Raw genomic sequence first — 144,179 nt, 5'->3', positions numbered from 1 at the left:
CTTGCAATGCTGACATTTGTGAAGCACCACTTTTATAGACAAAAGTCACTGTGACACTGATGTAATAGATGCCTACCTTTCTTTAGCTAAGTGTGAGGAACTCGTCAGTTGTATGCATGGTGCATGCACATGAAATAACAACACATTACTGGAATCTCAAGGTTCTTCCAGCAGGAGCAGCAGTGGCACAGAGAACCACAGAGTAATGAGGTTGTAAGGTAAGTCTGAAGGCCATCTAGACCAACCTCTTGCTCAAGACAAAGACAACACCAGAGACAGATCAGATTGCTCAGGGTCTTGTCCGAATGCTCCTAAAGGTGGAAATTCCACCACTGGAGTGTGTGATCCATGTGGTGCTTTTAGTGCAGAGGAAAGCTGCCCAGTTCGATAGCTTGCAAGATCAGTTAAAACATTTTCTGTAAGTATATAACCCTTTGAAACTTTCAAGATATAAAGGTTTCAAAAATGCTTGACTGTTAGTACAATATGGTATATGCTCTTCTGTAATTTTGTCTTACTCAGTATTTTCTATTACTTCTTAGATCCCATAATAATGAGTATTCATTCCCATTTTTCTTCCATCCCCCAAAAATTAATCAGTTTGACAGAGTAAGATTATTGAGGTGAGCAACGCAATAAATGCATTGCTTGAAATCACAAGCATACAGAACAGGACATACAATGTTTGGTAGAGAGATTCTATGACACTTTTCTATATGTAACATATTGAACCTCTGAGCTTCCTCAGCCAGGCCACATTTTCTAAGACACACTGCTAAACCATTTCAAGTTCAGCTTAGACAGTGTTGTGGCAGATTGGTTGTCCCAGTGTGTCGTGGGATGTTCATTTGGTTGGGACAGAATCATGAAGGGGAAGGGAGATACAGTGCACAGCATCCTTGAGGAAGGGGAGCACTTCCAGCAAATGTGAGCTACAAATGAAACCAGCTGGAATGAAGTCAAGCTGCTGGTGAAATTCTGTCAATATTTTGTATTGTATATCAAAATATCAGACTCTTCCATGGGATAAAAACTAAATTATTGACTAGTTTCACCTTAGTGAAGAACTGAAAAGTGCATGGCAGTCATAAGCCAAAGGTTCACAGATTGTTTCAGTGAAAAACCGCCTTTCCTAGGGGATGGAGGCCACCAACTTCTAATTACCTTTCTAACTGTTACCTGAACCTTCTTTAAGGAAGGTAGATGTAAAAGCCATTGTAACTGTGCAATCTGCACACGTATAACAAATCGGATCTATCCTGCAGATTTCCGATTCTTGTGCAAAAGCAGAGAGGATTTCATCATTTGGTCTGTCTGTCTAATGTGAAATATATTGAGGAGACTGCTATCTGTGCTAAGGCAGTTTTATACTTCATGTGAACCCTGCTGCTGCACAGCAGCTGTGATCTAACAGCAGCAGCCCAGCATGTGATACGGTTCTGGTCCCCTGGGAGTCCTTGAGAGAGTGAGGGTTCAGGAGAGCTAATTGATATTAAAAAATCACCTGCTCCAATCTCAAGAATTAGTCATCCCAACTAAATCAAGCAAAGGCAGTGGGATGTCAGCATGGGTGAGCAAGGAGCTCCTGAAAAAAGCTCAAAAATTAAAAAAGAAGCATAGAGGAGGTGAAAGAAGGGACAACTGTTCCAGGAGGGATTTAGATACACTTTCTATTGCAGAGGGATGTGGGCAGGAAAGCCAAAGCTCACCTGGAGATAAATCAGGTGAGGCAGGTGAAACAGACTGTAGTCACACAAACCTGCAGACAATATAAAACTGGAAAGAGTGTTTGAAACACCAGTGGATTGTGCTGTCATTTGGAGGGACTTGAAAAGGCTGTAGAATTGGGCCAAGAAGAACCTGACAATGTTCAGCAAAGCAACACGCCATGTTTTACAGTCCTTAGAAAGAAATAACTCCATGCACTATACGTGCTGGGGGTTAGCTGGCTGGGAGATGGCCTTGCAGAAAAAAGGCCCTAAAAGTTCTGATGGACGCCAAGTTGACCACAATGTGCCCTTACGGCAAAGAAAGTGCTGCCTTGGGCTGCATTAGGCAGAGCATTGCCAGCAAGCTGTGGGAGGTGATCCTTCCCCGCTGCTTAGCACTGGTGAGACCCAGTACCAGAGGGGCACACACTGGAGTGAGAGGTCAAAGAAAGGGTCAAAAAGATGATTAAAGGACTGAAGCATCTGTCACATGAGATGAGACTGGGACTGCTCAGACTGCAGGAGAGACAGCTCAGGGAGATCTCATCAGTGTACAAAAATATCTGATGGGGGGCGGGGCGGTGGATGTAAGAAAGAGGAGCCAGACCCTGGAAGAATTTCTTTACTGAAAGAGTTGTCAAAAACTGGACCAGGCTGCCCAGGGAAGTAATGGAGTTACCATCCTTGGAAGTGTTCAAGAAACAGCTCGCTGTGACATTTGGTGCTATGGTCTAGTTGATATGGTGGTCCCAGATTGGACTCAGTGATCTTGGAGTTCTTTTCCAACCTTAATGATTCTATGATTCTGTGACTCTTCTCATGTGCAGGGAGAAGAGGAAATAGGCAGAAAGTGAAGGAAATATTTTTTTAATTTGCTCTTCAGGTGATCAAACAGTACAAAAAGCTTCTGAGACAGGCTGTAAAGGCTCCATCCCTGGAGATATTAAAAACCCAACTGAGCACAACCTTAAGCAACCTGTTGTAACCTCACTATTTGCTATGTACTGCTGTGTGTGGTTTTGCCTGTGTTTCTATCCTTTGTACCTTGAGGGTAGCCTCTTATCATGGCTTGCCTTGGGTCTGATCCAAGACAGGGCAAACAAGGAACTTAGTCCCACCATCCATGGACAGAAGGCCTGAGCCTTACCATGTCATGGGTCTTGTACTATGAATTTACTCTTTGTGTGCACTGTTCACTCCTGTGGAAAGCTGGTTGACTCCCCAAAAACAGAGGATGATGCTATCATTAGATTGTTTCTAGTTCCCCAAGGAAGGCTAGTTATATTAAAATGTAAAATTCAGTCTCAACAGATTTGTCATAACAAGGCTGATGATCTCAGGGAGTCCAGGAAGCTGGGTGAGCAGGACAGACTCAGCGACTTCCTGAGATGTTTATTAACTAACATGAACAATGAAGTTCTTTGTGCACTGGTACCCCTGTTTCATATTGAGTCCCTAAAGCAGTTTTCCCTTGCTTATACATTGGTTCAGTTTAGGAATAAAATGTACTGAGACAGATTTGAACAGGGTAATGTCCAGGAAAGTCTAACAGGCTGAAAAAGGGTAGGGTGCTTTGAGAATCTTATTTTTCCAATGAGCATTTAGCAGAAGTGCCTGGCCTCTGTAGGGTGATTAGGAGAGCTACAAGGCAAAGCTACACATCTCCCTGACATGGTCAGAAAAGAGGGCTGGGTGATTCAGTGTCCCAGTGTTCCTACGGACAGAGCAGAAAGTTGCCTGCCAGTGTGAAATACTGGTCCCAGAAGCATGTCTAATTTACTCTCTCTCATTCAGCATTTCAGTCCACAAGCAGGGAAAGTCATTAGGTCTTCTAAGCAAAGGTGCTTACTAGAGGAAGAGAGGCAGCTTTGTTTGCCTGACAACTCTGTGGTCTGCCTGTGTTGGTGTGGAAACACTGCTAATCACATGCTGAGACACAACCAAAGGGATGGAAACACTCTGCTCTGCAGTTTTACCCTGGAGGAAGGACTCTCCAACAGAGGATCTGAGCAGAGTCACGGGAGTGGGAAAATATTAAACCATTATAACCAGATTAGCTAAATATCTCTCTATCAGAGCCACTGAGAAGATAAATGCTTAACAGACTAAAATATGTGACAGTCTCCCAAGAAAATGGTGAAAATGCAGTCTGAAACATTTCCAAATAGCCAATAAACATACTGTTATGAGCTCACCATATACAGACACCAGATGGACTAGATGACTTACATTCCTTTGTAAATCTGAATGTCCAGTGGGAGAAATATTAAGAAAGAAGGGAATCAGTACCACAATCAACTGTTTTTTTCCTCTTTTCTTGTGCAGAGGAATGAGATTATTATTCATATTGCAAAGCATATTGCAAAGACTGATTCTTTCAAGATCCCTTTGTTTAAACATGACTGCATCCCTCATCCAGAGCTTGCTCTGTCAACGACATGGATCCAGCTTGGAGTCATCATCTTCTTCTTAATAACTTTTGGATTATTCTCTGGCCTCCTGACCCAACTTAAAATACTCGTGTCAACTTCTTTTTATCCTGACACTGCAATGAAACGGATACATCATTTGCATGCAAAATTACTCAAGAAAAGAGCAAAGCTACAAGAGAAAACTGTGAAGAACATGTTTACTAGAAGGGTAAGCCATCAGCTCTAGAGAAAAAAATAAATCTTTCTCTCACAGTGTGGTAGCCAGATCCAGGAAATACTTAAACACTTGTTAACTTCAATTATGTATTAGCACATAATTGACTTTCCCCAGCTCTGTCCTCCTCAGGCGGCAGAGACAAATTACCTAATGGTGAGATTAGATCATCTAATTGTTTTGTTCTATCCTTCCACACACATGCTTCAGGCATGACATCAGTACATGCAAGTGACTGTGTGCTGGGGAGAAAATACTTCTCAGATTCAGAGTTCTCCAGAGAAGAAACTTCATTTTCATGGACACATGAAAAGCACAAAGAGTATTCCTGCAACACAGACAGCAAGTGTTAGTCAGTAAGAGCAGCCTCTAAATGTTGAGAAAGTTGTTCTGTTAATGCTTAGAAAAACAGAAGGTGATATACTTCTTTTTAAAACACAGTATGATTGCAAATACCATTAGGAAACAGAAGTTTTCTGTTTGCAAAAACATTTATCTTGTATCTATACGTATATATACACTAACGGAAATAATAAACACACGTATATACCTATGGCAAATCCAGATAGACAGCTGCAGACACATATAGTTTGTTTAGGTTTGGTTTTTTTACAGCCTTCAATACTGACTGTAAAGGATATTAATGTTTGGGTGATCTCTAACTCAGTAACACTACAATCATATTTCTGTCTTTTCAGGTCAATTTTTGGTTTCCCATACTCAAGGCAAGAGAGGCAGTGAGGAAGAAAGAAAGGAGTGTAGCAAAATTACAACATGGTGTGAAAAAGACAAGTGAATCTTTGGATATGGCAGAGATGCTTTAGCTCCACAGGGACCCGTGTTTTGCACCATCTTTCTTATGAAATGTCAATTTTAAAATGTAAAAATACCAAATTGGAAGGCTGAGCATCAGTATTTTGGAAAAGTGTGGGAAAGAAGCCATTGTAGATACTGTGCAGTACTGTTCTGGATTGCATTAACACTCGTTTTTCCACCTTGGGTCTTCATTATCTGGTACTTTACAAATTCATGGAGGATCTGTTCCTCTGTCTGAAAGCAATCAAACAGTTTGGACCTTTTAGGACTACAGTATAACCTCTTTGGGCTGAGCTAACAGCAGATGTAACGACAGCAGCAGATTTGTCTTCTTTACATTGCCAGAGACTGAAGACAGAAGACACAGAAGAAGGAAATCTTCTGGGATGGCCAAGAACCAGGGCTTAGATGTTTCTAGTAATTTCTATCTATTTCTCAGCCCTCAACTGCCACAAATCCATCAGCCTCGTTCTTTGCCATCCCTAGGTCCCAGTCTCCTACCTAGTCTCCCACCCAGAATTTCTCAGCTGGTCTTGGTCTCCTACTTCCACATATCCGTAGACTACATCACTAATTCAGATTGTACCATGGTTTTGATGATTGTGAGAGAGGTAATGTAGCATGTGGAAGTGACAATGCTCATGAGAGCTGGAATACAGAGGAATCAGATGTGTGGGTGCAGATGGCGTGGCTCTGAAGTGCAAAAGATGTAAGCAAAGGTGAATGTTTCAAATCTTGATATCCGAGAAAGCTTGCATAAGTGGTGAAAATGGGCTTAATTACATTGCCAAAGTCACCATTGCCTTCAGTGAAATAAAACTGAGCCAATACTGAAGTACTTCACCCGTTCAACTCACATTGCTGGTGTGACCTTCATATGACACAGGAGCAAATGCAAAAAGCCTAAAGACATAGGAACGACTGACATAGCACTAGAGATTTAATGTAGAGCTAAATTTAATGCAGAGCTAAAAATCTATCCAGCAGGCAGTGTACTCTTGATTTTCAGCCACAGCCAGCTCCTTTTTTTAGGTTTCATAACAGGAAATTCTACTCTGTTCCTCTATAATACATGCACCCTGGCAGGACAGCCATTGATCAATGTCTCTGTTATCTGAATGAATAAAGACTTACTTAAAACTGTCTAGCACGTGTCAGAATTTATTTTCCACCTAAAAAACTGAAAAACACAAAGTTTGTTTTTCTTCGGGCTTTCCAAAGCTTCACTCCTCCATGGACACAGGTGGTTCAGGTTGCTGATGTGGCAACAATTTGTCTCCAGAAAATGGTGCTTAATTAAAGCCATGCATTACTGAGGGTTGTGCTAAATGTCTCCGAGAGGCGGAGTGTATCTTTTTTTGCTAAAGTGGGACAAGCCTGTATAGTAGCAGGGTGTCTGTATCCCAGGTACTACTGTCAAGGACCAGTAGCAAGAAGCACACTGGTGAAAGAGAAGCAATTAGAAGGTTGCTCTAAATTTGGATTCACAAAAGTGAATCCAGAAGCTATCCAGGTACTATTGACAAGAGGATACACTCTTGTTATAATTGAAGATGAAAGGGGAAGTGTTAAATGTCAGTAAGAGCTGAGCATTTTAGGTAGAGTTCTGACAAGTTTATTGCTGGCAGGAGTTGGATGTGCTACTTTCAGTCCCAAAGGACAGCTGGTGAAAAGCCCAAATCTCCTACTGATCACTATGCCCAAAGGTTGGGGCAAGTCTGAATAACAGCTCTACCACAAAACACCACCTGCTTCACTTGGCATCAGGAGACAAAATTTGTTTTGGAGTTTCTTGCCTTTCCTGTTTGATGGTGTTGCCATCCAGCATACCTTTTCTCTCTGTTGTTTTGCAAGGAGCAACCAAAAGCTTTGCAGTCCATGAGAATGGTTTATAAATGACTCAGATGACACTCAATAGTTGGGAGAGATACCTAAATCTGTTAGGACTTGAGTTTTGGAGAACACTCTCAGGACAATGCCATGTCTGCACTTCTGTTTACTTAAGGACATTCAGCCTAGTACGAAGAAGAGCCTTGCAGGTCACAGAACAATGTCTGAATTCTGTGGCTCCCACCTCTATCTGGCAGGGCAGTTAACTAAGTACTGCTTAGTTTGCCCTTCAAATTGGCAAGACTCATGATGGTGACAAAAGACAATCCTTCTTGATAAGCTAATTGTAATTCTGTACACTATGTTCAGTTCTAGTAAATGTTTTATGTAGATAAATTGACCATACTACCAGTGAAAGAAGACATGGAGAAACCCAAGGTTTTTCTTGGTCTTGATCTTTACAGGTAGTACTGATTTTTAGCCATACCAGGCCCCTCAGACCAGAGGGAAAGGCTAGAGCAATGAAAACTTACCTCTCATGAAGGATGACATGGCTAGAGAGCACTTAAACACACAGGTCATACTTAAATCCATACAACATGATTGGAGGTACCTGTGAGTGTTGAGGGTGCTGGATGTTGTCACTGTGAGGCAATTCTCAATTATCTGTAAAAGGTCATGGTGATCAGGAGAGGTTACTAAGGACTGGAATATTGGACATTCATGGCAAAAACTTGTTTTAACTTGTGAATATGCTGTGCCAGCAGCAAGGCGCCACTTGACAAATATTGCTACCATTACACTCATACTTGGGTCACATACTTGAATGGACTAATGCACTCTGTTTCTGTTACCATTCACATGCATATCTGTGTGCTGGAGATGAACTGAATGGCAGGCAAAGGAGGTAAGTTTGCTCTTCCCCATCTCACTAAACCTGGATTATCAGGGAAAGTGGCATATTATGCACCTTTTTTTTTTTTTTAATTCTAAATCAAATTTGCCTTCTATGTCTCAAAGGCATTGAGTTTTATCTCAGTGGTAGGACAGTTCTAACCCTTACCTACAGTACTAATCCTGTTTCTTCAGCTGCCATGGGGTCTTCTTTAGTTGTACAGATGAAAAGGTAGGTCTGTCTCTCCCTTGGCATTTCACAGAGACATAGTTTTCATTCTCTGCAGACCTTATTTGCTTTTTGTTTTCTCCCATTTTTTCCTGTCTTATGAGCAGGGGAAGTCTGGAGTTTGTTTATCTTCAGTTGTCTCCTCTGCAAGTTGTTCAGCTATTTCTTTGGCCTCTCTGTTTACCATAACCCTCAACCTCAGGATTACATTGTTCCTTTTTCTTAAAAAAAAGGAAAAAAAAAAAGGTCTACACGTTACAAAACCCCCCACGCATTCCATTCCATTCACAATTATTTCTGTTCCTCTTCTTGCCTACCATCTCCTCAGATTTCCTACATTTTATTTTGGCTCTTTTCCTCTGTCTTTGTCATTCATAGTCTTCTTTCCTCTTTTAGTATGTTTTCTTCAGCTCCAATAGAAAATTCTTCCCCACACATAAAAACACGTATTTCTTTTCTTTCTACTGAACTAAAGGTGCAGTTGAAATTAGGGACTTTATTTATTCATTTGTTTGCATAACAGAAATTTTTAATATCTTTCATGATACTGGGCATTGTCTCTAAATGCCTCTCTAGGGCTTGTCAGAAATGCACTCTGCACTCAGAAGAGTCTGAGGAGAAGTCTGGATTTGGTTTTTGACTCATTCCTCCCTCTCCTTCCCTCAGTTCACAGCAGAGCTCAACTTCCTTTTTAAATGTCCTTCACTAGCGTAGAAGCTGTTTGATTTACTGTGAAAAATCCTCCAATTGGATCAAATCTGGTTTGTAAAATTAATGAAAGGCTGACCTAATTGTCTTGTGAAGATAATTCAGGGAGACATGCTAGTGCTCCTGACCCTTCTGGAGCACAATACAAACAAGGACATTTCCTTTCAGCAACCTTGTTTATGGAACTCTCCTTATCATCGCCGCATACCCCCAAACCTGGCTGGCTTCACAGCCAAGGCTCTTTTCCTTTGTGCTAGTTTTATTGCAGCATTTCATGAGAGCAGCTGGATGTGCAAAGTCAGAGGATGCTGGCCTTACAACTGCTTTCACCCTGTCAATATTATCACACTGACTCACTGTGTTTTCATCACAGTTTAAATAGCTCAGTTGCAATTAAAGAAGAAATGAATAAGCAAAGCCTTTCCTCTAGTTCTGTTTTACATTGCAAAAGTGGAAAGTAAGGATCAAAGGGTCACTCTCTGATGACCATGAAATAAAGCCTGAAAATAGAGACGTTATTGTCGACTTTAGGGGCAAAGTGTTCCAAAACACTTGAAGGTGTTTCACGGGTGCTGCTGTGCATGAGAGCACCTTCCTTCTCGTTTCATTCCTGATACATTATACCTGCCCTGCCCTCCAGTGGTCCAATACCGCCACATGCCCCAGTATCGCTACTCTGCAGAGATCCATCCCCTGTACTTTAGGCTGAGGAGAGAAGCACTGCAGATGTAGCTGCACCACAGCCACGAGCTTTCACAGGCAGTGAACTGATGGCTAACAATCGAGCAATAAACACATGCTGTCTAGATGAGGCCTTCTCTGGCAAATGATGAGGATGAAAGCTGTGTTATGTGTTCCTTTTCTGCTCCTGCCCATAGAATCCACATCACCAGGGAGAATGGAGTACTAAAGATCCCAAATTTCTGTCTGGCTGCTGTGGAAGATGATGAAACTATGGTTAACACAGTTTTTTCCTTACTTTAACAATGTGTCTGAATTTTCAACCTTTCCAAATAAGAAAGAGGAGGAAACCAGTACGATCCCAAATGGAAGACTAAGCAAGGAAAGGCTGTTCTGTGTTTTCTCCTTGACAAAACAGGTCCTTGGCTCCTCTGTATGTACATGTATTGCTCCAGAGAAAAAGGGTGTTAATGCAACAGTATCACCTCTCAAAGCAATCAGAGATAGTCTACTCCAGCTGAGCAACCAACAGATTAAAGCAACAAAGAACAAACATTTTCCTCGGTAGGCACTAGAGAAGCCTGAGGATAATGGCTAAATGAGATAGTATTCAAACATCTGGGAAACAATTACCATCTTACTTCCCCATGAAAGGCTCTAGACAAGTGTGAGGGCTGCAGAAGTCATATCTAAGCTACCATTTCAACCTAGTGTGTGGCATCTGTTGTCTCATCACAACATTTATAGCACAGACCCAGCAGGAACTTGAGAATGTAATGAGCAAGTGATAGCTGGGATGAGGCTGCAGGATGAATTTAGAAGTCTTATCAGGTTCTAGAGACTGAGGTAGGACTGAGAGACCACTCAGTGCTCCTTCAAGTGCTCCAGTTCAGGAGCTGTGCTGACACAATTGTAATCCCATTGCATTCCAAACTATATGCCTGCTAAAATAAACCATTCTACTGTATTTGGCTCTGCTGTCATTCACTACTGGTGTTTTCAAATAGGGACCCAGGCAGTCCCAAAATTAAATCCCTGGGAAGATCCCACCATTACAGCATACCCCATGTAAGTGGAAAAAGAACAAGGACAACAGAGATTTGCAGTCTGACAGTCTCAACTTTAGTAGGAGTGTCTGAATACCACCACTGAAATGTTTTTGATGTCACACAGTCCCTCAAGGGCTATTACTCGGCACGGTGTGGATAGAGGCAGGATGCAGGTACTGGGGCAAGCATATGTCATGGCAATGCAAATGTTCAGGAGTATCACAAACCTGGCAGGTTCGATGTATCGGGCACTCAAGAATGTAAAAATATAGCAAATGATTTTGAATAAATCCCAGTTCACAATATAAAGGTGATTTCTTTCATGACATCTGCACAATAGTTAAAGAGACATTGAAATTAAAAATACTGGTATTTGTTAAGAACAAAACCAAAGGATAACTTCTACCAGGAGAACACTGTCCATAATATGAAGCAGTAAGTATCCACACAGGGATCAGGAATCCTTTGCTAATTATACAGGAATATGCTTACTCACTTGTAATCCAATAAAAGTCAGTAGGAAACCTAAAAAGACCATACATTTTTCCATAGATAATACACATTCATAGTTTGGAGATTTCAGTTTACAAAATGGGTGTTTATATAACTGATAAAACTACTTGCTGTTAGCACACTGTGAAAACACCTGTTTGTAGAAAAATCACTTTGTTCCTTACATGATCTGCAATCTTTTGTATCACTTTGATCTTAGTAGGTATCACAAGAGCCCAAAGGACATTTGAAATGCTCGGGCATGTCCATGGTATCCAAAGGACTGGCAGCCTTTACTCTTGGGTATCATTGTCATAATTGAGTCATTTTGGCCTTAAGCAGCTCTCATAAGCCAACACTGGATGTTGAACATAAGGCAACAACATATATTCAACCACTTGAGTGATTTCGGGTCCTTGAGTATCCATAATTCTCACAACTATAAAGTTATACTAATTATATTTACTTATCACACAGGTATATCATGCAGTTTCAAGGTTCTAAAAATTGTTAAAACTTAAAGTCTCAGATGAAAGACTCCACAAAAATGAAAATTATTGCTAAATATAGAAATGGATCGTTTCTTCTCCCTTCTTTTTCCCTTACTCTTACCAGATTTCTCCTCTTCTTGCAAGGCAACAAAAGATTAATTAGAAAGAATGGATTCATGGTTGACCTGCACTCTTGATGAGACAAAACATAAAAAAGACAGGCATCCTTCACATAAGAAAGTTACAGTTCTGAGAGGTAAAGATGGGTTAGGTGGAAGGGAGCTGCAGAGGAGACACCTGCACCATTGCTAGATATGCTGTGCAGTCTTTGTAGTCAAAGGACACAAATTTGCATTACAAGAAAACTACCCATCTCATCTCAAAGAAGAACAACTCCAGACAGGTTCATCTAATGTATGTTAGATCTTGATGCAGAGATAAATAAAGTTCCAAGAGTACCTCTTTCTCTGTTGATTGCAGAGGGACACTGGACAATAAACTGAGATGAAGAACATGGCAGTACAGAAGTCTATACTGAACAGTGAGTTGTTTGCTTGTAATACTCATTGCAATAGTGCTGGATTCCTGGTTCTGCTGTTCTGCAACCCCAAAGACAACCTGAGAAATGGGAACCTGTACTAGATCTTCTGACCATCCCCGTGACTATCTTCCATCATCTTAGAGAGAAAATCCTCCTTTGTTACTTAGAAACACAAGAACTACTGACCTAGTAGGAGTTTGTTTCTCATACAAGCTCATAATCACTGGATGCCTGTAAATATAGTAGGAACTACAAGTCTGCTTTCCACTATCAAATTAAAAGTGATAGTAATTCTCATATGCCTAATGTGTCTGTATTAAAATATGCAACACTTTCTGTGTCTGTTTGGTCTGTGAGTTGCACAGAAGTACAGGTTATACTGTTTCTACATAAGACAATAAACTCACTGTATAGGTGATTTTGTGTTGCCCTCATTTCTCTTTGTGCTAGTTTTGGCTGGTGTAGAGTTAATTTTCGTCATGGTGGCTGATATGGGGCTATGCTTTAGATTTGTGTTGGAAACAGTGTTGATAATTCAAGGATATTTTTATTATTGCTGAGCAGCACTTACACTGCTTCAAGGCCTTTTCTGCCTCTTTTACTGCCCCACCAGAGAAGGGGTTGGGAATGCACAAAAAGCGGACACAGCTGTGACAACTGATTCCAGCTGACCCCAGGGATAACTCACACCACGCTCAACACATAAATCTGGGGGAAGAGGGAAGGGGGGACATTCAAAGTGCTTTCCTGGGGTATAACTAAACACCTGCCTGCCAATAGGCAGTGGAGAATGAATTTCTTGTTTTGCTTTACTTGTGTGCACAACTTTTGCTTTACCTATTAAACTGGTTTTATGTCAAATCATGCCTTTTCTCTCTTTTACTCTTCCAATGCTCTTCCCCATCTCACTGAGGGGGATTGAGCAATTGGCCAGCTGGGATTAAACCATGACACTCTCTAAAATATTCTCCAGTGCCAGCTGCTTAAAAAGAACACCTATTACATATGCAAATGCAACTTCAAACAACTTTCAAGTTCTCCAAGAAAAACAACATTCAAAGGGAATACTTGAACACACCAAGAAATGCTCGGTGGTATAGTTGGCAGGGACAAAATATATAAAGTTCTTTAAAGACAGTGACATGGAGATGTGGCAGCAGCTCTAAAATAATGAGTGTTCTCCTGAATCAGCATTTCTCTGTACCTGACTCCTTTCAGGAAGGGAAAATTAAAAAATAAAATTCAGCATCTGCTATCAGAATTCACAACATTGCCAAGCACAACAGAGATCTTCCTAACATATGAATGTGGAGAATTAGTATTCATGTCCTGTGACCCAACAGAGTAAGAATATAGAAAATGCTTAAAGACCATTGTTCATTGCTTTTACTTTACTGGGTAGCTGATACCATCTAAGGATAAACATTAAGAAATACCATCCCCAAACTTACATACTTTTAAGAATGAACAGAGCTGTTGCCACATTATGATTGTAGTTATTATTTTATTATTACTCCATTTTCTAAAAAAGAATTTTCCAGTTCTTATAACAAAGTTCCTTTCACAAAGGAATTGCAATGACAACTTTTATGTAGGAAGCCAAGTATAACGCTTATTGGTTGCTGTTGTTTCATGTTGGCTCTTGAGAAGTTGATTGTGGATTGATTGTTGGACCCAGAAGGCACTGCTTTGTTGGGGACAGCAGGGTCATTTTCATTTGCTTTTATCTACAGAGAAGAAAAATACAATATGATATAATCTTTCAAAAGAAAATCTCTTCTTTGCAATTTGTCACTCAGAGAGGTAATAATGGAGAAACAGTGCTAGGAGCTAGAAAGAATGATTATTGCTCCCTCACTCTATTGAAGCTTTAGCCTTTAGTCCTCTCTATTAGAAAACCTTTCTCCCTTATGACAGAGAAAACAAATAGGATGCTGCACTCTGTTGCTGCTGCTGATGCCCTGGATGAGGTTCACTGCAAGGTAGCTTTAAAGGAATGATACAGTGAGATGTGGAAAAGCTAACTTCACCCTTCCACTATTGCAGATTTGTTTCTGTGCCCATATTAATTAACACTAAGAACAGACCCATTTTATGTGAGGTGCAAACTGTGGTTTATATTCATCTGTTGGAAATCATCCCTCAAACTAGCTGGTCTCATTGTTGGTACAGATACGCACCCAAAACCTCAGCCTGGGTTTTGTCATGCTTACTGCCACCCATTGTTCCCCCAAACCATATTCATCAACTCCTCTGTTCTAGCAGAAAACATTAAAGCTGCAGTTGGCATACAGCAGCATCATGGCTCAACTGGGTTTGCTGAAGGTCTTACCTGGTTCTTTTACTTCTTCCTGAGGCATTTCCTCCGCTTGTTGAACCATTAAAGAGTGAAGTGTGTTACCTAGTCCTTATTCCCAGCTGCCTTATCCCATCCATATGCTGCACTGTGCTTCTAGGACACACTTCAGCTCTTCAAGGCAATCAAAAACTAACCCAGAAAAAGGAAGCTAATTGGTTTCTGCTGGCTTAGCAAGGAAATCAGCTCACAGGAAAGATCTGCTGAGCACCAGGGCATATACAGGTGAGAGACTGTCAATAACCAATCTCCACACTGTGAACACTGGAGAATGGCTTGGCTTGGAAGGAACCTAAAAGATCATCTAGTTCCAACCCACCTGACATGGGAAGGGACACCTTCCACTAGACCAGGTTGCTCAGAGCCCCATCCAACTTGGCCTTAAATACTCCAGGGATGGAGCATCCACAACTTCTCTGGGTAACCTGCGTCAGGGCCTCACCAACCTCACAGTAAAGAATTCCTTCCTAATATCTAACCTAAACCTAATCTCGCTTTCTGCATAAAGCCATTCCCCTTTGTCCTGCTACTACATGCCCTTGTAAAAAAATCCCTCTCCTTCTCACTCATAGGCTCCCTTCAGGTATCGAAAGGTCTCTCTGGAGCCTTCTCTTTTCATGAAGACAGCTTTTGTCCTTGCAAAACAAATCTAACAGCTTAACCCAAACAGCACATTTATTGGAGGGTTATCGTCTGTAACACAGGGACACCAACAAATTTAATTTTTTACATCAAGCTGGTTTTTGTTGGTGGTTCTGGGTTTTTTCTGCAAACTTGCACCCAAACATTCATGCTTTGTTTGTACTTCTGTTGATAACTGAAGTCAGGTTTTCTATGGGCCTTCATACTCACAGCTCAGTCTAGCAATTAAACTCCATCTGTTTCTTTCAACTTAACTTTTTAAATGACGCTGCAATCAGAAAGATGCTTTTCATACCTGGGCTGCCACACTTTTTCATCAAATTTACAGATACCAAGACAGCTTCTGAGAGGGCTTGTTTCAGACAATCCTGCCACTGTCTAGACAGCCTGTTACACTGTTGATTTCTTGAAGTTTCAGAATAGCATTAGATGGTTACCTGCAAGAGCCCGAACTGGTAAATGAGCGTATTATTTTCGCTTGACGGATATTCCTGAGACCACACCTGTATATGGTGCTCTCTTGACAGGAGTAGGCTGACAGACCTGCAATAAAATATTTTAATTTTTTTGTAACTTTGTCTTCCCCTTGAAATTGCTGATTGGACACAATTAAAATCGCAGTCCTATGATGATCCAGCTTTTTATGTAATGCATCCCAATACTTTCATCAAACTTCTCTCTGAGAAAGATCCCTTGCACTGGGATTAAACTGTTCAGTTCTCAGCTTTCATTAGGAGCCGGGCGGCTACATCTGTTCAACATTGTAACAAGGCAATTCTAAATCCATTTTTTTAAAGAAGAAAATTACCATGTTCCATCTCATTTTAGGGATGCTTCTCTTTGTTAAAAGTATTCACATTTTCCAGTGATGCTTTTAATACAGGTAAGAGATGTTAATAAATATGAATAAAACAAAGCAAATTTTGCCTTGTGTGGATATCTATCATCCACTATTCCAGCTGCTGGCTACAAGTGGCTGAGCTGCTTGAGAAATCACTTCTGAAGACATGCTGCAATTGATGTTTGGGTTGAGGGAAAAGTCTCCTGCCTTTGATTGGAAATGGAAACCACTATGTTCATGGAATTCTTTCAGAATTGTGTAATTATCAAATTTCTTATAAATGTTAGTTTAGTTTTGATACTAGTTATCTACTAATTATGTGTATGAACTTGTAGGCAGCTCATCACTCCTGTGAAATTGTGGTCTTCAGAGGAAAGCCTCATTCAGCCACTTTTGCATGCTCTTCTCAGTCCATAAAGACAATAGCAGAAAGAAATATACAGAATTACCATGGAAGATTTTCATTGGGTCATATCTCACATGGATATTAGTCTGAATCAACTTTCAGATCCTGCAGTGAATTCCACTGATTCAGGTACATTTAAAAATTTACTTACTCTGGGTGCTTTTGAAAATCCTATTCACAGTAAGTAACATTAAGGACACAAAAGCATCATGAATGCTTGTACAATAAATAGGCACTGAAAATTCAATTTTCATGCATTTGCAATATTTGTCTTAAAAAAATAAATAACAAGAGCTTGAACACAGCTATCTTGCTTGGTCCATCTGTCTGCTTTGCATATGTTCATCTTTTAACACACTCTTGCTGTAACACAGTAAAGTGTTTAATATTCTACAGGGTTTAGCTCCAAAGATCTGATCCATGAAAGAGTTAGAAAATTATTGGTTTCTTCCTTGGTGCAAGATTTCTTCCCGCAGATTTTAAGGTTCTCTGATTTTCAGTGAAATCAGTGATGAAATGCAGGAGCTGGTCAGATTACTCAGGAGAAAACTTTACCCACTTTTATTGCAAGAGGGCATGTTCACTTTAGAAAGTACTGAGGCTTATTTTACGAGTTGTAGAGACTACCATAAGAGCAGGAACTAGTCTATGATATTTTTCTGTAAGATAAAGAGCAGTAAACATTGAGTTCTCTAGTTTCATTTCCTCCCACCTTGGCATATTTTGATTAGTAAGGAAAATTACCATTGAATCCCCAAACCTCTCTTCCCAAGAGCTAGTTATCCTCATGTTGTACAAAGCATTACAGAGATTTATTAGTTTAATTAACCTGCTCCCGCTGCCTGACTCGTTTGTAGACATATGGAGGGAATGGTGGACGGGAGATGTATTTGCCTTCTCCTGCTGTGACATTGAAAACTCCGCCTTCATAAACCACTTTGCCTCTAGAAACTGTCGCAACTGGGACTCCATGGCAGACCATTCCTTCAAATATATTGAAGTTATTTGCCTGGTGGTGCGTCTTTGCAGAGATTGTCCTGCGTTTACAGAACAACACCCAAAATTACTGTGATTCTTGCATTTCACTTCATTATAAGCTTTTGATACAGGAAGAAAATTTAGCAACATTAATAAACTATGACACCATGCAGTACATCATGAAACAGCTGTAAAAATAGGATAGAGAAATAACATTTCATTGAACAGTGATTGCATTTCAAAAGAATAAAGAGGGAGTCAAAAGGACAGAACTTTGCGCCTTGAAATGCAAAATTTTCCACTAGAAAAGAGATTAGTGGGAAAAAAATCAGGTTGTAATATTTTCTTTGGATAACGTGATTTCATTTTGCCTTGTCAAGCAAATACCTACTCACAGTTCAGTCAATCTGACCTTTTAGCTGGAATGACTTGCAATTTCAAATTTGAAAAGCATGGCTGCAATATTTCATGTATTGAGACTCACAGATGACACAAAGACCATTCTACTGGAAAGTTGGTAGATGATAATGATTTTTTGGTAAGGCTTAGTGTGAGTTGGATTGATTCAATGACTGACAGCCCAAATATTTCAATGCTGCTAAATAATAATGACAACATCACACTTCTACATAGCTTTCCTTCAAGGGTATTAAGCAAATTATAATTTCAGACCTCAACAACATTTATTTGAGTGATGGTATTATTGTTTTGTATATATATAGACCTCATTCTATATGATTATCATTTTTCTATACAACTTCTCCAACCCTAAGAGGCTACATTAAAAGGCAGAGCCAATATTAGAGCTGATATTAGCATCTGGAAGTACAGTCTGTGTATACTTCCTTTATTATCTATTCTCCTTACTGAGCTACTTACTATGTACTATATCTACAACATGTCGAATTAATTTGAATTTTAGTTAATTATTTTATTAACTTCCTGTATCCAATCTACAGGGTTTTATATATATATATATATATAGTTTGGAGAGTTTATATTTTTGTTGTTGTTTTTGATTTCTGAAAAGAAGAAAGCTTCATGCCTTTGTCTAGCAGTCAGGCTTTTTCCAGTATGGGTGCTCACACAATCAAAATCTTATCATGCCTATATTATAACATGCATATATGCATTCATATTATTCTAGAGACTACATCTTTTGCAAAGAAATTATCAAAGTCAAAAGCGATATGAAATATTAATAGATTAAACTATTGACCTATTTGGAGAACAATTTTCTAAAACTTTAGTTTGCTTATCAAAATGAGAAAGCCACCAAAAAACTCTGTATCTTACTTGAATTATAGCCATTTTCAAAATTTATCACATATTAAATATTTCAAATAATTATTTATACAGAGGAAAAAAAATTGTGGAATGATAATTGGTTTTCCTTTCATATCATTCTGTTGAACTAAGAGAAATTGGTTTGCTAAAGGCTACATTTAAATCTTATGGCAACTGGCTTTTCAAAGTCTGTATATATAGAAATACTCTCTGTGACCAATCTGCCCGCAGGAATAAAAACTTTTCCTTATTCAGGACACCTTGGACAGAAAGCTTATGCATGCCTGCTCACCAGTATCAGCATCACCTTGTAAATTCAAAGTGGAAAAAGTAAAACATCTCATTTTCAATTTCAATCCTATGAATACTGTCAAACAACTTTATCCATGGATGCTATAATAGCCCTACAAGGCTATTATATGTGAACATATGTGAATATGTTCCCATATTCCTCCAGCTTATTGCATTACCCTTATGGGTCCAATTGCTAGAACAGTAAATAAGAACAACTGTAATATAATTAACTTCATAATTCTCTAGGTATACATCATATCCATTTGCAAAATAGCACTGGGACATGAAAAGAAAGATGAAAAAGGTAATTTGACCAAGCAAACATAAAAATAAGCAAGATCCTTCAACTCGACATATGAGCTGTTTAAATGTGCTAGGGCAGGATCACTAGAGGTAAACACACCTCAGAGATAAGTACATCCTTCATTTAAGGATACAAAATTAATGGAAGCTGGCACATTTAAAAGTAATATCCATTTGTACAGCTAAACCTTACAATATTAAAATACACATTTCCAGAGCTTTTCTCAACAACAAACCTGTATAGTACTCATTTATAACTCTTCTGTTGAAACAAACCTTAGGTCATGATGCCTTTTCTGGAGGTGAAGTGCATCCCTGATGGGGATCACTAAAATGTGTCTGTGATTTAACCCTTTGACATTATCAATGGGAGTGAAAGTTTCAGGCAGCGAGCGGGCAACCAAATAAAACAGAACTAGATGGTGTGCTTGGGTCTGAAGCTTGCAACTCAGCAACCTTATGCAACAGACTCTTTACTGCTGTATCACCAATTTCAGTAGCAGGCAGCTTAGCAACATTCTAAAGTCTGTTCCCAGCTAATAGCAAGAACAGTTGTAACCTATTAATAATCTAAGAAATCAAGACTGCCACCATAATGGAGTACAACTTAGCAGCTCTCCAGCAGTTCTCCAGCATAGTAAATGATGCCTAACATGAAGGATTACTCAGTGTGAGAGAGCAGATTCTGACTCCAGGCTTAAAAATATGGTGTTTTTTTTTTTAAATAAAATTTATAAAATTCTCTAATACAGTGTCTGTTGTTTCAAACAACCCTTCCTCAAATGGAGACTGAGAACAGAATGATTGTTTCATAATTTAAAAGAATGTTCTCCTCTACAAAGAGGATACTGCAAAGACATCAGGTCCCTTATTGTTCCTACTCACATCAGTGTTTCTGTGCAATTCACTTCAGCTGCTTTGGATACAGCTGGCTTGCAAAGAGATTTGAAACTATTAATATAAATATTGACATTCCTCTAGTAACAAAGACATGCTTCTGAAGTTGTCCTTTCCTCAACAGAGTGCTTCTGTCCAACTAATTTAGAGTCAAAGAGTAATTTAGTGTAGGAGTAATTACCAGATTTTCTCTATGGCTAGTAATACTGTACTTATTTATACTTTACATGAGAAAGGGCTTTACAGACACTCCTAGAATATTATAACTAAATAAACTACAAACTGCAGCTTGAAATTTAGAAAAGAGCAGCAGACTAGACATGCAACAACATGCAGAATGAAATTCAAGACTCTACAGGTAGTCAGCTCAAAAGTTATGACCTAAAGCTTTGTTAAAGAGTTAGAGGTACCAGTTTTCATCTCAACAAACATGTCTATGTCTCAATCGGAGACTGAAAAGTTAAGTAGTGAGTTACAATTGGGCAGGAGGGGCCCTGGATGAAGGGAAATCATTAGACATTGGAGCGATCTTCTACCTTTCGTAATGCATAGGACATGAAGCTACATCAGCTCTAGAACCTAAACTTTGACTGCCATGAGGATTATCCCTTTTAATTTTCAAGATGACATAAGCAAATGAAGAATTTTTTACTTTCAATAGAAACTAAATACAATCCTCATCCAGTTTTCTTCAAAATTTCAGGTACTGGAATATGAAGGAAAGCTGTAGATGACAGCCCCTAAGCAAGAACAGCGGCTCAATGCCTCAGTAAAGGGAGGACACCTATTTTATAATTAATTAAATAATTCATTTAAAACATAGTAATAAAGTCAGTTAAAATTATGAATCCATTACTGAACAGAGCTGCTTTGTTGACAGCTGCCTTAGAAAACCAGCTTAGTAAGAGTGACTATTTGAGCTGTAAGCAACTTCTTTCAAGGCGTACAGTGCAATATCTCTAAGCTTTTCAGAGCTGGGGGTAGGTGAGAAATGCCAGTTTGCTGAGGGTAGTACCAGCCTTTCACACCACTTTCAGATGCCTTTTAACTCTCTCCTGTTAACCTACTTTTCTAAAATCTGGAAAAAAATAAATAGATCTTTCATTTTCTGTGCTTTCTGAGTCACTACTTTTTTATAATGATAATTAAGAGTAAGTTTTATTAAAAAGAAAGTCAAAGAACAGGGGGAAAAAAAGAGAAAAATAAGAAATTCTTAAAATCTGTGTTCAAAACCGCTGACTATAAGCCCATAATGAGGATTAAAAACTCATTGCCTACTTTATATTAAGGAATTGCAATAATTGCACATGTAACTATATTCAGGCAACTATTTGTAAAACTGTATTTCTAACCTCTTAAAAAACATCTTCAATAAACCTTGCTTTTGAGTAACCATACAAATTGAAGAGATTTGTGGATTAAAAAAAAAAAAAAAAAAAAAAGGCAGGAAGTTGATTTTGGGAGCTTCAAGTCAAAGTGATTTATCTGAGGAATAAGATCTTTATTTCATATGAACATATCTCCTAAAATTTATTATTTTAAGGGGGGTAGAGAACGACAACAAAATATATTTTTTTTAATATGGTAAGTAACTCATTTGTCAACAAAACTATCAGTCTGGTCCTACTAATCACTCCAAGCTGATATATCAATCTGTGGGTAGAAGAAAAACAGTATTGAGAAATTAAGCTTGCAGAAAATCATACAAAGAGAGGGAGAAACAAATTGGTCTATTCAATGACTAAAGAAGATCTTGAAGACCAGGGAGAAGAAATCAAAATGATATGAGGGAAATATAAGAAAGATTTAATTTTTTTGGTAACGTTTCTCAGATTCAGTTCTCTAAAGAGAAAAACTGACATTGTGGAGACAGCAAGTTACTAGGGAAACGTACATCATGTGCTCTCAGAGAGGCTTATCTTGTTACAGTCCACAGAACCAGAGAGTCACTGAGGTTAGAAAGCATCTCTGGAGATCATCTATTCCAAACCCTCTGCTCTGATCAGGGTCAGCTAAAATAGGTTTTTCAGGGCCGTGTTAAATCGGGGTTTAAGTGCCCTCAAAGACAGAGATCCACAATCTCTTTGGGCAACCAGTGCCAGTGTTTGATCACTCCTATAGCAAAAAAAAAAAAAAAATTATGTTTAAATGGATTTTCCTGCATTAATTTCTGCCTATTGTTTCTTTCTCTGTGTTTTCTTAATTTGAGATAGAGGCCTTTGGCAGGAACTCTGATTCTAGTGAATTAGTGTACATTCATGCATGCACACAGTTTCCCTTGTGCAAAAGAATATGAGACTACTGAAAATACCAGAACATACTTGTGCTATGCATAGATATTTGTATGCCCATTATTTCATTTTGCCTCATTGTGACTAGATGCAGTTATCCATACACTCAGTATTCAAAATTATGCTCATTGATCAAAAGAGTAAGACAGTTGCGGTATTATTTATTCTAATCTTTTGCTAACATCTTGGTTTCTTCCTCTCTCATGTTACTAAAAATTACAGACAGTTGGTTGGTAGTGTTTAAATGTTGTAACTTGTCCCTACTTAAGCCTCTGAGGCTGAAGACTTGACTACAAATGAGACAGACAGAGGCTGTAGATTTTGGTTCTGATAAATGCAAAAGATTTATCCATGAACATATCTACATGCAAACAAAGACACTGAGGAAACATATGCTAGCAGCCTGGGGAACTCTGACTTCTCCCTGATTCACATCCAGTCACTATTTCCCCTAAAATGCATAAACACTGGAAACAGGCCAGAAAACACAGCTTCATCTGTCATTTCCTAGCAGGTAGATTACAGAGTAACAGGTCCTTTTCCTTCCTCCTATCCTTACCTCGGGACTCCTGCATCCCTACTCCAGCAGCTGTCCAGCTGGGGTGCAGCCACCCCTGCTGTGCTCAGGGCCTGTACCCATCTCCACCAGCACATGTGGGAAACACTCTGGGCCTGCCAAAGAGGGACACTGCAGTAAAGCCAAAAGAGGATAGTGCTACCTGCACAACCAGCTCGGCTTCTGCAGTCAGAAGTATCTAACTTTTCAGCTATAATTAATGAGGGAAAAAAACTGGTGGGTGAGGCTTCCCAAACCACATGTTGTTATAATGAAGTGGCTAGACTTAGAAAGTTAAACTCTGTTTGAGACAGGTTCATTCCCAAGGGTGTTTGATCTTGCCTTTGGGACCTGATCCAGGGTTTATTTGCAAGGCTCCAACAGGCTACAGTGAATTTATTGAGCCCTAATATCCACTGGGGGCTGAAAGTCTCTTATGAGATTTTCGGGACCTTCTGCCCCTAATTTACAAGGGATGCTCAGCTCTTTTCACTACCTGAATAGGGTACTGCAGTATTCAGATTCCTTGCTGAGCATTTCTGAAACAAGCCCTGGGGATTTTGTACTCTTGTTTGCTTTCAAATAGCTAAAGGCACCAGCTATAGAGGACATTGACTTGCTGACAGGTGACATTTCCTTTTCCTTGCTTACTCTGCTCTCTCCTTCTGGAAAAGCCTTTACAGTTGCTTTTGTTTCACAGACTTGGGGCTGTTATATTATTTGTGTGCAGCTGAAATAAGTCAAGGAATAACTCTTGATCAAAGCACAGATTAAAATAAGATGGTACAGTCAGTACACATTTGCTGCCTACGTGCATTTTCCCAAGGAGTTTTCACAGAACAATCCTGTGTGCACAGACTGAACTTTGAATGTTGAGGGTGTTGAGGTCTGCAAGATGATATTTGGTGGGACATGGCTTGCAATAAACTGACAGGTCCCTTTGGTATTTGTGTGGTCTTTAATGAATGCAATGAGTATAAGGAAGCTAAGAAATAGACCTAATCTGGCAGGATCCACAATCCATCTTTTGTAATGCAATTTCTAACCAACTCGTACATTTAATGTTTCTTCCCAATAATGCTTGCTGTCATGTAGACCTGCTAAAACCCTTATTTAGATGCTTTTAAATACAGTGGTGAATGTGATAATTTGTCACATAGTCTTTTCTCTAGAAATTACCAGAAACTGCTACAGAAATAGGCCAGTCAGTGAAGCTGACCCTTAAAAGGAAAGCTTCAGCTCAAGTGGCAGAGTGCTGGAAGCAGAACCTTGAATTGCAATTGCTCCCAGCTTGCATAGCTGTCACGTTGAATTCACTAGGTTTTTGCAACCTAGAAAGAGAAAATTCTGAGTACCCAGATAGCAACCAACATGTTGTTATTGTGCAATGATGTGGGAGGGGAAATGCAGCCAATTTTGAAGGGATACAAGTTTTTGTATTTTGAAGAGATTCACTACCTTTCTGAATTATTCTAGAATCTTCCCTATAGAATTCCTCTGATTGTGATAATATAATTTCCTCACAGAAATACTTCAGCAATTATCTAACTCTTTAGGCTAGTATCAGTCAGTATTTTAAGACTACAGCAGCACAACATCAAACCATAACTGGAAAATTACATTTTCCTCTTTACAAGATTTAGATTTGCAAACAAGAAGAAAAGGCATGTACAAAAGAGGAAGGACTTAGCAAGAAAGAGGAACAAGCCTATTGTGAAATTGAAAATCACTCCCCAGAATCAACAAAGCACATGAGGCTGCGCCTTGTGTAACATCTTAAATGGCTGAAGTCCGCTAGTGAGATCCTTTTTTTTTCTGCTGGGCTGTTTATGCCCTCTTCAGGATTTGTGGTGAAATGAATAGAGAAGCACCAGTGAGATTTATTTATACTTACTCATATAGTTCACACAACCGTACAAAGCCAAATAGATAGATGATGGGAACAATATGAGATCAGGAAAAAAAAATACTGTCTGAACTTAAAACTAGATTCCTCAGTAAGGAAGTACAGTTTAATATTAAAAAAAATATTTGAATTAAAACTGCACCTTCACAGCTGCAGTGAACAAAAAGGCAATTAGAGTACTCAGGAGGGAGTGAAAAGAAGCAGAAGGAATGTTTGGGAGGCAAAAAAGATAACTACAGGAGCTGACAAAGCACCTTGAGAACATTGTCAGAACTCTGCTCTCCTTCTAGATTTATTTGTCCCCAGGCAGAGCAGAAGTGAGGTCAGAAAACAATTCTTAAATTTTTTTTTTTTTTAGTCAGAGTTCATAGCTCCACTGTCCTGAAATACCTCATTGCTGGTATCTCAATATATGCTTGCTCAACATGCCAGAAGGCATAACGCACATGAAAATTTCCCTGACCCAGCACTGGGCAGGCCTCTATGTTTATTTGGGTTGTTGACACTCCTGAAACTTCTTTTGCTGGTGCTACCAGTTTTTTGTGGGTCTTCTGAATAGCAACCTCCATGTCTTCAAATATTGCAGCTTAAGGCAAAGAACACTTTTCTTCACACTCTTACATGGTTTTGGTACTCATTAATATAATGACATGAGTGAGAATTGCTTTATCAAAATTTTAAAAACCAGAAGATTGGTCAAGAAATATTTGTTTGTGTAAGGTAAATCTAGGATTAGGGGTTTTTTTAATCTATTTGGCTACCAAAACTAGATATGCCCAGATGTGTTTCAAAACTTTCCTCAACCATGAGCAGAATCTTCAACTTATTTAAAAAAAAAATAAAAAATGGCTGAAAGCACAGTTGGATGCTCACACTGCTTCCTAGAGCTGAGCCCATGACAAAAGCACCAGCCCAGCACACCCCCTGACCTGCTGCTGCTGCTCTGTGCATGAGCGGTCAGAGGTAAGACTCAGTTGTTAAAGTGCCTGCAGGTTTAAGTTATCCTGCTCAGCACTGGAACAGTGGAGATGAACTCACACAGCCCACAGGCACCTCAGCTAAGAGGGACAACTCCCCAGGTGCTCTGGCTCTGTGACATCCGTTTGCCAGACCATGTCCAGGCAGTTTAAACAAGACCAGAATGGGCACAAGAGCCAGAGCAAAACTCAAGACATATAATTCCTGAAATATTTATAGTGTCCTGAGTAAGAAGTTGGCTGATGCTGTGAATATACCTTAAGACAGGAATCAGCTGTAATGCAGAATACACTGGGTGAATTGAGGCTTCTAGAAAGACACTGCCCTTTCTAGCAAAAATGTACCATGGCATCAAGTCATGCAGGGTGACACAACAGGACACCTTTTGTGCATCTCTTCTTGGTGTGACAAACTCTATTTTAGCAGATTTACTTTGCACACAATCAGAAAACTTAAATAAAAGCATAAGCATGCAGAGACTGAGCTTCAGAAATGTTTCCCACCTTAAAATATGTCTGAAGTAGCCCTAAATTCAAAACACAAGCTTTTAATGGGTCATTCTGCAGCAACACAAGCTCTTCTCCCTGCTCTTTGTAGTGGGAGGAAGCCAAACATACTCCAGCACTGAACAGACTTACTCTAAAATCTGAAAGTGGTTCTTTTTATTCTTAGGATATCAAGGCCTAGTTGCATAATATACAGACTTTTTAATTTTTGCACTTAGCAATCTAGGAAAATACTTTTTAATCCATCTGGAGATTAAAGATCTCTCCTTACATACACTATTGTGGGAAGCAAAAAACTTATAATTAATTCATGTGAGCAGCTGTTGAAAGACACCTTAACCTAACCCAAAGGCTTGTTCTTGAACAAAGGCTTTGAGATGTTTTTTTCCTGCAGAAAGGCTGGATGGGGGGAAATAACTTCCCATACATACCTTGTAGCTTTAGGATACCAAATTACAATGTCAGCATCAGAACCTACAGCAATTCTCCCCTTCCTTGGGTAAAGGTTAAAGATTTTTGCTGCATTTGTGCTGGTAACAGCTACAAATCTGTTCTCATCCATTTTTCCACTGTACTGCAAAAGAATACAAAAAACCAAACTCATTACTTTTTTAAACAGGAATGAAAAAGCTGTTCCTCTTCTTGAAAAAGCTAAGATGAGTGACCTTTTTTTAGGTGTCATACTGAAGAGTTTAAAAGAAGTAAAAATAACAATTTGTCTCAGATGCCCACACTAAAATGTGCTCTCACTGAATACCATAACTTTATCTTACTTTATCCCACAGCAAAGAAAAGACAACTTTAAAGCTAAACACTCTGTGGATCCAGTCCTAAGTCAACTGAAATCAAATGTTTTTGCTGGCTTGAAATCCATACTCGTGCCCAGTAGGTTCGTCAGGAAACATCTCCCGAGTATCTAGGTTTTGGAAAATGGTGAGACAGTATTATGGAGAGTCTAGAAGATGATAAAGAAGAGCCAAGGCACAATGTATAATACAGGAAAACTGATTTGCAAATTTCTTCAGCAATAACACAGAGGACAGTACTGTTCAGTAAATGTTGAAATCAAGTAGTATAAGAAACAGATTTGCTGATGTTTACATCAGCAAAATGGAAAATCATAATGGATATAGATGTGTCTTGGGACTGTCCACTGCTATGTAATTAATTTAATCCAGCCTCCATGACTGTTGTTTGCTCGGAAAGCCAGATACACTGGCAGCAATATTGTGCATAGTCAGTCTAGGAATCAGAATGTCACAAAAACATGTTTATATGTCTGTGGGCAGTCATCTGAGAAGAAAAGCATAATGAAAATGGTGAACACTGCTCTTCTAAATAATGGTGTGTGGGAAGGGAGGAAGCTGTCCAGACAAACATTACACAGTTGTGTAATATTTTACAAAGGAAAAAAGGGAGGATAATACCGATTGAATAACTTCTTTAAAAATTGTCTTGCCCAACAGGACACACTGTTCAAAAGCCACACTGATGTACATATTTACATCTCACTTTCCTAGGAAGCTAGATTTCAGTTTACACCATAAAGAATCACACTAGAGCTGTGCCACACCTGAACATAAGCAGAAGTGTGTGTTCTTTATATAAACCACCCCAAAACCAATAAACAAGAAAGATCATGGAGCACATCCTTACCAAGTGTGTGAGGTTGATAATACTACTGTGACCAGTAAATATGCTTCACAGTTCATTATCAACATGACTTCACTACCACAAGAGAACTTAATATTAAATAGAACTAGAGCCTCCAGAACTGCTTTTTAATAGCCAGAACAATCATAGCACCCCGTATGCAGCAGATCCCTCAATAGACTGCCTCACATCCCCCACATCAGACACTGTCCTGAGAAGCACTGAGCTTTCTTGTGTTGGTACTGAGAATCTGAAGTCAGTGAGATTTGAAGGTGCTCATTTCATCATATCATACAACTGAGGCATATATTAAAGAAGTGTTTCTTAAAAGCCAAATTGGAAGGTGAGAGGCACATACCCAGTACAGAAACTCTTCCAACAGCTAAGTTTGAGAGAGATCAAAGAGGAAAAAATACAATGCTGATCAAGTTAAAACTGTGGGTATCTTTCCTTTTATTTTCATTTCGTCAGTTGAAAAAAATGTTGCAAGGAAATGTACTGTGCACTACCACTGAAACAGTAGCAATCCCTTACTGCTGAATGATAGAAATGATTCTTTAGTGGTATATTTTAAGCACCAAGAATCTTCTTCCATCTTCCAGGACCATAAAATGAGAGTTAGTAAGGACTCTGTCACGGTCTTCGATCAAAGGAGTTATCCTATGATAAACACACTTGATAAAACTGGAGAGATAATAACTGCTGAGAGATTATATTTTGTTGGAGAAATCATCTACCCCCATGTTTGGACATTTTGATATACTTACAACGCCTTTTTCCCATATGACTGACATTCTGTCTTCCACACCATTCACTCCATTAGGGATTTTTGTGAAGTCATCTTTTCCCAGAGCTTTCTGGCATGTGTCAAAGGTGCAATTGTCAGTCCCTGTCACAGATAGGTCACCGCTACAGAGAAACAAAGTTCATTATGAATCAGAGCATGTACCAGACAGCGGCATATAGGAAAACATCCTTCAAGGAGAAAACAATACGCCCTGCCAGCCTGCCTTCAGTTCTGTCTTCCAAGAGCAGCTCCACAGGAACAGACAGTTCTCCTATGAAGAAGTTTCCTCTCCAGAAACTCCTTGGAAGAAACCAAGCACCAACACTAACATTTTACTGTGGATATGTCAAAGGTGTCCCACAAGTGGAGTACTGTTCCACTTTGCCCAGAGCAAGCAGCTTAGTTTCATCATCATTTTGTGCAATTTTAGTCTGTGTCACTCCATGTGTCCTGTGAAATTACTACAGATCCACACAACAATCAGTGAGTGTTCAGGCACACCTTCACAGGCTCTTTGGTCAAATTCAACCCTTTTGTGGAGTTAACCTTAACTGTTAATGAAATGCGAGCAAGTGACACATTAACTACAGGTGTCTGAAAGATATTTCTTGTTCTACTTTTCTGACAGAGATGTTATGAAGTGCATAGCTTCTATGTATCTTCAGAAGTTACCAGGCTTATTTTATGTGCAACATTCAAATTTCAAGTGAAAATGGCAGCTGACAACAGAACCCAGAAAATCTAGCTGTAACCTCACTTTTTACACATTTCTCAGTGACTTACAGCCTTACTGTCCTCCTAGTCATGTTGCAATTTTTGCTGCAGTATTAGCAAGGCAAGGCTTATTGAATACAGTCAAATGGGGACAGAGGGCCACAAGAGTTCAGAGAAACAAAATCTGATATCTGAAATGTTTTTCATCTATGGTTTCACTTTCTGTTTCTTCTTCTTGATAATGTAACATTCTGTACTTAGAAAATCTCCAGAGCATCAAACAGTTATTATATAATCCAGACAGAATTTGCTGTGCACTTGGGTATCAGCTGTCACTCTTCATCTGCTTACTTGGCCAGTAAGTTCATGAGGAAACCAGGAGTAGATGGATCAGGTCTCAGTGGAGGTCCCATCACATATGCTGCAGCATGAGCCCAGTCTTTATTCCAGTAGTTAGTGCCATCGGTGCCAAGACCAGCAGCAATAGGCTCCCCATAAACCACCTTGCCTGAAAAATGCAAAGCAATTGTGTCATCATCAAACAACATAAAAATGCATACCTTGTATTTTTTCTCTTGAGGATCTTTTTGGTGGCAATGAATTTAAATTTGAATGAGTGTTTCAAATTAAACACCAGCATATGGAAGGACATAATAAACTAAGTTATAACACAGCATCTTTGTTCTGAATATTCTGCTGGTGATCTTACAATATATTTCCTTACAAGAACATTGCTTGGGCAAGTTTTTTAATTAAATTGTTGACAGATATATTATAATGGGTTTTACACATTGTTTACAAGACTTGTGACTGAGATTTCAAAAGGAACACAGTCCTCAGTTGCATTAATTATGTTCAAGATTCATGTACTTGGTAGCAGCTATTTGGTGCTCTGAAATTACTGACAATATAACAATGTAAGTTAATACATACAGCATACAGACTTTGAAGGGTGGTACTTTTAATCGTCAGGCTACAATTGTGCCAGGAAGAACAATGTGGCACCAGACATAAACTGAAAAGGATAAAAACATTTCCCAAATCAAAAATAATAAATAATTTAATTTTAAAAGTTATTTAATCTTTAATACTTTGCTGCACATTATTTTAGTTTCCTCAGAACTGGACACCAACCCAGACTAGCTGTTACCCTTTGGACAGAGCTACCATATTTTAACTATTTTTTTCCTCCTGTGTAAGATGGGTTTGAAACTCATCAGAATAAGATGTTTCATTCCCTGAGGAAGTTGTCCAGCCACTTTGCAGTTTTGTAGCTGGCAGGTGGTAATGCCTGCAGCTGCAATGGTCACTGAAGAACCAGAGTGAGCTGGTTCTTCCACACCCACTCATAGGCTGTTTGGCTCTGGTTAAAGGCAGCCTCTGCTGGATCCCCACAAGAGCCTTCTCCCTCCCTTGCTCCCTACAAACTGTGGGCATTTTGTTATGGATCCCAGATTTCACTCCAGGCTCAGTTTTTATTAAAACTACCACTGCATTACCCTGCAAGGCCTCATCTGGTAATTGCTTGGCAATACAAGACAGTGGCCTTTCTCTGTCTTTCTGTGCATAAGTCACACATTCACGGTATTGTCAGAAAGCAACAAAGCAAACCTTTGCAGACTGCACATCAGACTCTGTTTTAGACTTGAAATCATGACTTAGGCAGTGATTTGCTGTTTTTTGCATCTTATGTTCAGATCTTAAAGCACTGACTATGAAGCCAGGTGAGGAAGTGATATGACCACTCATTCAGTGAGGAGGTTTGAGTCAGATCAGTGTTTTCCTAATGGAGAGCTGCTGCAGGAGTTCGGGTCTTTCCTGACTCCTGCAGGAGATCTTGGCCTTCCCTGGGCAACTCTAAGCACTGTATTTGAGGGCAGGCTGCCACAAATATAGGTGTATAGAGAAAACTTCTGGGACATATATAATTAATCTGTCATATTTATATATTAGGCTTTTGGCAGATTTTTACGATCAAAGCCATGAGAAAGCAAAGGGAGGGGGAATTGTGTGTGTCTCTCCTACTGCATCTAAACAAGCTAAAGAAACTTCCGTTCAAAGTAAACCTGAACTATGAATCATTAGGATACATCTATAAATGATTAAAGTGGCAGTAAGAGAGTGAGTTTTAGCTTTCATAAATAATTTTCTTATCTCAGTTTCACAACATCAAAGTGAAAGGACGTTTCCATGCTCCCAGTTGGATATGCTGAGTTGATTCTAACTCATGTACCACAACTGATTTCTGCAGTCAGAATTTGACTTGACCAGCTCCCTTTGTTCCCATGAGTTGGAAGAGTAGAGGTTTTTTCCACAAGTGATTTTGAGTCTGAACATTGCAGTTTCAACAGACTACCTCTGCTGACTGAGAAATTTCCTGCATTCAATTTGGACCATGACTAGCCAGACTGAAGGATAAAATAATATCAAGATTCTGCTTTAGTCCAAATAACAAGGAAATCCTGCACTGAAACTCTTAGCTCCATTGGTAACACAGATGTTCCGTATTAAGGTTATTCAAGCTTGATTGACTTCTGTCTATAGGCATTAAAGTAGAATAATCCAGTAATAAATCTGGTCTTTCCACTTGTTATGTTTTCTTTCATTAAATAAAAACCAAAAAAACAGAAACAACCAACAAACAAACAAAAACACCCGAAAAGTGTTCTGCTGACATCTCTCTGAGCTACTGGGAAATAGCTGTGGATGTGGTGACTTCTTCATCAGATTCCCAGACTGGCTAGCAAGATTTATTTTCACATGGATTATTTTGAAGAAGAGAAGAACATTCAACTGCAAATTATTTTACCACCTATCAAAACTCACAAAGAGTTACAATATTGATAAACACCAACAAACATTTACAATCTTGAAAAACTGGTCTGAATGTGCTTATTCCAGTAGAAGTTTTAGAAGCACTTAAGATAAAGTCATACGGAGCAAAGAGACTCACTTACAAACTGTGCTCTGAAAGGAGCAGAACTGCAAGGCAGGGTTTATTAAATCAGGCATAGCATTGCATCTTAGGCTTTATACAGTCTGGATCTGAGATGTCCTGCATGAGGTAGCTAAAAAGTTGGCATTTTCAGCTGCACACCTGTGCTCAGTATCAGCTTGAGAGTCTGTATACGCTCAAGTATGGAGATGCCCTTCCTCTCACTAAGAAGAGACCTAACGCGTGACTGATGGTAGGAACCAACTTTGTATGTCTAAGCAAGCTTCTTGGAATCTGGCCAAGTACATATTTTTGCATGCAGTTTTTAAAAAAGGAGAAACATTTTAAAAGTTTGTGGTTTTTTTAGCAAGATTTTGCTCTCCACTTCTGATCTTCACTAGAAATTCTCACTTCCCTTGCTGTAACAATACAATTAAATGAGCAAAGGGACATGATCTTTAATCATCATACTAGATGATCTTTAAGGTCCCTTGCAACACAAACCATTATATGGTGTCCAGGCTTTAGCACACTCAGACTGAAAGCATTTTTTAGGGGGAGACAGTATGAATCATCTAATCCTAAATCACATTTGATAAGCCTTGCTTTCTGCATAAGCATTTCTGGTGGAAGGAACGGGTGACAAGGCCACATCAGTTTTCCTTTGGTACTCCTAAGAAGAGAAGGAGCTGCACTGCCTGACAAGCACTCTACAATGTTCTCTTCTCATTGTAGGGGAGATTTTAGCATAACAGGATCATGATCCTTTTTGTCTTCCCACTTAAGAGAATAAGACTGACATGCACACAGATATAGCAGACTGCCCTTCTGTGGAAGAATATAGTTCCTCTACCTATTCTAACAAGACTCAAGGTCATATTTTGCACACGGATGAAGAAACAGCCCACAGAGACGAGCAAGGACAATTCTCACAGAGAGGTTCTGTCTTTGACCCTCTAAGTGAAGAACTGATGAACCGCTGCTTTTACAAACAGGTTGGTAGGGCACCCAAAAAAGAACATGATGGGGTCAGGAGTTAGACTGTCCCTCTCCAACATAGTCACAATGTGGAAATTTTGGATTTCCTGTTGACATTCAGCAGCTATTACTGACGTACATGAAAAACTTGCTGCTACAGTCTGGAGGTTTCCTTCAGTGAGTGGTGTTGCTGGAGATCAAAGCAGACATAGGTAGTGAAGTTTGGCATGGAGGGGAGAAGGAAAAACTTTCACTCATCTGTTTCTCCTAAAGTTTGCTTAATCTAGAATAAGAAAATAAGTCATACAATCTGTATGACTGATTTTAGCCTTTAAGATCTGAACCACAGATCATAGAAGACAACAGAACTATGCTTACTGTCTTCAGCAAACTGTATTAGGTCTTCTGGTCTCCAAAATTATTTCTCACCTTGTATATCTAAATGAGGGACAAAGAATAGGGCTCTGACTTACATTTTTGGCTAGGAAAATCACCATCCCATAGAACTTGGGAAGCAATGCTTCAGTTCTGGTATCACACTGTCACTCAGAAAATACATTTCACTCACTGAAGACCATCCTTCTGAGGTCAGTGATGGAATTGGAAAGGGATATCAATCTTCCTCCAACAAGGGTAGGGATGAATACGCACACACATATTGTACTTCATGCTAAGTGATTGGAAAGGACCAAGAAAAACATCACAATTGTAAATAGCAGGAAGCTTGCATCAAGACATGGAGAAATAATTTTGGAAAGATGAATAAACTGTATTAGAGTGAATTTTTCAAATTCTTGAGAGCCTTCCAGTATTTAAGAGTTTACAAAGTTTTCACATTACAGTGGTTTTTAACCTGTCCACATTGAATGTCTTTCACCATAATATTTGAGTTCTATTTATGTCATTCATACAATAGTTTGAGAATTTTTTTTTTATCTGGAACACATTGCTTTCTACTATCACTTTTCACTGAAGTACGGAAAATAACTTCTACTGAAATCAACAGTAATGAATTTATAATTGCCAAAATTTATACAGATCAGTCTCATTAAAACTATCATTCTTGTAACTACCTTTACTCTAGTTATCTTTTGCAATTTCTTTATCAATCTAAGATTTTTGTTTTCTAAACAATACCTGCTATGCAAATAGATATTAACTATGAAGAGATGTTATATGTTGCTGTGCACAAAGGTAAGCATTAATGATTCTGACTGCATCAGCCCAGGAAGCTATAAAATACAATTTGCACCACAATAAGCATAAATTGTCCCAATTTCATCTTTTTACATATCAAAGAATCATACATTCATCATCAGTTATCAAACTGGCACTGCAAACTATTCTTATAACACATGCTTAATAATATTTTACAGCATTTACTGTCAGCATAAAATTCTGTATTTGAATAGTGTATTATAAAACACTATCTTATCTCTTTTGTGTTCACAGCCAGTGTTTCATCTTTAAGCTGGGTATTTTAACTGTTGTAACAGCTTCTTGTAGTTAATGTTCACACCGTGCCTGTGTACAAATCAGTACAAGTAACCATGCAGTGATGGATATAATCCACATTCCCAGCAGCACTGTCATCTAGTGGAGGAATCTAACATAGCACAACACCAAAAAATGTGCTTGTAAAATACATTCTGGTAAGTTCTTTTATAAACTTGAATTACTGTTAAGTCTTACTAGAAGTCATAGTTAACACATATTCTGCATAAACATATCCAGCTATATTAACACAATGACATCACACTGGCTTTGATTCACCAAGCTCTCATACTCTACATTTTAATATTAATTATCTATGCCCTCTGTGAAGGCACTATCTAAAGTCAGGAAATAAGGAAAACGAGGTCTGTATGCAATTCATGCTCAGTCAGGTGAAAATAAGCTGTAAATGCAAAAGATGTAAAAATGAAGTAAAAAAGATGTAAAAGGATAATGAGGAAGGATATTCCATAACGTTTTAGGTTTTCCAAGTCACGGGCTTCTTTCCTACTCCTTCCACCTATCTAATGTCTCCTCATAGTACTGTAGTTCCACAGGCTGCTCTGGATGAACTTACAGATAAGGAGATAAAACATTCTAAACACCTACAGCCTTCAGGCTGCTTCTAGTCTGTCCAACAGATGGTCAAAAACGTTAGGCTCCCTTGGCTGACCAGACCTATTTATAAATGCTGCAATGCAAACCTGAGACACCCTGCACTGGAGGCAATTGAGGCTATCAGGCATTGCCATCATCACCATAACTTCTAAGTGCCCAGTGAATAGGAGTTGTAGTCATGTCATGGCACTGTCTGTAAAAATATGGTGTGGTCTCTGCTGTAGAATGTCTCAACTAAATAGTGGGCAAAGTCTTGCAGACTCAGTGGGGGGAAATAGCAGAGCATTTATTGCCTTGGACTGGTGACATCCTTTTTAATGCAATAATGCTGTCCTGGCCCTCACTTTGACCTGGGAGGTACAGTATGAAGAGAAGAAAGTTTGCTCTGAGGAGAAAGGAAAGTCTCAATTCCAATTGCTGTTCTTCCACCATGCTCCCCTTGGGCCCAAGAACACACACACAGTTTAGACATCCCACTCCCAAGAAATTCACCCATATTCTGAGCCTTACGGCACTCATGACAACTAGGATACCAATGCTGTGTTTGGTTTCCCATGATCCTTTTTCCAATGCCATTGTCCAAGTATAAAAGAATTAGGACTTTTACCTTCTCTTCGTGCATTACTTATCACCTTTGCTGAAGATTTACTCATTACATGGACTACGTAAAGGGGGCAGTTTACAGCATTTGCTATGGTAATTGCTCTTTGTGTAGCTTCAGCCTCCACCTCTTCAGGACGACACAGCTCGTGACCCTCAGGGCCAGTTATTCCCATTGCCAGCATCTTCTTTGCACCCTGAACACCACACAGAAACATGTAAGAGTCAGATAAAGTGTAGCCAAGGAGTCATGAACATGCTGCCAGTTAAATGGATTCTAAACCAGCCATTGCAGCTTGTTCAAGGGAAGAAAAAAAAAAAAAAACAAGGCAGTTACTATTTTTTCCAAGATAGGTTATTGTTATTTTATCTGAAATCCAGTATATCTCTCAATAAACGTAGGTCTCAGAATACCTAAATAAATTCAGAGAACACACTCCACTGGCTTGGAGGGGTAAATCACTGCTTTTGAAAACCCTACTCCTCTCTGAATATGTGCTCTTAAATGATCACAGACAGTAACTGTTACAGTACTAACTCCCACAGAAAAAAAAAAAAAAAAGGAAAGGTTCTTATTAAACACAAAGATGTATATCCACAGCCTCTGAAAAATCATAGGTTTTAAGAGGCGTAAGACTTTGTCTCTACTATATTTCAGTAGCCTAAGATTTGCTGATTTTAGATTATTTAGCAATAAATTCATTTCTGTTTTGGGACCTAAGGCAGAGTCAAAGCACTGTTGACTAGAATAGTTGAAGAAAATATTCTAGTATAGCCACTATAGTTATAACTGGTATCTAGCATAATCAGGACAGTTATACTCTCAGTGCCTTCACACAGCACTCAGGTGGCAGTGGCAAGTGTGAAGTGAGGTTAATTACTCATAGAGAGATGTTGAGGCCTTTCTGCCCTGTCAGTGAAGCTTTGCTTTCTCCTTACTTCTGGATTTATTCCTGTTAGATAAACTGACTGTGTTTGGAGAGACCTAGGATTAGGACCATCTATGTTCCTGAGTTTGATGGACAAAATGTCAAATGTGCACCTGTGCAATTAGTTCCCCATTCTCGGCATGGACTTGAGCAACTGCTCCAAGTTCTTTGCAGCAAGAAAAGGCTGCAAATAACTCCTCATCATTGACCATGTATATATCTTTATAGGCCATAAACATCTTGAAGGAGTTGACACCTTTGTTTTGAACAAGATGTTTCATTTCTTCCTTCACCTGAAAAACAGACAGCAATTTTCAGAATGCAGTAATTATCTTTTACATGTTAGTAATCTTGTACAAAGAAATTGTAAGTGTGAAGGGTAATCCTTTACTCACTCATCAAACATATGTTCAGTACAAACAGGCAAGTCACATATTTACAGACTGACTTATACTATTCTTCTTGTATTAAATTAATTCTCAAAGTATATAAATGAGTAGCATGGCTATGCAAATATTGGAGGCACAAGAGAGTTGCATGAAGGGAATGCCTTTTTGCAAAAGATACTGAAGCAGAATTTTATTCCAAATAAACCCCCTGATGTTGAAAACACCCTGTCCAATATTACAGTCAATGTATCCAACTCACACAACACAGACATTTGTGCAAAAGTGATTTTCAATATTGGATTGTAATAGGTTTCAGCTTCTGGTAAACAACAGAATGACAGAAAAGATCTCATCTCTTAGAGCTTTGTCCTAACTCTAAATGACACACAGCCTTTTGAAATATTTTGTTGTCAAACAAAATGGTTCCAAAATGCTAAATGCAAGTCTGTTGTTTTGGGTTTTTGTTTTTTTCTTGTATGCAGTCCTTGATAAGATGCCCTGCTTCTGCTAGGGTCTGTGAAGCCCAGTAAAACATTATGTCCCAAAGAAAGACACAGCTTTTAGTCCAAAGGTTTCTTGCTCAGCAGGTTAGCTAGAACATCCATTATGTAACTTTGGCTCTCTCTTCCCAGTAAAATGATGGTGACAGTAATTGACATAAATCTGTAATGCTATTACAATTTCCATGGGATTAATTCCTTTCAAAAATTAAAATATTTTACTTTTCATCTGCTCTCTAATTATCTGGTTGGATCTGCCCAGGAAAGGTGAGATTTATAAAAAACTCAAGGAAGTTTTTTCAGTTTATCCAGAGGAGGGATGAGAGCATATCTTGAGTGGGAATTATCAAATAAATAAATAAATTATAAATAATAATAAATAAATTATCAAATAAATAAGGCCCTGCTGGCATAAATATAGAGGCATGTAATTTATTCTCTTCTTCCCTATTTACTATAAATGAGGGAAGGCATTGAAAAGAACGTATGTTTTTAATCCATACTTTAAATCATGAGGAGATGAGAGCTAATCAGAAGGGCATGAAATATCAGTCTTCTTCACCCAGATCCTTTACAGCTACAAAACATTAGGCCTTTCTATTTCTTTCAGTCATGGCCTTTAAAAACATTTAAATTCTTAATATAAACCCGAATATTTCATTGTTTTACACCTCTCTAGTTTTACTGGATTTTTCAGTACTTCACTGTTCTCTACTAAGGCTGTTTCAAATGCACATTTACTCAAACTTCACTGGAAATGAAGTTTTATTTTATATCTTTGCTTAAGCTAGAAATTGTGGTCAGCCTATTTTAGCACTCAGTATACAGACTATCAAAGATGTGTTGTTTGCAGAGTGAAGACTTTGGTACACATATTTAAAAATGGAAATTACTTAATGTATCTGCGTACTGATGCATAGTTCTCTGAGAATCAAAAATGATCTTGTAATAGATATCAAGCACCTGAAAAATTAATTCATTCAGTAAAGCTTCCAGGCTATTAGCAAACATTCACTCAACAAGGCTGATTCTCCCATATATAAATTCCTAAAACCTAAAAGGTTTTTTAGATAATCTCACATTCAATTTACTATTGGCTCCAGTCCTGCTTTACTTTAAGGGGATATTATTGCAGTTACCCAGGAATAGAAGTCTTCCTTTACACACAAAATAAAGTACCATATTTTGTCACGTATACCCTTATTAAAAAAACAACAGACAAACCACCAAGACTCAACAGGAGCATAAAATATCAAGTGTTCAAGTATAAAAAAGGCAGAATTATTGCAAAAACCTTTTTCCTCCTCTCGTCTGCCTAGTCTTGGTCTTGTACAACTGCTACCTTTACCTTTGTGTAGTATTATCCAAAAACATAGACTATCTGCAGACTTTCTCTAGTTTTTAAAATACATGTACTTATAGAAGGGTGTGGGATATTTCAAGTGCTGTTTTTACTTACAAAAGTAACTAACCATTACACTGCCAGCAAGCTGTATTTAGCACATGAGGACTAATTCAAAGCAGGTGTGATACCAACTCATGGAATTGATATTCAGCTCTTGTTTCTACCTTGTTGCTCCACCATGTAACCGCCACGTGCAGTGAATAATCACAGCAGACTTTTGGGTCTGCCCAACTTTTCCATGTATCAAAGGCCTCAGTAAGAGAACAGCCTTTCTCAGGGATGGCAAAGTCGATGATCATAGTGGTTCCTCCTGCTATAGCAGCCTGAAAAGAAGAAAGTCAATATTTAGCAATCGGAGAGAGTGCAGATTTCCTCCCACCTTCTCCAACTCCCTGTGCAACAATTAATCTTAAACACTGAAAAGCCAAAAGCCACTGAAGAGTTTCCCTGAGTGAAGTCTGAACTTGAGAAAATGATTGTGGAGATTAATTTCATTTGCTTTGAGAAAGATGTTCTCAAAAGGTATTCAGGAAAATCATGGTGAAATTCTCAGATTGAAAGGAAAAGTTTTCACACATGTACAATAACTTATCCTAGATTTTGAGATGAGCCTGTAGCATTCATGCATCACTGAGTTTCCTTAAGTGTGTGGAATCATAGAAAAAGAAGAGCACCAGAAGACCGAGGTCAACTTCAGAAATGCTTCCTCAGAACCTATACAGGCCATAAAAGAAGCCTGTGTGACAGCAAATTATTAAGGTTTAGATACACAATAAAAAAAAACCCCAAACAACAAAAACAATTCAGTTTGAACATACACTGTGAAAAACCCCAAACCCTTGTCTAACACCAAAAGGATTGTAAAAGTGTTTTAAAGTTATTTTTATTAGTGACAGAATATCATTTAGTGAAATGCATAGCAGATTTTCAAAATAGAATGAGGTATTTACATACTTCAAATAAATATTTTCAAGTAATTAAATAAAGAAATAATTCCCCCTTACTTTATGAATGCACGAGAATCAAAAAGCAAGCTCTGAACAATATCCCTTTGCACAACAGGTACAATGACTTCAGATCAAAATATACACAGTTCAAATTCATGCTATATTACTCTTCCATTTTCTAGATCAATTAGTCTCTTCCCTCCTTTGGTTCAATTAGCACTCAGAAGCAAAATTGTAAATATGTCAGTATATTTTGTAAAAAGAGAGGCTGGAAAAATGAAATAAATATTTGAAAATCTGTGATGAGCTCAGCAAAACATTTTCTCCAAGAAAAGTTCTTCAAACTGTCAAATATTTTTCAACAAGACTGTCTTATTTGTTAAACAGGATTTAGAATTAAAGAATATTTGTAACCTTCAAGAAAAAAAGATGTCATGGGTTCCACAACTCTACTAAAAGTCTCTTTTTATCCCCAATGCTTTTTCTCCTCTCTTTGTAAAGAGAGGTGCCTTTACTTATTTAACTGAATGAGTAAATCTTAGCTAATCATTGCAGCGTATTTTGCAATAGTTTTAACACAACTCTGTCTCCCTGAATTTCTTGCCAAAATATTTGTGCGATAATGACCTTCAGTGAATAGCTCTGAACACTTCTCACACTTTGACCTGGATTAAGAAGGTCCACAATATCTAACTTGATATCTGATCACTAAGCTGGCTCTAGAATCTTCTTGTAGGCACCAAAGAGACTACCCGGACATTCGGTTTTGTATATGCAGTCTCTGCTTCGCAGCTTCCCTGTCCAGTATCTCAAAAAGTTATTTAAAAAAACTCAAAAACCAATTACTTTCTGCTTTTTAGCAAATCCCAGTTCTGCTGTGAGAGGAACAGGATTTAACAAGCTCTCTGAAGGTGCTGGCTACCAGACAAGCCAAGCAGGGCAATGTGATCCCTTCTGTGAGCAAAGATTTCAGTCTTCACAGCAAAGCTTTTAGAAAATTGCCTTAAAAATTTTGGGTAGATCTGTATTTCAACTATATGGAGATGATGCATAATACTGTTAATGTGAGGAACTGATACTCTATTCACATGCAGGGAATATAATGAGATAAGCTAAAAAGCTAAAACCCCCAACACTGCAAATGTAAAACTGAGAGAAATTAGATAACTCCAGAAAGTTTATTTGAACTGGACTTGCACTGAGAGACACAATAAACTCCGAAGAGAGTGACAGAAGAAAAGTGTGTATTCCCCTTTATTAACAGAGGAGAAACGACAGATTGCCACAGAAGGGCTCCAATGACAGTGGGGAATTAAACTGTTGCTTTAGTTAAACTTTGCTCAGAAAAGTATGAACCTTGATGTACGTACCAATGCACACTGAGGGTAAGTGCCTGCCTTTAACACTTGCCACCCTCAGCCAGATTAGTTTCTGAATGAACCCAAGTAACACACTAGTTGAAAGTAGACCTCTGTGTAGTCCAGCTTCCTATGACAATGTCCTGGTCAAGGGACAGTAACAATTGCCTGTGCTTGATTCACACTCCGCTCTCTCACTCAGAAGTAATGCCAAATAACCAGCAGACACACCTGAGAAAGCCCAGGTGCTCACACAGACACACATATGTGCACCCACCTTGGTTCCAGTATAGAAGTCATCTTTTGACCTGCTACCCATGAAAGGGAACTCCATGTGTGTGTGAGTATCGATGCCTCCAGGGATCACCAGCTTGTTGGTTGCATCCAGCACAATGAGTCCAGTCGAGGGCTCTGGGTTTAAGTTTGGTCCCACCTGCTGCACTACTCCATCCTCCACATACACATCAGCCACCACAGAGAGGTCATCATTCACGACTTTTCCCCCCTTGATCAAAAGTTTCTGCTGAGCCTGTTTTTGGGGTGGCATGACAGCCTAGGTGAGAGTGAGGCCTCAACTTAGAGAGTTGCTCTTGCCTGAGAGTATTTCCCTGCCCACCCTCCTCCCAGAGCAGCAGTTATCTCCAAATGGCCCTAAACACACACCACACCGTGCTCTTTAAATGGACATTGGAACTGTCCCCACTGCCCTTGGCTGCTCCACCTCCCACCTCCTGAGTGGCTCAGCGAGCCAGATGGGGGCAGAGCACTGGCACCAGGCCCTTTCTGCTCCGGACTCTGCCCAGGGAAAGGGAAGCCAGGCTTTCAGGAGGGTCTGGCGGGGTTCTCATGGCACATGCTCCAGCCTGCCCTATGCACCTGGGCGTTTGCAGCATGCTGGGATGCTTTGAAAATGTGGCCATTCATCACTTTGTGATGCCTAAAGGCCACCCAAGCTCTTCACACCTGCATTTGAGGAAACCAAGTGTGACCTGAGTTCTCCACAGAAGAGGCCAGGGAGCCCAAGGGTGACCTGAGGTCCCTACAGCCTCGTCCAGGGAGCCTGAGAGTCCTGCCTGTGCAGAGGGGCTGGCAGAGTGCAGCGCTGTGGTGGTTTAAGGGTCACACATTTCTCAGTTGAGACAGCAGGGTCCACTCTGGGGCCATGAGACTGAGCCACCACCGGAGCACACTGTTCATCAGGAGCTGCTCCTGAGCTGTTTCTCAGGAGACGATTTGTGACACACAGCCCTTAGGATCCAAACAGAGCTCCCCCCGCCCCCACGATGCCGCTACTTGGACAGCACTCTGGCCTGAGGGGAAGTCATGGGTATGTGTCAAGGTCCATGTGAAGATTTCGGTAGTACATGCCTTGCTCCATCTGCCCCACCAGGTGTGTGCTCCCACACCTCCAGTACCACTGCCTGCACAACTGCCTTTGGCCCCATCCAGCCCCGGCAGCAGCCCCCACGCTGTGCCAGCCCCTGGGGCCTCCCTGCCCCATAGGGGCCCTTCTGAGGGCCAGGGGAAAGGGAAAGTCAGGCCTTCTGCAGTGGGTTTCACATAGGGCTGGTGTGACCTCAGCGAGGAGATGTGCCTTGTGTGTTTCAGAATATAGAGCCAGAAAAAGAGGTGGGAAAGTAAAATGAAGATAACTGGAAAATTAGCTAAAAGCTTGGTGCAGAGGAAGAGAGAAGACCTGCTCTGTACCATCTCAGAGGCACAGTTTCTATGGAATTTTCCCACTTCTCCCCTAACCCTATGTTTGCATACTCAGCAGTGACACTGCTCAAGCGTGTCCCTAAATCTGCTGAGCATCTGCAACTTTATCCCCTCACCTCTTCCAGTTCAATGACAATGGCATCAGCAGACAGAACACTGTCTCTTCAGGGCTGTGAGAGGGTGCACATATATGCTACCAAAAAGCCACTTTGACAAATGACATGAGATTTGGAAAAAATTCACCTTCCCATCAGTGTGTCACCTTTGTTCCTTGCACCATGATGGGTAGGAAAGCAGTACCATACATTTGCCTTTCTATCTGCTCATCCCAAAGCATCTTGTCTTACACCTCACCTTTGTGAGGTGGGACAAAGACCCACTGGGAGTCATTGCACCACACAGCAACAGAAAAGGTCAAAACTCATTTGGAAAAAGAGAGGAGAGTATGAGTGAAATGCCTCAATGCTCCTGAGGCAGCTGTGCAGTGCTGAACAGGCAGGAAATGGCAACGTGCACCTACCATGTCTGCTGCATTTAAAACTGTTAAACAGACAAGGGTCAAAGTACTGCAGTGGGAATTCAGGCTCCCTAACTACAAAGGCATTGATCAGCCAGGAACAGTTCAGTTTCAACAATAATATTACTCAGATAAAAAGCTGGGGAATAAAGATGTAAGAGGGCAGTAAAACTAAGAGAGCAATTGCAGAACATTAAGGAGTGAGGACAGCAGAGGTCCAGGTGGGCATCAGAATGGGGCTATAATCTGAAGCTCTGCTGCTGCTAAGGTAGTGAACCCACCTTTCTCAACATGCAGATGGGCACCTAAATAGGTGGGCTGCCAGGGATCTGAACATGACTCAGGTGCAAAAGTTTCACTTTGTATAAATGAAGTGACCTTTGTTAAATGAGGAAAGGGGGTAGCAAAGTCAGAGGTTCATTCAATCATGTGCAGTCATGGGGTACAGCAGTCAAGTTCACGTGCCCACCTCAATGGATATTTAATGATTTGACGTGGAACAGCCTCAACAAAATTTGCAGTATACGTTGACAAAGAGAGTTCACTCTCAAGCTGAAGTTTCGGCACCACCTCATTGCTTAACAGCCAACCTAAAATAATCACTTTCTTACCATTTCTTCCTGGCCAATGAATACTTAGTATTTTCTGTGGAAGGAGTTTCTACACGACAGATTTAGTCACCTCCGAGTATGCTCTTGGGATAGTGGCAGTGGTAAACTGTTCTTGATCAAATCCTGCCAAATTGGGCAGAGAGAGATTTGAAGGCCAGCCACATTGCAGCAGATCATGGTACGTACACACCAGGATATTCAGTTCCTTTTTTGTGTTATGTAGCACAGGAAAGAGCTGACACGACTTCGATACCTAAATGCATGAAGAGTAGCACAGCTCAAAAAACTTCCTATCTGTAACTTCATGCCCAACTCAGATCTGCAGAGCTGCTGACAAACAGGCACTGTAACAGAGTGTTAGGTCTTACAATGAAGTGCCTAGAAAAACTAAATTTATCCCACAGGTGGTTTTGAACACCTGTATTAGCACATAACAATCTAAGCAGTCCATTTATTTAATCATTGGGACCAGCAAGATAATCTTACATCAGTTGCATTTACATATATTTGGTAAATATTTAATATTTCGCGGCTCGGCTATCCCTAGAAAAAATGGCCTGAAATACCACAGGTGTGACAGAAACAATTCTTTTAACACTGTGAGAAGACAACTGCCCCAAAATCTTAGTGATCACTGAATATGCACTGCTGCTGCAACAGGGCTTCTGGCTCCTAATTCACTCACCCACAAAATATTTTACCCTTTTTATCCATCTCTTTGCACAGTTTAATACAAATATTTGCTCTGTAATCAGCAGCTGACTCTGCACCGTTGTACTGGTTTGTGCTGGAGAGAGTTAAATTATTTCATAGTAGCTGGTATAGAGCTGTATTTTGGATTTGTGAAAACAGTGTTGATAACAGAGGAATGTTTTCATTATTGCTGAGCAGCACTAGCACTGCATCCAGGCCTTTTTTCTTTCTCATACTATCCCACCAGGGAGGTGACACAGCTGACCTCAAATGATCACCAGGATATCCCAGACCATATGGCATCATGCTCAGCATATAAAGTTGGAGGATGTAGTGGGTTGACCCTGGCTGGTTACCTGGTACCCACTAAAGCCACTCTCTCTCCCTCCCTCTGCAGCTGGACAGAGGAGAGAAAAAAAAAACAACTGAGGATCCATGAGTACAGATAACAGCTGGGAGAGGTCAGTTACTGATTACCTTCACAGGCAAGACAGACTCAAAGTGGGGATATTAATTAAATTTATTACTAACAGGGTAAGAGCCAAAGAGTGAGAAATAAAAGTCTTAAAAACACCTTCCCTACACTTCTCCTTCCTTCCATGTTCTCCCTTCTCCCCCTCAGCGGTGCAGGGGGATGGGGATTGGGGGTTATGATCAGGTGTTTCTGTTGCTACTCAGGGAGAGGAGTCCTTCCCCTGCTCCCGTGGGGTCCCTCCCACCAGAGACACTCCTTGATGGACCTCTCTGGCATGAGTCTATCCCATGGACAGCAGTTCTTCCCAAACTGCTGTCCCGTGGGTCCCTCCTCCATGGGATGCAGTCCTTCACAAATGAGCTGTATCGGTGTGGGTCCCCAACAGGGACCACAAGTCCTACCCAGAAAAAACCTGCTCCAGCGTAGGCTCCTCTCTCCATGGGCTGCAGGTCTCCAGCAGGACCCTGCTCCACCTTGGGCCTCCCGTGGGGTCACAGCCTCCTTCATGCATCCACCTGCTCCAGCATGGGCTCCTCCATGGGCTACAGGTGGGTCTCTGCACCCCAATGGTCCTCCATGGGCTGCCCCACCATGATCTGCACCAAGGGCTGCAGGGCCTCGGCTCTGGTGCCTGGAGCACCTCCTGCCTCTCCTTCTGCACTGACCTTGGTGTCTACTTTGTTGTCCACGTGTTCTCAATCAGCTTTTCCCTGGCTGGAATTTTTTTCTGTGCCCCAACCTTCTGTTCCTGAATATGTTATCACAGAGACGCTACTATCACTCCTCATTGGCTTGGCCTTGGCCAGCAGGAGGAAGCCCATCCTGGAGCCCCCTGGCATTGGCTCCACCAGACAGGAGAAGCTTCAGGTAGCTTTTAACAAAAGCCACTCCTGCAGTCTCCCCTGCTACCAAAACCCAGCCACAGAAACCCACTACAGGGGAAGAAGGAAGGGGGAGGGACATTTGGTATAATGGTATTGGTTCTCCCAGTCAGTGTTACAGGTGATGCTTTCCTGGAGATGGTAGAACATCCACCTGCCCCTGGGGAGTGGGGAATGAAGTCCTTGTTTTGCTTTGTTCACATGTGCAGGTTTTGCTTTACCTAATTAACTGCCATTATCTCAAATCCATGAGTTTTCACACTATTGCCCTTCCAATTCTCTCCCCCATCCTGCGGGGGGAGTGCAGGTGACTGGCTGCGCAGTGCTTAAAAGCCAGCTGTTAGGAACACTTACTCATCCTAAAATATTACATAGTAGTTCAATCACTTGAGAGATACTGCAGAAAGTCTCCCTGAACTTGCAAATCTGAAGTTGAATCATACACTAATGCTTTTGTTGTCTTCACCAGAGCAAATAATCCTAGAAATTTAAACACTGGAACGTCTTTTTTTAATGTAGCTACCACAGCAGTACAATCATATAGTTTTCTCTGTAACCTAATGATTAACTGATTCCATTTAAAGAACCCTGAAGAAAACCCAATCCACATCTATAATTTACCAAATGCAAAGAAGTCAGCAAATTAAGGAATACGTTTGCAAGAAATGGACGACCACAATTTGGAACATCCAGAAGATCTTGAGGATGTCTTCTCAAAGTCATTAAAATACAGATATAATGAGTTTAAAGTCTTCTGAGATACACCCACCCACCTCCCTCCCAGAACGTTTGTCACCTCTCCACACAAAATGCTATTAATTTTCAACTTCTGCTTCAATTATCCCATCTTACTCTTTTCTTCCCTTTGCTTCCATTTTCACATCCTTCCTACCATACTCATTTCTGAAAAGCTCTTCTATCATCACTTAGTCTTCAGCTTTTTCTTAACCCAAGCACTCTGAACTGGCATTAATCTTGGAATAAAGTTGGTGAAGCTGAAATCTATCTCAAAATGCAGGAGATACAAACAAACAAGCTTCTGAACAAACAATAAAGACACTTTGTGCAGGAGAGATTGATAATGAGCAGTGGGGAGAAAGCTCAGCTAATGAAGATGTGTAATAATCATATTTTCTATTTTTGACATCCTTCCTCCAAGAAAGACTGGATCATGAATCCCATTTCCAATGAGATAAAACTAACAGAAAGGATACCAACAATTTTCAGTAACGCTGGATGAAGCACTTGGTTTTGGAGAACTGGTGCAAAGATGTGTCAGTTTGAGGTGAACTCCGGATTTGCAGATGGGAAAGAATGGTTACCTTTTCCCATATTCAGAAAGTCAAAAGGACTTTGAATACTCAAGTAGGCATTTGTCTGTAAAGAATCCATAATGCCATCTCACCTGGGATTTACTTTCACATTCCTTAGTGTGAACGTAATACTCATTCAATAAAAACAGATGGTCTACATATAATTGTACCTGGAAAGTCTTCATAACTTTGAGAGCAGTCAAGGTGCCCCTTGTCAGAAACCCTCAAGTAGTTTTCAGAACAATCTGGTGCTGACTACTTTCATGATTGATTTGCAGACAAAAACAAGTGGTGATGTTTCAAAATCTAATCTCTAAACCTTCTTTGGTTGCAAATGTTTTCCAAAACTAGAAAGTATACCTTATTGGTTTTCTATTAAAAAACAAGGCTAAAAAATGTTATGAAAGGAACTCAATCCTATAGTTTCACATCACAGTTATAAATATGCTCCCTTTAGTACAAGTACCAGGCCACATTGAAGATCCTGCCAGTCTTTCCTCAAATACACTGGAAGTGATGGTGCAGCCCATTAGCACTCAGCCTCAGGCCCCAAAGGAAGGCAGCCAAAGCTGTGCATGTGCTGAAGACCATCTTACTTTTTAAAGCAACATTAGGTAGTGACTGTTCCCTTTAATTTTCATACGGCCAAGTGCCTCTTTCTCCTTGAACTTGTTCAACACAAGTGATGGCCCACAGACAGCAGAACCAACAAAGAGAAAAGACTGAACATGAAACCCAGGAGAGGAGCATCTAAGGAACACTAATATCATGCTCTTTGTTCTTTTCGCTAATCCTTGGCTCAGTAACAGTCCAATAAGATGTCCACTTTCTAAATATCTGTGAGGCAGTTCAACTCAGGCATTTAAGTTCTAAGTCTCTGGATGTTCTGTGAAAAAAAAAAAAAAAGACTCATCCTATCTGTCAGTTACTTACTGGGGGATGATATCAAAGAAAGAGTTTTCAGGTGGGATTTTTCCAACTCCCAAGAAACATAACCACAACAGCAGAAATCAGCTATGTTTGGAAACAGAACTATAACTGCTGGCCAACATAACAGGCAAAAGAAAGCAAACCCAAACATCTCTGTTCCTTGCCACAACACTGTAGAAATAAGATGTCTGTTTATGACAGTCCTCAATATCACCATATATTGCTCCAGACTGGTTTTCCTCTGGTGCACCAGAACCATTTCCTCCAGCTGGGGCTGTCAAAGGTGGTTGTTAACTAACCACAGGAAAGACAAGTTAAAAAAAAAAATTACCAATTATTTTTCCTCAATTTTATACACCTGGAGAAGGTGCTAAAATTATTTCATTTCTGTTGGCATACCTTTAGATGCACAACTATTTGGTTGCAAAGGTATGAATGCAATTCTACTAAACCATGAGTCAACAATGCTTAGACAAAATCTGAGATTTCTGCTCTGAATTCAGACACCTGCCTCTGGTAGGTAGTATCTACAATGTATGCTTATTTCACAAGTCATTTCCTTATTCCTTAAAAGAATTTTATTCCTTTGTCCTTTACATTTTGCATAATAAATGATTATTATTTGTTAGAAAGTGCACAGTAAACCTGAACTCCTTTCTTTCTCTTATAATTCCTAATTTGACATGTCTTACATTTTTGGGATGGTGTCCTACAACTGCTTACCTAAAAAAACAACCAACCAACCAACCAAAAAACCATCCCCCCCAAACAAATAACCCCCCTCAAAAAAATCCTCTGTGCAATGTAACAGATTATAATTTTATTCCTTTAGAGTTCTAGTCCATTTTATTACCACCCTTTCATCAGACAAATTCAAAATCCAGTGATTCATCTTTTCATCTTGGTTTTGCCTCCTGTGTTCCATCCCTTTCTTTCCTGCACAAGTAGCATACAAGGTAACTGTAATCTGAAAAAAAATCTTTCAAATTCAATACAAGTATTTCAGATTGTATCTTTTCTTCTGTTCTTTTATAGTATGATGCCACTTGGTCACTAGGAGGAATTAATGCTGAAAGCTAAACTCTTCTGCTAGATTTCAGAGTGTGAGTGTGGAAATACCACTAACACTAATTTGTGCCTGGATATTCACAAAGATTAGCTAAATTTTGCTAATGCCAAATGCCTTTTCACAAAGCATGACTAGGAATCAGTAACCAAGACTGCTTACAGAGTGACATCTGCCATTTACTCCATCACTGATGTGGGAGGTCTTGTCATTCTGATTCTCAGAGGATACTTCAGTTTAGTGAATACTACATTCCCTTCCCTCAAGTTACTACTCACCAGATAGACCATAGTGAGGTATTGGATGTGAATGGACACCTCAACCAGACACACTGACATGGATGTTCTGCTATAAAACTTCTCTATTTCAAGTCCAATAATTAGAGACTTTAATCTACTTTGATGAGGAAAAGCTAACTACAGTAGTGAAATCCCAATGGAGGATAGAAGGGAAAGAGTTGTAACCATCAATCTGCTTACCTCTCCATACTTTCAGTGAGTTGGTAAAGGGACAAGACAGACTTCTCCCTTGTGCTTTCAGCACATATCCCATTTTGGGCAACTGAGTTGTAGCTGATGTCCTGGAGGAGTTCAGTTACCAACTGCTTATTTTCAGAAACCCACAAGGGAAGAAGCAAAGAGATACAGTCAAAAAAACCCCACAAACCAACAGAACACACTCCACAAAAAGGTTTATCCCAGTTACAGGAAGACTAAAGCTGTTGACTTAAGATTTATGGGAAATGTGCAGCACTTGCTCAGGACAACTGTCACAGTCAAACAGCTGCAGGACAATGAAACACGCACTTTTCAGAACAGAAGCAAAATCTCATCCCAAAAGTAAAAGGTGTGATTTGATCTGCTGCGAGTCTTTAATATAAACACTCACTGATAAAGTGTTTGTGTCCTAACTTGAACTGTGACTCTCCCAGACTGAATCCAAGCTTTGACATAAGTTCTTGCTTTGGCATTTGGATGGAAAGTGGAATATGTGATACTGTAACTAATTCCAGCATCCTCTCCAGGAACCTGTTTTGAAAGAAGAGTTATCAGCAATACTCGCTGAACTTGTACTGAAAATAAGACTTTACTCTGGAAACAAAACAAACCCTTGGAAGCTCAGCCCAAATGTTTCAGTGCAAATCAAATGACAAAAAAAGTGTAATATGTGAAAAGGAACAATGACAAACTTTTTCCACACTTAAAAAGCTTTACATGAGCTTGCCTCACAATAACCTACATTCTTCAAAGCTTTCAGATGATTTATTACAGAAAACAAGGTAATTCCACAGTAAATAATTCTGACTTTTGTTCAAAATGCTTTAGCATTGTGGCACAGCTAAATCAAGAATCAATTAAACAAAACACTAACTCAAGCTCTCCAGAATTAAAAGAAATGGGGTAATAACAACCTATCAGAAGCATTCATAACATCAAACTAAACAAATACAATCCCAACCACTAATACATTACTCAAAGGAAAAAAATGATCACTCCTTTTAATATCACTAAGAAAAAAATCACTGCAACAAATTTGCCTCATACAAATATGAATTTTATTTACAATTTTCCAAATTCTCAATCAAATCCAACTTCTTAGTTGATGTGTAGCATTTCTCCTTTAAAACAAATTAAACATTGTGTTCTTTTTACATCTGCAATATGGAGTCCATAGGTACATGCTATTTGGGGCATCTAATGGAACAAATTTAGGTTATTATGTGTGTTTAACACCAAAGGTATTCTGTGAACTTTCTTCAAAATTTATCTGCCTCAGGGACAAGCATTTCTGTAACCAGTTTCTAATGACAACTAGTTATGAAGGTTTAAAAACCCAGTATTTCATACCAGGACATACCGTTCACATATATTTCAGGGTGCGTTACCATGTTCCTATTGCAAAGTTGCCTGCTCTAAAAGCAATGCTACTGAAATCAGACTAAAGATTGCCCACAGATTTAGATATTATTCAATGTGAATAAAAATGGCCATTGATGACTTTTACTCGAGTATGTGTAATTATGGGCCAACCTGTACCTGATCTGGTACCAGTGTGATGTGATCTGTTCTGAAACTTGAAACCGCATGGGTCATTATAATAAAATTTTTTACAACTGTATTGCACATAAGATTCCTCAAAAGCACAAATCTACATAATTGTGTCCTGAACTCAGAATTTACCTGCTAACTGTCAAGAAAAAAATCAACCAGCTGTTAAAATCGCTTATTTTTCTCATCCCAGTGTCTGTGAATGAAGAGAAGAGGGAGAAGATATGTACACTTTGGAATCTGTTCAATTGTTTGTTTCTTCTGCATGTGATTTGTACTTCAGAGATGAGGATTTAAAAAAAATAAAAAGCCAGACAGACCTTGGATTTATCTTTAAAAGTACCTCAAAAACATAACAAAAATTCAATTTAATTTTGATACATATTAAAATTTTAGTCAGTTCTGCCCGACAGCATAACACGACAGAAATGCACAAGACTTTAAACATGCTTTAAAATGACATTCAACAAAGTATTTAAAATTTAATAAATAGCATACAATCACACACAAATACATTTCATACTGGATCTTTAAGCCTACTGAAAACAGACTGGTAAAGAATAAATAAAACAGTAGTTGACATTTTTGTTTTTAAAATGTGTAGTTTCTTGTTGTCACACTAGTAGCCACATATTAACCTGCTTATCACAAAATTGGAAGTTATGAGCTTTCTTTCTCACTGATCTGTTTTGCTCCAACATGTAACATCATAAAAAAATACACTAAAAGGGATTTAATTTTTTTTTAAACAACCAGTCTGCAACCAAGTAAACCAGTTTTTAAATACAACGAATAAATAGGGAATTAGTAAAGCAAATTCAATTGCAACAAAAATGCAACACCCCAAGAAAAGAGCCATGGAAATATATAGCCATTGCAATATTAGACAATAATAGTACTTAAAGTGATAGTGCTTGTGCACTAAGCTCATTAGAGACCTTAATATGATTTTAGTGCAAATCCCTTGAGTCCAAACAAGCTTTATACCCTACAGTATTAGGGAAAGATCTATTACCAGTTGGAACTTATTCTGTAGTGTATTTGTACATATCAGATATTTAAAGAACTAACACATATTGTAATATCTTCGGCCCTTTTTTACTTCAAATCGAAAAGACTAATGACTGGGGATTTTACATACAATTTGGCTGTACCATATTAGACTGCAGTTTAGGAAAGTCAGTGCTATAAAAGCTTTTGCCATCAGTTTTTCTATTATGTCTAAATGTCATATATCATTGCATTTTGTACTTCTGAAAGAAAAAGAATGCTCCTGGAGAAAGTTTCTCCTCCCTTTAAATAAGTTCACATTATGATGAAATTTAAGAATATTTAGACAAAGTGTTGTATAAACTCAAAGAAAAGTACATATTTTACATTAACAATCCTTACCAGTACTTAGTATATTAAGTTACAAGTATGTTGGCAATAATACAACAGAGTCAATTCCTAAATGAAAAGAATTCTGTACAAATTCTCCTGTTAATATGGGGTTAAACAGGCAGTCAAATGAGTCTTGAGCAGCCGTGTTTCTGGTTTGAACTACAATACCAGGATAAACTAAATTTGAAACTAACTGGGAAAACTTCGGTTTAAGGAGTAATCTGATTATACTGGATACACACCGCGTATTCAGAGCCATTAAAACATTTACTCTAAAAGTTCCATAATGTCATCCAGTATAAGAAAAGTTTAATCAACCACACAGGTTAAAATAGTTTTAACATACTGTTGTCCTGGATTTTTTAAAACTAAAACCTAGTTTTAACTGTGAAGTACAAAACAATGACAGATATTGCTCCAACTTGTACACAATCTTTCCTAAACAATCCGTACCTAGCAGAGTAATAATGCCTCATCGTCACTAGTTTCATTTTTCACTGTTGCCTCTAAGCAAGTGTCGGGTATCTGGGCAGTGTGTACGATGCCACAGCTCTCACAGGGGCCATCTCGACTGCATGACCTTACACCGTGATGTGTTGCACTGTAAGGCTGTCTAAGCCCTGGTCCTTGATCTGAGCTGAGATCAAGTAGAGGTCTTGAACAGTCATTCATGTCAAAGTCTGATGCTACATCAGAGACTGGAATTAACATTTCAACATCATCATCCTCTTCTCTTCCACTTACCCCATTATCAAGCTGTCTCAAAGGACTTTGGTTCTGATTCACTGAGCTTGATCTCCCTAAAGTGAAGCGCACCCAGCGCAAGCCTTGAGTCATACGACTGAGTGCGCTTGAGAGCTGGTGACGTGCGGGACTTGTGCTCGGGGGCTCTACACTTGTCACTTCTCTTCCACCATCTGTGTTACTGCCATTGCCACTCTGAGCAGAGGAACTCCCACACGCTCCCACTGTTGCTTCTATTGCTGTTGCAGGAGGGACTTTTTGAGGCAAGGTGGCAGCAACACCACCAACTGCTCCTGCTGTGTCTCTTCTTTCATTTTCTGTGTCTGTATCATCAGATTCAACTGAAAATAAACTTCTGTGAGTATTATTTCTTTCGGTTTCTCTACTAGTACTTTGGTTGGCAACATCATCTCCATCAGCTGAGACCAATGCCAACGATCCAGAATGGCGTGACCTTGCAAAATTAAAAATTCGATTCCAAATATTACTTGATCTGCCAGCAATAGGAAGTCTGATTGAGGTAAATCCAAGTTGAGATCGTACTGCCAGCCTCAGGTTTTCCAGAACTGAAGCCTAAATGGGAAGACAAGCAACAATCAAGTGTTAACAGTATGTTGGTACTATTCTAACAAAGAAGGAATGATAATAATTGTGCAAAATGGCCTATAACCACGAAGTAAAATGTAGAGCCTCAAGTATTAAAACACGTTGCATCATTAATAATAAGGATCTGGTACACGTAGCAATACACTATTTTAAAAACAAAGTGGGCATGACAGAAGTCTAGATTTTCTAGAGGAAAAAAATATTATGAACAGACAAATTAAGTGGAAATACATACAGAAGGGGAATAAAAGAGCAATGATGTACATATAATGTACGTTTCTGCCCAAAACAAGGATCTTTAAATAAAAGCAAAGTGAAAAGAAAGCCACTATAATCAGGATATGCTACAACAACAGACCGAGTACAGTAGGCATACAAGATCTTTTACAGTAATCTTACAAGGAAGGTAAAGAACTCATGTGAATTTTAAAGAAAAATCACATATATAAAAACATGCCTCAAAAAGATTAGAATTTAAAAAAGAAATTTTTCAGAAAGATTTAACAGAGGTGAGCACTTTTCCATAGCCACTACCATAGAGCTGCCTCAAAGGGACTAAATTAAATATCTTCTCCAGCAGAGGCTTGTAGTTTGATTTTTTCTATTCTGGCACAATCAGTTAATTCTAGTTTCAAAATGTTTTAATGCCTCTGTTTAAATAAAATTATCTTATGTGTTCTAAACCATACATTTTCCAAATTCAGTATGTATTTTCCAGACATTTAGTTATAGAGGAATGCATGCCTGAATTTTCCTCTTTAAAACTTTATATAACTTTTTAACTGTAAAGTAACACAAACATACTAACACCTTTGACTTGCAGATTCCTTTACTCAATCTTACACAGAACACATTTCCTCTGCTAAGTAGCTCAATTCTTAAATAGGGTAGAAGATCTGCCAGATGCCCACGATTCTAAAGATATTCATGGATGTGTTTAATTACAGGATAAAGTCCATATTCAAAACTTTTAATGAAGATTATGGCAAAAATAAAGAATATTCTTCAGAATAGCCATTTTTCCCAATTAAACCCTTAACATATATGTATATTTTTCCCTTTATTTACAAACACTTCAGTGGTCTCATGCTGTGACCTTCAGCTCCCTTCCACCATCCTTCAGACAATACAACACAGTATCCAAACAATACCTCATGCACAACCTACCTCCTCCCTTCCAAAAGTTCACAGGATGGCATTTGAATTCAAGCATATAAATACATGTGTTGTGTTCAGCAGCCTTACTTTCAAAAGCTACTGAAGAGACTGCTACTCATCCTCGAAAATTCAGCTCTGAAGGCATATATCAGTTTTAAACAGAAAGCATTACATACAATTTAGAGCACCCAAGATTGCTCTAGCTTGAGAATTCTAGGAAATTTGAACTACCTTCAGTCCTACTGAGATTTGCAATCTTAAAATGTATATATTGCTCAAAACAAGCAAAGTTGAACACAACTTAATATTGACTCTCCCAACACTTAATTGTATTAAAAACTGGACTTTTATAATTTATAGAATTCGATTTACGTTGCCTTGAGCTTTTACTTTTACTGATGTTCTCTGCTCTGAAAAACAATGTTTTTAAATCATGCAACTTCACTGATTAAACAGAATTTTTTATCATAGAAGCATCAATGACTCCAGAATGACTTTTTATCACTTTTAAAGACGATGGCATGCTCACTATGCTAGTTAATTGCCCAGTATAGCTACTTCAGTTTTCAAGGCCACAAGTCTTAGCTGAAATACTAGTCTTCATAGTGGGAGTTCAGTAACATTCTTTCACTGTTCAAAACTATTGTATGTGCATCAATTTTTATAGAGTGTTGAATCATAGTTACAGAGAAAGACAATGAATATTTTGTTGTGTTTAATTACAAAAGATTGTAATATAATTCCATTATACTGTAATTCTGAAAAATAATTTAAAATATATCCAAAACAATAGTGGTTAATTCAATTTAAGTCAAACTAAAGATAAAACAAAATTTTAGTAATTGCACAGCTTTTTAACAGATCCAGTACCAAACTCTGACTCCACTACATGTCTGGATTTTCCAGAATTATTCTATGAGGAGATTCCATTTTCGTAGAAAACAAGACCACCTTTGTGAGGTTTCATGATGAAAAATGGATCTAAGCTAGCCAGGTATTTCTGAAAATCTTATTTACTACACATGTTCATGTACACCAAACCTGAAGTGCCCCACACAGGGTAGGGCTCTGCAGGAAACACTGGTTTGTTCCCAGTTACCTGTACTAGAGGACTTGCATATCTGGGCATGACAACTGCACTGTCGTAATCGACTTCCTTGAGCTAACCCTGCCTAAAGAGGCTTGTGAACACAGATCCATCACAAACTGGCGAAAAGAGGACACCAAGCAAAATTTGAAAAAGTACAGAATTGTTTTGAAACAGAAACTTATTGATCTTTATCATAAACACAACGACCCACCCAACAAGACTGAGCGATTCTACACTGTTCATTGTAAGCATTTATTAATAAGTTCATGAATGAAGTTTACTGCTAATGTAGCTACTGAAAAATCTTTACAATATCTTCTTTCTGACACATTTCCAAAGCCTCTCATGGAAACTTTTCCTCTGTAAAACCCTTTGCAGCAGATCACAGCTGCTTGTGACCATGTATGCATGAAAGAACCATGTAATGGTCTTGTAACTATTTTCTTACATGTTCAGCAATATTTGCTAACAGTAAACTTTGCTGTATTAATTGCAACACATAATACAAGTTAATCCCAACTCTAATACTGCACAGCAGGATTCCTAGACTAGGACTTTTATTTCTCAGAGGAGCTTCGTAACTTTAATTAATTGAAAATGTCTTTCAAAGTTGTTTTGATAGAAAACTCATTCATTAACCAAGTTAAGAATTGTGCTAATCATCTATCTGAGAATCTGGATGACTAGACACTATTAACTGCCATTTACTGGCTTTTACTTTGTTACTTGTTCATGATAATTTTATATGATATTACAGCCTGGCCTTTTCCATCATCTTTTCTATGTACATTGGGCACGATTGTACCCAAGCACATATGCACTGTGGATATCAACTAGCATTCTGCATTACAAGTTTTAATTCTTCTTTGAAAAATTTCAAAGTGCTATCTTGCAGTCTTAACTTACACTCATTAAGAGAGAACATACAATTAGATCTACCAATCTACTACTTTTCATGCAAGAGGGGTCCTATAGTGTGCATTACAGGCATTCATTATCAACAGAAAAGGCCTGCAAAGAAAATTGTGTGGTGTTACTGTATTGTGATTTTGTCCAGTGGCTAATCATTAGTGTAATGGTATTGACTTGAAAGGAAGAAATGGAAATGCTGTAGAACAAAAGAATGCAGATGAAAGTTAAAATACCTTTATTTCAGTCTCCTTAAAATTTAAGTCATTTGCCTGCTATTTTGAAAGCTTACCTGATTTGGTGAACAAACAGGAAAATCTTCAACTGGTGGAATTAAACCCTGGGCAATTAATTGTCCATAGGATGGAGGAGCTTCTCTTCTTAACAGCTCAGCCTCAACCCTTGACAAATGAGTTTCAAATGATCTTTTCAAGAGAAAAGAAATTTCAGAATATATAAGATACTGATTTGCATATATTTTAAAGACTAACAGTACATCAGACTATTATAATCTGAAATCATAAATTTCAGCAGAAGTTTCACTAATATAATTGAAATTTAATTGACAACAAATATCCAATATGTCCTTTCAGTCATTCCTATGGGTCTGTCCAGCTGAAACAAGAACAAAAAAACCAACTCAAAAATAAATTCCTTAAAAAAACAAAACAAACAAAAAAACCAGCCCAAAAATTGGGCTAAATATAAAAAGCACTATGAGAGATGCTCATATTACTTTATAAAAACTGAAGAATACAGAGTCCTGGTATGAGCTAGTCTATAACAGAAGAAAACAAACATACTGTGAAATACAGAACTGAAATATTAATTCCAATTTAATTATTTGCAGTTTTTCCCACACTTTCTTTTTGGTAACAACATCGGAAAGCTTAACCCTCAATAGTTAAGAGATCAGAACATATCCTCTTTTCTTCACTGAGAGAGTGGTCAGTCACTGGAACAAGCTCCCCAGGGAACTGAGTCATGGCACTAAGCCTGTCAGAGTTCAACAAGCATCTGGATGAGACGTCAGCTATAGGTCTCAGCAAAGTTTGGTTTTAGATGTCCTGTGAGGAGCGGGGAGTCAGACTCTAGGTTCCAACTTGAGATACTCTGTGATTAACTAACCTCTTTTTACTCTCAGAGAAAAAGGAACAATGTCTTTAGAAATCACACTCAACAATGTCTGTATGGTAATAAAGCTGCTTCAAGTACAAACAAAAAAGTTACAAAACCATTTAATACATCTGAACTCTCAAGACCATCTGTTCTACTTACCTTCGCTCAAACATCCTGAGTGAGTACAATTTACAAGTACATCCCAGTGCAATGACAAGCAGCAATCCACAAATAAGACTCCCAATGACAGCTGCAGTTATCACTCTAGTGGGCACAATGACTGGGCAATTCTCTTCATCGCTGCCATCGCCACAGTCATCTTGAGAGTCACAAACCCAGCTCTCAAACACACAGCGGTTATTTTTACAGTGAAAATTTCCTGGCTGACAGAAGAAACAATTCTTTTCATCTGAACCATTAGGGCAATGATTCTGGTAGTTGCAGCGATCTGAACGAGGGTAGCAAACACCATTTCGAGAGCAGGGAAACTCATCTCTTTGGCACATGGTGCAGTTGGTTTCATCTCTTCCATTTGGACAGTGCCAGTAGCCATCGCAGCGTTGCTGCTCTGTGTAGCAACCCCAATTTCCACCGCATGGGATTTCCCAGGGCAAACAGAAGCCATCTACTTGGTATGTTGCATTGAATCCTCTTGCAGCATTCACTTTGTCAGCACAAAAATGCACTCTTATCTGCCCTGAAGATGAAACAACTGTGAGGGGAGCGTGAGAGTCAAATGCTGTTAGTACACGTAACAGCCTCCGTGGATTCTCCTCTAATCCATCATATATTTTGACATAGTCTCCATAACCTGTACCATCAAGTTTGAAATCAGTGAATCGCAAGATTACTTTGCGATGATCACCAGTGTCTATCAGCCAGGTGCAGTTGCTGCCAGGTGGATAGAAGTCAGGATAGTTGGGAGAACTGAAAGTACCATAGAAGTATTTTAACCACTGCCCACATGTTGGCACAGCACAGTCTATTTCATCTCCTAGGTCAAGACAATCAATGTTACCATCACATTTTAAAGACTCTGGAAGGCAAGTGTAAAGCTTGGTGAAGCGGGAAAGACACTGGAACTGATCGGAAGCACAAGGTTGAAAGGAAGTAGCTGTCGGAGCATTAGCTTTGGCACAGATTTCTTCGTCCGAATTGTCTCCACATTCATCCATATTATTACATTTCCAACTTTCTGGAATACACTTCCCATTAGCACAATGAAACTGGTCACAATCACAACTTGGTTCATCAGATTTACCTGAAAGAAAAAAAAAAAAGAAATGTTAAGAGTTTAGCACTTCACAGTTTGTGTTGCATATTCATTTGCTGCACCAAGTACTTCAGAATGGTAAACGAACTACTTGAAGTCTCTGCAAAAAAATGGCAACTTTCAGTAAATTTCAGGATAGAACAGTTTCTTTGAGTCGAAATTCCATCAGCACATCTGCATGAACCTTACCCTTATCTGCTTCCAGTCAATCAACTTCAACTCAATCAAGAAAACAATGCTCATTTACAGTTATTGAGAAACCTGATTTTTGAAGTGCTAAAAGTAAGTTAGAAAAATAATGTTTCTCTTCTCTGTCACTCAAAATACAGAAACATTTTGTGCTGCAGTATTGGTTACCTCCTCAAATTCTTTTCCATAAAAACAGTCAGACTCTCTTCTGCTTTCATAGGTTCCTATTTGGTAGCAAAGGATCTATGGCAATAGAAAAGCTGACAGCTGAAGATTACATATTATTGCAACCAAAGAGGAAACTCTGTCCTTAACTCTTCCCACTCTTTGCTCCTGCCTCTCCTCCAGTAACTGAGAGTGAAGCAAACACAGAGATGCATGCTTGCCTGAACAAAGCACAGTACTTTAAAAGTTAAGGATTCAAGTAGTGGACCCAAAAATGTGGAGATGGAGGTTTTGTGGGGTTTTCTGGTCTGGTCTCTCTCTCTCTTTTTTTTTTTTTTTAATTCTTAGGGGGGAAAAAAATGTCAAGAGACACCTTTATTGAAGAAAATGAGAAAATGTGGTCTACTGGTTACTACCACACTTGTAGCATCACGGATATTTTTCAGGCCTTCACTTATTAAAGTTCCAACTATGTTAAACACAGAAGCATACCTGAGAACCAAGGTAATTCAGCTCTCCAACAATTTAGCCAAGTTAAATACCAGGGTATCATTTTAAACCACTGTTATTTCTAAAAACCACAGTAGAGACTATATAATTGGCTATAAAGCAAACTGTCATGGTCAATCCTCCCAAAAATTTAAAAAACCATCTGCAATGCACATGGTCCTGCACAGTAGTAATTTTAAATAAATTAGACAAATATATAGTAACACTATTCTTAAAGCTTTAAAAAGGAAACAGGAAAGACAGCATGACGAACTCACTAAAATCAAGACGTTCCCAGGAGAAGCACGTTACCTCTTTTTTTTTAAAAGAAAACAATTCAGATTCGAATGAAGGTTATCTAATCAAATCACCTACTCAAAGCAAAGCTAACTGAAGTTATTAGGCTCTTCAGGGCCTTCTCCAATCAAGTTCCAGTGCTTAAATATACAACATGATAAAAGTCTTCATAGTGAGCCTGAATTTTCCTGGCAGCAACTAATCTGCTGTGATAGGTCAAGTCATATCATACTTCTGTTCCCCTTTTTTCTACTTTAGGGTATATTAGAAGGAATTAAGAATAAACACTGTTTCTTAAAATAATATTTTTTTTAATAATGTGCAACACATTTTTAAAATTTCACAAATGCTAAGGTTTTTAAAAAGTGAATACAGGAAAAAATGGAATCAAAAGGAGTGATAAACATTACAAGCACTACTGAGGAGTGTTTAAGTCAACAAATTTGGTGACAATGAAAGGGAAGTAAAATGTATGTGCTGGCAGTGATTAATTTACAGAAAATGTTAATTTCACTAAAAAAAATGCAAAGAACAGATGTAGTATAAATGATACCATCTTCTTGTTCTGCTACACATATATACATATTTTTATACATATAGTACACTCACACACACATACACGTGGTTCATAAAATTAGGATGTCAAATAGAACCTTGGCCTTGAATTCAAAACTTGTAAAACTGAACTACTAGACTTGTCCCACCTAAATTGAATGACTATGCTCCATAGGTGGAGGTAATATAATAGAATATGTGTCATTAGACCTGTTCAAGTACTGATTACACTCTAACTCAATCCTTCTGCATTGCAAAACCTGGGAGAGGTTGAGAAGAAAGTTATAACATGAAGTTTAAAATATTGATGGAAATAATTGCAGTATCAAAACAGGATACAATTTTTTCCCTCTCTTGTCATATTTATCATACTCAGAAGTCTACCTGACTAATTAACAAACTATTTTACTCTGATGAAAACATTCAAAATCTCAAACTACATTAAAAAAACCTTCCAGGTGCCTAGTATTAATGGCTTTTTTCTTCCCCAAATCATTCACTCTGCTTATTGCTACACTCATTGACTCCCACTTTGAATATTCAAGTTGTACACGGGATCAGAATACCTTAACTAATGTATATTTTCCATAATTTCAATAAACCATGGACTGATTACAGGTATTTCCTGCAAAGGGAGTTATCCTGCTACAAGGAAATACTTCTTGAAAGATGAAACAAAAAGTGAAACCATAAAATAATTCTAGGTATCATTTGAAACATACCAGCAAAGTAGGCTAATCTGAAGCCTTTTCTGGAGATGCTGTCATCGGAATGAAACCTGATCCAAACATGATCCTGTGAAGAGATGTATGGTGAGGGAATGGAAGAGCCGCATGCTCTGTAGCCTTCAACATTCTTGTAGCTTCCAATTGTTAACCAATCTGAGCTGCACCGTCGAGATCCCTGAACATCAAAGTCTTGAAAGCTGAAAATGAGAAAAGGTCAAAATTGTTACTGAACTGGATGTTACACAACCAAGCTGATGAATTACTACACATAAAAATGGAAATTAGCTGTAAGTTTTTTTTTAAATAAAAGACCAGCTTCTCTATCCCTGTAAGAACAGGACTTAAAACAAACATTAAGTCTTCATATAAAAATAAATTTTATTATTGAAATTGCTCTTCTGTGTCTCATTTAATGATTTTATATATTAGTAAGTGGTTCTGTTTACCCAAATTCCATCAGAATTTTAGCTAATTCTACACTTATGACAATGATATGATTTGACATTATAAATACAGCTAAATTGGTCAAAATTATGTTTTCAGGTAAGACTTTCTCCCAGTCGCACTACTTTTTACTCAAACATTGTATTATGGAATGCCACAGCATGGCTACACTACATCAAGACAGGTTGTCATGGTAATGAAGTGGGAAGGGGAGACAATCTGGGCAAAACGGGTCTGTACAGACAACAGAGAAGTTTATCAGAACTGAAATGTGAAATGTACGAATGGAAGAAAACAATGTGAAAGGAGAAAAATTAGTTTTATTAAAAACAAACAGTATGAAAAAGTTTAGAAAGCATTCTAGGAGAATTTCCTCTACATACTTTTAATGCAAAATTCTTATATTTCAGACACATTGAAAAGAATTCCAATAAATGAGCACATCGAACTTCTTTCTAGACACCAATTCTCCATCAGAAAACAAAGGCTACATGGCTGTGTGACAGCAAATCAGATAAAAGGTAAGGCAGAAAACAGACAAAACTGAAATCCTTCATTACAGGAAGGAAGAGAAAACTAGTAGACACAGTTGGCAGTTAAAAATGTCTAGTTAGTACTTCTATGATCCATGTGGATAAAACAGGGGCACTGTTACCTTATAGTAATGATCTCCCCTGGGTTGGCATGGATGTACCAGCTACAGTTAATTCGGGCAGGATACTCAGAGGGCCACCCTGGACTTGTGATTGTTCCACTTGGTGATCGAATTTGTTCTGGAATATCTCCACAAGCTGAAAAATACATATATATTTAAAGTAATTTGATTAATTCCATTTTTTTAAAGTCAATAGGACAGAGAAAGCCTCCAACCCATCAGCACTAATTAGATTATATACTAATTAAAAAACCCCAACTTCTAAAGGAGTTTATAATGGAACATGTGAGCCAAAACATGGTTTTCAACACTGCCAGTGCAGCAGTTCTTCCTCATGTCAATTACTATAACAGATCAAAAAAGATTATTCTATACAGACTTTGACAACTTTAATAAAGTAAAAGATTTTGTATTTCATAATTTTACTATCGGTCTTCACATAGATTCAGTTCAATTTAACCATTCATTTACACCTTAAACTGACAAGTGCATTGGAAGGTACAAAATAAATTAAAGCTAAATTATCAAGTAGCTGAAATTTCCAGTCTTAGGGCAGACCCAGTGTTTGACCATCATTTAAATACCTGCCTCCTAGTTCTTGGCATGGAAATGATCTTCACACATGATTCCAAATGCTTGAAAGGCAAAGAGCACTTACTGCAGCACACTTCACTTATAGATATGAAAAGTTAGGTTCATAAGAGATTATTCTTAGGAGGGACTTGTGCTACTACTTTTCTGATAAAGGACTAGAAAGCTTATATTTATAGGTTAATTATATGCAACTGAAGTAACTCAGCCATTTGTATTCTTACTTTATTATAACAGAGCAGCTTTCTGCATTGGCCTTAACTCAGCTGCTGTTCCTCTTACAGGACTGCTCTCAGCTCTGCTGATTTTAAGTAATGTATTTACTAGGTTTGTGGTTTTGTTTTCCTAGTTTTTCCTCTTAGCAGCCTTATATACAGCATCTGTCATATATCCTATTCACAATCTTCACATAACTAGGAAGTCTAGAATACTCTCACTGCAGAGCTTCAAATTAAGAGGAAGTTTCAGTGGTCAGAAAACACATTAAAAATAATTGCCCACTTTGTTTTTATTTTTCAATTTTCTCACTGCTAGTTCAAAACCTGCAAGCTCTCTAAGTTTACTGGTAGCACAACCAGTTTACGCACAATAGTTTAAACATAAGAACTATAACAAATGAGAAAGCATTTTCATTATTGTCCTAATCACCAAAAGCTTTTAGAGTTTCTATGTGATTAAAGTAACAAATCAGAACTGATACAGTAAGCAACATGATGAAAAATGAACTGCATTTAGAACAGTGCAGAAGTTGTAATAAAGTAATTTGTAAAAAGGTTATTTTCTTCTCTATTTTTACAATCAAGCTTTCAAAGTAACTTTTCAATACTATAAAGACCTGAAATTATTGTCTGGCTCTAATACAATATGAAGTTATACTCTTAAATTATTATTAGTGCTTTAAAATATTTCTACATGGTATAACAAATACATTTCTAAAAATATGTTTAGAAAAGACAAAGTGCTGGCAATATATTAGAATTTTGTGTATTAGCTAAATACACATGCAAAAATAAAACTCAGTAAGTTTACTGCTTTCCTGTGCAGCTATAAGAGAACATTGCTTTAAATGGTTTTTCCCATGCTTCTTTTTAGAACTTTATTCATGGTGCAAAGTATTAACATACTTTAACTACAGAACATAGGACCTGCCCTTATATCTAGGGACAAAAAAGTCACAAAATACGGAAAGACTGCACTTGAACATGCATCATCCACTTTCTTTTTAAATTTTGAGCAAACCCTATAGGTGGTGCTCTAAGACCACGATATTTTGGAACACAGCTCCTGTGTAAATGATCTTGTTATACTTTACATTTGTTCAGGTAAGAAATGGAAGGTATGGAAAGAAAAACTGGTCATTCCATTGTTGAAGTAAAATAGCAGTTTTAACTGTTTCAGAACAAAAATATCAAAATATCTAGAAGGTATAAAACATTTTGTACCAAGCCTGCAAATGTTGGTAAACATTTCCACATACTACTTGGTTACTACTGAAATAGTGCTCAGCTTAAAATAAGTTGCCTGCAGGTGAAATTTATACTACTACAACATTCACCTGGTATTAGATATTTACAAACTGACAGACATGATTTTGTTACTAAGAACCTCTAAAGAAGCTTTTACGTTTGCCTGAAAAAGGAAACCTTGCACTGAAATACACGAAAATGATCCATCCAATATATGATCATTCAGTTTCAGAGAGTTCACCCCCAAAAACTTAAACACACTAAAAATAAAAGTACAGCATATGTCTGTTGAATAGGAACCTCCAAACACTGCTAGCAATTGCAAACTACAATGCAACCAGTTCGGCAAGTTCCCATGCTGGCACAGCACCCCCAACAACTCTCATCTGCTCAATCCAACCCCTGCAGCAGCACAAACAGTAACTTTTACCTTTATGCAAGTTTGAATGGAAGAAATTCTGCACTTAACCAAGGTAATACTTTCAGAGAACCATGAAAACTCTCAGTTTTACTCAAATTCAGGATTTTTTTATCCTTTGTTTGCAGAACCAGCCATATCCTATAATTTCTATATTTTTTTATTTAAGATGGCTTTTTCTCTGTTTCCACTAAAGCTCACATTAAAGAGCTGAGGGCAAAATATGACCAGTTGCAGCAGCATCCAATATGGAAAGAGAAAAGCAGACTATGGAGGGCATGAGGAAGTAAGAATGATCACAGACACAAAAATACAGGGTGAACAACATGGTGTTAGTGCTGCAGAAGAGAGGAAAAAAATATGCTTATGACAAAGTGTGGGTTAAAAAAAAAAAAAAAAAGAATGGACTTGAAAAGGGAATTACAGCTTCCTTAACTTCAGGTTAGCTACATATGCTAAATGCACATGCATACTTGCCATATATTCATGTAACTAAACATCTCTTTCTTAGGAGACAACAGAAATCTTCCCTTCTCTTAAATGGTGTAAAAAGGTCAAGATCAACTGTGCAGAAGCTGCACTTCAGAAGTGCTGTCATTTTGAGAGAATAGTTTCTCAGCAAGATTTTTAAAATCAAGGATAACCTTTTGAAATAGAACAGTTTTAAAGGGAATATACTTTATAAAGATAACAGCAAGCATTTAAAATCATTTCCTGACTCTGCCTAACCAGAATGTTTCTCCTAGACCTTTTGAAACTATAATGTAACATACATTTTATTCACCTGTTTGAAAACATGCAGAATGTGAGCAACATCGAGGACATGGGATTGCAACCAAGGCAGAAGCAGAAGTGAAACTGAAAAGCTTGCATTGTAGAAAGCAAAGACACCCAGTGATGTGTGTCTCAGACGTTCTCAAATCTCATGCTGGGGGCTGTATGATTTGGAGGAAGAAGCTTCTACATGGGTGTTGCCTCTGCCTACCTTCCCTTCAATGCCCTTTTATTCTTTAGTACAATTCTGCTCATCCATCTCCCACCTGTTTTAAACTCTTTCCTTTGAGAAACTTTATTTTGCTAACAATCTATTTGCAATTCTGTTTGTTACTTTGCTACTACTCTTCAGCACATTACAATACTGCAATCAGGACTGAAGATGTTTCACAAACTACAGTGCAGAATAATGGTCAAAAGAGCTGTGCACATCATTTTCTGGCGCATGTGGATTTTCCTGCAGAGTTTTAAAAATAGTTACAACCATTTCCTTCTCCCTGAAACTTGTTTACCGCCCCACATTACAGAACATTACCATAAACTACCTATGGCATGCTGACTGGTAAACAGAAGAGAGTCAGTGAAAGCTTTACCAAATACAACTAGCAAATTATAACACGAAAATAATTAAGAAACCTATGCAGAAATTCTGTAACAAGATCTAGAGAAGTAAAGTACCTGTAGTAAGAGTGAACAACATGTCAAGGAAAAAAGTCACTTCAGAAAAGCAGGGAGAGGGAGATTAGGGATTTATCTTCACAGTAATGCCAGGAGATTAGTTGAAAAGATAAAAGAATTAGCTTTCAATGTGAACCACAAGATGATAAGGTATGCATTATATTGGACATGGTAAGGACATGAATGCAGCTGGATAAATGATCTGAAGGTGTTTAAAACAGCTTAGAGTAAAAAGAGAATAATATTGTGATAAAGTCTAAACCACGAAGAAGGAGGGTAATTATTGCATTGTAGCTCTCAGGAGCCACTAAAAGTCTTATTGGGAGAACTACAGGGGAAGAAGGCATAGGAATCTTTGCCTCCAGGACAAGCCAAAAAGCATTTTAAATAAAAGCTGCTCTGCAATACAGAAACACACTCAGCAAAAAGAAATAGTTTTTATACACATATATATATATATACACACTATATATATATATATATAAAAACTATTGTTAACAATAGTTTACACCAGTAAACTGTAAACAGAACAACTGTTTACACCAATGCTGAAGTTCTTTAAAATGGAGAGGAAGAGGGGAGGCTGGGGAGATGGAGGAATTGGTTTTGCAATTGTGACAATTATGGCTCAACATACCTCAAAGGCATACCTGAAAATATTCCTAAATTTTTCAGATTTGAAAGGCATAAACACTTTTCTCTACACAAGAGACAACATTCCACTACTGTTGCTGGTAGAAAAAGCATGCTTATATATTAGTGTATCTGTAACTTGGCAGATAATACTATACAGCAGAAGCATAAATACCAAAGACCACAGAGGTCTGTGCTATTAAAACATAACTTAGGAAGGTATGTCATGTAGTCTTATAGCAGCAGGAGGACAGGAAATCTACCATCGAGACAATAATTTCATTTTAAATCCTGTCTTGGTAGCAACTGTCCAAGAAAATCACTTGCTTCGTTTCAACACTAAGTGAAAGTTGAATTTAGAAAGATTAAAGGCCAGATGTCTTTGGTTCTATTTTACAGAAACTCTGCTTGAAACTGCTCTGCTAAATATAAAGCTGTGCAGGTATGCTTGAAAAACATATCATTTACAAGTTCAATAATATGTTTGGGGTAATGAATTTATTTAAAAGAAACTGAAAAAATCATGTCATTCATACCCGTCTTTTATACTTGGGTCATGCACTTTTTAGGATGTACATACAAATAGCAGTAAGGAAAATGACACTGGGTTGGTCTACACACTTTCTTTGTGTTGTCATTAACAGACCATCCCCAGATCTATTATCTCAAAATTCCCCAGTGAAGAATTTGCACTTTATATTCAGACAGAAACTTTAGAGGGTGATATTTATTTTTTCCCATCTGGAAAGCTATTTTAGAACACAGGAACATCAGAGCTACTTTTATATAATTTTTTTTCCTAATTTTCTTTTTTATTTATTTTTAAATGGATATTTCCTCTCAGTAGTTAAAGGTCTATCTACCAGCTGCTGTTATCTTGCGTAGAAAGTACGTTGTGTTCTGCTCTTCTTGGCACTGCCTATTCAAGCATGCTGGCCAAAGTACTGGAAGCAGACTCAAAAATTCCATTCACCTCTTGCCCAGCAGATGCTTTTCTGCCTGTATTGCGACCTGTGACATGACTGTTGCAGTAAACAAAGGGGTGAGAGGTTGTTAAAACATACCCTGAAAGTTCTATAGCTAGATTTTAGGCTGTGTATCTCATACATTCCAATTCCAGCAACAATTGTTCCAACAGGGGCAAGTAGCTATGCTGATATTAATTATTTACAGTGTGCCATAAAAGTACCATATATGATAGTTGATGCATTCCAACTGTTAAAAAGTAACAACATTTTTCATGATGCAGTACAAGAATGGGTAAGAAAGGTCTTCTATAATTAGACTTTTAACAGTGTTTGAGTGGTAAACAATGAAAGGGAAATAGAAAGCAATAGGGTGTAACAGAGACCATCCACTCACCATACATTTATCAAAAAACTTAACTGTGTGCACAAGTAGAAATATAATGTTTGAAGCAATGCTGTGAGGATAACTACAGTGAGATATGCAAGCTGCTTTCAAAAAGGACAAGTTTGCATTTTGACTCATTTTAGAAGGGTGTGTGAAAACCAGTTTTGATTTCTAGGAATTAGCGCCAGCTTCCCCATGGAAAGAATCAGGCTTGTATTCTTCTACACACTGAGGAGTGTTTATCTACCCATTTGCACATATCCTGAGTATCTGCATCATAAAACACGCCCAGCAGCTTGGCTGATGCTGCACAACATCTGAAGAACAAAGACTGTACAATGGCCACACAGTCACATCACTAACACAGAGTAGTCCCGACCGTAGCTGCTGCCTGGAAGACGCCTGAGGCCGACTGACTGGAAGAGAACGCAGCAACCTTTCAGCAACCTGTGCCGCTTTTACACCCCATATTCTCCCAGCATCTCAGTCTCTCAGTTTCATGAGTTCTAAAATCTTTTTTTTTCTTGTATTAAGGAAACTGTGCAGTCAAGTGTACAGTAGTTTCAGTTACTGCTTCAATCTAATCAGGTGAAATGCATAACTCTTGGATTTATATTATTTGACAGTAGCAATGTCCAAAATTACATTTCAGTAAATTTCATTTCAGAAAAACTTTACTGTTGAAAGAAAATATCAATTCAACTTAAACTAACTTTTCTCTTAGTTCAATGTTTGTATGGAAAAATAATTAAGCAGTCCACTTAGAAAGGCATAATCTGTTCATGAGCGTGCAGGTATCAGTTTTATCTTATGAGAATTTTTCCATGTTCCAGTTGCTTCATTCCTTATTACATGCTGCAAAAGGCAGTAATAATTTTTATAGCCAAATATCTCTTCATAAGATACCAGGTGGCTTTCAATATTTACTATTTAAGTCATGCATGAAATTTAAACATTACAAAAAATGACTTACCCGTTGACACTCCTGAAATATGCACATTTTCAGAATGTTCTGCAAGAGCACCATTTCCTAAAATTAAACATAATGAATAAGCTAATTTCCAAGATAAAATTTGTAGAAATTCTTCAGATACCTTTTTACAGAACAGAAAGAACAAAAATGAAGTTATTTTAATTAATATTAAACATTAAAGGTCCTACGTTAATTTATGATAAAACTTAAAAGAGAAAAACCAGAGAAAAGTTACTATACAATAAAAAAACCTCAGGTATTGCTAGTTTACTAGGAACAATAAAATATACTAGAAAATTAAGGAACAAGAGACTGACAATGGCAGAGTTTTGAGAAACTATCCATTTTAGATAGTAGACTTGTACGATTGTGCATCAAATGCTGTTATATTTTCATGAAAGATTTATTTCAATGCATCTTCCTCATCTCCTCCTGGATCAAGATTTGTAAGTAAATGCTATGCAAATACAGACATCCAGGGAACTACAACCACCTATTTCATAATGAATTGCAGCCTATATGCTTTACCCAGAAAGATGGCTCAAATATAGCACGGAACCAGCTACCTTCGAGAGTTAACTCCCTATAACTGTTCACTAAAATTAAGTATACTTGTGAAGATGAACAACAGGACCCATGTGGTCACCAAGAGTTAGAGACAAAGAAGTTATCCCTCCAATTCCAATACTACTTTGTACTTCTCCAGAGAAAAAGCAGTCTCCTAAAGCAAATACCTTTGCTGACAGGTGGTAACCCTGGTACATGAGATCAAGTTGTATTTGCGCACATTTCTCCCACCGAACAGATTTCTCCTCTCCTTTATTCACCATCCTTTCTTTTAACCTTTACAATAAATTTTTAATAAAATCTTTCAGGAATTTTGGGAGGAGAGAGCTACTTTGATAAATAAGCTCCTTTGAACATACACAGTGAATCTAAAATGTAAAATACATCACTAAGCAAATCTTAAAAACACAACTCTTAATCCCTCAAAGTTTTGTAATATTGAAGATTTGCCATGTCACATAGATTTCAATACATGTGAAATCAGTTGTGGCACCAGCTTTTCAATATAAGTATGGTATGTCTGGATAACAAGAACCTTAAATACACAAAGAAAACACAAATTCCTTTTATACCAATTTAAAGACTTACAAGTTGACCTAGAAGATAAAACACCTAAGCAACCACAGCTCAGTGCTCCTCCACTGCAGTGGTTACAAACAAAATGTTTCAGAAATTGCTCACTGAGTTGGCATCAAATGCACAAAGACATAACTTTTTACTTTTTAAAGACACCATACAGTTAGAAACCTGATGATCAGAATTTGTAGAAATACAGCAAGTGTAATTTATTTATTTTTTAAAAAACTAAATTCCTTGGCTCTTGAAAGTGATGTTTCCCACCCCTTTTTCAATGTACAAATTTTGCTGCATATATTTACTTGGCAGTTTCCTTTGCCTCAAATAAAAAAAAAAAAATCCACACCATAACAAGTCTCTTTAATGTTCAAAAGCCTGAAGTCTTTTAAAACAAAAACTATTTAAAATACTGTGTTAGTGAGCAACTATTTTCCAATTAAACTATTTTCTAAGTAAAATATACTTCTAAGTTTTAAAAACCTGTTTTCCAAATAATTCCTCGATTTTGCATATCGCTGACAAGCCAAGGACTGTTGCCACTCTGATTTCATGCCTACAGTAACACTTAGCTCTCAATTTACAAAATAAGCATCTTTGCTGCAAAGCGATTTTACTTGTAACTGATTCCACAGAAGCACATCTCTGATTGTTTTGTTTTCTACAATTTCCATCAGCATAAGGAAAACATTAACACATTTCAAGATCTTTTGTTTTAATCTAAAAAAAGCTTACCAATATTTTATCTTTCAAATACATTAGGGATTATTAACCTTTTTTTATTTGCAAAAAGGGGTATTAGCACGTTTAAGTGTACCTGCAGTTGTTACTGAACATTGAAAATTAATAGCATGACGAAAAAGAAGGAACTCACAAACATTTAGAAATATGAAAAAACTACCCAAAACCTGAAGTAACTATGCTGAAGACAGTCAATACCTGGGCACTCACTGATGCCCCTAGAATCTGCATTCCTGACAAGCTCCCTACGCATAGCAACCAGGAAAACGCCAGAATACTAATGGAATTAGTTCTGAGAAAAATACAGTAAGAAAACATGGAAAGACTGATGTAACAATGAAGTGATGGAAATCAAAGCAAAGCATATATATGTATATATATATAAAAAATATTGACAAAAACTATAAATCATTAATAATGAGAAGCATACTAAAAAGGGAATTCACATCTAAATCTGATACACACTGACCCAGAATTAGTGAGTTAAGAAAATTTAGAGCCAATAATCAAAGATAGAGCACTTTATTATTTTTCTTCTAAATATGCTTTACAATCTAGCAATTAATCTTGAGATAAAGTGATGTCACATTTATTGTCAAACTAACTTCAGCGATTAGTCAGAAGCAGCACTAACGTGTGACAATGAAGCCTCATTTCATATCCAATTCTATAGTATCAAAAAAGGTGGATTTTTTAAAAAAAGTCTTTCCTTCCCAGTAATCTTCCATTATACGAAAAATTAATCTGAGAAATCTCTCAGATTATTACTTCCTTTTTTTATTGGAAACTGTCAGTGAAACAGAGTGTCTTCAGATGCCATTTAAGTGTTATTAACTGCTGACAGACACCTTTATGAAATTTTTAGGCAATGATCCTTATATGATCTGAACAATTATGTCACATATAAAGTGAGGCTACTAGAATATCAGTATGTCAGATAACAGATCAGTAATTTCCATTAAGATATGGGAGCATAATTATGTTTGAAATTCCTATTAGTTTAAACAACACAGCAGAGGATGAGTTATGTAAAAAAATTTTCTTAGGTCACCAACAAGTTTTTATCTTTCTTGTATATATGTTTTAAAGAAAGATTTGCTATTGATTTCCATTTCAACCTTAAGTTTTAAACTGAAACATCTAACAAAACTTAGACTCCATATCAGTGGAGTGTGACAACACAGTGCTGGAATACACACAGAGAAGCTCCTGCCTTCCATTCTACCTGTGAGAAATCAACATTGTTTTTCTAAACCCAACATCTTCCACCTTTTGTTTCTGCTGACTTCTTAGAAGAGATCACTTGTGTAGCCAGGACTACTCCCATCTTCTTCACATCCTTTTATAAATATTTAGTAGAAACAGGCCACTTATTTTAAGTAGTATTAAAACAAGATATGTTTGTTAACTTTAGCCCTGCAGCTAGCTAAGATATGGTCAGCAACTTGTATGTAAGTTAAATTCAAATAGACAACGCTCAAGATAAAAACAAGCACTTAATACGCTTTTTTTTAAAAACAAAAAACCCCCCAAAGGATATTTCCTAAACAGAATACACATGTTAAACTACTGGTAATCTATAGATAAAGCAAAAGCATGGAAAGTATTTTTAATGGTTTTCTATTGATGTGCACATGAGTTTGTTGCCACCACTTGTGTTAATACCTCTAAAGATTCCTTGACTGCAATATAAAAAACCCAGCTAACTGGTTACTAAATGAGTTAAGGCTCTTGATAGACTGTTTTACAGCATAGAAAAACCTTGCAATTTCTGCCTTTCTGTCTTTGATAACTTTAAAAATTTCTCAAATGTTCAAAGCATGGTTATGGTCAAAGTTGTTCATTGATTCTGACAGATGCATCTGTAAAATTTTATTTTACTTCCACAGCACAGAGCCAGTCCTTTTGACCTTCACCAGTTTTTTTTTATTCCACTCAAATCCTCTGCGTTGCAATGCCACCTCACCTTACGATCAGGCAGAAAGAGACAAGTAGTTCCACAGACACTTGAATTAATTCCTTTTGATTCATGCCTCACAGCTGGCTGACCACAGAAAAAAACAAGACAACACTAGGTTTGCCTTCAGGATTTTCAGCACTTGGGGCATCTCTCCCCTGCAAGTCTATATGAAACGGTGGTAAATTCCCCATACCCCACCCTGAAAAGCGAGACACCCTCACATCATCAATTCCCATCAACCTGGTCCAAAGTCCTACACAGAGTCTGCAGAGGTGAACAGAATTACGCAGAAGATAAAATCATAGCCTTGGAAGGTATTTGACTCAGTAACTACTTCTGAGTTTCATTGCAGGTATGAAACTAAACACAGGCCAGGGAGTGGGGCTGGCCACAATGAAAAATGTGGCACCAGCAAACACTCCAACCAAACAGCAGAGAAAAAGAATACTCTTACACTTAAAAAACATGACATGTTTGGAAAAAGCAACCGTTAAGTTCTATGTATTTGAAACCCAGACAGCAGCAGTGATCCTCAGCCTCACTGAGCATTATAGCAGAGGCTACTATAATGCAGTTGCCTTTGTTTTAGGATGTGACCCCCTACATCCATCCTTCCCCACAGCCTCACCACAGCTCTCTCAAAAATGGGATGAGTAGGCTCAAAGGATTATCTGCATATAACTTTGGAGCATAAAACTGTGCCTACGGTCCTGATATGAGCTCCTCCTTTAGGCTTTACTCAAATTCATGCAGTTTTCAGAAAGGCAAACAGAACCCCAGGCTCCCATAATGAAGTGGCCCTCTTAGTCAAAATATTCAGATTAAGAAAGACAACCTTCTGCACTCCAGATATATATATGAACTTGAATGCTTCAGACAAAGAACAAGTTTACCTAAATAATGACATCTGAGATAGCAAATAATGACTCTTCAATGAAGCCTCATTTTGATTTTGATTTGACTAAAATTAGTAATACTAATTTAGTACATTGAAGTGATGCATATTGCAAAAGTACACACAAAAATCTGACACATGCAACTTTGTCCACTGTGATTGTAAAATCAAATCTTATAATTTCAGTTTGATAAAACATCATATATCTTGGGACTAAATTAAATTCAGACTGTCTTTTACAGAAAAATTAATTTAAGTGTTGAAATGAAAAATTAAAAGAAAAGAATTCACAGTGGTAAAGACCAATTAAAGTTACCTTTATTTCTGCTGTTTCACCAAGTAGTTACTGTCCACAAAAAAAACCCCAACATTCATACCTATCTCCATTGAAGCTAAATTCATCTTTATCAAGATTAAGCCTCTGCCATTATCTTAACAGCCAAATTACAATCCTCCTATAAATAGAACTGTATAAATTGAAGAACTGTTGTAACTGAATGGCTGTGAAAAGTGAGCCTTTTCTAAACTACCTTGAGTTAAAAGGTACTGTGGTACATAAGCAGACTGGACAGGATATTTTTCTTGAACCACAATTATCAGGGACAAGAGATCAACAACACTTCCTCTATATAATGTGTTTCTAAACACCCTTCATCGTGGTACATGTTCAACCTGCTTTACTTTAGACAATGTATTTCATGACCAAACTTCCTTTCTTCATCCCACTCCCAAAATTCCTCTGCACCCTGTACCTTATGAGGGGTAAGCTTAAATTGTTTACTCTGCCTCTTGTCAGTTGAAGTTACTTTGCAATAATCTTCGCCAAATTTTGCTTCTAACTGACCAAATGTGGATGATCCCACCAAAAAAAGGTTACTATATGCTTTCATGAATAATTTGGTGCTGCCTTCCATATCCCCTCACTAAAAAGTGATGGTCTAGTCAAAAAATAACAACAATATCCTTCTTTATCTATAGAAATGGGAGCTGGTAAGATACATGATGTCTCTGCAACATTCCAGGCTTTTTGGGAACGACTCCTTTTGTGACCACATTTTGAGACGGTACCAGCCCACTTCCTGCAAACACCTAAGCACAGCTGTGCAGAAACAAGCTCCCTCTGATGATGCCACTTTGTCACACTGAACCACAGCCAGGCTCCTCTGCTGAGTCTGTGGGAGAAAAGTGGGTTCCTGCCCACCCATCATACCTATGGACATCCCTGGTTGTGATGTTACATGTAGCTCAGAGCAGGGCATGCAGAAGACCAACAGAAAAACAAGTACTACCACTGCCCTTCAGATAAACTACATGATCTTTAAAGGTTCCTTCCAACACAAATCACTCTATGACAAAAACATTTCTTCAGTATGTAACCAAAAATACTGTACTGAATTATTTGCATGTAGGTCACATGCAGTTAATGAGCTAAAAAAATTAGATAGGAGCCTCCTCAGACTTTTTGGCTCATCAACTGCAACTTCATCTCCTGAACACTTATATTTGTCAAACTACTGTAAATTTAGAATTAAATGCAATAGCTGCAGGAATTTAATGCTGTAACAACTGCAGAGCTACACATCCATAGGTATATGGTCATACTGCAGCCAAGCTCTCCTGTTCTGCAGAAGGAGCGGTGTACTGAGTACGCAACTGAGAAAAAACATTTTCTGTAATCTCAGATGAACAAGGTTACAAAAGGCACTAGACTTGTTTTGTCCTCCTTTATAACCCAGAAGAGTCTCTGAGAATATGGTTTCTCTTGTACTTTCTTTTCTATCTGTGCAACATGTGTTCTCCAACCACTGCTAAACTGTATTACAGAAATTCAGATTTTGCCTTCCTCAGAAGACAGGAAAAGCTGCATGTGAACTTCAAATTACAAGAGAAAAGGAACTGAAAGTGGAGCAAACAGTGGAGAAAAAAACCCAAACCAACCACAGCCTAATCATTTGAAACTTACTTTCCCAGAACAGTCTGTGAAATAAAGAGAATTATTGCTACAGGGAATGCTTCAAATTAAGGTGTAGCAGAGCTCAGAGCACACGGTCCACTGAAGCCAGGCAACCATTTGCTACATCTCTATATCCAGTAAAAAGGCAAAGCAGCAATATCATTCCTGGATTTCTAAAGAAACCAGTCACAGCCTTTACAGGTATCATTTTATTTACCACCATTTTATTATTTTCAGCCTTCTGATGGCTTAGTTTGGAATCACACTACATCCCTTCAATTAGAGATATGCACAAAACAAACTTAGTTTATGCACCAATACATATTTAGATCAATTTCTCGGGATAAGATTCACAATTCTCAGAAATCTCATATTTTCCTGTCTTTTTTTATATAGTGTACTGCACTTTAACAGCAAGTTTTTGTCTGATACGCAGCTACTGCTACTTCCTTGACAAAAGGCCACATGTAATTCAAGCAAAAGGCCATAAAAAAAGCACCATGAGAGGTGACAGTACTGACTTTTAGGCATTAACTGATCAATAATCTTCAGTTTAGTTGCAGAATCTTCCCAACAGTTATTGACAAATTTTGTATTATTTATTTTTAAATCAACAGTTTGGCATTAACTAGTTAAGTGCAGGGGTTTTTTTTCTCCCCCTTGTTTCCTTAAAGTTAAGTACTGGAGTCATAGGAATTTCAGGTGCTCACTTGTAAAGCAGCACTACATTGTGCAGCAAGATGCAAATTCTCCTTTACGTAATAGCTGAATTAAATAACCATTTATTTTAACACATGCAATACACAGAAACACTGAGAAAAAGCCTTACTGCTGTGCAGACATCAGTCAGAATTCTCTACTAAAGAAAAGCAGAGTAACATAGTGCCAAGATTTATTCCAAATCCCTATAACAGAAGAACATCTGCTACAAAAAGAAATACAGTAAATATATTTAAAATTTCAAACAGTGAAAGCAAATGTTCACAGGAAATGAGAAAGTGTTATATACTCCAATACTACAGTGGCATAATTAATTCCTTTAATTAATAAAAGAATAAAAATTACTAACAGATGAAACTATACTGAAATAGTGGCTTCTTTAAATGTTTAATGACACAAAAGCAAGTAATAACCACAAAATTTCACTGTAAAAGCAGATAAAGCACAGAACTTGTTTACAATACACAATGCTGTTATTTTATGTGGTACCATTTTTATTTTAGGCCAACTGTGATGTAGCTTTATTTACTAAACTAAGACAAGAACTAGAGAATCAATTCTGCAATGGAATAATTTTATGTAGGTTTTTTATTTTTATTTTTACCTTTTACAGTATCCAATACCTAACATTTTGTGCTTAAACAATTATTTCTTGGGCATAAAATAATGGGTATGATGCTGCTAAAAGTCTGCACTGTATACTTAAAACATGTTTTCCAGTATTGTTTTCTTTAAATCACTCCCTCATTCTTATACAGTCCTTTCTTCCTCACATAGGGACTTTAAATGACATGCAGCTGTACAACACCTTTGAAAAACAAGTCTTTATTCATTCTTTGTGAGTAAAATAGTCACGAAATTTCCAAATCTGCATGCGCTGTACAGAGCCTACACTCAAAGTTAATCACTACTTTAATGAACAACACACTTTTATTGTTAAAAATAGCAATAGGGCCATGAACATGATCAGAAGGCTGGAGCATCTGCCCTTTGAGGAAAGGCTGAGAGCTGGGGTTATTCAGCCTAGAGAAGTGAAAGCTCTGGTGTGACTTTACTGCAACCTTTCAGTGCCAAAAGGGACTTAGATAAGAGAGTTGGAGAGAGACTTTAGACAAAGGCCTGTAGTAATAGGACAAGGGGTAATAGCTTTAAACTGAGAAAGTAGGTTTAGTTTGGATATCAGGAGGAAACTTTACTGTAAGGGTGATAAGGAACAGGCTTCCTAGAGAAGTTGTGGATGTTCCATCCCTGGAAATGTTCATGGCCAAGTTGGATGGGGTTGGAACTATATGATCTTTCAGGTCCTTTCCAACCCAAACTATTCTATGATTTTATAATCCTGGTAACACTGAATCAAAAATCCCCCAATAATAATATCCTACTACTCTTACATTCTGTAGCATTGTAACATTACCCCTACACCAAAAAAGTCTGCAGTCTTTCTTCAAAAATTGACTATTATAACGCATACTCTAAAAATCTAAGTTCACTCCATCAGTGAATGCTTTGAATTTGAAGAATATTCAACGATCAGGTCATTACAGATCTATTAGCTTCTTTAACAAAATATAATACATCCTTTACTCCGTATAACTTTATGGTGTTAACCTAGGACTTGTCCACATTAGTCATTTACTTCAGGTAAGGGGCATGCTTTCTGAATCTCCTGATCCTCTCCACCTCCTGTGCTTTGGTTCATACTATGCTGTGGCCTTGAAACCATCAAACTGGACTTCTTTTAGATGATATGCTCTTATTTGTAATGGGTGCTCAGTTTTTTGGGCCCCACCAGAGCTAGTCCAAGGAAAACCCCTTAGAAACATACACAGCACAAACACACATCTTCAGGGTAACTTGTTTTGCTCCACAAATCTGCTCCTGCCAGCCTGCTGGATGTGCCAACGCAGACCCAAGCGTGCTCTCTGCTCCCCACAGCTCCAGTGCTGCCAGGAAGGCTCCACCTCAACCTCAGGCATAAGCTCAGCTCCGCAGTCAATCAGTGCGAGCAAGACCAATTCTCATTCTGGATTCATTAAGCACTGCACACGCTACTCACTAATACTACACCAACGGTGAACGCTGTCACAACACACAAAAGAAAATTTCCAAAATTCCCTATCACCTGAGATGTTAGCATGATGCAAATTTGACACATATGCTGCCAGCCAGATGATGCTGAAGTACTGAAACAGAGCCCACAGCACCATCAGGACACATCAAACAAACATTTGGAAGATGCTGCAGTTTACAACTGACTCACATTCCTGCTAGGTAGCTGTGGCTTCCCAGTCACTTTCCACTCTTTCTTGTCCCTGGAGCACACTGTCATTAAAATACACAAATTTTAAAGTAACAACTAAACTGATTTGACTTCAGAAAAGGATTTTTGTGTGAAAATAAAAACAATTAAAGCTCCTCAGTAGTAGTTTTAAAGGGCAGGGACAGAAAAGAACCTGACATTAGCTTTTATTCTCACTCAAAAATTCCACAAACTATTTATAGACAGTTCTAATATACTTGGCAACAAGCAGTGGAAATTGGAAATCGAGTAGAGGCACTGGCTCAGCTTCAACAAGATTCCTGAATTTAAGCACATAAGTAGTTCTATTCATGTCAAATCCTGCACTTCTACCCAGCCAGGTATAAAGGAGGTTACCTTACTGACCATTGCCTGCAAGTTGTACGTGTTCTCACGTGGTAATCTAATACAGCATTTCAGATTAGACAGAGTAGAAAAACCCAGATTACTAAACCAAATTAAATAGATCAGAAACTAGTGGGAAAAGCAAGAGAGACTATGCTGCCTATCCATCCTTAAATGTGCTATATTCCTTAATAAGGCTTAGGTGCCTATTCTTAACTGATTAGAGCCTATCATTAATTCAAACCTAACAATTTGCACTCCTATCTGGAAACTTCCACTGCTATATAACTAAAAAAACTTGAAAAACGCTAAGTTTCTAGTTAAACAGCTGTGTTTAAAATATTAAAACTCAATACATTTAACAAAGGACTGTTCAAAGCATTTGTACAGGGTTCAGTTGCAGTAACTGTTCTTTTCTTCTGAAATTCCATTTTGGAATTTCAAATACGTCACATTTCAGAAGTGCCAGACTAGGGGAAAATTTACATGTGTGGGCTGCACAGTGCTTATACAGTAGGGGGAAAAGCATTGCAGATTTGATGCATACTCTTCATGCTTTGTACTTTTACCTACCAGTTTCTTTAAATCACTGTTGAGTAAAAAACCTGGTTTTGATTTTGCTCCATGCAGGTTTAAATTCATCTTAATTCCTTATAATTGTATGAGTTCACAACAGTCTACACAGAGCTGGTACATTGTATTAAAAAAATAAAACCAAAACCCCTAACATCCACAACCAACCTGAAGATTTCATGCCTCTATCCCAAGTTAGATGGTAACAGCAGAGCTTCAGGTCATATATTCCTAAAATACAATACTGCTGTTATCCTATCTAATGATTTCATTCCATACCATCTTGAAAAAGTGCTAACAGAAGAAAATCATTATTCATAAATAATAACTGCAATCATCATTAATCTACTATAAGCTTGCAGAAATTATCTGCTCTTACCCCATGAATCCCCACCAAGAACACTCAAAACATCCAAGCTTCTAGTTCCTGATGACAGTATGACTCAGACTTACAACTGATTTTTTCTTCCAAAAAAGACCAAAGTAGTGTAGGAGTACTTGATAGTTGAGGGAGAGGGAGAATCACGAGGGTTTTTGAAAAGAAGAAAAACATTGCTCCATTGCTGCACCTTTATTATTGAAACTCTCTTTCCTTCCCTCCTTCCTTCTCTTTCCTTCTCCTCCCTTAGCCCTTCCTTTTAAAGTCCTCTTCCTTCCTCCCTTCCTCCTCCCTTTATTATTGAAACTACATCTCATGTGACCAACAAATGAAGGCAAAAACAATAGTCATGTTAGAGAGAAATAAAAAAGAAAAAACAATTGCCTAAGATATGTCCAGAGAATGGTTTCAAAATGCAGAAAGCTCATCGGATTCAGAAAATAAAGTTACAAAATCTATTTAAGTCCTTATTCAGCAGAAGGGCCAAGATGTTACAATCCAGACAGAGATCAGGGAAGGAGTTTCATACTTCTGACTGAAGTAGAGGATTGAGAAATCAAACCATAGTTTCCAGATCTGCTACAATCTTTCTGGAACATTGGCCTGAGCAAACCAGGGAATACTGGAGTCAACAGAAAATACTTGCTGAGCTTCAACTCCACCTTTATGAAGGTAACAACAATAAATTAGAATTAACTGCAATCTACCCCAGCTGCATTCGCTGTAGTGACATAACTGAATTGAATGCAAGCAGTTTACTGGGAAAGGCAGTGAATCAACTATATTTACAGCACATTTTTCACATACATCAAATATAAAAATCATAAAAGCCACTGTATGTTTATTGCATCTAGGAAAAATATTCCCATTTGAAAGATAAAACTGTGTCTTCTTTCCTTCTTACCACTTATTACTAGAAATAAAACTTTGATTTTGACAACTTTTTATACTCTTTAATGTGTTTTTCTTTCTTTCTGATAGAATTAAAAAGCACTGTAGAGTTCCCAAGAAAGCTCGTTTTCTTTAATGCACAAAAAAAGGTTCACAGAAACCACAGACCTTACAGAGACTTGTACAGACTTGTTTATGCAAAGTCTGGCAACTGGAGTTTTTAGGCCCTATGCACCTTCTCACACCGAAACTGAACTTACAGAAAATGTCATGGTGACCTTCCAGTAATGCAAGACATAATCTGTGTCCCTTATTAATGCTTTACTGGACTAAGGTGTAAAAGTCACCTTGCACAGTGTAACTCAGCATGCCATCATTCACAAGGACTACAACACAATGAAAAGCACCGCCAAAGGAGGGAAAAGCAATGCACTTTTTCGCCTGTTCCTTCAACATCTGTATAACAATGCTATTTGTTAATCTCAAGTAAACAACCTTGTGATAAATAATTTCATTATTTATTATTAATTACTTGATCAAATTATAGCAGACAGAAGTGGAGATGAGACTGAGTTTCAAGTTTCAACATGTAGATGCTTCCATTCTCACTACTAAAAAGACATTGAATTGACAGAGTTTTTGGGCTACTGTTATTTGTCAGCTTGAAAATTTCAATTGCTATGATAGCAAAGGCTATTAAATTAACTACACAAATTTTCTAGACCTGCCTAAACGATGCTGTTTATTAAATATCCTCAGGCCTTAGGAAGAATAAGAGATGAACTTGCTATAACTTGCTGGTCATAACGTATTGCATTCCTCAAAATGCACTGCAAATTGCTATTAGTCAAAAAAGACATTAAAAAAAGACAGATTGCCTGCAAGATTTGAAATCGATTTTACTCAGATTACTAACTTCTTTAAATAAGAATCAGATCTTAAAATTGCTAAAGCATACTCTTGGTATGAACATGGGTACACACAAATACCTGCCTGGCTACACTCGGCACCCATGAATTTTGTGTGTGGCAGCCTTGATAATTTTACATTCTTTTGTTCAAATAGATTTGTTTCATCAAAGTCAACAAATAAGAAGGGAAATATCCAATTAAATTTATAATTTAGTGAAACTTATTTTCTCTCCAGTGTTTTATGCAAGACCTGTGTACACTTCGCAAAACTCCACTACAGCTACTGCATTGATTTGCATCATTGATTCTAGACAGGAAATTTCAGAGAGCCCCACAGACATTTTAAAGAAGTCTAGAAGAAGTCTATATGTGTTTATATAATTTAAAAAACAATAGACAAACAGGCGTATATATTTAAGACCTAAACCCTCTCCCTCTCTTTGGAATGGAGGTCTTTTTTTTCCTCCTTCCTTTCCATGTTATCTGCTGTTAATCCTGTGATTCTTGTCTCACAAGAATAATGCTGGTGCTGTACACCTCACATGTTAGCATGAGTACACCTGTTTTATTTCAAACATTATGCAATGTCTTAGAAATAAATTTTCAAAATCAAGTTGTGAAAAATTTTATCTTTATTTGGCTTATGACACTCAAAATACTACTGCATTGCCTTTTCTTTACTTTTTTTTTTTTTTTTAAACAACAGCACAAACAGCTTTTCTCATGATTCTAGCTTTATTGTGTCAGGAACTGTACGAACAAAAAAAAGCAACTCTTGTTCCCACTCACTACTTTGTAAAAACTGTATATGATACATTTTTATTAGGTGAAGGACCATAAAAAAAACCCCCCATGATACATAAACCAACTGGAAATCCCATCCCACCATGTGCCAAAACATAACCAATGGCAGTGCTTTATATGAACCACAGCAGAGTCAGGTGGGGTTGAAGAAAGCAAATATGATGGCTTCGTGTTTCCCATGGACAGAACTACCCAGTTGGTGGGAAGCACACAAGAAAGAAAGGTTTAAGTGGAGTAATGTTAATAAGTGATAAAGCTAAAGAGACACTGCAAATCAGCAGGATAATAACACCAAGTGAGACAGAACTTTGACTTACAGCTATCCTGTGATAACTCATTGTGCCTCACCTTCCCCCTCTCTCCCCCAAATCACTGAGGACAAAGTTCAAAATTCTGAACACCAAGGAGAAAGTGGGAACTTTGGGAAGCATTTGGAAAAGCATAAATTACATTGACCGTGCTGGAGATAGTTACAGAGACTAGAGAGATTATGTGAAATCAGTTTTAATACACTAATTGCAACATACAGACAGTTAAGAGAGCCACTTTTATATGCACCGGAAACAAGTGCACTTCTGGCAGCCAGAATCCTACTTCCCACACTGCACAGTAGTGCAGTCTCTTGCCATAGGGCTTCCCAGGAGTTAGAAAAGATAAACACAATCTTCTACGCTCAGAACCTGCAAACATGAGTGTTGGATACTACTATGATTCCACAATTGCAAAATACTTAAAAATATATAAAAAAAAAAAAAAAAATAAAAAAATCCTTTCTGTAGAGCTGAATAAGCATTTGACTTGATAGCCAGTTTAGGCAGCTGCAATTCAGCAAAGTACAGAACAACCTCAGACACATAAACTAACACTGGAAAAAACTTTAAATGTGTTAAAGTAGACACACAACTAATTTCCTGTATGGATTATGGGTTTGGCTTTTTACAAGGTAAATATTAGTCACAGAAACTAAGGATCACAATTACTTGAAGATGTCATAGTGTACAAACAAAGGCTGTTTGTGTGACTCTAAATACACTTTCTGTGCCTACTCTCAGAAGTCAATAAGAAAAAGTCTCACATTATATGGGCCACAAAATCCCAAGTTTTATTACATCACAGTAGCTCTAAGCATGCAAGAAGAGACATTGTGCAATCCTTCAGCTTCATCTCTTTCTTTTATGTAACACAAAATTTGAACTACATCCAGCTTTCCTTCTTAAACATGTACAGATATTCCTGTCTGACCCTCTGTCAACCGTATCCATGAAGTCCTCCTGTACAGCAGAACCATCATTTCAATTGAAGTATTTTGCAAGGAATGGGAAATGTCTATAAAATTCATGGTACATGCTTTATTTGTTTATCTTGGTCAAATAAACACCAATTTGGTGTCTCATTGCACTGTGAACCTTCATGTTTTCAATGTGCTTTCACTGCAATTCAAAAGAGCAAACAGATTTCCAAGTTAGGTAGTTGAAATGGGCACATTTACAGAGGTGTGAACCGGCCCACTCACTTCCCGTTAATGTTACCAGCTTGAAGAAAAAGCCTTATGGAGATGAATGACAAGGAAATAAGCTTCCTGTTTCACTGAAACACGGCCATACTTGGAACCATACCCTCTCCCTCAGCCTCAACACAGCCAGCATGAGGCTTCTGATTTCCAACACCCCTGTCCTCAGGCTTACCCACCTGCCAGTCCAACCAGCAGAACTAAGAAAGGAGGTTCACAGACACGTGCTCGGCAGACCCTGGGATGCGTACCAAGAAAACAGAGAGCTTCACAGTGCAGTACTTAAAAACCTTACCTAAACACCAGCTCCCCCAGGGAGAGAAAAGCTGGTAGCTAGAGTTAATGTGTGCACACACACATGCTCATTCACTCTAGGACAGGCTTCCTATGACGAAAGCACAAACAGGAAGAGAGGTTTAAACATATTTAAGAGGAATGAACACCCTGGACAAGAGAATGTCATCTAACAGGTATTTCCAAAATCCTTATCACCATTTACTCTGACATTCATATTTATGATTACCTTCCAGCATGATATCCCTAAACCTATTACACCTTATCTCCACTCTTGTCTTGAAACAAGCTCTTCTCATCTATGCCTTTCTCGACCAAAAAAACAACATTCTCACTACATATTTACATGAGTTTACATAAGTCATAAACTTCCTTCCTGAGAATAGTTTTAAACAACTTTTTTTCTGCACTCCAGCTTCCTAAAAAAAACTTATTAAATAATTCATATGGGAAAACATACAAAAATATGTTTTGACTCTTTCTCTGAGGAAATCCCTGCCAAGAATCATTCAGACAAAATCCAGATGAATGAAGGTCAAGTTACAGAATAACTGCCAACTCCTTTGTTCATCCAGTTGGCAAGCCCATGCTACAAAAGCCACTTTAGTTATTTAGTTTGAGCGTATTCACTGTTACCTGGAGATGTGACTATCAATTCGAGCCTTGTTTTCCATGGATTACCCAGCATATGAGCACTTGTGCACAGCTATATATTCCCCACAACTTCCAAACACTTTGGACTACTGCATTTGGCAAGAGTAACAGTCCCGTTAATCCAGTTAATAAGAATTTCAAGAAAAAAATTTCTAGTTGTATTCCAACATAAAGGTTTGGTTGTAAATTTCTCTTTACTAAATGTAAGAGATTCCACACAGAATACAGTAATCCATGATAAAAAATGTTCTACCTCTGCTTCCAATAAAAAGATAGCTTGTCTGAAGGAGGTCTTTAACTGGCAGCAGCAGATCACCACTAAACTTTTTAAAGCACTCTGCATCCATTCACTTAAACAACAGCTGAAATACACAATAGACTGTGTTTCTAATGAGCAGAAGAGGACTGGCATTTTAGGGATGAGAGGAAATCAGTTGGTAGTAGCACTTGTAAAAACAGGAAAGGATAGGAGCTGGAGTTTTAAATAAAGCACAACAGACACATTGCTCTGAAAGTAGGCTATTTCCAGGTCCACCACAAAACCTCAGTAACTGCGTATTTCCCAGAAGGGTGCTGTTCGCATTTAAATAATTTAGGACCTCTCTTCTTTCTCTATCTTCCCTCTGAGGGCCAGACTAATCTGCCTACACTGAGAATTGAGACTTCTCTAAAGAGCAGTTCAGATCAGTAAGTCACACTCCTGTTGCCTCACTTCCCTTTACTAAGCCTCTTTTCCCACACTGACTCTGCCTTAAATTAAGCCCAACCAAGACTCCTCACTTCACACTCACACAGAAACAGCATAAGACCACAAATTGTGTAGTAACAAACTCTACTCATGCACAACCATGAAACAGCTATTTATTTTCTGTGCTTCAGCTTCTACCTGCACAGTATACTGTACAGGAATACTGTCAATGTGAGGGTTTGTTAATATATCTTAATAATTAAACTTCAGATAAAGAGCTTTAAGGTGACTACACAAAGAATATTTTAAAACAAAAATATTAACTGAAGGTGTGTTTCCAAGTATGTCACATCAGTAAAGCAAAGTGAACTCAGACACAAGCTAGGTTCACAGTGTTCTTTTGGGACAAGCCTATTTTTAAAAAGAAAGCTCAGTAGCAGCCTGGTACACAAGTGCTCTTTTACAAAGATGATACATGTGAAGTAACAGCCAGCTGGGGAAAGATACCCATACAGCAGCTATTTGATGGGACATTTAGATTCAACCTGTGCATGACTGGGAAAAAAATGGTTCTTTGAAGAAAGGGAGAAAGAATGCTTTAGAAAAATAGCTAAATGAAAAATATATTATTTTTTATGTTAATACCATTTACCAAACTCGGAAGGCAGTCATATTCTTTCAGATGTAGCCTCTTTTCAATGAGCATGAAAAGCATTGTTACACTTGTGCATTGATGAAAGCAGATTACATCCCTTACAATTCCTTACTGGCAACTCTGTCTAATGAATAAGTCCCAGTTTAAGAGCATTGGCTTTGCTGTGTGTTGGCTATTTGAGAAAGGAATAGGGTATTGCTAGAAGAGGCACAGTTCTAGGAAAGAAGTATAATGGAAGTCTGGAATGTTTCATGGTACCAGAGTTTTCCGTTCCTCATCTTTTACTGATGGTAGATACTGTATGACTTTTTAAAATTGGGAAGTACTTTCAAGTTGATATAGATTACAAAACTGAAGAGCAAGGCTTACTTGTGATAAAGAAGCTATTGTGGAGAACATGTACTTTCAAATTCTTATGCTGTTTATACTTCACCACTGCTTGTTATCCACTTGACTATTTTCTTGCTCTTCCTTTCTGGATCATCTGCAGAAGTACTCAGAGGCTCAGCACTGACATTACAAGACAACTTCTACATGGATTCAGTCATTATCAGTGATGGGGCACCAAGACAGTGTGATTTCTCATGAGATCTGTGTATTCATTCTTGAAGTATTTTAGCCAGTTCAGTTCCCAGAGGGTAACTGTTGGGCTTGCTGTGGCTAAAAAGCAACAGTACAGGTGGGATTCCTGTCAGCTTTTGTCCTCTCACAGCAAAAAAACTGTAAAAGTGTTGTAAATAAGTGGTTTCTTTTAAAAAAATAATCATAATCATGCTACAACAGGTAATACACTTCATCCTATACTGCTTCAGGAAATTCTAAGGCTCAAATAGGTATTTCAAATAGGGTTTCGTTTTTGAAGAGGAAAATGAGTACATTAGGCTTCAATGTAAAATTCAGCTGTAAAATAAAGGGGAAAAAATACTGATACTGCAGACATTTCACTCTTAAAAGCCAACCTGATAACAAAATTCAGCACTTGCTCCTACAGCCTTTTTAAAAGGAGGCAGTGAATTTTAAAATAGCAAAAATGTGACACAGTATGGTGACAAGTACAAGATCAATGTCAGACATAATGCCTACATTTTCGAATTCCTACTTATCTGCTTTTATATAATGAAGTATAACACTAATTTAAGTACACATCCTTCCTGTTAAACAGCAGATTTCCAGATATAGGGAAAAAAGCAGACCGAGGACAATGGAACCCCATAACCTGCAAAACAAACTCTGATTTACATGTCTAAATAAATTATCATCAGACACTTCAAAAATACATCAAAGTACACAATATTTCAGGAGAAGCATGAAGGATTTGCTTAATAAGAATCTGATGCCATGATCCTTACATTCATAGCAACGATTTATAAACCATATTCAACAACTCACAAGTTTAAAGCTAGCTCAGACCTCCTTCCCATCAGAGAAACTCTTAAAAAAACTGACGTGATTATTTTAGTTGAATACCACACAAGTCTGAGGAATTGTGCATGTTTATTTTAAATTAGGTGCTTTGAGCACTTGACTGGCTCCCAAATGTGCAGTACGGTCAGTAAGCAAGGTCTCAGATTAAAAATTTAAATTCAACTTTATTTTGATCATCAATCATTTCTGAAAGCTTTTGCTTTTTATGCTGAATTCCTTCATGCCCAACACTTTAAACAGCTCTATCTAGACTTCATTTCCGCCTCCTTTGTAAAGCCACAAGATAGAGACAGTTTGAGAAAACTGGTGAAAGAAAAGTCAAACGTAGACCTGTTCACTTGATTCTCACATACATCTTCCTGGCTTCCACACTTTTAATTAGCATTTTAAGACAGATGTATAGCTGAATATTTTAAGATATTTATTCAAAAAACCACATTTAGAACACAGGATCTCTTATTCCAGTATATCTCCTCAGGGATCACAAAGGCACCAAACACAAGCTCTGCAGTTCCAACTGACAGTGGGGAACATGGACTGTGCTCCTCACTCAGGGCAAGAAAATAAAGGTATAGTCCTTCTCCTAAGCCTTACTGATCTACAGTGTAAAGGCAAAAGGCCTGTACAGGCAGTACTGTCCCACATTTCCAAGATGGATGAAGAAAACCAGAAAGCTAGCATTGCAGACTTTAAAAGAGATAGTAACATTATCACTCAGCTGTGGTATATTGGATTGTCATTTACATGAGAACTGTGGTACCACTGAAGCTTTGTGTGTGCACAGATGACAGACACAACAGATAATTTGAAACAAGGAACTAAAGTGAGACAGACTAGGGAACAGGCACTGGAGACAGCATTAGCTGGATCTCCAACAACAGGTCAGTAGTAACTGGACTCTATAAACATGCACCTCCCAGGCATATCCTGCAATAAAGCTGCTAGAGTGCACAAATGCCAAGTGCCAGTCTCAGCCAGAAAAGGGATTACAAAAAAGGATGTTTTTGACGAAAACCATATATTGAATCAAAAAGTGTTTAAAGTTCTCTGTTTATCCACTTCCTTTCTAAAGCACAGGTGAAATGCAAGAATCTCATGTTTCTGTAACATCCCTCTGCCTGAGAGAGCAAGACCTCAAGCAATTTCCAGGTTCTTCCTGCACTCAAACCCCTTTCCTTGTTTGCCTGTAAGAGTAACCTCTTAGAATGATTAGATGCTTGCTCAGACACTATAACACCCTTAAAATAAAAGGTTGGTTCCCTTCCTGCCTTCTACTTGCACAGCCTCTTAAACAACAACTGCTCTTGCAGGTATCCTGGCCTCTCTTCCACTCTGAAGAATATTTATGCCACCTTTAGCTGTGAACATGTTTCAACAAGATGTCCCCATCTTTCCTGCCCTTGCCAACCCAGCTGTCCTGTCTTCATGACTATATCTAACTACAGACAACAGCTGTACTTTAGCCATGGAACTGGTTGCTCTTTCAGCACCTTTAGACAGGAAACATGACCAGTGGGATGTGCTCTGACAAGGGAAGCCATTTCTACTAATTACACAATCACCCCAATCCATCCCAGTCAGTACTTCCAGATGCATGTTGCTATGATCAAGAGTCATGTCTGTGATGATTTTATAATTCATCTTTCTGACCTACCAATAGGCATCTCTCTCAGATTATTTTAACTGATGTTTAGATCATGGGCAGGGCATATATTCTTTCGCCATACTTTTAAAAAAACTAACTGGGAAAAAAATGAAATATGTAGTCTTCCGAGTCCAGTTACAAATATTTCCATATGGTTTAGACACACATGTTGAGTTAAATCCCTATGCACTCTCCCTGAGCACTTCTTAAAAGCAAATGGAAAACTGTAATTGCTTAGTAATATGAAGAGCAGGCTGAAGTAAATACAACAATATTATGAATAAAGCAGCACATTAACTAGGACTCTAGAATCAATCTCACTTTGGAAATGACTCTGAGCTCTATGTGCAAGAAAAAAAGGACAGAAGGGTTAAAGTCTGCACTTAAAACTATGTGATAAGACAAACCTACATATGGATTGGTTTACTGCATGTGGCCTATTCATTATATCTCAGTCCCAGTAACTGCAATATCCCTAAGAGAAGCTTTTACTTGAGATACTCAAAACACAATTTCATAGAAGGAAAACACCCTACAAGGGTATACTAATTCATTGGATTCTAATACACTTTGTTAAATGTAGGAAAAAAAAAAGCATTAACCAGTGTCTTATGAAAATCTATATACAGCTAAAATCTAGAAGTCAGAGCACATGAACATGTGTGCCTTCCTGCTACAAGGCACATCAACAAGACTTCCATTTTCTGTTCTAAACCGCTCACCTTCAGTTACTAAAGAGTTCTTTCTAAAGGAGTAGCTCCTTGAGTGAGTAGGATCAGTAAATTTTAAGAGACATTGACTAGAACAAACTTATTTCTAGTAACACTGTACAAATTAGAGGAAAAAGAAAATCCTATTTTCTCCATGAAAAGAACTATTATCACTATCATTCTGTACTTTGAGAGGGACCTATCTGTGTCTCCCAATAGGTGCATACAAAGATGGAGTAATAAATCCAAGTTACAGGACCCTCTAGCAGATTATTTTCTTAACTTTTAAACACAAGCAACTTCATTATAGACTTCCTCCATAAGCCAAAGTGTGCTTACACTGCTTGTTAGAAGACTGCTCTACTGTTTTCTGGCTCCAACCAACTTTGAAAGTCTGCTCTGGTTACCCACAGTCAGTCCCAGGGGCTTCCCCTTAGCAGAGGAAATATCTCAGAGGTCAAGCAAAGGGTAGTTATGAATTACACACAATCAGATCAGTCAAACATGCAGTTCACATCCCAATATGTAGTTCAAGTGTACTTTCCACTTACAGAGAAACACAACTAGTTCATTTCCATTGCTTTGTGGAATTTATATTTTACTGAGTGTGGACAAGTTCAGTTTTCTTGCACAACAAAAATTCTGATGACCAACTAAAGGTATCTGGGAAAGTACTGAAAACTCACAAGATGCTTAAGCGAAAAGAAAGACCATCTTATGACAACTCAAGATACTAAACCAAATGGTTTCCCCCACTTCAAAATGTGGTCTACTTGTAAGCTTTCCTAATTTTGGGGAGGTTCTTATTTTTGCTTGCTAACTTCCTGACCAGTTCCAGAAAGTTGTTCCTCACAAAACAGTTGAGAAAGCTATACGTAAATTCCCTCATAACCTAAAATTCAGTGTCAAATAGAAGGGTAAAAAAAAAAATAAATCTAACAGATAGCTACTAAATAGGCTAGCCTTGACAAAAAGTCACCATCAAAGTGTTAACAATGTAGCAAAAGTTATAGTATATCCAAATTTAAAGTACCTGTTCAGAGAAACAAGTCAGAACCACTATTGAGATTACTGCTTTTTAAGTATGTGCACTGATCTGTCATTTATGCTGAATTTAGTAGTTTTAACTTAGATACAAGAATCAACACTATATATTTCAAAGCAAATATAAAGCTTCCTGTACTGAAGCATCAGTGACGTAAACAATGCAGCAAAAAATCAAGTGCAGGAAACAAAAAAGATCTTAGTTAGAACAACACAATTCTTTAGAGTATGGTATCATACAGCCAGCTATAAACCACTTCTAGCATTTATTTCTAGTGAGGGGATAAACAAAGGAATCAGATCTACAACCTACAACCAACTTTCATAGTATCAAATGCACTGGTACCCAGGGTTTTCTTACAACCATGTAAATTACAGAGGTTGAATTTTGCTGACCCAAGGACACCTCAGTAACAACCAATACTGAAAAATGTTACAGCTAGTAACTTTGAAATGCATACCAGCCAAAAACATCTCACCCTGTCAACAAATCCCACTGTTCCAATTACTACAGAGCTAGATGTCTCAGCTGCTCCAACATTTAACATAATCATTAACTATCTGGGACAGTATAAATGGAACACTAAAACTAGAAAATGCAGAGACACCTAAGAAAGCAAAACCACCATTTTCACTGTACAAATAAAACTCATGCATTTTTAAAAAAAATGTAAGGAAATTAGTGAATTATACTTAATGAGTATGGAAATAATGTCTACAACTTGGGAAATTAAGGTATATGGTAAAAGATAAATGATGTGAGAAGGAATGTACCTAACATACCAAAGACACTAAGTTTAAAAATTTGAGACCTGTAAACAAACTATAAGAACGATCATAATTAAAGTTTTAGCCAGGCCAAGTATAAAATGTCAATATTTAGGGCTTACTTGAAAATAATACCCATACAGTTTACATTTATTTGAGACTAAAAGTGGAGTGACTAAAGTAAACAGATTCACTTGTAGGGCCCTTCCAACACTAACAGAACAGAGCTCTTCCTCTCCTAGCAATGCCAGAAACAGAGATGAAAAAGCCATGCTAATTACATGCTTTGCTCCGATGACAGGAATGGAGTCAGATGGCTTTTGCCCTGATTCTAGTTACAAGTATGTCTCTGCTCTTCCTCTGGATGACAATGTTCTCATTTACTGTATAATAACAGTCGCACCAACTACCTTAGATTCAATTATCAAATTCTTTTTGCTACAAGGTTGTCTTGGATGTGGGTTTTTTTTCTTCTCCCCTTAAATGAACAGTGCTTTGAATATTGTCCACATGACTTCACAGATACTTTGACTACAGATCTAATTGTGGCTCGGAACAGCCAGCTGAATACGCACGTACTTGTATAAGTTGACGTATGACCAACTTACATACAATACGAATTTCTATGGCATTAAAATTAGGACATTTTCACTTCAAGGACTACGAAACTGTTCTAATAAATTAAATGCAGTGGTTTTGCCGACAATATTATTTACAGCTTAGCAAAATAAATCTGTTCACAAAAGTGGCACTAAAGGCCAGCATTCAGGAGTTTGAAATACAATAATTTATTAAGCCAAGCCATTCCATTAGGACAGTCTGTTCTGGCTTTAGAGTTCAACTTCTTTAGAAAATTAAATAAACCGCCTGGCAGACTTTATTTGCTTACATGATTCAGGTTATTATTTCAAACAAGGTGAATGGACCCAAAGAACTATTTATTCTTTCTCATCTCATACCATCATTAGACATGCAAGTAAAATTCAGGTCCCGACCAGTGAACTTTTATGACAATTTTACCGGTCTTACCTAAAACTAAATGAAAAATTAATTATATATATATGTAAGTTCTTGTTATAATATAATATAAGTTCTTGTTATAATCTCAAATAACATCTGTACTACAGAAACCTAGCATGATTCTAATCCATTACCAAGTGTTTTAAAGCTTATATATATGTACTATGTTTTTTTTATGTATTTATATATATGTACTATGTTTTTTAAAGGGACAAAATAATATCAGTAGCACTGCTGTCTCAGTAGTCCAACACACAACACAGTTTCCACCACAGTTTTTGGGAATAATAATTTTCTGACCTCCCCCAATGTTTCTCAGCCATTAGTCCTTCAAAGGGTACTCGCTAAAGCCAAAACCATACTGGAGATAAGGACAATTATTACTGATTTCTATCTGCCCACACTTCTATCTTTGAACTCTTTTAGTTTCCCTGTCCTACTACTGTAAGTATTTTTCTTTGATGCACTCTTACATCTGGTGAAGCCAGAAGCAGGGAGATTTACCTACTGTACCACTGCACTGCTACTGCCAACTGTACAGAACTCTGTAGAAGTTTACTGTACTCTTCTGTTCAGTAGGAAAGAAATTCAAAATAATTAGCTGGGTGAAAAGTATAGTTGAGACTATAAAAAATTTGCATTTCCAGAAATCTGAAGTAGCCATATACCCATGCTTCCAGACTCCATTCCAAAGGAAGGCTTGTCCTAGTTTTTGCACTGTGCCACCTCAAAGACTTTTCATAACCTCTGCTCTGGAACACCAATCCCTCCCAAACTGGTCCTGAAAAGGACAGTACCAGTAAGATATAAACCATTATCCTGCCCAGAGTTAAATAAAATTAAAACGGTAACATTAGAAATTCAGTTCTCTAATCTAAACTCATGTTTTAACACAAAAACAAGTAAGATAACCATCCTTGAAGTATTTAAAAGATGTGCAGATATGCTGTTTAGGGACATGGTTTAGTGATGGACTTAGTAGTGCTAGGATTACAGTTGGATTCAATGATCTTTAAGGTCTTTTATAACCTACATGATTCTATGATTCCAAGATCCACTTGATTTCCAGTTGTTCAATCATGGAACTTTGGCTTGAAAAACACTGCCCTCAAGAACAGCACTAATTTCTCAAATGATATTTTTTCCCCTAAAAAATTACTTTCCAGCACATATGGTTCTGGTTTGAACTCAGATAACTGTTAGGGCCTTTGAGATAAGCACAAATATCTTCATATTTGTACCAGTACAAGCCATGCCAGGATTATGTAGAAACATATACAATCAATTATTTCTTGGATATAAAACTCTCAAGCCAACAGGAAAGCCAGAAATATAAAACAAAAAATACCGCTACCCAATGCTCTACCAAGCTATAATTCTTGTTAGTCAGTGCTATTCCAATATTTCACTCATCAGTATTCCTCCTTCTCAAATTTTTATAATTATAGTCATCATCAGAAGGAAGGTTTGAAAAATTCACTAACCACAGGGAAACAGAGGAACATTCTCTGGAGAGCTCAATGCCCACGTAACAACCTTGGTGAATTTAGTATTTTAATCAGTGGAAAAGTCTAGATATTTTAGTTGTGCAACTGCATAATAGAAGGCAACCAAAGTGATGCACCATTGCTTTTCCAAGCATGCATTTACCCTGGCCATTGTCTACAGCATTCAAAGCCTTACCATAATTATATCTGCAAGGTTCTGCTCAGGATCAGCATCACAGTCCAGAGCTCTGCTGACAGCAGTGTCTTGTTCAGACTCATGCCAGCACTAAATTAGTTTAGTTTCAAGAGCTAAAAGCAGTTGTACAAGAAGGTAAAATGCTTTAATGAGGCATAGTTCCCAGTCCCACTTCCTTCTTCCAAGCGAAATAAACAGGAGAAATCAAAATGAAAGCTAGGGAAAGGGCAATACTACAAAGTGAATGCTTGCTTTCGTTTTGGACACTCTTGCCTCAGGAGGAGAAAGTTCCTTTCCTTTGAGCGGTGAAACCAGTCAGAACTTCAGATGTTTGTAACAAAAACTGTTAGGAGAAACTAATCTCTCATGAGGATGAAGCATGCTGATCAAAATCAGAAGCAGCTTCTCTTTCCTGGCAATGGCAATAAAGGATAGTGATGCATTTCTCTGCAAGGCAAAATAAAATTATAGAGCCTTCTTGGCTGAACTTTGGAAAGTCCTGATTAAAGGTCTATCAAAAATGTTATTCAGCAAGAATTTTATTTGGTTGTTTTTTCTCTAACTAAAGATTGTGCTTATGATTTAAATTTTTATAAGGGAAATATTGGCAGTAACACCTAAGTTACAACATCCCAATTTGAAACTATCGTCAGTCTGATGAGGGATATCATAATTATCATTTTGACTTTTTACTACGATTCTGTGACAAGTATAATAAAGTTAGCACACAGAGTTTGTTAAAAAAAAAGTTTGCACAGAAACTAAATTTCTCAAATACATTAAGTATGCAAACACAAGAACAGCTTAATATATCCAAACAAGATTTTCACTACCACTTTTTGCTCTACCATTAGCCAGCTCCTTTAGAGCTGTGCTTGCAATTTAGCTTTTCACATAAAACTCTTTGCTTTACTTTGTGTGCATTTAAAAGACTGGTCAGCACCTTCCTTTGTTCATCCAAGTAGACCCTCCCAGAAATTAAACTTTCCCAGAGTAGCTATTCAGTAGCAGGTACTGCCATATCTGTAGCTCTGTTTGAAGAAGCCTACCTTACTTTTCTGCTCACATAAATATAAAGTGGCAAATGCTCTTACAAATATACGTAGTATGGCTACACTTTTAGAGTTTGGACTGATTGTTGCAGCACAGGTATGTGCTGGACAAAGCACTCGGCACAGACAAATCTGAAATATCTTGATGTTCCAGACTCAAGTTTGTTTTCCTAAAGAGCAAAAGAGATTCCAATTTCAGATGCTCAATCACGTGTTTAAGGCAAAGGCATCTACTTCAGCAACTGCTGAAGCAGGGTCCGTGTCGCTGTCCTGCTCAGGGCAAGGCACATGCCCAGTGCTGTGCCAAAGGCTGCTTCTCCCGCTGAAGGCCCACGGACACAACCCATGATCGATTTCATAAAACAAACACAACTCCCTGAGAAAACATGAAACGACACTCCTTGACAAGTATCTGCGTTTTGATCTATCATGTAGTACTGGGCCACCAGCGTACTGTAAAAACCAACCTCAGTACGTAGCCTAACACATTTGCACAAGTATTTTTCATTAGCAGCTCTGTTTAAAGACGTGTTTATACCCAGGGATGAAACGCCATTCGGGTATGAGCCGCAGGCAGGCTGAGCCGAAGCAAAGGTCCCCGGAAGGGCTTCCAGGCCTGTGCTGATGTGTCACAAACTCATCACCCAGCGCCGGCCCCCGGCCCGGAGGGGCCGCCCTGCCCCCGACACCAGGCCGGACGTGGAACATCTTCCAAGCATCCAACCCCATTATCCACAGGCAGCGATTACTCGTGACTCAGAGGATTTGGGGCTGGTTTGTTTGCGCGGCCCGGCGCCAACTCCGGAGTTCCCGGCAGCGCACATCTGCGGGAGAGCTGGGCCGAGCCCCGGAACCCCGGCCCCACTTCTGAGGACTTCCCTGAGGAGATTTCCGTCCGACACACAGCTAATAAATAAGTAAATAAACAGATAAATAAAAAACACAACCCCCCAAACAAACCAAAACAAAGCAAAGAAACCCCGAGCGAGTCCTGGAGCACTTGAGCTCGGACGGGGCTGTGCGCGGAGAAGGGGAAGTCCGGCGGACCCCAGCGGTGCCCGGCGGCGGTGCCGGGCGGCCCCAGGGCCCCGCCGAGCCCGGCCGGGAGAAAGGCCGCTTTGTTCCCCCTCCCCGCGGCCGCCTCCCGACCCACGACACGGAGGCAGGCGGGCGGGCGGCGTCACTGCCCGGTACCTACCACAGCAGGAGGCGACGAGGAGCAGGAGTTGCGCTGACCTCCAAACCGGGGACCCCTCTGCACTCCCCCAAGGGGCCATAACACCCGCCCGCAGGGAGGCGGCGCGGAGCCGGACCCGCCACCGCCGCGCCCGCGACACGGAGCCGGAGCTGCCGCCGCAGGAGGGGCCGGCGGTGCCTCGCCCCTTCGCCCGCCGGAGCCGGAGCCGGAGCCGGAGCGGCCGCCTCGGGGAGCGCTAACGGCGCGCAGGGCCCGGCCGCCCCGCCGCCCGCCGAGCCATCGGCCGCCCCCCCGCCGCTTCCGCCGCCCGCCTGCGCCCGCCGCGCCTGCGCACTGCCCGCGCGAGCGCGTGGGGCCGCTCCCGGCAGCCGCGGGCCGGGGCGGAGCGGGGCCCCCAGACGGGGAGGGCGGGCCCGACACCGCCCCGCCTCAGCACCGCCTCAGCACCGCCCCGGCACCGCCCCGACACCGCCACAGCACCGCCCCGGCACCGCCCCGACACCAGCCACAGCACCGCCCCGACACAGCAACAGCACCGCCCCGGCACCGCCCCGGCACCGCAACAGCACCGCCCCGACACCGCCTCGACACCGCCCCGCCCCAGCACCGCCTCGGCACCGCCACAGCACCGCCTCGACACCGCCACAGCACCGCCCCGGCACCGCCCCAGCACCGCCCCGGCACCGCCACAGCACCGCCCCGGCACCGCAACAGCACCGCCCCGCCCCAGCACCGCCTCAGCACCGCCACAGCACGGCCACAGCACCGCCTCGGCACCGCCCCGCAGGTGCCTCCACCGCCTCCACCGGTGCCGCCCCCGTCTCCTCCCCCTGTGTCGCCGCCAGGGTTCGGCACGGCCCGCCCCGTCCCGGCAGCCGCCACCGCCAGCCGGATTGAGGTCGCGTCCAGGGCTGGGAGGGTGGATCTCCCGGCCGAGCAGCCGGAATTTCGGGCTCGCACAGGGTAACCGAGTGGGTGTTTGAGTGCCCTGGCTCTCCGCCTCGAGTAGAACTGCCTGAAACCAAAACCAATCTGTAAAGCACAGAGACATCCTGGCAGCTGGCGGCTGGTGTGCTTCTAACCTCCAAATCTGCGTTTCAGCAGTGAGACCGAAAAATTGCCTTGGGAGCTCAAAAAGCGTAACTGCTGTAGATGGAAAATTATGGACCCCATAGAAATTTTTTGTGACACTTCCTGCTCAGTTACAATGGCCCGTCTTTCACCCTTTAATGGCACCGTCTTCCTGTTGCACAGTTATTTATTGTCAAAAGCAACTGGGATTCCCAGCACAACTTCTATATTTAGCTTTAATTTTGCGGTGCCTGTTGCAGACTGTGAGAAGTGTTTATTGCGCCTGTTGTGCTAGAACCATTTGTTTGGAATAACAAAAGTATTACCGTTCTCCAGAAAAGCAAAAGTCACATAGGTAGAGCTCTGTAGCTCTATCTGAAAACAGATGAGTTGAATCAGACCAGAGTTCTTACTCCACAAATGCTGATTGCTATGGGGAGTGCTGTATGCTATTTCTCCTTACTCCTCTCACTTTTTTCATAGAATTGTGAAATAATTTAGGTTAGAAAAGAGCTTAACACATAGAACATAACACTACCAAGTCCACTAAACCATGTCTGCAAGAGCCACGTCTATACCTATTGTAAATACCTCCAGGAGTGGTGACTCAACCACTTCCCTGGGCAGCCTTTTCCAGTGCTTTACAATCCCTTCTGTGAGGAAATGTTTCCTAATATCCCATAACCTCCCCTGTCACAACTTGAGGGCATTTCCTTTCATTTGTTGTTCTCTGATTAATCCTGCATTTATTTCCAATTCCCCATCTATTTAGGAAGGAAGATAAATATATTGGAAGGATGTCTCTTTTGGAAGGGAGAAGAGGTTTATTTCAGGATAAGTATCTGGATGAAGATTCAGCATTTATAATAGTCATGAGTGCTTTCCAGCTCTGAGGAGTTGTGGTCCAGAAACACCCTGTACTAGAGACACTGTCGTTAAGTTTAGCAATACTCAATGGGTTAGTCTTCAGTAAATTTGTCCAGTCATAGTTTGAACCTCTGAGGGGTGTGACTGTTCACCTCTCAGAAGCCGTGAGTATGCACACAAAATTAACACTTCAAGGAAAAAGAAAACACAATCTTCATTTATATTATATACAAATAATTAAAGTTTAGCCAACTTTTTTTTTCTTTCTTTCTACTTGCAAGACTAACCAACATCAGTGAAACCTCAGGTGCCCTTTTTTCATGCACTGGATCTCATTCCTCTTTCTGTTTTTAGTTATTAACAATGGGATACTGGAGGAATGCTCAAGAAGTCTGGTCTGTAGCTACTGAGAGAGGCATTACTGCTTATATGAACAGACACCACATAGAGCCTATGAACACACAGGGACTTCTAACCTTCCCACAGTAATTGCAGCTGTAATTGAGAGATGTAATATGATTCTCTTTCCATAGATTTTACTTGCGTAACAAAGAACACAACACTAATTATCATTTCAGATTAAATGCTATTCCAAACAACCCAAATATTTCTATCGGCAAAACTACTTTCAATCACTTCCACAAATAAGTGGCTGCTCTTTACCATGTACCCAGGTTGATGGTTCATGGCAGAGAGCAAAGCATCAACTCCTGGCATCACAGGCTTAATTTCAACATTCTTGTGAAGGATGATATGCAAAAGAGTCCTGTTTCAGTACGAAATGAGTTTGGCAAGCAAAAGGTGAGATTCTGAAGTGATGATCTAAAGAAAAAAACTTCTGCAGGAGCAGTTTTTCTGCATATAAGATGAGCTGGATCTTGAAAGTCCAGGGAAGAGAATATGTTAATAGTCTGGATAAGACACTCAGGATGTCAAGCACCATCTTCTCATGTAACATCCTTAGAAGGTTCACCAGATCTAGCAAAGTTGCCTGAGTAAAAAGTCTTTTTGGTGATTTTTTTTTTTTTTTTTTTTTTCTTTTTTTTTTTTTTTTGCCACTCCTTCTGTTGGTCTTTGCTAAGAACTTTCTTAATCTCTTTGGGGATTAATCTCTCAGGGAGAAGAATGTTGTTACTACTATGCCTGAATAGTACATTGTAAATCATACATGAAATTTACATACATGAAATTTACATACATGAAATTCTAATCATGACTACATTTTTTGTTTGGTTTTTTTTTCTTATCTGAAGATGACAAATAAAATTATTAGTAGGAGTTATTTTAAAATGGCACAGAAGTTGGCAGCGTCTTTCTTTTGTATTTGAAGGCAGGTGAAGATAAAACATCCTGAAAGTGCACACATGCTTCACCTTGAACCAAACCAAGATTGTTATAAGAGTCTGTCACTCCTCTGTCTGATGCTCAAGGTTGGCACATGATGTTACTGAAGCAGCTTCAGCAAGAATTATCGGCACTCAGTGACAATATCAGCATATGATTTTTTTCCTCCTGTAGTATTCCTTTCAACACTGTTTTCTTTTTAATGATCGGTTGGTTATAATCACTGCAGCTTCACTTCACTGCCTGCCACACACATTTCCTTCTTGCCATCCTTGCTCTTCTTTTTTTTCTCTTCCTCATCAGTTCTCCCTTTCGTCACTTCAGAGTATGCTGTTAGCAGGTGTCACCCACAGATTTAACAGCAGTTTTATGGCCCATTGTAAAACTAGTGCACATTTCATTCCTTTCTCATTATTTGTGCTCTGATTGTGTGTAAAAGGGGAGACAACCTTACAGTGTCTCTCTGACACCAGGTCCTGGTTGGAACCTCTCGAAATCATTTTAATACACAATGAGGATAATTTAAGATGTTGACTAGATCTCAGCTAAATAAAGTAACAGCATACTTCCTTTACTAATCTCATTATTTTCTGTCCCATAACTTCCCTTCACATGAGGTCATAAGAAATAATACTGTATTCTGTACCAGTATTTAATTTTTGGTGAGACCTCTACCACATCTGAATTTACTTGACCTGTTTTTTTGCAGAAGTCAAGTACTTTATCATGAGAAGGCCATCAATGTAATTGATTATTATTTTGTGATATTAGTTTTAAAAATCAATTATTTACAAACATAAAACATAAAAATAGGCAGCAGAGGAAGTAAATTTCTCTTCTAGACTTGCATTTATTTTGCAGCACAACCTATGAAGACTGGGACAAAAATTATTTGTGCCACCTATTGAGTGATTTATTCCTTTTTAACAAACAGTTGTTTGCTCAGCAGTTCTCCAAAGGGTGCTAGTAAACTAGATTTTTGTTCTACAATAATTTTAATACTAGACCACAGCTACTTCAAATCTAGAGTACCCTAAATAATATTACTGCAAAATGATGAAACACAGTAGAAGATGTTGTCAGAAATGTCTGGATCAAGACCATTTTGCTAAAAATATATAGCATACATCAGAATTTGCTTACATTGTGCTGCTGTACATATTAGTATTGCTTTTACATGCTGGAGGAAACAAATGTGGTAAATCATCATTTATTTCCCTGGTGTTTATTATTAGTATCTTTGTGCAGTCTAGAGGTCAGTCAAGAGTAGGGTCCCATTTTGCTAAGGAGTGTACAAACATAGGACATGCTGTGCAGTATGCAGTGGAAAACAGTCCAAATATAGCTCGCTTAACTGCAAATGGAATATGCCTGGAGACAGTGGCAGTGTAGCTGCATCCTTGTTGCTTGCACCCCCAAACTAATTTTATAGGGCATATTAGTTTAAGCACCGTGCTCCACCAGCTGCTTGTGGGATTCAAGTTAGTTTTTTCAAACTGCTGCAGAGCCCTTCCAATGAGTCACTGCTTTTTTTCCATGCTTTGTAACCTGAGGACCTATTTGTAGGCAATTTGTAAGCTCTTTGCCTAAATCTAAACAGAATAACTGATACCCCAGGAGGAGAAAGGGATTTGTGTACAAACAAGTTTTAAGACTTGCCTACAAAGTTTGTTACCTCGGTTAAAAGCAATTCATGTCCCTAATGTAATAGTAGTAATTTCTGTTAGTCATCCAAATCTGGACTGTCTCAACGGGTTTACGTTCATCTGACTGTTCATATTAAATTAGGAGTTGTAGTCCAGACTCTGTAGTTTACTTGACAATAATAGCACTTCTGTCATGTGCTACATGAGTTGCTATTGCCTAATTTTGTAGTTTTAGACATTTCTGGAAATGGTGCCCAAGATTGTTCCTTTATTAAAGTACATTGCAGCTCTTCCAAGGACAGTTAAACAGAAGTAACTTCAATTTGGAATAAGCCAGGTGACAAAAGCGTGCCCTAATTACTCTGTGTAACATATGGTTTACATAAGTACCTACAACATGGTACCACCGCTGGTATTAAAAATTCTTTTGTTCTTTCCTTACTGTTAACTAAAGCTGCTTAACCCTTACTGTGGTGTTGGGGGCCCAGATGGCAGGCAAAGATCAACAGGTAAGGTGATATGTTCATTCCTCTGCCCACTTCCTTAATAACAGCCCCAGAAGTGGCTTAAGAACCATTATGTTAGCATTATTTTCTACAAGATTTCCAGTGCACTAGATCAGCATCAGTGGTTATCTAAAGTGGTTGAACAGTACCAGAGCATAGAAGAGAATCTAAGTCTATAGTCATATTGCATCTCAGAAGGAAATTTAGGCTTCCACTCCAATCATTGGACACCTAAAGCTGCTCTTAGCAGCCCTTCTCTTACCTTTGGATTTATCTTCTCAGAATTAAGGAACAACATCGGCTTGTTGATACCTGGAAGAAACTTCTATCACTGAAATTCCTGTTTGATTTTTACACATCACTATATACAACATAATAAACTTGTAAGAAAAGCCTGAGTCTGTAAAAATAATGTATTTATATGTGAAGATATTTGTATAAAACTTTCAAATATTTTTTTACTAATTATCCAATCACAGGAAGACCACAACTGTTCAGCTGATTCATGGATAGAATTAAAAACTTTTATTAATATTTTAATTTTAGAGCAAACCCAAAGACCAAAGGGAAGAGAAAGGCAAAAACCCCTTAATATGCCAGAAGAAAGAAAAAGCCAAGACAAAAGACTTCATGATTGCAAAGAAAACAAAAAAATTTCTTCAATACTAATAGAACATTTCATAAGCAGTTTTCTAAACCTAAGAGGATAATTAGTTAGTGTGGAAGGAGCTATTAAAAAGCCAATGGGGTTTGGGCTTTTTTTGTTGGATTTTTTCATTTTTAAAATTAAATTTATTTTTTCTTACACACAATTTTTGAAGCAATTATCTTTTCAAGCTCCATACTGACACTGGTAATATTCTTGATTTTTAATTAGGTTAAATTAAAACCTCCTTTATCTGGCCTGCACATGCACATTATGTCCCCACTGGTCATTAAGGCAGAAACAGCACAAAGTCTGAAGTAGTGAACTAATTCTAAAGTACAGCAGTTGAGAGTTTACTGAAGTTACTAAAGGTTGAAGAAGCAGAATGAACTGTGCTTTTATAGCAGTAATTATGTTCTGCATGTCGACAGGTCTGGAGGAAAAGGCAACCAATGTAATGTGTTAATGTTTTGCCCAAATAGATTTTTTAATCTTGTTGAATGCAGTTAATCTTTAGTCACAGTTCCAGATCATCTGTTTGTACTGTGCACCCATAACCTCCCAGGGGAAGACTTTGAGTCAGAGAGAAGGATTCCAGTCACATGAGTCCTCACCAAAGAAAGCTGTGGACCTGTTAGAGTGAGTCCAGAGAAGGAGGATGAGGATGATCAAAGGGCTGGAGGAACTCTCCTATGAACACAGGCTGAGAGAGTTGAGGTTGTTTAGTCTGGAGAAGAGAAGGCTCCGGGGTGACCTTAGAGCAGCCTTCTAGTACCCAAAGGGGGCTTATAAAAAAAAAGGGAGAGGGCCTTTTTACACAGGTAGATATTGAGAGGACAAGGGAGAGTCGATTTAAACTGAAAGGGACAGGTTTAGCTTAGATATTAGGAAAAAATTCTTTACTACGAGGGTGGTGAGACACTTGAACAGGTTTCCCAGAGAAGCTGTGGATGTCCCATCCTTGGAAGTGTTTAAGGCCAGGTTGGGTGGGGCTCTGAGCAACCTGGTCTAGTGAAAGGCCCTGCCCATGGCTGGAGGGTTGGAACTAGATGATCTTTCAGGTTCCTTCCAACCCAGCCCATTCTATGATTCTATGATGATCCAGAAACTTATACCAGTCTTGCAGAATCACAGAATATACCGAGCTGGAAGGTACTCACAAGGATTATCAAGTCCAACTCCTAAGTTGAATGGCCCATACACGGATGGAACCTGCAAGCTTGGTGTTATTAGCACTGTGCTCTAACCAGCTCCTTCCCTAATTGATGCTGAAACTGATGCCTACAATTCCCCAAGACCAAAATGAATGCTTTGTTTTTCTGACATGATAGAAGTTTGAATATTGCTGTTTTTAAAATTCTTAAGAGATTTTGTTTGGCTTAGCAATACCTAATGCCATTTCATAGATGTGCTTTACATTTTGGAGAAAACCATGGGGTCTAAACTCATAGAGGTGGTCATGAGCACTCTGTAGGAAAACTAATAGCTTCAAATCCAGCTCCTCTAGGATTTCAGAGTGGTATTACATTACTTTAGACTTATTCATCCTTTCCATTGTTCCAACCAGTGAAAACTATCCTTCAAAATCATAATTTGGCTCTTAATGCACAGCTGAACTGGATGTGGCAAGAGGAACTCCAGTCTTAAATCCAAAAGCAATAATATCTCATAGGTAAAGGTTCATGAGAGCTATGAGTCAGATAATCTAATTATGGTAAAACCTTAACATAAGCCACAGAATAGTCAGGATTAGAAGAGAGGGCTTCTAAGAACTTCTCTCAAGCTGTTAAATACAGACACAACAACTGACAGCTACTGATTTGAGCAAAAGCCAGGTATACCTCACTTTTCTACCTAAACTTCTGAACATGACAGTTACTCTGTTTAAGGTCCAAATTTACTGTAGACACATACACACTTGTGTGTGTATATATATTTATATGTATATATTAAAAAAAGACACTCAATAAGACTTTGCATACAACTTGACTCATAAAACTTGGCAATATGGTCATATGCTCACCTGTGCAAGTTAAGACATAAATCGTGATAATATGTCAAGAGTGCCAGGGATTTGCAAAGCTCTGGAAGTCCCCAAGATGAACACAAACTTTTTAGTTCTGAAGTATGTGTAAAACACACATGTAAATTAGAACTCAAAGCAGATTTAATTTTTTTGTTTGTTTCCATTTACAAAGGTATTTCATAGACCATTCTAGTCTACTCCAACAAAACTGCCTTTATTTGAAATCTAATATATAAACTTTCCCTTATTTGTAGAAACAAACCTGTATTAAACTGCGCAAAAAACAGCATAAGTGCATTTCAAGACTTTGTGCATACTCCTGAATATGTACATTAGTAGACTCAAGTAATATAAATTAAAATAAAATTTCCTTAGTTTAATAATTCAGTATTTTAATTGGACCTTGTGGTAGGGTGATATCCTGTAGTGAAGAAAGGTGTCTTACATTTTTATTTTAGCATTTCTCCATCTTTTAATAAAATTGCAAGAAAACGTGAAAGGAAGATTAAGATTATGACATTCACATTCTGTCACCTATTCTTCAGAGAACATACCAGCAGTACATTTTACATCTAGTCATTAGAGCTACAGGAGTAAATTAAAGCCTGAATGTCTAAATCCCATTTGCATCTTTCAGTGCATCTGCCATGAGTGACAGTGGAAGATCCGCAGCAGAAGAGACATTCTCATATTCCCTGTTCCCCTGTATGTACAGAGATCAGTGGGTTACAATTAGTATGATCGTTTGGAGGAACATTTCAATTTACCAAAAATACGTAGGACAAGACTCAGTTGTTTTACATTTTAGTTCTTCACTATGCTGGGCTGTTTTGCACTTCATTTTTCCCTTTCAAGCTTTAGTTCTACTATGTTATGCTGCTTATTTATTGAAATGAAATTTTCAATATATTCCTGTCAGGCTTGTAGATGCCTTTGGCACACTCCAAGTGAGCAGTAGCACAATAAAACTGAAATATTTTCATGGCAATATTCAGAGACTTTTGAGCTAAAGGCTGTATCATGAACTGCACGAATTAGCTTTGTTTCTCAAAGTGAATGAAGCTCCACTAATATCAGATTTTTCTGAAATCACTCGGATCAAGCTTCATATTTTCTGTTTGTAAAAAGTTCAAGCATTTCATGAAGTTTCACTTGTCTGCAAACAGACATCTGGGTTTTTTTCTCCACTGGAAAAATGATAGCAGCTAATAGACAAAGGCTTTTGTTTGTTTGCTACAGAACAGCTGCTCCTAATCTACCTTGGACTCACACTAGTATTGCATTATCAAGGAGGATGTAAGCAAACAAACACGAGGACAATGAGATCCTGAAGGGCAGATTTCCAGCACCAGAAAACCCACTAGTAGTGGATTCAGATGCAATCTGATGCAATAGCAATGTACTTCACTGCAGTCATTTGTTATATTGTCCTTTAGCTCCAAATGTGCAGAATAGTTTTCTACTGAGTCTGCATAATTGCATTGCAGGAGATATCTGGGACTCCTGGAAATGCTGTCAGCTGGGATCATTTTCATCTGAACTAGCATGTGAGGCTCTTAAAATTCAGAAAAGCATTTTGTTATTTTTCACAGTTACTTGTTTATTCATGACTGTCCAGGGCCAAAGGGTACAGACATAGGCTCTGTCAGTAATAAACCCTCCATCACTATCTGCAATCCTGTCCCTGATGACTGGCCTGTGTCACAGAAAACCAGCTAGCTGACACTGCAGCACCCATCTCTCATTTTACTCCACTGTGTGCCCTCCCCCACCTCCTTATTCATCACAGATCTAGAGCTGGAAGGATAAAAATTGAGGGGAAGCCAATATTTCCTTACACTTAATCTGTGTGTCCAGAGACAGTACACACTGTGGCCATGCTGTTAATCTCTAAATCCCCTACACAGATAAAGCTTTCTAGAGAAGCTTCTGTAGACACCAAGGAGAAGATAAAACTCACTTGGTTGCTTCCTTGGAAAACTTCAACTTCCTAGCCTTAATGTGGACATAAAGTGCAGGAACAAATCCCAGTCTTGGTCTGGTAATTTCTTCCTGTAGGAGGAGATAAAACCTGCTGAAAATAGGGACAGAACTATAAAACTTCATTCCACCAACCTGAGGCATCAAGAAATCTATCAAGACAACCTCCAACTTGGCTGCTGTTTGGCTGTTTGCAGCAAACATGCTGGCTTTTCCTGGCCAGGCTCAGTACAGACATGGCACTTGTTGCTCTAAAGATTAAAGTGTCCTTCACAAATGAAAGGTCACTGAAAGCTCCACATATTGCTGCAAATTTTCTGTGGACTCTAAAGCTCTGCTCTTTAGTTACTCATTTCTTGCTCTTCTAACTAGTGGCGCAGAGAAGTGGAACATATCACATTTATTTCACTTTGCTGACTACTTCAACTACTCATTAAACAGACCTAGACTAAAGTATCACTTACAGTACAGACAATTCTGCATAGAATAATCCAGCCTAGCTGTAAGATCTGCTTAGGTCTATGACAATTTGTGACATTTAGGCTTTGCCAGGAAAGGAAAAAAGGAAGGTCAAGAGTAATAGAAGATTGGAGTGTTGCTGACAGGACTTCCATGGGAGCTGACACAAACTGGCATTAAATCAGGAGATAACTTTTTGACTCTGCTCCAGTTATCCTCACTGACCTTGTGAAAAAACAAGGCCTTTCTGAGTCTTGGAGCCCCTGGTGGTCTAGGGGTAAGGGCGCGGCGCTGTCACCGCCGAGGCCCGGGTTCGATTCCTGGTCAGGGCCACTCCCGGGCAGATGGAGCTCGTTAGCCCTTAAAGGCAATCCATCTACGTCCTGAGGACCTCACTGCCACCGTCCAAGCTCGCTTGGCCCCGGCAGATGAACCTTAGGATTAAAGGGTGGGCTCAGTTCCGCGCACACTGTGTCTCACCTAAAAAATCCAATGCGCAGGCTGGAAGGTGGAAAGACCTTCCCCGGATCTTCGCTCGCGAAGACTGGCCATTATCTGAGTCTAGGTTTCCAAGGTAAAGAATGAGGTAACACCCCTTTGCCCACCATTTCCTTTAAACTGGGAAGATTTTGATGGTGGATGTCTCACTGCATAAATGTACAGTGCCTGTAGTTCAAGGATTCTGATCTGAAGTATGCTACAGTGTGTTTAGCAAACTAAATTAAAAAACTGTTTGTAAAAGACAACTATAATTCAAGAAATGTATGTTTGGAAATTCAGTGGGCCCTTACTGTAACTCAGCCTATTCATCTGCCTTCTTTTAAAAACACAAGGACAGTTGAAAAGCAAAAAGTGGATCCATGAAGTAGAAATTCACAGAGTAGAGACGTAAAGACAAGGCCTCTGATTAATTTTACTGCAGCCATTAAGTTGCACCAAACACCTGGAAAGTTTTTAGAGTGAAATTTATAGCTGCAAATTGCTTGCAAATTAGATTTCATTGTAATATCAAACCCCTTCACTCCTCCTCTGACTTTATTTTCCTCCCTTCAAGAAATGCCCCAACCCACATAAGGAATGTACAGTTTTTTATATACTTATATATACATGCATAATTAATATGTTGAGACAAAAAGTACTTTAAAGTGCAGTGCATTCATAAGTGAACCAATTTTAGCAATGGATGCACGTACAGCCTATGTTCTGTCTTTGTTCTTGTTCATTACATAGTACTCTCCAAACAATAAATGGATATTTATGCTCCTGCTGTTCTTCTTAGATGGCTAGCAGACACTTTTCTCAGCATCAAATGGTTTATTTTTTTAAACCTGTTGCTAACCTGTTCAACAGACTGCTCGAAAGCCATATGTCTGGGGTAGAAACCCCTTGACTAATAATTATAATTAAGTAATGAAGATTATGTCACTGTATCTGGTGATCTGGCAGGTAAGGGAATACATGAAGAAACAGAATATATAAAGATGAGCCAGTCTAGAAGATATGCATCCTTGTAGTCTTCAGGGTATTCACTAATAAAATTACTGTATGACTTGTAATTATATTTTGTAAATTAAGGGAGAGCCAGAATCATATCTAAGGGATTGGGAATGAAAAGATGGATGGATTAATTTTTTTTGTTATATATGAAGAAATAGTAGTAATTACAATTTGCTAAACATATCTTGAACAATAGTAAATTTAATTAAGGTAATAAATAAGAAAATCTATAAGTATCTACACCAGTGAGGACTAATAACAAGTCAAAAAATGCAGTTGCAAAGGCATATGACACAATATTTTAGGTCAGAATTTCATCAGATAGCAATTAAGTGCATCTATAAAATCTTATGGGACTTTAGGAGTCATGGAGAGAGGAGCAATTCCATAGTGAACAGACAACACGAGTTTGAGATCCCTCTCTAGTGAAACAGTACAATGACAAACAGTAAAATCTGAACTTGCCTAGTTAAATATAGAAACAGCCTTCATTATCAAAAAGAAAAAATATTTTATTCCAAATTTGACAGTAATCTTCTATAAAACTTTCTAATTAGCTTGAAATAGTAGGGGTGGAATTCTATGTGAATTTGAAGTCAACAACAAAAGACCCATGAACTCCTGTGGGAGCAGACAGTGTTTTGTGCTATTTTATTCAACATAACATTTTTACACTGCATTTATTGCAGTGGTCTCTGAGTATTTTGTGGGGGATTAGGGCAGTCAGTGATTGTCACCTGTGGTTGTTCTGCTGCTCCCTTGGGGCAGAAGTGAATGTGTGCAGGGTGGTGCACTTTTCTCTAGAGGTGAAAAGGAAAGATCCTGCCAGATAACTCCAGTGCTTCTTTATGAAAAAAACCTGCAGTGGATGTGTGTGCAGGAGGTGAAGTATATCTGGAATCAGGCACATATGCTGTGTGGTTACTACACATGGATTTGGCTACTGAAAAGAGCTCTGTAACGGTGCCAGTGTACAGAGGCTGCCAGGACAAAGGCCGAAGCCCATACCTGTACATCTCCAGCTTGACTGTACATGTTCTTATACCAAGGTCTGAGCAGTGCTAGCAATGAGCAGCTGCAGGGCTATTTGCAGGGGAATTTGCAGTCACATTTTACTTTCACAGCATTACACTGCCAGTCGTTCATCTGCTGGCTTATCTGACCCATATTTCATCCTCTCCAAAGTAGCTTAACTTCTAAGAATCTTCCTCTGTCCACTTTTAATTCAGAAGAGTAGCTTGTACTGATTATCCTACAGGATCTCTAAGTTTTACCGCAGGTGGAATGACTATCTATGTTTATTTAGCTTGCTCAGCAAACAGTCATTTAAGGAGCAATTATTGACAAATCAAAAAAAGTCAAATTAACTATTGCAGAAATATAAAGTGATCACACAGTATCTTAATCAGGAAAATACTGTTTGAAACAAGACATATCAAAGACCAGTAAATTGAAAAATGTAAAAAATCTGTTTGATAAGCCATTTACCTTTTTATCTACTGTCATAATTCTTAAAAAAAACCCCACCAAAACAACAAACCCAAAATGCTGCTGTTGCTGCTCACTGATGGAATACAGAAGACAGTGCAGTAATCAGGACATACAAAATTGTGGAAATACAAAATTTCTTAATTTCAGTAGACTTTAATGGTATTCAAATGAAAACCTCTGAAATTATATCTTTCTAGTAAATATTCAGTTCACATAGTGTACTTAGGCATTGTATTGGTAGCTCTACAGAGCACCTAAATAACAGATCGGTCATCCTCTATTTTATACATTTGAAGAGTACTGATAATACATCTGATATAGCATTTCCTCTAATGCTGTTCTTCCTTGATCTGAATACAATGAAAGCATTTTTTTCCATCCAACATTTTATAAAAGAATTCAAGGCTAAACAATCAACGAAGTCTCATTACAAATGCAAGAAAATCAAACACCATCATATTTTGTTGTTACAATTATGAAAACATTCAGCTTCTGTGTCATGCACTCCCTGCAGGAAAAAACAAGTTCAGCATTATGTAAACAACAAGTGTCCTTATCTGTGGAAAAGCTAGGGAAATTCACACCATGAAGATTTTTAGTATAAAGGGGCTATGGAGGTTGTCTCCTCCAGTCCAGTAATTTTAAAAATCATCATTTTTCAAACTGGGACTCACACTGAAATCTTAGTTACTGTATTACAATAATAAATAGTTTCAGTATCAGAGCTATAACTCAATCTGTTGACTGCTACTAAATATTGATATTTTAGTTGTGAAATAAAAATTCTGTTGTGTTTTTTTTCCTAGCAACAGTCTAGGAAGTAAAGCAATATCAAAGTAACACAATTAGGATTTTAACTTACATTTTTTAACTTGCTTCTATAAACAGTAATATGTTAAATGCTACAAGTTTAAAAATAATAAAAGCAAATATTTGTAAGTCCTATTACTGAGCAAGATATTTATTTATTTCAATTCTCCTGTTGAAGTTTTCCCTAATACTGATAAGCAGAAGTCTTTTTACTTCCTAATGAAATTTCACATTCACACTTGCTTTAAACTTTTCGGTATTTTCTCTTAAATGATTCAATTGTGTTTTTTATAAATCTGGATGTATGACTTTTGCATAAAATTAAATAGCCCCCACTTTTATTTTGTATATTTTATATGCTGTGGAATTCAGAGCTGCTAGCAGTGATGGTCCATAACAAAACTTCAGGTCTGACAATGGGAAGTGCATATTTATTCCCAAACTTGGTATTCGTATTCCTATCTAAGTCCAAATGTGGCAGTGTTCTCCCTTTTCATTTTGAGGGGATACCTTGTGTAATCTGAACATAAACATATATGAAGAAATTCAATAAACACATCAACCGGAACATGCAGTATCAAACTTTTCATTTACTTTCTGCAGGTGCTAGCCATAACATGCTCAAAAAGAAACAAATATTCCCAAGACCAGATGGAAGGATGGCAGGGCCAGAGCATGGCTAAAGCACATGGACCAGCAGACAGACTGACAGCAGGTATGTACATAATTGACCCAAGGCCAAAGGGAAGAAGACAGGAGAGCAGAACCATAATCCCAAAGACCCATGCTGGCAGTTGTGTAGGGAAGGAGCATACCGACCTCCTGAAGTGAAACTCACTGGAAAGGACAGCTTGGAAAATGTGAGGAAGTAAACCAGATGCAGCTATTTGGTCTTAGTATGTCCACAGAGGAAGAATACTGTGTAGATTTCTTTGTAAATAAACTGAATTTCGCTAAAGAAAGACCTTATTGTAAAAATGAATTTCCCTTACCAGGAGACTAATTGAGTGCAGCTCTGAATACTGGCTAAGCACTTGAGTCAAAAAACAACAAGATAAAGCTTTGAGCATGGTAGAAAAGTTACTAAAAGAATCTTTTCAAGCCTATTCTGGAACATTACACAACTTATTTCTTCTTCAGCCTTATCCCCAGTGCTCACTGCCACCCTTCTCAGAGGTTCCTTTGTTACTGTCAGCATGTGAAAAGCATAAACACTAGAGATAGTCTCCTTTTCTACAGCAGATTTCTTTCATGCCTCTTCAGGTTTCAAAGCAAAGTCCAAATACATCTGTATATGATGTGGGAAAATCACGCCTAAGAAACAGGAAATTGGCAAATAAATAGGTGGAGGCATAAAGGGAATACTTACCTCTTACTATTTTATCTTTGCATCACTGTGGAAGGCATATACAGGTCCTGACTATTTTTAAAGGGGAGGTATTCGAAAACCTCTGTTGACACAGAAGGGTGAAGAATCAGGAAATGTTCCAGCTGAGCAGTGGCTGGCTGGACTCATTATCAGCTTGCTTCCTCCAGCTCACAAACCACAAATTGTCCCTCCAGAGCTAAATGTCATTATGCAAAAGGATAGGACTTGTCCTCTGTAACATCCCAATACACAGTTAGCCTGGGGAACTTAGAAGATACTATGTACATATATGCATATATGCTTTTTGGATAAAGTCCTAAACTCGGAATACATCACTGAAGAAAGATTATTATTCAATAAGCTCACCTGTCCTTGTGCTTTGTGCCAAGATTAAGCAAACTTCCATACAACAGTCAAAAGGGTACAATATCACCTGAATGCATGGAGATTTAATAGGAACAAAAGATCTCCCTCATACAGATGTGAACACTGAGCGACTTCACCAGCTGCAGTGAAATTACTCTCTGTAACTTATGCTGTTTATGCTTTTAGTGTTTAAATCTCTGGATGTACCTTAATCTTGAGCCCAGTGTTCAGTAATATAAAACTGTCATTTGTGATGTGTATTGTTCATTGATTACATGAAAGTACATTTCATTAATGACAAGATTCCTTTTCTTTAGAATCATGTTTTTTCTGTTTTGGGTCATAGGTAAATAACAGTGTATGAAAACTAAATAAAAATAACATTTGCACTGTGAATTATTTTCTTTTTCCTCTTATTGAAAACATTCCCTCGCTCCCCGCTAGTAACCATAAATCTTTTTCTGTAATGCTCTGTTAGCTTTAATAAGAAGTACAGCACAGTAGCCAGGGCTGGCTTTCACTTACTGTAGCTGAATGTTAAGCAGCATTGCAAAATGTTAAGTTGCAAGAAAAAGGAATAGTTTTTTTTTAAGACTTTGTATTGGGTTTCCATGGCAAGGTTTTGGAAGAGGGAGGGCTACAGGGGAGGCTTCTGTGAGAAGTTGCTGGAAGCTTCCCCCATGTCCAGTGGAGCCAATGCCACGCAGCTCCAAGATGGGCCTGCCTTGGCCAAGGCCAAGCCCGTCAGTGACAGTGGCAGTGCCTCTGAGCCATCGTATTTAAGAAGGGGAAAAACCCCTGTGCAACTACAGGCGGAGCCAGAAGGAGCCTGTGACCCCAGGTTTCTGACAGCACCTGTGGCCTCATGGAAAGAGGAGCCCACACTGGGGAAGGTTTTCTGGCAGGACTTGTGACCCCACTGGGGATCCACACTGAAGCAGTCTGTTCCTGAAGAAATGCAGCCTATGGAAGGGACCCACACTGGAGCAGTTTGCAAAGAACTGCAGCTTGTGGGAAGGACCCACTTTGGAGAAGTTCATGGAGGACTGTCTCCTGCGGGAGGGACCCCGCACTGGTGCAGGGAAAAAGTATGAGAAGACCTCGCCCTAAGGAGGAACATGAGCAGAGACAATGTGTGGTGAACTGACCACAGCTCCCATTCCCTGTGGGAGATTGAGAATTAACAAAGCTTCTCACCTCCCTCTTCACACTCCAGTAGGAAAATGCTAATTTACTAATAACCTCATCATAGCTGTCTCACATTCTATTTTCTCTGTTTCACAATTCAGACAGGAAAGTATGTACTGGCACCATGTGTTGTTGATGGAAAAGTACTTGGGATTCCTTTCAGCAAAGATTCTACTCACAAAACTTCATCCAAGAGAGAGAGAAAACTTGCAGTATTTAGGGCATGAAACCCATATATCAGAATTGCAATAATTTCTCATATGATCTTGTTGATAATGTTGTGATGCTTTGTGGTTAAGGTTCCTAATTACAGATATCTATAATCTCACTCTTGAAAAACAAAATATTACTTTAGTTCTCTTGACACTGTCAGTGGCAATATGTACTGAGAGAATGTGTTCATACTGTTAGACTGAGTTTTCCACAGGAGTTCTAGCCCACAGTCATCCACACTGCCTACATCTTGATCTGTCTGTGAGGAGAAGTCTGGAGGCAGGCAGACAGTTTTGCAGCAACTGCAGGTGGTCACAGATGATAGGATTCCAGCTTGGATTCCGGTTTGCCTGCCCCCTGCCCTCTGACGTATCCTCTTCCTTGCTCTGTGCCACCAGGCACCATGACTGCACCTGAGGCTGTGTCACGCACTGCTGGAGTGAGCAGCTCTCACCTTCTCACCTCTGCTGTAACAGCAGCAAAGGTGGTGAGGATCAGCACTGTTTTCCCACAAGCAATGGTTCCATTGCAGTGAATCTGTCCCAGGCCTGCTACACACAGATCAGGAAACCATTAGAAACAAAACTCCAGTGCGGAACATCCTTATTCACCTAAAACAAATCTTCAGTCTGGAGCAAGTCACCAGATTTACCCTTGTATCACATGAAAAGGGTAAATATCCTCGACCCTTAGTGTGGGGAGTTTTCCTTGACTCTTAATGTTTTATTTGTCTGCCAGTACCCCAGGAAAGCCAAGATCCTTGTGCCCGACCAGTCTGTCCATTATGGACTTACTGAACAGTCCTGTTGGACTGTAGGGCGGTTTGACTGATTTATTTAGGGAAATATGCCAACAGCATAAGAAAGACCCCTCAGAGGGTCTTCCTGCATTATTCAAGTATGCTCCCCACTGCTGGCAACCACTATCACCCATGACGGACTCACACTAACAGTTAAGAGAATACCACTCTTTATTAATAGAAAATTGTGACAGCTTAAGGTTTCAGGGTTGCCAGTGATAGCATCTGGCTGCAAAAATATATTCAAAGAAGTATACCAGCAAGGTCTGATCTGTCAATAAAAGTGTTCAGCATGCACAGAGTATATTTCTTACCTAAACAGGCTTCCCTATGGGGGAGAAGACAGGTTCAGCCCATCAACTGATCGCAGCAGTTACAATGGAATCTTCCCTAACTTTTCCTCCATTCTCAACTTATTTTTATACTATTTCTTGGGTTACTTTAGTCATAAATACTTTTGTTACTGTTTGGTGTAAAATTCTCTCTCTGCACTTTTAAAGATATAGTCAAAAAAATGTAGAGTTCATGCCCAGTGGGGGGTGGTCATACCTTGGACCCAGGTAACTTTGGGATGGACGTGTATGTTAATATTAGAATTAGGTTGTTATGAAACAATGTCATCTGAGGAAAGAGATTTCGCCACAGTTGTTGTCTCAGCGGCAGGACATCTTCTCCCATCTCCCTTGGTGACAGGTGCTATGCGGTTTTATCAGCTGTAAAGTACTATCGAGTTCCCCTCCCTGCAAGGACTTCTACAGAGCCTGGCCATGGTGCCTCTACTCTGTTCCATCTCACTTAGCAGGTGCTTACTGTTATATGGGGAATTTGTGTAGCTGCCAACCTCATTCCACCCTGGAAGTACCATTTGCATTTTACCCTATAATTTCCATACCATTATACCCTCTGTTAGGAATATAACTTCTTGGTTTTCTTTAACTTTTTCCCCAGCCATCTTTCCATAGTGTTCCCAGCCATCTTTCCACACCTTGCTACCACAAGCCAGCCATGATCCTTTACAAAGCAGCTATGACCGAAACAGATCACCCATCCAGTCTACACTGATTCCCAAGACATTGAAGACAGAGTATTTCTTTCCAAGCCCAGTCTTCCCAAGGCAGTGACACCTCCAGGGTAAGTCAGAGCTGAGTTGGATAACCCAGCCAGCATCACGGCATTGCTCTGCAAGCATGCTACTGCAGGTACACATGCTGTTGGTGAGGGGAGCAAGGCTGAAGGGCAGACAATGCTGTGTTTAGAGAGGGAACATGCTCTGCACACCCTTGCTGATGGAGGTATGCTGGTAGCCAGTGGCCAGACCTGAGTGACTGGGGCTAGGAAGATTCTCCAAAAGACTAACCCCCTCTCCCAGTCTCTTCCACATTTTTGCTGTTCTCCCTTCATACACTCAGCAGTAAAGCAGGCACAGCAAAGGGGTTATACACTCTATTAGTTGCAGTTGCATCTCCCAAGACCTATACTGCAAATCTAGTCCTCATCTATCAGCTGTGTAAATAAGGCAGATTTCAAGCCCTGGTAGTTGCTGGCTGTAGTCAACAGCCTGTAGAAGTTATAACGCTCCAGGCTAGACCACATTTTTCTCTGGTGTGGGTCAGTGTGGCATTAAGCAGAGGTACTGTAAGCAGAACACAACACCACTTCACTAATCTCAAATGCCCATTTTGCTTTCCAAGGACACATGAAGGAGCCATGGGTTCTTTGGCCACATAGGTGCAGGTCAAACATCTAAGACAGACAGAGAGACATACAGACAGAGAACAGGGTAGTACCATTAGCATGGTGCCTTCAGAGAGACAGCTGTATCTGCCAGACACCCAGGTGTTGCAACCTGTGGCCAGGGGTCTCTTCTCCAGGCAATTCTCCTGGGACAAGGCCTGCAGAGAAATGAGCCCAGCCTTGACAAAGGACTGTGAGTAGTGATCTGACAGGAACCTGACTTCTAATGTAGAGTCTGCCCTCTTCTCTTTTCCAGCCTATTGGGAGAAAAAGGAGAGTGAAGATTTGCTTCTGGGAGACTTCTTCATGGCTCTTAGTACAGGCTCAAACTGGCAGGATAGGGCAATGAAAAATGGAACACGAAAAATACGAACATCAGCACCACTTCTGGGCCTGATATTTGCCCATTCCTGTTAAACTGCCCTTCAGAGAAGATGTGTTACAGTTGCCATGGCCATGCAGCAGCTTCTGTAGGAGAGAGAACACAAACCCAGAGGATGGGGAATAACAGAGCATCTGGACCTTTTAAGATATGAAAGAGGAACAGGACACTCTAAACGTATGTTCTGGAAATCACAGATCTGATTTCCAGAGGGAATATTTAAAAATATTTCCAGGACAAGATGGAGAGAGAAGGATAATGAGATTTTTGCCTTTTGGGTACAGGTACCTCAAAAAGGACAGTAAAAAGCACACCTCCCTGTGGATAGGACTATTCTCCTAAGAGGGACGGATACATCTTTGTTGTGATATAAAAGACAGAGGTTTTTCTTTTGTTGCTCTATGGCAGAGTTGCCCTGTTTTACTGAATTGGAAGTATCTGCTCTTTGGTTTTGTATTGGAGTCAGCTCCTGGCAGAATGAGTGGATGCTTTCCTCCTCTGGGGTTTTGTGTAGATGCTGGTCTGTGTTAGATGTGGCAGGGCAAGTGGTCATACTAGTGCATTTTGGTTTCTCTATCTTAAAACTTCAAAGGCCAGATGGATCCATCCTTGACTGGAAGTTTTGGCCAAATATTTCTTAAACTGTAAGTGCTTACAGAACTGTAAAATACCTTAGGACTGTTCCAAAATCAAATAACTTCAGTGCCTGCCCACTCATTTCCTGAGCTAAGTGGCCAATAAAGTTGTGGCAATAGCTAAAGAGAAAGATACAGATGCTGACATTTATATGCAGAGAGGAAAACATTCTTTATGAGTCTAATGGTATGCATTTGTTTCTGCTGTCTGTGCATTCAGAAACAAAGGAAACAAACAGGCTAATACATAATGACGGTTGTTCCTGATGTAGAGGTTGAGTATATGGTCCTATCAGCACTGGCAATGTCTCATTACCCAGTGGCAGTTCCACCCAGGAATGGCTCTCCAGAGCTGCTGACTGTGTAGAGAAGGCAGAAGTAGGTTATCAGGTGGCATAACCTTCATTAATTCCCTTTGATACTGAGGAAAAGGCAAGTGTTGTGGATTGGGAGTAGGCATCATATGGCCTTCCAGTCCCAAGTCTGATATGACTTGTGGTCAGCATGAGTGCACTAGGCAGTGTGGCCATGTAGTTGCTTAACAGTCTGGTGAAGGCTGAAATCACATATTAATCATATTTCCCATGTTATCATTTTTATCTGATTATTATATTTAAAATGCCTACTTTAAATATTTTGGACTGCTAGATCACTGAAGCTAAGCAATAACTTTTAAGCCAACAGTGGAATAATTTTAGGAATGCAATGAGAAACAAATGAAATTACAACAGGGCTTCTGCTGTGACTGTAATTCAATTTTTCACTGAGCGTGATCAGCTCTTCCTTTCTTGGCGAGGAGTGTGACAGACAGGACCTGCCCTTTGTTTTGTGAACAGATGTAGGGCTGGTGGGGCAAATTGTGTCTGATGTCAACTGCTTTGGCTCACCAAAGATATTAGGACACAGAAATCCGCTAATTACAGAAGCAGTGAATTGTTGCACGTTAGACAGCGTGTATCAGTTTCACTATCTCTTGCTAATTCCCTGAATTATACAGTACTTCTAGATGAAGGCAGAAAAGTATTTCCTTTACCTCAAGCTATGAAATAATTAAATGTGCAAAAATTGGAATGTCTCAGTGCTGGAGGTCGAGAGGTAAAGGCAGTGGAAGGGCCAAAGGTGGGCAAGAGGTGGCTAAGAGGTGGGAAGTCAAGCTGTCCCTTCTCAGTCTCAAAATTCATTCAGTTGTAAATCAGATGACCTTTGTGCTACTTTGCCATTTACTTTCATGGAGAGATTCAGAAAAACCCAGTAGCCTAAAGGAGAAGCTTAGCAAACCAGGCTGCAAGTCAAGGCTTGCTTATCATGACCCTTACTCATGAAGACTTTCACCACTTTCTGAAATGGTTTTCTTGTACCCATGTGGTAGGCACCTTCCAATCAGTGGAGAAACTGAAAAACTTGTCCTAAAAAGCATAAAATTAATGAACAGTAATTGAAAGGATGCAGTTTACAATAGGCTGCATCTTGGTGCCTGAGATTGGCAGGAAACATGATATAAAATTTGAGAGGCATTGTACATGTAAGCCTTCCTTGTAAACACCATCAGTGGGATGATGCAAAAAAATGTAAGCTAAACAGAGAAATTGTTGGAAAGGTTCTAGAAGGGAAAACTCAGAGTGATAGGATGAAAAGGGAAGCAGCTGCAGATAGATGCAGAGATGGCTGCATTTAGTCTGTGCTGGAGGGAAGACATTTAAGCTCATGGAGGCCAAGTTGTAGCAAAGCCATCATAGTCAGGATGAGAGATTATGAGCACTTATAAATAAACTATGATCTAAGAACTACCTAATAGGATATGAAGGATGAAGCAACAGCTTGATTCCAATTCAGTTGGAAAACTTTAAGATTGAAGTAATAATTCCAAAATTCACATCAGAACTGAAGGGCAGTGGAGCAATACATTATTAATTTCCCTCTTTTTCTCTACATCTTCTTTCCCCACTGTACTGCCACTGCCTGTGAGTTCACTTTCAATGCACCCGTCTCTTCCAGAAATGATTCTTGTTTCCATCATCTTTCCTTATCCCAGGCTCTTTCTTTCCTTCTACTTTTTCCTAGTTCCCTACCATTAATTTCTGCTTTCCTTTCTTCCCTTGCTTAGTCCCATGTCTCTTTACCAGCTCAGTCCTAGTAATTGTTTGAGTTAAAAACCATATGTTAGATTCATCACAGACTACTCCTGTTTTTAAATGCAAGTCCTGATTTCAGCAGCCAGCAGCCTTTTATTAGCATGATGCTAGAAAAATGACAGAGGTGTGGGAGGGAATCGGACTCCCATATTTACGGTTGTTAAAACTACAGAATCAGTGTTATGACCCGCCCCTGAAGGGTAACTGAGATTCTTGTAAATGAATACCTTGGGGTGGATTAGAATGAAAAAAACACTGAATAACTGGTGTTTATAGATATATATATATACACACACATATATCTATATGTGTAGGGTTAATTTTAGAACAATTTGGTTGAAATGGAAAGGCGGTATGTAACTGTTTTGGTTATTATTATCTATACTAATATAACTATATGCAAGTACAAAGATATCCTTTAAGAAGATACATAAAGGAAAGGAAGAAAAAGAAAGGGTAAGTGTAGATAGTGCAAAGATACCACCACCCATGGATCCAGCAATGAGACAATTGTTGCAATTTCAGTGTCCGCTGGTTTAAGTGGTGATTGCAGTCTTGATCTGTCAGGTGTGGGGGAAGCCCATGAAACATAGAGTTCGATGGGGCATAACTGACTAAACTATGGTAATGTGAGAGGCAGCTGCCATGTCTTAGAAAGTGTCATAAACCATCAAAGACCCTCAAAATGTCCCCAGACTCGCTTCTGGAGCCTTCCACTAGAGGACTGCCCATGATCCACAGCATTGCAACAGATCCACAGCATTGCATCAGACAGTGTAAGACTCTCCCCCCACCAGGGGAGGTACCTGGGCATTCCCACATAAACCTGAATGCAGTGGTTAACAACGAGGAAAACAACAACAGTCCAGTTGTAAGCAGTAAACAGGAGTTCCAATGGCTCAAGGATGACCACAACCCAGTATTTGGATTATCCAATAGCATCAGGCATTGCCACAGCTGATGGTCCTGGTGCAGGGACAACCCTCAAACTCCTCTTAAACTAAATACAGCTTGGTATTCGAAGACTGGTCACTCTGATGATCAGTCACCTTTTCGTGGACAATCCAAGTAATAAAAGCATAAAAACCACTGTGCATGCTCTGCACAGTCACAGAACCCCTATGAACATCAAGGAAGGATGAGACAGCCATCTCAGTCTGCCTATGATACAGTGACTATCTGTCTCTGACACAAAGGGTCACACCGTAATAAGAGACTGTTACATAGTTGAAGACTATGCCATGCATTAATGTGGAGGGGAAACCCTTGTAAACCTAAAATACAGATAGCCAAATATGTTGGTTTACTTCATTTGGTCTGGAAGTTTATTGTTTAGATTGTTGGTTTTTTTGGGGGGTTGGTTTGGTTTGTTTGTTGTGTTTCTTTTTTGCTTTTTTTGTTTTGGTTTGGGTTTTGTTTTAGTTTTTATGGTGGGTTGACCTTGGCTAGATGACCCAGCCTCTCTATTTCTCCCCTTCCCAGCTGGACACGGGAGAGATTAAAATGGAAAACAACTCATGGATTGGGATAAGGCCAGTTGTTAAAAGCAGAAGCAAAGCAAAAGCTTGCATGGGCAAAAGTGAAGTGAAATATAATATAGTTTATTCTTTACTTCCCATCAGCAGCAGCCAGTTCTGAGTAGCAGGGCATCAGCACATGTAATGGTTCCGTAGCAGGCAGCCACTGAATGCCGCTTTTCCTGCTCCTTACCTTGGCTTTTATATCTGAGCTGATGTCATATGTTATGGAATATCCCTTTGCTTAGTTTGGGTCAGCTGGCCTACTTGTGCCCCCTCCCAGAAGGAATGTTACAATGCTGGTGCTGTGCTCAGCAGTAGCCAAAACATTGGTGTGTTATCAACACCCTTCTAGCAACTGATGCAAAGCACAGCACTGTGAGGGCTACTGTGGGGAAATGAACTCCAGCTCAACCAAACCCAATACAGTTTTCAACATATTTTTTTCTGTTTGCACTGCAAGCTGGTTTCTTGGAATTTTTTAGTACCACAACTGTAAGGCAATATGTGCCAATACATGTCCTTACACAGTAAGTAGTGCTGATAAATATAATTCCTACATAAATACTTCCTCTGGAAAGAGGGATGATTTTTTTCCTCTTCCTTTGTTATGGTCATTTGTGCCAATTGTTAAAATTTTTTTGTAACATCTGTCTTCTGAGCAATATGTTGTCCTAGACATGACACTGCCAAAAAAGTATGCTTAAATTAGGCACATGATTTTCAAACCTGGGTATTTAAACTTGTACATTTGAAATTGTATAAATAAAACTGTGGTCAGTGAAACTTCTCTCTGATTCATCAGTTAGCATCAGTAACATTAAGTATCAGTTCTCTAGAAAAATTAAGGCTCCATTAAAATCATCTGTCACTAATTAAAAATGCCAATGGTTATTTTAATGATTTATTTTGATATCTGAATGTTAAAAGCAATGTAAATGAGACATTTGCAGAGCTAATACTTAGTACGTAATGAACACTCAACTGTTGTCCATTAGTTTATTAATAATTACCACATGCGTAGTTAGAGTTAAAAATTTAGATTTGCATCTTTATCTTTGCTTTGATAAACTGATTTATAAAAGCCCTGTAGCATAGTATCAGTGTAAAAACATCTTTTGCCCTGAGCTCAGAAGATTTTTTTAAAACTCACAAGAGCTTTTGCTGGTTAGCTGTTAGAGCATGTGGGAGGACAGGACCAAATGTACAATTTTGGAGAATACAGCTGCCATTAGTTAAGCACAGAGCATGAATTAAAGTGTCTGTATTGCTGAAAATGTTCAGAGCCTTAAAAAAAAAAAAAAAAGGCCTCCATTTTATATCAGTCAATTTAAATACATTAGTTCTGAGGCTATTTTTGCAATTTGTCATCACAAGAAGTCAAGATTTTTTATGTTCTTTCATATAGAAAAAGCACTGGATTATGTTAAATACTATATATATACATATATATATATATATATCTCCCATATAAAAGCTATCTTCATGATACATAGAGACTGCAAAACCAGCCAAAGTTAATGTGTCTGCACAACCTCTTGCATATTCATTACATGCAGGCTTTTTGAACATATTCTTTCACAGTACTGTCTATGGAATACTTTAAACCTGTTTTCCCTAGAAAAACATTCCTGTTGTATAGGAACCATAGCAGCATACCATCCTAAAATAAGCTTTTGACATTTTTACACAGCAGCCCTACAGACTGAGTGTGCTACTGTATTCTCAGCTCTTTGTTGCCTCAGCTCTTGTCCCTTTGCTGTGAGCTGTTGCCATCCCCATTTGCAGGGGGACACTTCACTTCTATACTTGCTGTCAGCATGGCCAGTGAATTCAGTCCACTCAGGGCTCTGGTTTCAGTTCATCTAGATGACTCAGAAGTAGTGGCATGATTATTTTAATTTAAAAAGCTGTGGATGGGGTCAGTCAAACAATGAGCAGTTTGGGTAAAATAATATCTCCAATACAGCCAGCTTGGACAAGGATGGATGTCCACAGCCTAGCTTACACCAGCAAAATAGTATTTTTGCTGGTATGGCTGCTACCAGTTCCCAGGAGAGAATTAAGGAGTGTAGAACTTGTTCATCTGCTTTCTTTTTTTCCCTTTTTAAACTTCATCTCTCAGTGGAGTCTTTGCCTGGATAAACTAGAAAATTACTGTAAAATACCAAGAGACTTTTAGATCTAGACCTGACATTAGACCTTCTGCCTTGAACATAATCCAAAATTTTGGAAGTGATTACCATATGGATCACAGGTCTTGTAATAATGAATCTTTCAAAGAAGCAGTGATTAAGATGTGGATCACTGTTCTACCTAGAAAATCCTTTTAAAAAACAGAAATCAGCTCCTGAGGCAAAGCTAATGATTTACCTCTGGTACTTTCTTAACTGAAATTCCAGCTTTGATGTGGTTTTTCAGTTCCCTCTTGTATTGACTCTTGGCACATGCCTCCCATTATTACCTCTGTAAAGATATGGTCTGCATAGGCCTGCAGTGTAAGCAGCATCCCAGAAACACTGACGTTCCCATGATTGAAGTTCTCTTAGAAAAATGCTGGAGTCCTGGTTAATATTAGAATCAAAAATCACAAACTTGGAATTGTTTTTGTGCTTCAGTAACTTGAGAGATTAGCGTTCATAAGAGGAAGGCACACCACAAATCTTTTAATATTTCTAGTATTAGTGTTCTTTACAGTCAGTAAGTTCACCTTTCACAATTCTCAATCATTATTTCACCTCTTCAGAAAGAATTATTGAAATTAGATAGTATGGTTCTGTAGTTTGATACATACATTGAGAAGGTAGACAACTCCTGTTCTTCCTTCATAACAATCTTTTATTCCAGACGTACATGAAATACTTGGAATAAATCTTCAGTTCTTCTCTTCTGACCTTGATTGTAAGACAAAAAAAATTATAACAAGCTACTCCTCAGTGACCCATTATAATAATTTTCAGCTTGGCTGATGTTACTTGCTCACCTTGAGTGTGTATTTTCACTGTTCTAATAGACACCATATCCACTGGGAATAAAAGCTCTTCTTCAAATAAGACAGAAAAGTCTCATTCAGGTTTTTTACAAATTCCCTGACTACTGCAAGAAGTCCTTTCCTCTTGGAAAGCAAATAAGGAGTGCCAGATCTCCTGCTCCATCCTGCCAACCTTTCAGTCATTTCTGTGAAAGACAGAGAAATTTGATCTCTACAATTTATTAACTTTTTGTTCCTTCTTTGGACTTGGCCAGCAAACTGGGTCAATTAACATAAATGGCAAAAGAGGCTGCACATCTGGGTAATGACACCAAATTCATTGTCCATAAACTTTGAAGTAACCAGATGGCAAATGATTCAAAGTCCTATCTTCAAGAACCAGCTGTATAGTCCAGTTACCAGAATAGTGTTAGAAGTCAGCCTTTACAGTAAGAAATTACACCTACAACTTTGCCAATGACCTTGCATAAAAAAATAAAAGTTAAAATAAGAATTGTCACACTACAGGAAATTTATAAGGAGCTTATCTGTAAATGAGGCACAGGCTATCAACAGTTAATTATATAAAGATAGTACTTAACAAGAAACAGGGTACACATCTTACCTATGCAGGCTGTATATTCAAAACAGATTAATGTTAATTAAATGGTCCATCAAGCTGGAGTGTGCAAAATCGATGAGCACTGACAGCAGTATAATAGAGATAAATCTAAGACACTGTCAACTGTAGAAGGAAAAGTTTAGACATTACACATAAGCCACGACATCCAAATTTTGATTGGGACCTCCTCACAGATTTACTGTTTACTTTGGGTGGGTTTTAGGGTCATTTCACATTATAGATGGGGACCAACTTTCAATGTTAGTGGCTTTCTGACTAAGTACAAGTCATCTTTACCAATCTCACACATTTAGGCTGAATTTCCCTCCCTCCACAGAAGCTAGATGAAGCATGACTTTTAGAAAGAGATCTAAATCTCATGCAAAAGCTTTCTGTTGAACATTTACACTAAAGTCAAAGTGACATTTGACTAAGCAACATCCATCACTTGATAATTTATTTCAGCTCTCTTCACAGAGTATGCAAATTTAATTAGCACAGTCTTTATAGCATAGCATTGTTCCTAAAGAAGGGATTTTGGTCCTTCTGGAACTCCCGCTCTCTGGTCTTTATATTAGAAATACACTAAAATGACTTCCAGTTCTGAAACAAAGCAAGGTTTTAAATCAAAATGTCATGGAATATTAACTCCATACTTCATGAAGTGCAAGTATTTTACCTGTTTCTATTTAATACCAGTCTGACCTAGAAATCTTGTCTAACAATCTCATCTCTTTTTCCTCAGAAGACCTTCTTGATAGCAGGATGTCAAAACGAAAAGGGAACAGAGTACAGTTGATAAGCCTCTTCCAATCCAACATCAACTCTTCTCTCCATGTCAACCCCGTGCGAAGCATAGCACTGTGGCATAAACAGAGACCAGAGCATCCCTTGATCATGTATTGATGCTACATGACAGAGTGGAGAGAAATAGATTAGCTATCCTTAACATGTATTTTTAGTTTCTTTTCTTCCCTTGACACTTTCCAGCCAGGACTTACTTTGGAAAACTGCAGGAACACACACATCTCACTGTCAGCTGCCTAATTCAGGTTCAGAAACCTTCCACTTTGAACAAATGATCACCATGGGAGCATCAGGCAGAGAGAAAGAGAAACCTTCTCTTCAAACATTACAAGCACTAAAATGAATGATGCCTAGTTTCTACAACTTGTAAGTCACTTCTGTTTTACTTATCTAGAAAGGTGCAAGCTCATCTGAAACTTCTAAGGCCAACTCATTTGTGTATCATTCCTCTGCTGTTGATTATCTAGAGGATGAGCTCACCTGACATCTTTTCCTGAGGGCATGTATGGTATCTTCTTCCTCTAACCAATCATCTGTTTTCACAGAGTGCAGTTATCTCTGAAGGCTGATTTCTACAAGGTCAGTGAGCTCAAAAGTGATTAAGAAGAGTACCCACATCTGTATATGCTTGCACAAAGGCAGAATGATTTCATTTCCATAATAAGCTAAAAACCAAAGTGCTTTTTAGATATTGGTCCTTCTATAGAGTTTTCCCCAGTCAAAATTTGTGAGAAACATTAGCCAGCTACTTTCAATGGAACGCTATGGTCACCAAATAAAATAGTAAAAAATCCCAAACAAACAAACAAAAAAAAATCCCCCCCCCAAATTCAACTAAATAAAATAATAGCATAACACAAGAATCAAAGGAGAATTTATGGAGGTACATCCATACAGATGAAAAGGAAACAAGTACATTGTAGACAAAAGGCTAAGGAAAGAGCATTTGAGTTACTCAGCTTTGTCAACTCTTATCCTGCTTTACTCTGTACTGGTGTGGCCTCTCCTTTAGTCCCATGTGCAGTTTGGGCACCACAATTTAGGAAAGATATAAAGCTATTAAAGAGCATCCAAAGCACAGCTATGAAGATGGTGAAGGCTCTAGAGGGGAAGCTGTATGAGGAGTCATCACTAGTTTTGTTCAGTCTAGAGAATAGAAGACTAAGGGAAGACCTCACAGTGGTCTACAATTTCTTATGGAGTGGAGAGGCTGCTTCTCTTTGGTGACCAGCAACAGGATCTCAGGTAATGGCAAGAAGCTCTGTCAGGGTAGGTTTAGATTGGGTATTGGGAAAAGTTTCTTCACCTGAGGGTGCTCAGACACTGGAACAGGCTCCCCAGGGAAGTGGTCATGGCACCAAGCGTGGCAGAGTTTAAGAAGAATTTGGACAATGCTCTTGGGCACGTGGTGTGATTCTTGGGGTCTTCTGAAGGACCAGGAGTTGGACTTCCATGGTACATGTGTGTCCCTTCCAACTCAGGATATTCTATGATTGTATGAACTCCACTATACATGACAAGTAGTTCCCACACAAAAGCCTGATCTATTTTATGTACCCAACATTTCATGTGCCACTACTGTCTTTTGGGAAGTCCTCTTTATTTTTCTTCCACAGCATCTTTTCTTCCTTTTTGGGACCAACTGAGACACCCATGAACATTCATTCTAACATTTTCTAAGCTGAAATATTTTGATATTTCTTTTGTTCCATGAACAGACTGAATACCAAAACATTCTGAGGAATTATTTTAATTGTTTTGGAAAAAAACCCAAAAAAACAACAAAAGATTTTGTTCCCCAAATCTAAAAGAAACATTTCAATATTTTCATATCAGCATATTTAATTTTCTTGCATTAAAACTAGCCAAAGAAAAGTTTACTGAAGGCCATATGAAGATGTGTCAGCCTCTGAGGTTAAAGTGCTTTGCGGGACCTGTCATTCTGCAGCCCTCCCTCCTGTTAAAGAGTTAGGCAGCCTTTTCTGCAGTGCATGATTGCCATGACAGTATGCCATCATACATCATGAAAGAGGTGTATGGGTAATAAGAAGCTCAGGCCATGGAGTAAGAGGAAGCCAGAAAACATTTGCACAAATCCATGAAATCATCCGTAACACATAAAGGTTGAACTGAATTCAGAGAAAAAGTTTTAGTGCAGTTCTAAATATTTTAATTTAGATGAAATGAATTCAAGATGAGCTCTTTGTTTTAGTTTTCTCCTTAAAATAAAAACTAATAATAATTTTAAAAAGTAGTGCATTAAAAAAGTTATAATCATAACTTCATGGTTTTGAATAGAAATTTTTGAGTGAGAAATGGCTTTGAGTGAGTTCAAAGGAGGGTCACAAAGATGATCAGTGGGTTGGAGTACCTCTCCTATGAAGACAGGCACAGGGAGCTGTAGTTGTTCAGCCCAGGGAAGAGAAGGCTTGGTCTTTGAGCAGCCTTCCAGTGCCTAAAGGGGGCTTCAAGAGAGCTGGAGAGGGACCCTTTACAAGTGCACACGATTCATCACCATTTGACTCATGAAAGTAAAGTAAATTTCTATAGGAAGAGTTTCAGTTAGCTATAATTACCAGGCAAAATACTGGTAACCTAAACCCATTCTAGGGTGATTTGCAAAGACACTGACCCCACAAAAAACTCTTAGTTTTCTTTGGAGGTAGGTTTTGTTCTCAGAAATATTGACTGTTGTCTGGTACGGTATAACTTTCTAATCTCTTTCCAAAACAGTCTGAAAGTGTTAATAATGCCCCATAATTTTAAGAATTAATTCCTTTCCTTAAAAGGTAAGAAGATTCAGGTGTCAGCCTTTAGGGACCTTTGAAAACATTATTATATTCAAGAAAACTAACCATAATCTTGCACAGAGAGAAAAAGCCTTAGAAGGGATTAGAAAAAAACAGTGTTCTTTTTCCGTAAGTACATAATTCATTCAATTTAGTAACTGCTAATCTTTTTTCTTTACTTTTTTAGAACTGACCTGATGTGTCAAATTTACATACATTTCAATAGAAACACATTTTCTAGTCACACAGAAAAGATTAGCTATATATAGCATGGTCCTTAAGAGTTCCTACAAAAAAATCCTACAAAGCAATAGTTTATAAGATCACTGTGCTAAGTGATCTTTTTATATAATTGCTAATAAGAACATTAGCACTCTTGCCACACTAAAAGTATCAATTAATCTCATATATTAAAGATAATTTGGAGTTAATGTATCATTAGATCAACAATGTTGATTTCAGAAAGTATTTATTATGTATATACATTTTAGAAAGATCAGACTATAATAAAATTTGGTTTGTAAGTGTCCTTTTCCATATGCTTGTTATTACTAAGCTTTTTAAATGACCCATTCCCCAGTCACACCAGGGGAATGATAGTATACCAACTGACCACACTGAAGGAACAATAACTAACATCTGTTAGGGTCTCTGCAGCAACCACTGTACAAAATATCTGTCTAAAAATTAAAAAGAAGACAATAAAGAAAAGGCTTTCTGTTAATAAAAGAACAACTAGAAGAGAGATTGGCTGCATTGCCATGTGATTAAAGGCTTGGGTTTACAATTATAAAATCTCAAATCAGTTTTTGTATTTACCAGTTCACTTCATGATTTTGTATCATAAGTGTGCAATTAAGGTCACAGGATGAGGTACAAAGGAGTTTTGGAATCAATATGCAGGTACGACTTTGAAGGTAGTCATCCTGACTTTTATTTTGCACTGAGACATGCACCTTCTACTCACACAGAGAGGAAAGGATCAGCTGTGTAGAAGAAGTTCAAGAGCTGGAAATTACTTCGAATCTCACAAGGCAGCAAAAAACATTTTCTGTTTGTGTTTTCCCCCCCTCATATGGTTCCCCCCACATGCTTTCTTTGCTTGGGTGGATTTCAAGATGGAGGAGTAAGGATGAAACACCCCATGACTACTGATCTTGTGAGAATGAGGGATGTATGTAATTTCCCAGTTCTGTGGGAATTCAACAAACCCCTTCACTACCAGTTGAAAATCATTATGCACATCCTGTTTTTAGATCACATGGTATTTGTTTGTGTACTTTATTTTTTTCCCTGTCTCTCCTTCTTCCCACCAGACTGATTGCAGGCACTGTGGGAAATTCAACTCTTGTTTGATAAATATTAATTTTGTTAAGTAGCAACAAAAACTTCCACATTAAAAGACTAGAATGAACCATGGCCATAATCTTTCTTCTTATAGACAAGACTATAGAATATCCTTGAATAAACAACCACTTAAAACCATGTAGATCTATTAAAATGGTTTGGATTTACTAAAAATAATAAAGGTTGTGGATCAGCTGCAGCATTTATTGGTTAATTGTTTGTCCTCATTATTTAAACAATAACAAAGAAATGATGAAGGAAAGTAAGCCACCAGGTTTCAATTTCTAGACTGAATTTTGTCAAGCATTAACTGCTGGGTACCAGTCATATCTTCATCTGCAACACCAAAACCCAGACATTCATCGGTTTTCCATCACAGGCTATAGGTGGGAAACAAGTCAGCCTTTAGCTTTTTCTCTGTCACACTGAAGCAAACAGCACAGAGAAATCTCTCAGTCAATGAAAGATTAAAGGATGGTTTCCAAACTCTTTAAGCCCTCATTTAGTGTTGTGAAGAACACAGTCCTAATACAGCTGCATGGCATTTGAGCTGTGTGCTGTGCATCTGGTTCTCCCAGCTCCTGTCTGCCTTCTTCAACCCATCAAACAAAACTGAGACCAACTCTTCCAAGGTCTCTTCAACTGCATGCACAGGACCTGTAGCTACTCTCCCAAATTTCCTATTTCCATTGCCACCCTCCTGCTTTGCCCTGGAAGAGCCCTGGCAGCCAAGGTCCCCCACAGAAGGAGCACCTTTTGTGTCAGCTTCCCTCAGGATTGTCATAGCACTTCATTTCTGGATGTGAACCACATCCATCTTGTAGTAGACGCAGGTAGGATACACTGAACTACAGCACACATGAAAGAAGTTGGAAGAAGCTGTGTGGTCAAAAGTTTTACAAAATTACACCCCTCAGGGCTTGTGCTGTGTTATTTATAGCTTTCTGCTCCCTCTTATTCTACCTCTTTCCAGTTAACAAATCCCAGATATGCTTGGATAAGTACTTCAAAGCTGTATATTCAGAGAACAGTTACAATAGACAGCAAATATTTACAGTTGCCATGGAAAACAACTATACTCTATGCCATGCTCTGACATTTTAGATCTGTTTTAGTCCTGACAGGCTGAGCAACCAAGGTAATTACATTTAAAATACATCTAACCAGAGTCAAGCAGCTATTCTTTCATATACTGCAAAGACATAAAGAAGAAGAGATGCAGGACTGATGGTAGTAAACTCTGTGATAATTTTAAGGCTGAATGTGCTTCTCCCTTTTCCATTTACATGTTTTTCTTCCAGATGAGTCTTAAAAGCTTGGTATCATTTGCTTACTAATTACTGGCTTAACTGACACCCAGTTGTAAACAATAACAATAGAACCCCCAGATCTCTCAAAGGTATTTCAATACTCTTTATCTTACCAAGGAGTCATCAGTGATCCTGCGGTGCTGGGCTGTCCTTTCCCTGCCCTGACTGGGTGGCACAGCCCTGCCAGCAGCAGCCATCCGTGCTAAGTGAAGCTTTGCTACCCCTAAGACCAGGAGGAATTTGTCATTAGTTTCCAAAGAGAGACAGCAAAATCATTTCTACGGAAGGATCAAAGTGAGGCACAGCTCAGTCAGGTTTCTACTTGATCTACCTGAATCTTGCAAGAAAGCGGATTACCCTTATGCAGAAGCTTAAGAATTTCAGTAATTATGGAATTCTACATTTCAGCAGGACCATCTGAAACATCTTTACAACTCTTAAACACTCAGTTCTACTAATGTTTTCCAAAGCTGCAGAATAAAATGATATTACATTAGCTGTCTTATGGGGCATCTTTTGTTGGAAAGCCATTCGTCTATTTTAAGAGGAGAATTTTGAAGTTTAAAATTAATGGTGAAGTGTTGCATATATCCTCCTGAGAACAAGGAGTTGAGGATGAGTATATTTACTTAGACTTCTTTGAAAAATAATTAGAAAGCAAATTAATCCCTCAGTTGGCTCTGAGCAAGTATGGACCTTTAAGGGTGTCTATCTCTGGCTCCAGATCTAGAATTTGGATTTTACATCAAGCCTGTCTCTATTAATAATAGGTCAGGATTATGCAGTTATTAACAAATTAGGAGTGAATTACATTCCTTCCCAACTAACCTTAACAGGTAAGTGAAAAGGTGATTGCATATGCAGTCTAACAATCTTTATAGAAGAGTGAATGGAGCAAACGTCAAATGAGCTAGAATGAATAGTTATAATTATCTAATCATCTGTTGGTTAGTTCTCATTTTCAGATCAAGTACTGTGTTAACTTTTGTACTACTAACATGATGCAATTCATAATCTAACTCCTCATACTCATTGAAAGACATGGATTTTTTTTTTTTTAATTTACAACACCACTTGTCTTCACTCATCATAATTTTCAGGATTTTCTATCCTCAGTAATGTGGATAAAAACTGGATACACTGCAGTTTAGTAATCCCTAAAGTGCTGTTTTTCAGGCCAAAGAAGCCATGCAGAAAATTTTGTGAGGTCATCAGCAGAAAAGGCTCTGTGTTGGAGGAGAGATTTTAATCATGAAGTATGGAGTTGCAGCATAGAGAGACAGCTTAAGGCTCCTCAGATGCGTTAGCAAAATTGAAATTTGTCACTCCAAGGATGGAGGGCCCAGGGCTGTGACCATGGGAGGGGACAGAACCACCACAGGAAACTTGTGAATGTACAAAGTTTGCTGGGTTTGCTGCTGTCAGAGAGGACTGGGAATCCCATGGGACTGGGCTATGCACATGTGCACTCATCCTTACAGAGTAGCTCCATTTCCAATAGTGACTTTCCCGGTTTTGCCACAAGGAGTGTCAGCAGGAGGGGCATAGCCTTCAGCAGTCAGTCATCCTAAGCAAACACCAACTCTGCCACTGCCCATGGCTGGTGATAGTCTTTAATTATCAAGACGTCCTCATGGCAGACAAGTTCCAATGCCTAAAAGCAGTGCACGGTTTCACCTTTTCATTGTATAAATAAACATTTTTGCAATCACTGCATAAATGAGCACAATAAAAAAAAAATAGGATCGTGAAAATCCAATGTAGAATGATCTTCCAAAGGATCATCCTTTGTTGCTTCCCAAGAAAAAACTTGTTTCAAGCAATAAAGGTAGATACTCAGTTTCTATAAATTGCTACATGGTGCAGACATTCAGAATTCATTTGAAATCCACAGATCTATGGTTATTTTAATTTTCAAACAAATCACATAGTAGAGCACAATAGAGCATAGTGGAGCACTAATTATGTTGTTTGTGGTATACACAGATGTCTGGAGCAAGTGGGAGCCATGTTACACGAGTCAACAGGCAGCACCCACTTGGCTGCAAGACACCCCATGTGCAGACAGTGTGTGACTACTGGATGAGACCAGATCAGGACATGATGAAGTTATGCAACAGCAAGAACATGGTATAGTATCGACTAGTCAGGTGTATATTCTATATAAAAAAAGAAGCCACTGGTAACAGCAAGCACAGTAGGAAAGTTACTGCTGGAAAATAAATATATTTCAGCTGTTTTTAGGGTCTCTTTAATTTCCATATTTATTATCAAATTCAATTTCCCTGAATTTGCTCACTCATGGCTATATTTGCTCTCTAAAATAGCTTCCTGAGAATGTCTGGTCCTCTGTTGTCAAATTGGCTGTAGAACCAATAATGGACAGTATTGGAAGTGGAGTTACACAAAGTTTGTATTGGTTTTGCATGGCCAGGTTTTGGTAGCAGCTGGGATACAGGGTGGCTTCTGTGAGAAGCTGACGGAAGCTTCCCCCATGTCCAGCAGAGCCAATACCAGCCAGCTCCAGGACGGACTCCCCGATGGCCAAGACTGAGCCAATCAGGAATGACAGCAATGCCTCTGTGACAACATATTTAGAAAGGAAAAAGAGTTATTGCACACATGAAATTCCAGACAGAGAAAAGTAGAGTGAGAACATGTGCAGACACCAAGGTCAGTGAAGAAGGATGGAGATGGTGCTCCAGTCGCTGGAGCTGAGGTTCCCCTGCAGCCTGTGGTGCAGACCATGGTGAAGCAGCTGTGCCTCTGCAGCCCATGGAGGTCCACAGGGTTCAGAGATCCACCTGTAGCCCACAGAGCAGACCTGCACTGGAGCAGGTGGATGCCCGAGGGAGGCTGTGACGCTGTGGGAGGCCCATGCTGAAGCAGGGTCTTGGCAGGGACCTGCTGACTCGTGGAGAGGGGCCCATGCTAGAGCAGATTTTCCTGGTAGGACCTGTGGTCCTGTGGGGACCCACGCTGGAGCAGCCTGTGCTGGAAAGACTACACCCCATGGAAAAATGACCCATGTTGCAGCAGCTCATGAAGAACTGTTGCCCATTGGAGGGACCCCATTCTGGAGCAGGGAAAAGACTCCCCTCCTGAGCAGTGGTAGAAACAACCTGTGATGAACTGACCATAACCCCCTTCTCTGTCTCCCTATGCTGCTGGGGAGAGGAGGTAGAACTTGGGAAGGAGGAAGGGGTGGGGGGAAGGTAATTTTAAGGTTGATTTTCTTGCCATTGTTTATCCAGCTCTGATTTTGCTAGTAATAAATTTAATTAATACCCCCACTTTGTGTCTGTTTTGCCCATGAGGGTAATTGATGAGTGTTCTCTCATGGTACTGATCTCAACTCATGAACCTTTCATTATATTTTCTCTTCTCTGTCCAGTTGCAGAGGTAACTGACAGAGTGGTTTTAGTAGGTACCTGGCATCCAGGCAGGGTCAACCTTCTACACTAAGGTATTTGGGCAGCTAACCTGTTAACTTCAAATATATATATTTGCTGCCTATTCAGCTATGGTTAGTGATCCTCAGATTCACTCCCCTTTTTTATGTTTCAGCTGATCAGAGATAAGGAGCATTCTGATTTATCAGGACTTGATGAAACCCTATTACGAACTGTGAGGAACAAATGCTCAATGCTGGAAAAGAAGCCCTGAGCTGACATACGTGGCCTCCCGCAAAAATTTCGAAGACTTAAATGTGTTTTGTAAATAGTTTGCAATAAGAAACAACTGTGGACTGAAAAGATTATTTATGATGAATATCTTGATGGTATTTATTTACCACATCAGCTGAAAAGTGTTTATTATTTCTAACATTTTAAATAAAATATTTATATATTTGAAATAAGAAAACACTATATATTTGTCTTCTTACTTATGTTGACTGGAAACATCTCAATCTTTGCACAGAAATAGTTATTAATTAACAACACTAATTTTCCAGACTTGTTCAGACTACACTGTTGATTAAACATCCTCAGGACCCAGTAAGAATAAAAAATGAGCGCGTTATGACTTGTCAGTTGCAAACATGACTTTCAGCTACCGGGAAAGTCTTTGAGCTACATAAATACTTACCACATTCCTACAAAACACAAACCACATGGTGAATTGCCTTCACTTTAAAAAAAACATGGGCAGCAGAGTTACATGAAACAAGTCATATACTTGCCTAAATTATAACTTCTTAATAAACAAGAGGAAAAACAGAGATACTGTGAAGTGGTCAACGTACATTTGTGTATAGACCCTTCTGCCCACACATTTATGTAAATACAATCAGCATTTGATTTCCATGAGCGTCACTTTTTCCCTACATTGTTTTAGTTAATTCCTGCACTACTTTCTAAGATAAATAACCAACAGGAAAAGAAACAAATAACAGAGCAGACAAAGAACGTGTAATTAAATAAGGTGTCTACCTCCTCCCTGGTACTCCACTACATCACACTCCCAGAAAATATTTTCTGAAAATCCATTTTTTCTAGATATCTCCTCCTCTCCAGCTAATACATACAGAGTTTATTTTGCTTTCAAAACACTTTAGTCTTACTGTGTTAACATTGGAACATTTGTCTGGATCCATTCACATAGGTTAGAAATGGCAGATATCCAAGCACAAATCCCTGCAGTACTATGAAAAGTATTCTTGATGGGACAAGAGACCTTTTCTTTTTTCGTGCTAGCCATTTCTCAACCTAAACCTATTAGGTTTCTTTTTTGGGTGTTGGTCCTGCACTGTGTGCATGAAGACAGAAAAGCTTGTAAGAAATCATTTATACTACCTACAAACTCAGGTGCACTGGACTATAGAATGTTCCCCTGAGTAATTTCTTCTGCACTGCCCTTAGAAATAAAGTTTTGTCTCCTTCTTGACTTCATTCTCTTTACTATCAAAGATGTATAGCGATTTTTTGGTCTTTAGTACAGCACACATCAAGGATTGGACTCCATTGTCCATTGTGTCATTTAGAAATGACACAAATAAGGATGGAAAGAAAATCCTTGCTCTAGAAAGCTTGCTGTTCTGAGAATTATATATGCTAAGTTGCAAAACACTAATTGAGTAGATCAATATGGCATTTACTATTGCTTCTATTGCTTTGGTCCTTATGAAAAACAAGGAGTAGATTCAGTTTACTAGCAGACAAGGTGTAGCCAGGGAGCAGGGAGTCACAACTGAGGTAGATCTTGTGGTAGCTTTGAGGAAGGCTGTATCAAAGTCTGTGGAGACCACAGAAAAAGCAGAAGTATATTTGCAGGAATTGCATTACCATAAATTAGTCTTCAGATGACAAAGACTGACATAGCTTAAAGACCAGATGATGAACACTCTCAAAGATCCATTCAAACCTATAGGCCTTATAAGCACTTAGCATTAAGACATGGTAATGGAAGGAGAGAGATGACTGTTTGTGCAGCCTCTTGCAACTCCAAAGCCCAGAAATGGGTTTCCATTTGCACCAGGATTGATGAAGGAAAGCTCAAACTGCTCTCTGTAGAGCTGTAACTCAATACATCAGGTTGTCTACCCCCACATCCTGACAGGGTCAGTGGCACAATTAAATCAAGCAACAGCTTTTCTAGCTCATCTCTTCTCTCATTCCATCAAGGCATTTGCCTTCTAGAAGGCACTCAGGCAGGAACACTTACTCCTTGCTGCCCAGCACTTTTGCTACTGCAGACATAAATCAGAGGTAGCTATTACACTCAGATCTTATGCTCCAGGGCTCCAGCAGCCCAGTCAGGACAGCAAACCAGATGGCCTCCAGGACATCCCACCCAGCTGACTGCTGGGCTGTCTCTTCCTATCCTGCTGGATCATCTGCTCCTCTAGCCTCTGCTTTCCCCCTTTTATTGTTACCACATGCAGACAGCTGTAACTGCTCAGACGCTATTTGGAACAACAGTTATTTCCTTGAAGGGGTTTCTTTTTTGGTATTGTGTAGCAGGTCACAGAGCACGACTATAGAGAGGGCAGGAAATGGGGCATAACTAATCCCCATGTGAGGTAACACAAGAAAATGTCCTAGGACAACCCAAAGGAAAAAAGAATTAAACTGGACACACTGTTTTTTGCTGTGTGCCTCAATACTGCTTTCCTAGGAGGTGATGGTGGCCCACTCGACCGAGAGCCAGAAGTATATGTTAATTCTACATCTCTCAACAAAAAACCTTGGAAAATCTTAGTAAAACAAGCCAACCCCATTGTTTTTTAAAGGCCTGTATGAAAAGCCTGCCTGGCACAGGCTGAGCGGTGCCTCCACAGTAACTTCATACTGACCCCCACTGTTCACTCACTGTGAGTGCAGACGTGTCTGGGGGAGCCTGGATTTCCCGTACGTGTAAGAAAGTTAATGTACAGCACAGCTGCTTCTTCCTGAAAGTGCTGGCACAGTGCTGTTGCTCAGGATTTGGAGCACACAGCACACAGGCTGGAATACCTGAGAAATTACTATTCAGGTTGCTGCATGCCAGGAAATCTGGGACATCTGAGAAAATTTTTCAGACAGGAGAAGAATGCATCTGAGATAACCTAACTATGCAGTAGATGTAGTCTAGAAGACAACCTTTTGACCCATCCAGAGAACCCAAGGATCACTCAGCCTATTTGGAAAGGAGGGTTCAAATCCTTTCAGCTTCCAACCTTGTCTACATTTTCTGTTCCCACTGCTTGTTTTCTGTGCAATGCCCCCACCCCCTGCTTATCCCTGGGATTGGCTCACCCAGATTTCTCTGTCTCCCCACATGCACATACCTCCTCCATCTCCTCTCTGTGGTGATCCATACTCACCATTTCTGTTGTTTTGGACAACTGAACATTTTCTGAATTTTCCACTGCACACAGACTTCTCAAATCACTTTTCCCCTAGAATATAAGGAGTTTTATTCCCTCCTTCTCTCCCTTTTTCTTTTTTTTTTTTCTTTTTTTTCCCCTGATTGTGGCTCCAGTGGCCACTGGCTTGGAGTGAGTGTCAGGGACATTTCCACTTCCTTTGGAAAAAGCTATCCATCTCACAGGAAAACTGTCAGGCAAAAGGTCTTTTATCCCCTCTGCCTCTCATTATAATTAAAGTTTGCAAGTGAAGCTAACAATCCCCTGCTTAGAGGACTTACCCCTTTATTTTTCCTTGTACTTTTTAATAAAAAACATTCTCCCCCTAGAGTAGTGAGTATCAAGCTTTAGCTGGGGTAAGCTTCAGCCATCAGGAAGCACAATCAAAACATATTTTTATTTCTCTGGGTTCCTGGAAAATAATGACAGAATGTGACAAACCTTAATCAAAGCAATTTTTAGAAGAGGGCTCTATCCCTGAAACTTTTTACTCAAAGTGCACCAAATGTGCCTTGCTGCCTGGGGTGCCCTGGGCTCCCCTGGTGTCCAGGCAGCTGTTGTCTGTTTCCAGAGCTCTGACCTTTCAGCAAAAGTCTACTGGTGCTGGCATTTTGCCCCAAGATGAGTTGTGATACCAAGGCTGGAGCCAAAAGAAGAGAGTGCCTTAAAGGTAAAGACAAGTCTTCATCTAAAAGTGAAAGGTGTGATCTCATTTTTAATGACTGGTCATGACAGGAGGAGCAGCAGTTATAATCAGTCTATACCTTCATTTCTGAGGAGAGGATATAAAATAAACAGAGTGAAAGAATGCCAGTATGTGAATATGGCTTCTGAATATAAACTTGATCATTCTTGGAAATAAATTGTGGGTTTTCTTTACCTAATTTCTTACAGGATCAAATCTTTCTCTGTGTTTTTCAGAGAAGAGCTCAGGCTTCTGTCTCTCCAATGTGGAGTTCAGGATTATGTTGCAGTTTGGTGTGTTCAAGGTCATCAGTCAGGCTATGATGGAACCAACCTGTTGGCTCCCTCCTAAAAAGAGAGGCTCATGGTGCACTGCAGGTCAGTTTGTTCAAGTAAAGACCTCTTCTTCAAAAAGATTGCTCTCAACACAAGCATTCCCAAATGTTTTCTGCAAAACAAATTTATCATAAAAGTTCGTGTCTGCTTGTCTATTTGTTTCCAGAAGTATGGATACAATAAATACTATGATGTTAAGTCACAATAAAGAAAAGAGAAATTTTTGTAGTCTTCTTCCAACAGAGCATGTCTGCTTCTTAAATGGAAGCCCAAAGGAGGAGAATAGTTCACTGAATTTCAAATAAAACCAGACTGAGAAGATTTGCATTGAGTAAAGAGAAATACAATACATATATGAAAATCAGCAACTCTATTTCCTATTTGAAAATTTTATGTAATAATTCAGTAATATGGCTGATCTTAAAATTAGACATCTGTTTAGACAGATTACTTAGGACCTTGGCACAGATGTTCTGTGTTTTTTATTATAGCGCTTTAATTAAAGAGCATTCATCAGCATTCACTCAGCACAGTTAAGTGCCACTTTGAGTAGAGCTGCACAGGGAATGAGTTCTGCATTCCATTTGTAATAGCAGCTTTAAATCAGGAGGTGATGGCGAATGATTACCATGAAGCCAGTCACAACCTTTATGCTACTACTGAGTGGAGAAAGAGGTCAGGAGGGAACTCGCATTCTGACATCCGTGCAGCAGATGCTGACACACCTTCCACCCCTTTGCTATCTCTGGTGTTCCTGGAGGGAGGGGAGCAGTACAAGATCCTGTTATCCCCAGGGTTCCTGGAGGGAGGGGAGCAGGAGCTGAGTAAAGCAGCTGGGACCTCTCCTCTGGTGTCCGCTCTGGCTCTATCCCGTTGCCTCTTGCTGCTTTCTGGTCTCTTCCCACCGGTTCCCCAGCAGCTGATGTCCTTTACCACTACAGGATTTTCAAAGAAAAAGTGGAGGCAAGGGGAAAAGGTGACATAAAATTTGTCTTAGCTAGGCAAGGTAATGGAGGCTAGATCCCAGGAAAATTGCAGAAGGCTAACCAGGGAAGTAGTGGAACAGTCCTTCAAAAATATGTGTCAGGTGATGTAGTCCAAAAAAGTAAATTTAAAGCATTGTGAACTAAGGATAAAAGTTTACAAGTTTAATGCCAAATATTTCTGCAATTCAGTGTATTCACCTCAGCAACATGACAGCCTCTTGCAGGTGCCTCTTGCAGGTGCCTCTTGCAGGTGCACCATGGATTCACAGTGCCTTCTACCCTGGGCTCTGCCTGGCAGAGACCTGCAGAAATGACTGCTGCATACCACAAAAATGTGCTGGGTGGGTTTGATTTGTAGAGAACCTACAATTTGCTTCTTATCTCTTTTTAAACCCTTTACATCCTTAACAATGGAAGCTGTCAGCTGAAGTGATTTCATCAGCCAAATTTGAGAGGCTGCAGATTTTATGACCATTAAAGTTTCCTGTAACTTCTCACTCGAATTTTTCTATGCCTAAGAACATGCTTTTCTTTTTTATTTCTTAAATTCCAAAATAAGCATCAGCAGTGATAAAAACTTGTCAGCTGAACAGGAAAAGAACTGAGGATTTGTTCCCTGAGTTGTTTCTATTCTTTTAATCTAGTGAATGTTTAGTATAAAATGCATAGACAATTACATAGTTGCACTTAATGGAATTCTCATTTTTTACCCCATGGGTTTGGTTTCCATTGTCTACAGAGGCAGTTCTTCTGCCACAGGAGGAGAAATATGTTCCACAAAGCATAATTTCAACCCAGCAGTTACGGTATTTTTCAGGTCATGTAAAGTACATACTTGTTTCAGGCCAAGAGGATGCTGAACTTCAAAGTCCCCTAAAGTTTATTCTCACCTTCAGCAGAAAATGCTCATTTGAGCCTAAGTGGGAGCAGCCCAATGCTGGTGTACCAGCTTTTGCTACCCACAAGTTTTAAGTAGACATATCCACACATATATAATTTCCCAACACAGTGCTCTTTTGAGAGCTCACCCAGGGAGCAGGGAGAGCAGCCAGCTAATATGTATTTTGAGGTCCACCTGGCCAGATGGGAACCCAAGTGATTTCTTTTTATTAAATCAGTAGTTTCTTCAGAAAGTCACTCTTAGCTGGACACTTCCCTGCCATTTATGTGTTTTTAAACTGTTGTCAGGATCTGAGCATTAAGGACAGTATCCTTTTCCTGTGTGCTGAGCAGAGCACACAGCAGAGGCTTGGCCAAGGAGCACAGTGCTCCCTAGTGATTCTATTGGGTCACCCTAGGATGATTCCATGGAGGTTTGGGACAACATACACACTAACTATTTTTAGCATAATTTCTAAAACAGTTTTGTGAGTCTCTTTCTGCATATGTTCTTTCCCTTTACTCTTCTGAAGGTTTTTTTCTGTACGGTTTTATGCCAGTACAGAACTACAGTATCAGAGTTCTGGTTAATATGCTTTGATTCCTGTTATATGCTGATACAACAAAAACAACTGAATGGCTATGATGGCTTAATCTCTGTTCTAGTATTGAAGATGATAAGAAATCTGGGAGACTGTATTTTGGAATGCATTTCTCATCCTTCAATCCCTACCCTATTGTTCATAAGAGACTGTGAATGAAGGGTAAAATCATGCATGCCCTGCTTCAAATGCTGCTATTTACCTTTCATAACTACATGAAACAACAAGTTGGATAAATATCTTTCCAGGAGCAAGGGATGACAGAAAGATGTAGAGAACAATATGTGACAAGTCACTTAGTGTTCACTAAATGCATATTGGGAGGCATTCAAATACTACAATAAGAAAAGCAGGCCAGGAGGAGGTAAGGATGGAAATAAGAAACATTGAGTGCTCATGATTGAAAGGGCCCATCTTGAGTTCCTTATAGGCAGTACAGGATATTTTGTGGCTAGGCTACCTAAAACAGGGTTTGACAGGATCCAGTCTTCAGTTAAACATCAGTGTGGCTGTACGCTGATGCCAAATTCCAAGAGTAGGTACAATTTCTCATCAAAGTGCCCTGTTAAAAAACAAAGCAGATAAGAGAGCATTGCTCACCTAATGTAGCTAGAACCTGATCCTGTAGAAAGGTGACCATTTTGCAGAATAATTAACAGTTCAATTTTTTTTTTTTAATTCAAATTTTCTGAGACTAGTGTCATATTCCTGACTTGCTCTGTGCCTTATGGCACAGTTGTATGTTGCCCTCCTTTCAGATTTTAAGCCTGCTCTCCCTCCTGCTTC

General features: G+C 38.9%; 3 protein-coding genes across 3 annotated transcripts in view; 1 reads left to right on the top strand and 2 right to left on the bottom strand.

Moving 5' to 3' along the window:
- Positions 1 to 5,299, top strand: part of DCSTAMP (dendrocyte expressed seven transmembrane protein) — a 6,616-nt gene extending 1,317 nt beyond the window's left edge. The window contains 2 exon segments of the mRNA XM_050316919.1: positions 4,035 to 4,349; positions 5,054 to 5,299. Of these exon segments, the coding sequence (XP_050172876.1) occupies positions 4,035 to 4,349; positions 5,054 to 5,179 (441 nt within the window). The 3' untranslated portion in view covers positions 5,180 to 5,299.
- An 8,141-nt stretch (positions 5,300 to 13,440) lies between these two features.
- Positions 13,441 to 42,306, bottom strand: DPYS (dihydropyrimidinase). The gene is made up of 10 exons (XM_050322541.1): positions 41,912 to 42,306; positions 39,494 to 39,652; positions 37,149 to 37,328; positions 36,114 to 36,303; positions 29,833 to 29,989; positions 28,748 to 28,889; positions 26,759 to 26,901; positions 17,161 to 17,368; positions 15,522 to 15,627; positions 13,441 to 13,813 (listed from the first exon to the last, which is right to left on the bottom strand). Exons 1-9 carry the CDS (start codon positions 42,179 to 42,181, stop codon positions 15,553 to 15,555), a joined length of 1,524 nt encoding a protein of 507 aa, XP_050178498.1. The 5' UTR covers positions 42,182 to 42,306; the 3' UTR covers positions 13,441 to 13,813; positions 15,522 to 15,552.
- Positions 42,307 to 51,371: 9,065 nt separating this feature from the next.
- Positions 51,372 to 98,742, bottom strand: LRP12 (LDL receptor related protein 12). Its single transcript, XM_050313650.1, has 7 exons — positions 98,536 to 98,742; positions 70,578 to 70,634; positions 63,692 to 63,827; positions 62,587 to 62,789; positions 59,056 to 60,157; positions 58,070 to 58,202; positions 51,372 to 54,587 (listed from the first exon to the last, which is right to left on the bottom strand). The coding sequence occupies exons 1-7, from the start codon at positions 98,612 to 98,614 to the stop codon at positions 53,724 to 53,726; spliced, it is 2,574 nt and encodes an 857-aa protein (XP_050169607.1). The 5' UTR covers positions 98,615 to 98,742; the 3' UTR covers positions 51,372 to 53,723.
- Positions 98,743 to 144,179: the final 45,437 nt, after the last annotated feature.

The sequence above is a fragment of the Myiozetetes cayanensis genome, unplaced genomic scaffold (genome assembly GCF_022539395.1).
Source record: "Myiozetetes cayanensis isolate MyiCay16 unplaced genomic scaffold, myiCay2020 scf1, whole genome shotgun sequence".
Lineage (NCBI taxonomy): Eukaryota > Metazoa > Chordata > Aves > Passeriformes > Tyrannidae > Myiozetetes > Myiozetetes cayanensis.
This window is presented reverse-complemented; position numbering and strand designations above follow the sequence as displayed.

Bases quoted from the DNA above. Each gene is read 5' to 3' on its own strand.
- DPYS (XM_050322541.1), bottom strand. From the start codon at position 42,181: ATGCCACCCCAAAAACAGGCTCAGCAGAAACTTTTGATCAAGGGGGGA. The intron at 26,902-28,747 runs GTAAGTATATCA...ATTCTTTTGCAG, and splicing joins TCATATGGGAAAAAGGCGTT to TACAGTGGAAAAATGGATGA. The intron at 17,369-26,758 runs GTATGTATGGGA...CTGTAAACGCAG, and splicing joins TGGTATCCTAAAGCTACAAG to GACAATCTCTGCAAAGACGC.
- LRP12 (XM_050313650.1), bottom strand. From the start codon at position 98,614: ATGGCCCCTTGGGGGAGTGCAGAGGGGTCCCCGGTTTGGAGGTCAGCG. The intron at 70,635-98,535 runs GTAGGTACCGGG...GTTTAATTTTAG, and splicing joins CCTCGTCGCCTCCTGCTGTG to GAAATGGTGCTCTTGCAGAA. The intron at 58,203-59,055 runs GTAAGTAGAACA...TCTCTTGAAAAG, and splicing joins CTCAGGATGTTTGAGCGAAG to ATCATTTGAAACTCATTTGT.